This window comes from Lissotriton helveticus, chromosome 10 (genome assembly GCF_964261635.1).
Source record: "Lissotriton helveticus chromosome 10, aLisHel1.1, whole genome shotgun sequence".
Classification (NCBI taxonomy): Eukaryota; Metazoa; Chordata; class Amphibia; order Caudata; family Salamandridae; genus Lissotriton; species Lissotriton helveticus.
The window spans coordinates 124288540-124432718 of NC_136071.1; positions in this window are offsets into that span (position 1 = coordinate 124288540).

The following is a 144179-nucleotide window of genomic DNA, read 5'->3' on the forward strand; positions in this document are numbered from 1 at the left end:
AAGTAAATTTGTTTGAAGGCGTCAACAAGCAAGCTGTGTTTGCACAACCTATTGAAGTTCCCAGACACCTCAATAATGAGTATATTGAGTCCCCTCAGAACTGGTGAAGGGCAAATGCTACACAGACACCTGAGTAAACTGTCTATGTGGATCACCCAGAGGCAGTGAAGGGATAGTCCAAAGATACTCACAAAAGGCACCAGTAGATGGGTCTATAGTGTCCACCTGGAAGTGGTGAAGGTGCAACCCATAGAGGTTCAGATAGACCTCAGCTAAGGGAGATCACAAGAGCTGTAGATCATTTACAGTAATATGGTCTGTCTACATAATATTACTATAGATGTTATGTTCTATTCCATTGATTTTTCATGCAAATGTACTGTATAGGTTTAACTGAGTTCATGGTGCAGAATATACAGGATATCTTGATTGCATGCACCATTTTACCAATCTCCATCTGGAAAACCAATGCTACCCCGACACTATTCCTTGTCAGACCTGATCTGCCTACATACCTGACACTGCCATCTGATGGTTAAGTTTCTAGTGTACATTTTTTTAATTCTCAACACTGGTGACATCATCAGCATGAATCTGAGAAATGAAAATCTGAAGCAACTCGAGCATGTCATCTGCTCATTATCTACAGAAACTCCTGTCCTCTGTGTATCAATGACCCTCAACATGGGGGGCGGACAGATGTGAGGAAGCAATAGGGAAATATACTAAATGTTTCATGTACAGGCAAAGTATTTAATCAATGTCCACATCCAAGAAAGAATGTAGATGCGTCTTGTGGTGGCTCAACCATGTCACGTGGTGGTTGTGGAATGATCACGTGGATAATGTACAGACCGCTGGCTGATGTAGAATCACATTATTATGAGAGCGGAAATAATTGCCATTTGCTACTAGAAGTGGAAATTGCTTACCATTTTGTGTACCCCAACTCAACACAAAATGTGCACCCCTCCTATAAGTTGTCCACATTTGTATTCAAGTTTGTGTCTATGTCTATGTCTGTAGGGCAGTTGTTCACTTTATTTTGCCTATAGAATGTGTGTTTTCTAGGAATGAAGTCTGCCCCAACAATTGTTCACGAATATGTGTAATGCGGATGCACTGTGCTGTAGGTTTACACGTGTGTGGGTACCCTGTGGAATCGGTAATTTTGGGTGCTGTATGATCTTTTCCGTCTCAAACAGGATTCGTAATGAGCCCCTTGATGGCAACCATCGTTTTATCTCAAAAGGATGGAAAGGCAGAATCAGCCTTGCCAGGGTTTGCATGTCTGATTTTCCCTTACGCCCACTCAAAACAGTTAAGTTAGTTACAAATTGTTTTCTTTTATGCATCAATAACAAAGCCATGTAACTTTGCCCCTTATGTTTTTAAATCTGCCTGACAAATGGCATGAAAATGGATCAGGTTGAACACCTGCCTTGTGCATGTCTTAGGAGTGAGCGTTTTGCACAATCTAGTCCTGCAATAGGGAAAGTGATTTTTTTCAAAGGGTAACCTTAAAATCCAATTTAAATGACATAGTGTTTTTCATATTATATTGGTCATAAAACCTCCTGTTCTAAATGATAAATCTCGCCAAATAAACTAATCTTGAAAACTCAATTGGCTGCAGGTAAAACTGAACGTCTATTAAATCCGATTGTGAATGCACAGTTAACAAAATATGATTTTTTTACATTGATGAAAACAGATGGACTGCCACATTTCTGAGGCATACTCCTTTATTCTACTCATTCTGATTGGCTCTGCGGGACCAGATTATTTTGCACCACAGTGACCACATTCATATATTCTGCACTGTGTCATCAGAATAGAATGGGTTTTCGATAACATATAGGACATTGAAGTTAACTGAATGGATGTATTTTTTTTTAAAGTAAAGCACACAATGCGACACAGTAAAATATTGATTCACCTCAGGCCAGCAAAATGGCCTGAGGTAACTCCTTGACTTCAAATGCGTGCGCACACACGCAAACACATGCACACAAACATACATGTTCAAACACAAGTTCACCAACATGCATGAGTCGTGCACAAAGTGTACACACATATTCATGTACAAACACATGTGCACTGACATATGCATGTTTCAGCCCCACATATACACATGTGCACACATATGCACACTAGTGTTCATATATGTATAGCATGGGGTTCCAACCTTTTCTTAACTAAGAGTTACATATGTTCAATGAAACTCACGGAGCTACTAATATTACTGGTTTGTAACAGTGACCACATCAGACAAGATTCCATTAGTAGCTACTATATGCGACATTACTAGCAGTGATCCCTTCAGTGCATCAGGTATCATTGCCAGCAGTAATGTTAAAAAGGCTTTGTCAATATGCAATGCCTCTGTCACCAAGGTAATACCACTTGTAAAAGTATATCCAGTGCAACACGAGGTAGCACTCAAATATCAGCTTTAAATGTTAAGGCTTGGAAATACAGCCAGTTTTCTCCAAATATCGGCTTCTGAGTTCTGAAAATGAACACATCTGTGTCTCAAATAGGCACTCTCAATTTTACTATACGTATATTAATTCACCCAATCAAAAGCTTCTAATTTAGTATGCTGGGTTGCACACAGGAGAGCTACTTACAGGCATCTGGAGAGCTACCAATTGCTCCTATGGTACTCGTTGGAGAAGCCTGATTGTTACAAATACCCACACTCAAATGCGCACAAGCGCGCATATGCATACATTTTCTGTCTAGCTCTGTCTCTATCACTCAGGTTCTCTCTCTTTTACTCTCTCTCTGTTTTTTAAAGGTTTCCCTTTCTAGATTTCCCAGTGGGTAAATTGGAGGCAACTTAAGGCCCTATTTAAAGTTTAAAAATGGCTGCATTTCTGTCCGCCTTAGTAAGAGTGCATTGAGAGCACACTTTAAGCATATCCGATCTAGTGTGACTTCAGCCTCTCTTTTGCACAGTTCACACTCTGTTGAATTTTATCTAGGGCTCTTAGCCTGGGATAACCTTCCCTGCGGGTTTTAGCCCACGAGCCACAGGGCAAGTCAATCTTGATCAGAACGTACCCTTCCTACAGTGGTTTTATTCTCCATCCCGGTAAAATCACATGCTTTCTGCCAGGGCAGTGAAAATAAATGTGGCCCAATAACTCATGTTATTTAAAGCAACTGTACTAATAAAAGTTCAAAGTCCAGTTTATTACTACAGTAGTGGGAAATTCACATTAGAAAAACATTGTTCAGTGCCTCACTTATTTCATGTTACAATTACTTTACACATTAAAAAAAACTCCCCCACTAGTCATGAGACGTCATGGTGTTATTTTCCCTTTTTGGACAAATTGAACCCCTTGCAGCCTTATTTTGGTTAAATACTTTTTTTTAACAAATTCACACCAAAAATGCCACCGCATAGATCATGTATGCAGATGCGCAGAATGAATTCTATTGTTAAGGTTGGGGAGGGGTATCAAGGCCAACTGTAGGCTGCACCTCTTGTGCAACATGGCTGCTTCTACATTTCAAATGGTGATAAAATGTCATATTACACTCTGTACATATGAATATATACTATTTATGGTTATTATCCTATTTATGGCTGAAAGAAGCAATTGCACACACCAACATGGTCAACTCCATCTTGTTATATGACTAACTAGTGAGGATAGGTAACTTTCTCATTACTTTCTGCTTTATTGATTCAATTACAAATAGGATATGTCATGGTTTGTTATATTTATTTGTAAGCACATATATGCATACATCACATTGCAGTGTCCAGCTTCATAACGTAAAGCCAGCGAAGTGTTCACAGTTATTCACTAAATTAAAAGTAATGTTTTCAACAAATTGCAGCTTAATGGTGTTTCAGCACTGAGATGAGTTAATGTGCATCAGTCTACACAAAAGCATGAGCAGCTTCTTCAGGCTAGTGCCCCCTGCACTGGGAACCCTCCTCTCTTCTTCTGCTGATGGCCAACCTTACACCTCAGAAAACAGAAGGGATTTTGGGGGCGCACAACCTCTGCTCAATGGGTATTTCTGAAAGTTGCCAACAATTGTTAGTTATGTATGTGCCCAGAGAGTCGCTGAAGTGAGCGGATTGAAAAATTTCCTAGATTTTGGATCTTTCTGTGGTTAAAGAGCAACCTTAACATAAACCAGTATAATTTCTGGTTTTAAGCAGTGTATATGATAATTGTGATTATTAGCCAATTTACCAACTTTAGGAAGATGGAAGGCTCAGCACAGCTACATATGCAAGTTAAGGCCCTGATTATGAGTGGGCTAGTAAATTCTGACCCCAGCGTTAGCCCCTGTTTGTGCACAGATCAGGTTTACGAGTATGGCTGTAATTAACACATCCGATAATTATCTGGTGCTTTAAATTCCTCAGCTGTTGTTAGTTTTCTTCATGTTAAACCAGGCAAAATTTAACAGGATAAATTGTATGGTATGTACCGAACAATGCGGATTTTGGTGTGTAATGCACCAAAATCGACATGGCACGTATTCTCCACAAACGCATGAGAAGTGTTATTTGTCGCACACGGTAAATAACGTATCCGCCTGGTATCGTTATTTATCATGTGCGATAAATAACACCTAAATAACACCTAAACTTGTAATCAGGGCCTTAGTCTGCACTCTGTCCCCTGACATATTTTTTATCATTTATTTAAGTAATAAGTGCATTCACTGAGTAACATTTGGATCAGAAATGTTGTACACAAGGCAAAGTTTACTTTGCAGTATAAAGGGCAATGACTGGGTTGAGGGGAGCCACAGGAGTAACTGAGGTTATAGCTGACAAGTGTACATCAGCTGTTATCTAAGAACAGAGATCTTACTACTGTACAGCAAAAACTATCTACAAAGTATCAGTGTGTGGGTAAGCAGCCTATTTGCATGAAGAGCATATGTCAATATATTCTACGTTTTTAGACCCCTACCGGCTCTTCAAGTTTTGAGAGATAAAATTTTTGCTTCATATTAAAGTTCTACACCTTAGGTAGGTCATGGTGTTCAGTGAGAAACATTTCAGTGAGTATATGGAAACACACAAAAAGTGGAAGGACCTGCATGTGAATTTCTTTTTTTAACACACTTATATATAATTTACTGGATTGCATACACGTGTTCATCTCTTCACTTCCTCTCTGAGTTATGGGCTGACACCTTCATTCTTCTGTCCTCCCACGGTTAGCTGTATATGCCTTGATTATACATGTATCTTGCTTTCGACTGACGTTCATAGGTACTGATGGTGGTTTTATTGCATATATTCACCATCAACCTCACAGTTGCACTGATTTTGTTCTACACACATCAACCCTGTACCTTTGGCATACAGCACTTTGTCCATCCCCCCCTTGGAGTTCGGCATCATTATATCATAACTGTTAGGTAACAACATGACTAAATAACCCTGATAGAGTTTGAACTCATAATTTGCAGATGACAAGATGCAGTGACAAACACTTTACTCACGGAGACAACTAAAAGGCTTATTATATTTGGGCAGTAGAAGAAGGACTTTGGAGGTATATCATTCCCTGTAGTTCTTTATGTTTTTTATTAACCTTGGAAAGGTTTTTGTCAGAGCACCAGCCTGTGGCCCATGCAAGTAAGAGCGGTGGGGCAGGGTTGGGGGGATTCGACAGACTACGACGAGGGAAAATTAAATAAATAATTAATTTTCCCTCGTCGTCGTCTGTTGAAATCCCTGGCCCAACCGCTCCACCAATAATCCATGCACTTGCCGCGGCAGCAAAGCAATGCAATCTAAAAAAAAAATTATTGGTATACATACTGAGGTAAATGTGATAAAGGGGTGAGTACAACGGCAATGCAGGACCACATTTTTTTTTTTAAGTTTTCAGTTTTAATACAGTCTGAGGTACAGCATTATAAATCGCATAGCAGTACGTACATATATTGATCGATACAATGTTGAGCGTCCAATTTAAGTATCTAAAAGCAAATCTGTAAGGAATACCATTACACAATAGAACTGTATGCATATTATTTTGTGGAAGTAGAAATTATGAGCAAAACTCGACGTAATCAATAATAAGTATGCTATATATCTGTACATTCAAGTTCATGCTCTCAATGCTGATCGTGTTATCGATTGTCTCATAATAAAGTCTGAAATCTGTGACATAAAGAAAGAAACAACAATAAAGAAACGTGCTACTATGAACTATGTGTCCACTCTGCCTTCGGGGAGGAGTAGGGCATGGCAGGGAGCCCCCCCCCCGAGTAAGGGAAGGGGGAGGGAGGAGAGGGCAGAGGGGGGAGGCGGGGAGGGGGAGGGACAGGAGCATATTAATCATCAGCGACATCCATGTAGTGTGTCTTAAAAAGTTCTAACAGTTGTGCCCAATCCAAGGATATTGGCCTTTTTCGCAACCCCCTATTTTCTTCATGATGCAGTGCCTCCCTCTCGGCAGTAGCCAATTTTATAACTTCTTCCCGTCATTTCCCTCTATGTGGGGTCTTGGCTGATTTCCATCATTGTGTGAGAAGCCTTTTGGCTAGCATGAGAATGAGATTTATAAAACGGCGTAACACCTTTGCCTTCTTAGGAAGCGGCTTGCAGTATTTTGCCCTGTTTTCTTCTTCCCTTTCCATCATATTCACTAATAAGTTCAGAACCAACTATTTGTAACTAGACCAATTGCTATATTACCTTTTGATGTATCCCTTGTATCATTTTTACTATATGTATCTATTGCTATACCTTCTAAAACTAATAAACTTATTGAACAAAAAAAACAAAAAAAGGAAGCGGAAGGAGCCCAAAGAGACATGCCTCAGGGGTGTGCCAAGTGGAACGTTCAGAAAGCTGTGTGAGGCCTTGTAAAACCTCCACCCAGAGGTCCACAAGGTTGGGGCAGGTCCAGAACATGTGAATTATTATTAACCGTGGTGTGAGATAGGCCCTATGCAGGACAAACAGTTGAATCATTCTTAGTCTCGCATTGCGGGAGACATGCCTGGGATAATCAAGGATCTGTGACCATTCTTTATCTGTGATGTCCCGTGATACCTCTGTATGCCAGACCACATATGTACATATGTACTTAGGATGTATGCAAGGCTGGTTATTGTTTGGACACACTGTGACATAGTCTATGAGCAGCACCTAACACTGTTTCTCCAACAATGCACTGCATGCTAAATGCAGACCAATGCACCACACAGGAATGCGTGCCAACCAAACTGCAGTCCTGGAACAATATATTATGGGGTGCATTGCTTGTGCTTGTGCCAGAATCACTTATTTTGCAATAAACCCCTACAAGTATACATTTAATTAGACCTTTACATAATTTCTTTATGCAAGCATAATTGCCACATTGAATATTGGGATACCACTGACTAAATTATGAAAAGTGCTAGGGGGGCGGAGGTGTATCAGGTGTAATCACCTATTTTCTGTGGCTTCAAGGCACTTTGGAATTTGTTGTGGAGGGGGAAAAACAAAAGAATACAGATTTACTACTTAATTTAGCTTTCCATGCTTAATTCCTGGGATTTTTGTGCATCGTCAAGATGGTGGCAACCTACTGCCAGAGTAGGTCTAAGGTGAGTAGATGTCTGATATTTTGAAGTGGGCACAAGAATCAGGCCCTCTGCCCCTGCTAGTGACTCCTCGAAGCTCTGATAACTCCAGGTATTACACATGAGAGCATCTCAGAGCAGTGCTTCTGTATTTGTTGCACAGAGCTATCTCGTGTCTCCCTGCATCACTGCCCACAGGGCTGATCCAAGACTGCCGGTGCTCTCTTCCTGGTAAACAGTAACATAATCATGCCATGACACGAGATCATGAAGGAAGACCTGCAATGTCCCCTTCCTTATTATTTGCATGCTGTGCACTTCATACCAAATGCTGTGAAAAATATTGCGTGCTGCTTGTATTGCACAGGTCGGTAGAGGCTGTTTGCAAGAGGAAGGAGGAAGCGTGACAAACCCAGGAAACAGAAAAAATTAAAGAAAGGGAAACAGGAGGAAGGAAAGATGGAAATTAAACAATAAAGGACATAAAACTAAGAGTGAGAGGTGGAAGAAGTGAATGCAAGTGATAGATATATTAAAGAAACAATGTTATAATAAAAATAATAATGTGTGTGTACATAGCTCTTCTCAAGCACTTCTGCAGTTTCTAAGCTCTGTAAATAACAGATATTACCAAATTTCATGTAGAAGTGTAGTAATGTAGAATGCAAAAGAAAAAAAGAGGGACACGATATAAATTAATATAAACAAAAAACAAGCAGCAAATAAGAAAGGGAAGCGAAAGGATAAGAATGAAAAAATATAGAAAGGATGTAAAATAATCTAAGAAGGCGAAGGACGGAAGAACTGAAGGTAAGAAGAAAAGAAGATAAGAAGGAAGACAGGAGGGAATGTAAGATCAATATAAAGAAGGGTAAATTAAAATAAATGAAGTTAAAGTTACAAGAATACAACAATAAAATGTAAATGGGAAAAACGGGAAGATCATAAGGAAGAAATATTCAAAGTGGTCGGGAAGGCACGAGAGGATCTAGGCGCGGATACAACGGGAAGTAGAGAGTGTGATGGAAAAGGGTGATGTGATTTGAGATTGATTAGGAACACTGGCTCTGGATAGGAACAGGACTCATGACAGTAAATCGGGGCCAGCTTTACTGGAAGATGCTGTCCCAGGGCACCCAATGGATTATTGAAATTGCAAAGGAACATAAAAACATAAAATTATTTGATGATAAAAAAAAACAGGACAATTCGGAAGCGAAGATGGCAGCACCTTCTCTGAGCCATGGACAGTGGCCCCATTTTGTCGGTCCTCATGGATGACCGGTATGTAGAGGCCGTGAAAATGGAAGCCCAAGCACAGCTTGATATTGCTGGTGATGGACCTCTAAGAGCGGTATGATGGGTGAGCTTCAGATCCTCATTCCACTCCTACTGAGGGGTGCTGCTGATGCAACTCTGAACTGAGATCTTTGAGCCGGACTCTGGGGTTGGCGAGCAAAATAAGAGCCCGGTCGGGCTACAGGGCACTGCCTCGGATCACTGGAGTGGAGGAGAGTGAGGGTCTCAAGGTCTGCTCTGTACCGCATGTGACTGGGGTCGCGTGGTTTTTTGGTTAGCACTTGTATGTCGCAGTGGTTGGTGGATCTAGCCGGAGAAGTATAGTTCTTTGTAACGGGGGACGAAGGGAGGCAGAGGGTGGGGTCGCTATCTTGTCCTGAATGCTAGCAGTCCTTCACAACATATTTGTGACATTTTACTCCTTGAATGATCAGTGTTTCTTACAATTAGTGTGCTAGACCTGTCCTGCTGTGAATACTGAGTCTGTGAAGATTTGGCATATAAAAGTTGGAAGAAAGAGAGCTTCTTTGAGCCTCGTTGCAAATCAAAGAGCAAGGATATGGGAGTGGTAATGTACATTGAAGGAGATGGAACACAATCTAAGAAGCAACCTCTGCTGTGGAGAGCCTGGAGGCTTTCAGAACTACATTGATATCATCACAATGTTGGCTTTGAGGGTGTAGTGTCTGAACAACTCATGATGAGTGTGTGGGGGCTTTATGCGTGGATTCTGGCTGAACCTTTGCAGGATGAACTGTGTACAGTTCTGGGGACCGGCCATGTTTGAAGACGAAGATGATTCAACAGGTGGTTGTTGTTGCCATCAGACTGTCGCAGGGAGCCGGGGACAACAACAGTGGAGCAGGAGGTAATGTGTCACTTTGCTGGACGGAGGGTCAAAGTCCTATGGGGTGTAGTTAAAATGGGAAAAGGTGGTCCCACCTGTCCTCATCACCAAGCCTAAACTGAGAGACACTATTTCGGAAACAATCCCTCATGGAAATAAAATGTCAGTCGGACATGTGGAGTATTTCAGCTTTAGTTGAGTTTTCTGGGAGGTAGAGAGTCGACTTTGGAGGTAAACTGTTTGTAGTCTCGTAAGTGGACTCAGCCAACATTTTTGTTGATAGCTTATTTAAAAAAGCCTGGGAATAATGAGATACTTACTTGCACTGCATTAGGAATTAGGGAGCTGCTTTACAGAATGATTGGGACCTTTCACTGTTGGACCTGCATCCCGTCCCTAAGAGGATTACATCAGGTGACATCTGATATTTTTTTTGATGTATCTTAGGCCCATACGTTTTAAATTGAATAGAGCATTGGACTTTACTGTGAATAATGCACTTCCCAGTCGGGCACTCTCCAGTCTGCTACTCTCTTCTACAGAGAGAGCGTGAATCCACTAGCAGCCTTGTCTTCTCCTGCTGGACTACTACACGCACCATTTTAGTTGTTTGGCACTCTAGTTATTCGCTATTTGCTCATTCCATGACCTACCTAAAGGAAGCCATAATGTGAAAATGCAGCTGCTGTGTCAATGGCCTGTCAAAGGCAAGCCACTCTGTACCTGTCCCATGGCCCGAACCAGCCATTATGGTCATTTTTCCCAAGGTCTAGCTGATAGACTCAAGTATTCAAGAGGTGAGTTATCTCAGTTGAACTCCCCTAATGAGGCATGGATGAGACATTCATTGAGGATTATAGGGAACTGGTCACCTTTGATAAGTGTAACTCTGTGGTGCAGTTTGAACCTATGTCTCCTTTAGATCACTGCTGACACACTATAAAATATACCAAGTGATTGTTAGATAGTTGTGTATTCTTGCCATACAATGCTTCTGATTCGAGCATCCTTTTTTTAGAGCTTGCTTGGTCAATGTGCACTCCCTGCCCAAACATGCGTTGCATATTTTGCAACTGCTGATGGATTCTAACTTGGAGGCCCATATTTGTGATGGAAACCTGGCTGAATACCAGTACCCAATGGCCTCTTTTTAGGGTGTTCTGATCTTTCGCCTCCTGATGAGACTTCAGAATTCTTATCCTCCTAAGATGAGGTGATTTACCCATTTGTATTAATTTATTGCAACCTAAGTGTGTTAGGTGATTACAATGTGCATTTGGACGTGCCAACTGAGAAAACAGGGCTGGCTTTGGTTGAAAGTTGTCAGGCATTTGACAGGCAGCGTTTTATTATGCTTGTCGCACACCAAGCATGCGGTTCCTTAACCTTATTTTCTCAAACTCCCCAATCTCTATTGATGTGCCTATCCCGCTCCTTTATCGTGCCCCAGGGCGGTCGCATGGGGAGTGAACCAGCTGTAAAGATATGGTGGTGGCAAGAACATGAAAAAAAGCAAATCCCTCCGAATTTACAAAATTATTAGAGGCTTCTGAGTCTACTCTTGTAGGCAACATTGACAGCGATATTGAGTTGGTAAATACATCGGTACATGGGCCCATGTCGATTTTGGCCCCCACAAAACAGATCACTGCCAAACATAGAGGTTCATCCAGAACATCTGACACTAAAGAAACATGGCCAACAAGTTGAGCATAAATAGTGGTCGAATTATAGCCAAGCCGACAAAGAACGGTAGAAAGCAGCTCTGAGGTTCATAATAAAGCAATCAAAACAGCCCAAAGTACTTTATTTACAGCGCATCGCAAAGGGAGAGAATGCCTACAGGAGAGTATCAAAATCACCAAACTTTATTTAAATCCGAAAGCCTGCAATCCGACAATTCCATTATCTGTGGAACAAAGAGAGATTTTTTTTAGTAGAAGATTCTTAAGATTCCTGCAGGTCTGATCTCTCCATCGATCACCTTAGTTCCCTTCACTGTGGATGTCCGTTGCCATGCTTCAGCTTCTTCTTTGATATACTCATTGAATTTGTTTGGCCCTATTACTAACGCTTAAACATAGCAGGCCCCTTTACAGTGTAAATCTGGGTCACCAAGAGACCCTTGTCCTCCTTCCTTTCTTGCCTCCTCCGCAGCGACCATAGTCCCCATTCTCAATCAAATTTATAATATCTCACTAAAGTCAGCAGTAGTTCCTTCTTGTTTGAAAATCGCTAAAGTTATTCACCCTCTCAAAAACAATGTCTGCCAACTCATCTATTCTAAATTTCATCCCATTTCTTTCTCTTCTGTCATAGCTAAAATGATGCAAAACCTGGTTAACACTCAGCTATCAACTTATTAGGAGGAGAATAATCTTCTTCATCACACTCAGTCAGGCTTTCATCCTTAGGAAAACTGAAGTGATCGGGTTTGCTCTTGATGAAGGTAAAGGTGCAGTTCTGATCCTGGCCGTCAGTGGCATTTGACTTTGCTATAGCGCATAAGACATTAGGTATCAGAGGCACTGTTGGGCATTGGCTAAAATCCTTCTTGGAAGGGAGAGAGCAAATAATCTGGATAGAAGGGAGAGAGCAAATAATCTGGATAGAAGGGAGAGAGCAAATAATCTGGATAGCTTCTCATGCCTCATCCAGCAACAGATTAACTGTAGGTGTGCCACAGGGCTCCGCCAATAGCTCTACATAATTTGATATCTATATGCCCCCCTTAGCTAAACTCATTGAATCCTATAGGTTGGTGACCATTTTATATATCGAAGATTCGCAGCTACTCCACACTTTTGACACTTCCTCCACAGGCATGGCTACAAACTTGAATTCCTGTCTGATAGATGTTTTACGTTGGTTACATGAGAGCCATACAATGCAAAAAGAAATGTCAAGGACTGATTAAATACCTGTTGACCGAAGGTTACCTGCATCTGCCTCATTCTCCATGAACCTTGGAGTCAGGTTTGACGGCAAGATCTCTGTCAAACCTTAGATTTTGTCCATGACTGGGACATGCTTTGCCTTGCTCCACACAATCAGAAAGTTCCTTGATTTTCTTCCTCAAGCAGCTTGAAGGATGGTTGTCCAGGCCTTGATAACTTCTATATTGGACTATGTTTAACATCTTATACCTAGGCATACTGGAGAGATGAATCAGAAAACTCCAAGTGGTATGGACTACTGTTGCTAACCTTATTTTAGGCATTCCCAAGAGGGAATACATTTCTCATCATTTGCATGTTCTTCACTGGCTCTCCACCAAGAAAAGGATTCTTTTTAAGGCTCTCACCCTCACACATCAGGCCTTTTACAAGTGTGGTCCAGGGTACTCGATCAATAGGATTGTGAATTGTCATCCTTGGAGAACGCTCCGATCTACCTTGGCTTTGCTTGTTAGGGTGCTTAGATTTCTCCGGGTTAGGTATTGTGGGCGCTCTTTTTTGGTTCTTACTAGTAAAGGGTGGAATCAGCTTCCACCTTTCGCTTCAGGCTATTTGTCAGTAATTGATATTTGGAGATGCACTTAATATCCACATTTTCTTATCATGTTAGTGTGGTGGCAAGTGGGCGTGCCTTTACAGGTCTAGCGCTGATACACTCCGTGGAGTAGTTGCACAATTTAGAAATCTTACATTCAATCTTTTAGACCTAACAATAATCTAACAAAATTAGGTTGACCCATGACAACTACAATGCAATAAGCTTAACAATTTAACTTTCTCACATTACTGCAGCAGTCCCAAATTGAAAACTTTTAACATCATTTAGAAAGCCTTTTAAACATCTAAACCAGACTTTCATGCCTCCCAGCTCTGTATCTAGGAAGGAAACAGAACAGTATCCAGTCTTGACTCCACCTACCTTGAACTCCAAAAAAGTCCGCAATGAAAGTACACGCAAATAGTATATATATATATATATTTTTTTTTGCAAAAGCCCTGCACCCTTGGGTGGATTACCATACTCGGGATGCTTTGAAAGGATTTTTCCTTTCCAACAATACCACTGCTTGCTCCAAGTATGCTTACCTGCTATTCCAACCTTGCCACACAATTCGGAATTCCTGAAACTGTGTGATTTCTCGTGGATAAATATGTACAATGTGTTACTTCTCTCCTTTTGCGTTCACTTTTAATAGACCCAGCACTTCGTCTCTAAATTACCTGTCTTAAAATTTGGTTTATGTCTTTAGTTGTTCTTGTTAGTAAGATTAACTTGCAATAAAGACAAGACCTCTTGACTTAACCTTTAATATCTGTTTTTGAAAACGTAAAAGATATTATTGCGGTTATTCATTTAGGTAAGACAGCTCATCAAACAATGTCTTGCTGCTACAATTTGTGTGAAACCAGTTTCTCACGAGTTGACTCCCAAAAGTGCCTGAGCACTGCCACTGTTGCCAAATTAATACATTAAATGGGGTAGTAATCACACCGGTTGCATACATCGATACTCAGTGGCACTTGCCTACAAGTCTGTGGTGCAAAGTGCTAATTGAAAAGCATGTTATGATTGTCCCTGACACAGGATGCCCCTGCACATTGCAACAGGCATCAAGTCAATCATACCATACGGTTTCATTTCAGGTGATTATCCCATGAGAACTCATTTCAATACCTTTTGTGGGTTATTGTTTCGTCTTTTTATCTTTCTTAAAAATGCTGTGATTTGTTAAAATGTTCAATAAAAACGATTACACCTAGAAAAGCGAGTGAGCTTGCTCCCTCCTCCAAGTCTGAGCAGAAAGATGTTGTGTACAGAATACCCAAATGAGACATCCATATATCAGTGGTCTTTCATTGTTGCATGGAGACTATGAGACCCCGTCGGCAACCATGGAAGAAATAATCACTAACACACCAACAGCAGTGAAACTTATGAAAAAGGCTACCTCATGCACAAACATCCACTTACTCCTTCCTCAAATGCTGACAGTCTTGCATGTCGAACACCTACCTTAAAATGAACAATTCGTTCTGGGCTATTCCCATTATAGCAGGATCAAGACTTATTTGCATAGTGCTGCGTATAAACGGAGGTGGCATGCGGGTGAAAAAAACAATGGACTGGGATGCGGCCAGAGTGATTGCTAGTGGCTGAAATTAATCTGATCTTTCCATCCGTCACCTTGTTGTTAAAGTCCACACCCTAAGTGCTCAGAGTCAGGGCCAGACTGGCCATAGTGGGCACCGGGCAATCCCCCAGTGCGCCGCATGGGTAGGGGGCCGTTTTTGTTACAGGGCCGTTTAGCTGCAAAATCGGCCCTGTAACAAAATCGGCCGAAAACCGGCCCTGGCAAAGAGCTCGGCGGCACCTGGCAAAGTGCTCGGCCGCCTCCCCCCCCCCCCCCGGGTGGGGGGTGGCTGAGCACTTTGCCAGGGCCTGTTTTGGTTCCCAGTCCAGCCCTGCTCAGAGTGCCACATGAACCAAGCTATACCCGACCAATAAGCCCTAATAAGGGAGAAATCGGTCTTGAGAGGACTGCTTTGTGGTTCGGTGAGGACCTAGCCTGACAGCTCGGTCTGAACTGGTCCTATTGAAGCAGGGTCAAGCCTGATTTGCATATTGCTGGGTCCAAACTGAGGTGGCCTGGTGGGCAAAAAACAATGGATTGGGGTGCAGTCTGAGTGATTGTCAGTGGCTGAGATTAATTCAAGCATTCCATTAATCACCTTTTGTTGCAGTTAAAATTAACCCCACCTAGCAATGCTTATTTCATCCCCACTGCCTCCTGCTTCACACAAGCAAAAATCCAACCCTGGCTCGCTCAGAGAAACTGGGGGATTAACTTCACAACTCAACTGCGCTGCAAAAATACCCAGACTTCATCAGAGACAACCTGTACTACCAGACCTTGCTCAGCTTAATGAAGTCCAAAGATATATTTTGCAAGAGAACCTTCATAATTACATCAAATATATCAGGACTGTAAATGAACCTCACAGTTTGTAATTAGCATTAAAATATTTGTGCTTCTTATTCTATCATCAGCAGGATTTGGCTTCAGAAAACAAGCCCCAGGCACTTCTGCGTTGCTGCTTTCTTGAAGTGTTACAAATTAAAAATGGTCACATGCCTTGAACAGGAATCAAATGATCTGAATTTTACTGCTATTATAGCTTTCAAATTAACTATCAGTTTCATCTTGGAAACAACTCCGATTATAACTGCATTATATATTCAGGTGCAACATGAAACTCAATTAGATTATAATTGCATCATATATTCAATTGCATCATGAAATTACATTTGATTGTAATTTCAATTTAAAGACATTTGCAGTTAAAATGATATTGGCATGACTAGTATCCCGAAAAACCACTGGTTTGTAGCAAGCCCATGACACACTCTGTTAGTGGCTTCCCCAAATTGCACCATTATTGTGATTAAGAAACAATATTTGATGATAAAAATTATAAACCTATGTTCACCAAAATAATAGAGTGATAAACGCTCCTATAGTATATTTTTTCTCAGAATATCTGGATCACACTTTACATCTGCTAACATACAGGATCATGTTAAGATTTAGACGAAACCATGGAGTTATGACTGTTTTATTTTTCCCATTAAAGTGCCAAAAGAATGGGAAACAATCCGAGTAAAACTTCATGCAGAATGATTGAACTTTTGGTGCAACATAGCAAAGTATGCCAAGAGAAGTATGTATTTGACATTAACAATCTGAATGATGGCATTGTGGCTATGAATCAAAAAGAAACATCGACAACAACATGTACATATATGAATTGGAGACTAGAGAAATGTCAATCCATGCTAAGACAAGCAACATTCAAATGTGATAAAAAAAAAATTGTATAAAAAGACAAGTGTACTAATTTTAGGACAATATAACAATGTAGGAAACAATACTTACTGCCAGCCGCGGCCCGTCCAGGTAAGAGCGGTGGGGCCGGGTGAGGGGGGATTTCGACGGATGATGACAAGGGAAAATTAAATAAATAATTCATTTTCCCTCTTCATCGTCCATCGAAATCCCCCCCTCAACCCGGCCCCACCGCTCTTACCTGCACGTGCCGCGGCTGCCTAATGCTCCTCAGATAAACCGTGGAAGATAGTGCAAATAGACATAATAATCCCCGCTAGGAAAAGGGATTTGAGGATCTAATAGATGTCAAATCTCCTATATTACTGAGGCATCCTTAAAGGAGGTACAAAGTCATTAATAATTTATATTTTGAAACAGAGCGAACAGAGAATGATAGAGAGAAAATATGTGTTTCCGTTACCAGAATCAGTATTTTCAGGAAGAGAATTGATTTATTTTGATTTGAGTTAAACAGAATAAAGACACTGAAATTAAAGAAATGCCTCTCGATTAATCTCAACCAAGAAGAGATAGGCAATTGACCAAGCAATGCAGAGATAGAAAACTAATGGCCAGATTCATCAATGTCCCGTTTTGCGAGTCCTTAATAGTGATTATTAAGGAATCGCTATTAAAGACTCGCAAAACGGGATTCATGTAGAAATCGCAAAGAAAATTGCGATTCCTACAGCTTCCTTATTTGCGATTAGCAAATTGCTAATCGCAAATAAGGAATAACTCTCCATTCATTCCTATGGGCCTAAAGGCCCATAGGAATGAATGGGGAGGTATTCCTTATTTGTGATTAGCAATTTGCTAATCGCAAATAAGGATGCGATTCCAAGGGTGCCAGGGGTGTCCAAAGGACACCCTGTAGCACCCCTGAAATGTCAATGTAGACTGATGATGCGCACACACATCTCCAAAGGACATGTGTGTGTGTATCATACAACTTAGAAAAATGCACTAAAGTGCATTTTTCTAAGTTTTAGCTATTTACCACGAAGTCAGACTTCGCTGTAAATAGCGGCAAAAAATAGCGAATTCGCAATTTTTAAAAGGTTCATGAATAGCATTTAAGGAATCTCTAATTGAGATTCCTTGAATGCGATCGCAATTTGAGAAATCACAATTATTTGCGACTTTTCAAATTGCGAGGTCATGAACCATTGATGAATTTCAAATGCCATTTTGCGGGCGCAAACGGCCGATTTTTGCGATTCGCACCGTTTGCGCTCGCAAAAATGCTTGATGAATCTACCTGTAAGCTAATTATTCAGGACCTTAAAACGTTATTGAATTTTCATTCTTTGCACAATAACATTACACTTATTAATTTAGCATGCACATTGATGCCATCAATTATGTCATTTCCGCTGTCATCAGTGATACTATCAATAATGTCATAGAACATGTCATGAGTGTTGTAATATGTGAGGTTATAAACAGTAAATGAAGAGGACGTAATTTATAGTTACTTGAGTTAACTATAGCTGGTGAATATTAGAGGTTTTTAGTAAAAAAAATTATATTTTAACTGACATTTTCATTAAAAAATAACATCACCTTAACTTTTTTTTTTCAGAGAATGGCTAGTTTTTTTAATGTAAGGTAAGATATTATTCATACCTAACTATAACGTCAATGTAATCTTTGGTCTTTTCAGTGAATTTCAGTTTTTTTAGCATAAAGTAACATTTGATTGCCAAACCAAACTCTGCCAACCACACGCTCTCACCTCCCCGCAGGTGGACAACTCCCAGCGGCCGGCCATAGGGCCTGGTCAGTGGCCAGGCCCTGCACTTACCCCACCACAGTAGGCTAACCCCATCCAACCGCCCCTACTTTTAAAAAAATCGTTTTCTCCTTGAGACTCCCGTGATAGTCCAGGGGCCTACGCTGGCTTCAGCTGGAGACCAGCTGGGTCACGGTGACCGCCTAAAACCTTGAGCGAAGTACAATGTTGAGGCTAGCTGATCGGAGCGCGTGCTCCATAGGGACTCATTGCAGATTCTCGCTCCCACAGGAGTGAGGCTGCCAACAGGAAAAAAGCTCACTAGGCAATGAAGTTGTGTGCAGGCCTGCGTACCCAACTGCCCAGATATTTATACATTTTGAACCTTAAATTCTCAAACACTACTGAAAAGTTTTTCACAAAATACCAAAAAATAATACTGTCTGGCTATAAATCTAGATTTCTGCCAAATTCAGTGTAATTCTTTTTAGCCATTTCTGAGTTAAAAATTCACTATGGAAATTGCATGGTGAAATTGTTTTGGGGCCACACTTTTTTCTCACACCTTGCTTGATGGATTACCTAAAAACTTTCAAGTAAGGAAATGAGGTGTGTGAGCTTTTTTTTTTTGAAAGTTTCAACAAATGGGGCTAAATTATTAGAAAACAAATAATCAATTTCCTGTAGTAACCATGTCCTAACTGTAAGGTAATGGCTCTTTTTGTATGGTCACCCCAAAAGTTTTGGACTGATGCTGCTTGCTTTTCGGCTCAGGGAACGCACTGAGGCCTGATACCAGACCTTAGTGCCTGTGCCCTGACCTGAAAGTGTCTATGTTGAATTGGCTTATACCCAATTGCCATAAGGTAACTTACTTAAAAAGTACCCCATATGGTACCAAGGAAACACAGGGCTTGTAAATTCGAGGGTCACACCAGGAATTGCAGCACTGGTTGTACCACCCTGGGTGTGACAAAGTTAAAACATGGCTCTCAGTCTGACACTGCAGAATGAAAGAACAGTTTTAAACGAATGGCAAAGCCCGGACTTCTCGCTGTCATATGTGCAAGTCACATCAATGACATAGCTAGCAAGCCCTAAGAAAGGGTGAGACATATTTCCAAAGCAGAACATGTATTTTACCTGTTCCTACTGTAAAAACACAAAACTGTCATTTTTACTGTTGAAGGGCTTGGTAGCCCCATTTGCGACTACAGGATTACCCTGATACCTACGTGTAGCCTTCTCCTGAATGATTGAAGCAAAGTTGCTACTCCAAGGTATCAAACAACTTGTTACATTAAACACCACATGATACTCAAGTCAAAATTAATGTAACTTTTTGCAGTGTGTAACTTTTGCAAAGTTGACACCTTGCTGCCCGAAGTCTCCTATGCTCCTTCCCTGTTGCACATGGGTCTGTCCCTGAAACAGCTTTCAGCCCTCCTGTTGCCCCATGTGCAAACATCTCCCAGAACAGAACATAATAGAAGCCTGCAAAGGGTAGAGGTGTTACCTCTCCCTGGCAGGAAGCCATACGGGTGTCGGCTCAAAAGGCAAGCTTCAAAAGTGAAGCCACTTTTGAAGGGCAAATGGGAATCATTTAAGAAAGGGGTTTCTCTGTTGTTTAGGCAGACAGGCCAGCCCCGGGGACAGAGAAGGGAAACAAGTTGTCACACCGTTTTTCAGGGGTGTATAACCCCCTTGGGAGCCACACTTTTGGGTTGAGCTAGGGAGCTCTGCAAATTGAGAGGTGTTCTGATACATTGAAAGTGAGCAGAGTAAAGATTTCTGGGGCAGCCAGATGCCACACTTCACATGAAGTGGTCATCAGGAGGGAGAGAACCTAGTAGTACATTGGCTGCTGGTAGAGCCTACCCTGAGAGCACCTTCTAGGCATTAAAAGGGCACCCCTGGTACTAGAACTCAGGTATCATTGGACTGGAGAAGCGGACTGAAGAAAGATTGCAGAGACGAAGACTGAACCTGATGAACCCATTAGCTAGCAAAGGAGAGGGGACTGTGCCTCTTGTGTGCTGCATCTGGAGAAGTCAACTCCTGAGCCGAAGCAAGAGACTCTAAGGGTCAGTTGGCTGACCTCCTGTTCTCAGCACAAGAAGCCTGCTGGGGCAAGTTGGTAGCTCAGACATTTGAAATGCCTCTCCTCACCGCTGTGCAGCACCATGGACCAGGACTCGATGCTCAAAAGTTGCCCTTGAGTCTGCTGGAACTGGAAGAGTCATGGGAGTGGAGCTTCTTCACCCAGAAGGCAAGTTACCGCTCAAGGAAGGATTCCACTGTGACCACGATACCAGGTGACTGGTAGCCCAGTGGTTATTTGACTTCCTTCAGGCTCAAGCGGACTTTGAGGGACGTGGACCCTTGTGGCTGGGACCACCTGCCCAAGTCCATGGTTCAAGGAGTAGCTGCAGAAACACCCCCGTCAACCACATCATGACCACATCATCCCTGATCTTCTTCAACATCATGTATCCCTTGAATCAGGACCACTTCCATAGGAGCCCTCTAACTGGCTCCCTGCTGAAGTTGGTCACCCAAACTGACTCCAGGTAGCCACACTGATACTTACCCAAGTTTTCGTGAAAACGGTTCTGTCAACTTTGTCGAATTTGCCAATGCTTGTTCATGGGAAAGTGAAAGTGTACAATTACTGTACATTCTAGAACCTCTATCACCAGAATCCTCCAGTGGATCTTTTTTGTTTTGGTGTTAACAAGTACTTACAAAATACAATCTATTTTCATAAGTTGGTATTGGGTTTCTTGAATGTCTCGTGTATTTCTTCTGCAATTGTTTTGGTGCTGTTTAAATGCTTTTCACTTGTTCCTTTGTGTAAGCTTGACTGCTCAGAGCTATAGACAGATACCTAGGGTTGACCTAAATGTTTAAGAAACAAAACCTACTGGTCCTAGAGGGGTTGATAAGTGTAATTCACAGTGAGGTTGCGCGACCACACTATTTAATATAACACATACTACAAATTTGAAGTACACAGTGAGTATGCGCTGGAGTATGTTGGCGTACTGCAGGACGCCAAACTAGCAGATCAAAGCGCTTTTTCACAGAGGCGCACCTTTGGAACCACGTACCTGTTTGGCACGAGTGGAGCAGCAAGCAGGCCGTGCCCATCCCATCAACCTGACGGGCAATATAATTGTGGAGGAAAAATACGAGTGGCTCCTACTAACGGAATACAATACTGCCCAGGACTACATTATCCAGGATGCAGAGCAGAGACACGCCCACTATGGCTATTACTTAACAGCTGATCGAACTTTGCACGCTGCTTCCTTTTCCCCAGAAAGGCTGAGCCAGTGATCAAGAAAGGATTTCTGAAATGCGTATGGCGGACGGCGAGAGACTCTTGTATGTGATGGCCCGTCCCAGCAGCCGGCTGCCTATCAAACAATATAGGTGAAAAGAAAACACAGTGTGGGGTGTGGTGTCCTCATTGTGCGAGCACTTACAGTGGGAATATATATATATATATATATATATATATATATATATATATATATATATATATATATATATATATACATATACAGGCACGTTATAGTTAGGCTGACATTTAACTTGTACAAAACCTGTGAAATTCAGCTGAGCTAATTATAACTCGTACCCCCGCAATGCACTGCAGATGACGTCAAATATTGTATCACTCATGACATGGCCAGTGACATCACTCAAGATATCACTGATGACATCTCAAATTACTCCAGTAAGCCCCACACAGCTGTATTGCTGAGAGGTGGTCAGGGGCAATGCTCCCTTTCTCCACCACCCTGCAAACAAGCCTCCTGTTGCATTACTGCCTGGGGGAAGAAATCCACTTTAGTCCTGAGGCCCTCAGGAAGCAAGGGGACGTCATGCCCCCATCAGCAGTGCACTGAGACTGACCACCTCTCAGCAATCCCACTGTGTGGGGCTTACTGGAGTTACCAGGAGGGCTAGTTGGCCCCTAATGAACCTCAGCTGCAAAGGGGACTTCATCCCCCAACCAGGAGGCGCATTTGCAGAATAGTGGAAAAAGGGTGGTAGGACTCTGGCGAGTTGCCTGCTTTTTTTTTAGGAAGCCACGTGTCCACCCTTTCCTTTACCCGTTTGGGCCCCGGTACCCTATTCCCCGGGGCCTGCCCCATTTTTGAATGTTTATTTAAAAAAAAGGGAGGGGGGGGCACGTGACCCCCCTCACAAGGCTGATTTCAGCCCAGGGGACCCCATTCCCCAGGCTGGCCATTTCTTTTTTTTTTTAAAGGGAGGGCCGAGCAGCCCCCGTCCTGGCGTGCTCCTGCCTCCTGTGGGGACCGGCATTGCTTTTTACACCCAGGGAGTTGCTGACATGCAGCTCCGTGGGTGTAAAAAGCAAAGTGTGCTCCTCTTTGAGCAAGCAAGAGCAAAATGCTCTTGCTTGCTCAAACTGGAGCACTTGTTTGCTATGGCATGGGGGGAGCAGCGCTCCTGTAAATGTAATAGCAAACAGCAATTGTCCCATGGGTAGGCACCCCGGGAAATTGCAGGAGCTGGCCCTGGGGGGTGGAGGTTCCCAAGGCCATCTAGGTCTCCTGGAGAGGGGCAACATGGCCCCACTCATGCTATCACATTTACCCCGGGGAGGTGGTGGTCTACAGGGCTGGGGGGGATCTGCAAGGCTCCCCCATATTGTTTGAATGAGCCCCGGGGAGGTGGTGGTCCACGGGGAAGGTGGGGTTTGCAAAGCCCCCCTTTTACAATTCAAAATATCCCCGGGGAGGTGGCTGTCCTAGGGGCTGTGGGCTGGTCCAATGGACCCGCCTAAATTTATAATCAGAAATGCCCCAGGGAGGTGGGGATCCCTAGGGCTTTCATAAGCCCTAGGAGGGGGCCCGTGCACCCCCTCCTATAATTAGTACATGCCCCCGGGACATGGCCCACCCGGGGGATATTTTAAAGCAAGCGCGGAGCCCAAAGTTGGTTTTTAAAAACATGTTGCCCCAAATTTGCAATTTTGCAAATTTGCTGCAATTGTTTTTTGTGTTTTTTTAATGGTTTTATGCTATGGCGGGGTACCAGAGGAACCTCAAGACCATGGCTTGGGGGTCAAGGTATTACTACCCCACCCCTTTTTCTTTATTTTCACTTTTTGTTTGGGACTTGGCTTCAAGCCGAGTCGAAAGAAGGCTGCCAACACTTCCTGGTTGAAGAGCAGTGCAGTGCATTTCCCTGCATGCGCTGTCTTTGTTCGCGAAGACTCCACAGCTAGAGAAATCACTATAATTTAAATTTACATTTATCAAAAACTAGTGAACAGATTTACACCAAATAGACAAAAGGTACTTACTTGAACCAACATCTACCTCCCTAGCAAATTTGGTGTAATTCCATTCAGCAGTTCGCGCTGTAGCAGTGGCCAAATGTTTCTATGGGTATTAACATGACAAACGCAACCTTTTTTTGTGCCCCAAATTCTCGTTCCCTACTGCACGGATCATCCCCAAACTTTCGCAATCAATAGTACCCACCGTGACACTTTTTTGGCAAAAATTTCATGCAGATAGGTCAACCGAAGGCAAAGTTATACAAACAAGAGTCCAGAGCACACGAAAAGAGTTCCTTGAAAGTAAATCACTATGTGCGAGAAATAAGATCGGACATCAATAAGTTTCACTTTATGTTATTATATGTGAACATGATCCTCTTTCAAGAGAAGATCTAAGGAACATGAAACCAGCCGACACGTGTTTCGTCACCGGGGTTACCCGTGACTCTTCAGGGTTGAATGTCTGTATAATTGAGCTGTTTCGGGGGACCGGTGATAATTCCAACCCGGTCCTAGTTGGGTTTGAACGATCTAGGGCTGCCTGTGCCCCGGAGGGGCAAATCGATCCAAAAAAAATCGACTGAATGAATTATCAGTCACTGCGAACAAGCGGATAAGCTTGTTGTCACGTCGTACATATATACACACACAAATATACATATATGTATACACATGCACATATATGTGTGTATATATCAAAATATGTGTATGGAATATATATGTGTATATATAGAAAGAATAAATAACATTTTCCTAACTATAACAAAGGTTTAACCTGCAGTTTTTTCATTCAACTTCAACTCTTTTTATTTTTGATAAAATATTTTTGAAATTGTAGAGTTTACTCTTGTTGAGAGGAGTGTTATTAATTGTAGTGTAGTACACTACAGTGGAGGAGAGTGTCCTAAAGTGTATTATCATGGAGTATAATGGAGTAGAGTGGAGTGGATTGGAGTAGAGTGGAATGTGGTACAGTGAAGTGGCATACAGTGGATTAGGGTACGGTGGAGTGGTATAGAGTGGTGTGGCATAGAGCGGAGTGTTTTTCAGTGCAGTACAGTGGAGTGGTATACAGTGGAGTGGTGTAGAGTGGAATAGCTTATGGTGGAGTATTGCAGAGTGGAGTAGCATGGAGTGGAGTGGCGTACAGTAGAATAGCGTCCAGTGGAGTGGTGAGAAGTGGAGTGGTGTAGTGTAGTCTGGTAAAGTGTAAAAGTGTATAGTGGAGTAGGGTGCAGTGCAGAGGCAAAGAGTGGAGCAGCTACGGTGGAGTGAGGTACAGTGGAGTGGCATCCAGTATAATAGCACAGAGTGGAGTATTGTAGAGAGGAGTGGTGTAGAGTGTAATAGCATAAAGTGGAATGTCATACAGTGGAGTGTAGTACAGTGGAGTGGCATAAATTAAAATATCCTATAGTGGAGTGGCATACAGTGGACTTGTGTAGAGTGGAGTGGCATACAATGGAATAGCGTGAAGTGTAGAGGCAAGAGTAGAGTTGTGTACAGTACAATAGAGTAGAGTGGAGTATCCTAGTGGGGACTAGGGTAGAGTTCAGTGGTATAGACTGGAGTGGCATAGATTGAAGTAGAGTAGAGTGGAGTGGAGTAGATTTAATTGGGGTGGAATAGAGTGGCGTAGCGTGCAGTGGCGTACCATGGAGTGACATAGAGTGGAGTAACATACAGTGGAGTGCCATAAAGTTGGACTGCTTACATTGAAATAATGTATAGTGGACTGTCCTACAGTGTAGTGGAGTACAGTGGAGTGTGTTTGATCAGATTTACGTACAGTGGAATAGCATAGAGGAGAGTAGCGTACACTGGAGGACATAGAGTGGAGTGCCATGCAGTAGAGTGTTCTAGATTTGATTGGCGTAGAGTGGAGTGAGGTACAGTGTAGTGGCATACAGTGGAATAGCATAGAGTGGCTTGGTGTAGAGTGGAGTGATGAACACTGGACTGGCACACAGTAAATAATGTACACTGGAGTGGGGAAGAGTGGAAAGACACAGAGGGAAATAGCTTACAGTTGAGCGGTGTACAGTAGAGTAATGTACATTAGAATGGCACAGAGTAGACTGAGGTATAGTGTAATAGCATAAAGTGGAATAGTGGCATACACTGGAGTGGCGTAGAGTTGAGTGACGTACAGTGAAGTGGCGTAAAGTGGAGTGTTGTAGACTGGAATACTGTGCAGTGGAGTGTTGTAGAGTGGAGTGGGGTAGAGTGTTGTGGGGTAAACTGTAGTGGCATAAAGTATAATAGAATGCAGTGGAGTTTTGTATAATGGCATGGCGTACATTGGAACATATAGTGTAATGAAGTAGAGTGGAGTGGCGTAGACTGTAGTTGCATACAGTGGAGTAGTATATAGTGAAGTAGTATAGATTGAACTAACAATGAGTATTACTGGTGCACAGGGTAGGGATGTAAAGTGGAGTAGTATATAGTGGAATAGTGTATAGTGTGAGTCACATAGGGTGGAGTGTCACACAGTGGAGTAAGGTAAAGTAGGCTAAAGGGTAGTGTGGATTGATTTTAGCCGCATCAGACTGAAGGCAGAGTTACTGGAAGTAAAAGGGTGAGTCCCCTAGCAAGAAATAAGCAAATGACTGATTTAATAACAGTAAATATACGAATAACAGATATATTCCCTTATAGCTGCTGATTTCTTAAATCAAAAAACGACCACAGTGTCTTCAGACTTTATAAGCAGACCACACCAAGAAGCACTCTCGTAAAGGAAAAGAAAGGTGCGAGGTGAAATGTAACTGCGTTTAAGTTAAATTTAAACACCACACAAGGAGGTGATGCTAGAATGATTCTTTCTATTTTCAGACTGGGATTGAACATAACCAGCATTGAAAAGTAATAACAGATGTACCTGAATTAATAAAAGGATACTGAACACACTAAAGGAAGGTATGCAGCCCTAATAAAGATCTAGATAAAAGGGGTGATGGTATGAAGGTGTGTATGAGAAATAGGGAACTCCCCTTAATTAACTGATCTGATAACTAAACAACAGGGTGTGTAAGTGGCAGAATTTAAGTCCGGTAGATCGATAGTGGGACCACAAATAGCATAAATACTGAATGTCAAGTTGTAAGGTGAAAAGAGATGTTATGTAAATAAGAAACTGTACCGTTGAATGTATTTTTACTTTGGTCTTTTATGTTTAAGGATGAATGTTTTTAAAAAAATTGTCCTGAAGAAGGTGGGGCTCACTGCCAAATCCACCGAAACGCGTTGACAACCTTGTTGGGATGAATATAATCTTTTAATTAAATTGTTTTAATATAATGTTTTGTGATAAAATTTGTGTAATGAATTGTTGATGAGCATTAGGCACTGTATTAAGAAGAACTTACCTATGCTAATGAACTGATGTGTTTTGAATCGGAAATCCTTTTTTTAAATATCTTTTTAATAAACATTGTGGATAACTATTCTTCAACTTGAGATTGTATTTGTGGTTCTACTAACGTATATAAGGGCGATACAGGGGAAGTAAGATTCACTGTGGTATAGAAATAAACCAGAACCGAATGATGTGATTGGTTGTAAGAATTTGAATGGAAAAGGCACTACCCAGGGAACACTGTTTCTTTGATTGTATTTTACCCAGTTCCTGTGGGTCCAAAGGGTACTCTCTCTCTTCTTAAATCCAGTGTGGATTGGTGTACAGCGGAGTGGTGCAGAGTGAAGTTGCATAGAAGGGAGTGAGGTAAAGTCTAATAGTGTACAGTTGATAGTGGTAGAGTGGATTAGCGTATAGTAGAGTGATGCACAGTGCATTAGTAGACTGGAGTGGCATAGAGTGGTACAGAGTGAAGTAGTACAGAGTGAAGTGGCATAAAGTGGACTGGTACAGAGTGAAGTGGGGTAGAGTAAAGTGGCTTACAGTGGAGTGGCATACAGTGGAGTGGCATAGAGTGGAATAGGATACAGTGGAGTATCACACAGTGGAGTTGAGAATGGTGGAATAGTGTAGAGTGTATTGGCACCTAGTGTTGTAGCGTTCAGTAGACTGCAGGTGACTGGAGTGTCATACAGTTGAGCAACATACAGTGGAATAGTTTAAATAAGAGTCATGCACAGTGCAGTGGCATACACTGGAGCGTGTTTGAGTGGAGTAAACTACAGTGAAATAGTGTAGAGTAGAGTGGCATACAGTGAGGTGGCATAGATTGGAGTGGATTGGCATAGAGTGGAGTGAGGTGAAGTGTAATGGTGTAGAGTGGAATAGCATAGAGTGGAGTGGTGTAGAGTGGAATACTGTAGAGTGGTGAATTGTAGAGTGGAGCAGGGTACAGGGTAGTCTGTAGTGGCATACAGTGGAGTAGCATACAGTAGAGTGGTGTAGAGTGGAATAAAGTTGACTATTACTGGCATACGGTGTAGTGACGTAGAGGGGAGTGGAGTGGCATATAGTGGAATAGCGGACAGTATGGTGGCGTAGAATGGAGTGGTGTACGATAGGTTAGGGTAGAGTGCAGTAGCATATACTGGATTGGAATGGAGTGGCGTAGAATGGAATGAAGTACAGTGTACAAGCATACAGTGCATTGCCTTGTGGACTAGTGTGTAGTGGACTGCTGTACAGTGCAGTGGCGTAGACTGGAGTTTCACAGAGCAGAGAGGCACAGAATGGAGTGGCATAGAGAGGCATAGAGTGAAGTGTCGTAGACTGAAGTGGGGCAGAGTAGACTGTTATACAGTGGAGAGGTGTACAGTGAAGTGGAATACATTGCAATAGAGTATATTACAGTGGGCAAAGTGGAGCAGCTTAGAGTGGAATAGCATGGAGGGGAGTTACGTAGAGTGGAATAGTGTAGAGTGTATTGGCATATAGTGTGGTAGCGTACAGAGGAGTGGCATACACTGGAGTGTCGTACGGTTAAGCGGCATACAGTGGAATAGCACATGGAGGAGTGTTGTACAATGCTTTGGGGTATAATGGAGTGTGTTAAAGTGGAGTGGTGTACAGTTTAATAGCGAAGGGTAGAGTGGCGTACAGTGGAGGCCACACAGTGGAGTGGCATACAGTAGAGAGCTGTAGAGTGGACTGGCGTAGAGTGAAGTAAGGTACAGTGTAGTGGTATACATTGGAATAGTGTAGGGTGGAGCGGTGCATAGTGGAGTGGCATATACTGGTGTGGCATACAGTGGAATAACGTACACTGGAGAAGGGTAGAGTGGCATAGAGTGGAGTGTCATAAAATGCAGTAGCATAGAGTACAGTTGCGTAGAGTGGAGTGAGGTACAGTGTAGTGGCATACAGCAGAATAGGGTAGACTGTAGTGGTGCAGAGTGGAGTGGCGCACAATGTAGTGACATGGAGTTGAGTGGCATTAGTGGTATAGTGTTCAGTTGAGTGACGCTGAATGGAGTGTTGTACAGTGGAATAGGGTAGGGTGTAGTAGAGTATACAGGACTGGAATAGAGTGGCGTACAGTGGAGTGGTATAAAATCGAGTGATGTACAGTGTAATAACATACAGTGCATTACCGTAGAGTGGAGTAACATATAGTGGAGTGGTGTATACTACAATGCAGTGGCGTAGACTGGAGTGACACAGAATGGAGCGGCATAGAGTGAAGTGGCGCAGAATAGAGTGGGGTACAGAAGAGTGTTGGATAGTGGAGTGGCATACAGTGCAATAGAGTATATTAGAGTGGTGTAAAGTGGAGTGGCATAGAGTGGAAGAGCATGAAGTGGAATTACGTACAGTGGAATAGTGTAGAGTGGATTGACGTATAATGTAATAGTGGGAGTTCCTCTGTTTCCCTGCCGGGTACCAGGTCTTTCGGACTGCTGTTTTCTCCACGGATTCTCTCTGCAGCTTCTGACCCCACTCCTCGGGGCCCCCGCTCCGCGGGAGCCGCTCGAGAAAGGACTCGAGGGTTTCGCTGACACCGAGGCAACCGGCGGGACTGCGAGGACCAGCCTGCAGTGCGGCTGGTCATCTGCCACAGCTGGTCCTCTTCCCGCCCCGCCTCCTGCCTGATTAAGGCCTCTCCGGGACAGCGCCATTTGGAGTTCCTCTGTTTTCCTGCCGGGTATCAGGTCTTTCGGACTGCTGTTTTCTCCACGGATTCTCTCTGCAGCTTCTGACCCCACTCCTCGCGGCCCCCGCTCCGCGGGAGCCGCTCGAGAAAGGACTCGAGGGTTTCGCTGACACCAAGGCAACCGGCGGGACTGCGAGGACCAGCCTGCAGTGCGGCTGGTCATCTCCCGCAGCTGGTCCTCTTCCCGCCCCGCCTCCTGCCTGATTAAAGACTCTCAGGGACAGTGCCATTTGGAGTTCCTCTGTTTCCCTGCCGGGTACCAGGTCTTTCGGACTGCTGTTTTCACCACGGATTCTCTCTGCAGCTTCTGACCCCACTCCTTGCGGCCCCCGTCCGCGGGAGCCGCTCGAGAAAGGACTCGAGGGTTTCGCAGACACCGAGGCAACCGGCGGGACTGCGAGGACCAGCCTGCAGTGCGGCTGGTCATCTGCCGCAGCTGGTCCTCTTCCCGCCCCGCCTCCTGCTATATAATCATCCTTGATCACGCGCACGCGGGACACGCGCGGGACTCAGCCCGGGGCTAAGCTCGGGCAAAGGGCGGGCCCTCTTAGGCCCTCAGAGGCCGGAAGAGCCCGGACCGGGCCACCCCCCTTAGATGTGTAATTCATGGTAGAGTTTGAGTGTCTCCTAGATCGTGTCCCCTGTTTTTCAGCAGCCTGATTCATCTTAGTTGTCACATGATACATTTAATTATTGGGTGTTGTGGAACGTGTGACTATAGTTAGGTTTGTGATTATACGATTGTTATTGTGTTTTATTGCCAAGGCTTCTAAAGAACTAGGTTGACATAATGTCCTCACCCGTCCCAATAGCAGCACCTTCAGTGGGTCGAGGAGAAAAACAAGGGACATTAGACAACTATCTCATCAGGGATGTCTCACAAACAGACAGGGACGTTACACTCGCAGAAGGACGAGCTGAGAGACGTCGCTCAGTTGAGCTAATTAAGAATACAGCTAGCCTTGTCCCCGCTTCCTAGTATACATTGCGAAAGCGAGGGTGCTCATGATTTACTCGGAGATAGTATCCCCCTGCTTCTTCAAGATATTACCCCACCTCCTGATCTAAATAATGACTTGCTAATAAATTTCTCCGTCTCTTCAGGTAATATGACGCAAGAGGCTGGAGTCTCGGTAGCCTTATTGTCCCCAGTGGTAGAGTCTACAAAAAAATGCAATAACCCTAAGGAGGAAAAAGGGGGGTAGTAGATCACAGACAAATAAACACAGACATACTGATTGTGCCAAACCTATGAGTCTCACTCCTGACGCACCTTTACTACCCGCACCCTCTGATTTCTCCTTTCCAACATTAGATCCATCTGGTATTGTTTTATTGGGTAGTATTGAAAAACTAGTTAGGTCTCTCACATTGCCCCTGGTTGACAACAGAATAAAGTTTGTTTTCAGTGCCCCCTAATCCAATTTTAACACACTTTTTCTTGTTCACACACACCTTTTTGCACTGCGACATCAGTCCCTGTTACTTGTACATCCTCACAAATGAGTAGTAAGACCTCGGGAGATCTGTCTGAACGATTGAAGGCTTCTTTAACATCTAGGCCCTCCTCGTGAAAGACAAGTGGCACCCTTTCTGGTGGTCTTAAAAGAAACCCAAATGATGAAGGGCGGTTTCGTGTGGTGACTGATGGGCATCCTTTCCTGACCACTATGAGGGTTTTGGTGAAGGGTGACCGCGGGTAGACCATACACGAGTGATGGTGATCTAGTTTCTTGTTAGTAATGCAATCATACCTCGTGCCTTGACCTATTTTTACCCTAGAAATGTGTTGAACTCCACCAATCCTAGGCCACTAGTCTATTTTCAGGATGATGACTTTGGACCCTTATTCCACCGTGAGGACAATTACTCTAGGCCTCAACTCGATCCACGAGTAGATCATCTTAGACCTTTATTCCAACACCAGGAAGCCTTGTTTAGGTCCAACCTTTACATCAGGGCGATCGGTATAGAACTACATTTCACTATCAGAATGATTATACCAAGCCTCCAGACAATTATTATCCTTCACCATGGATTACTCCCTTTACCCAGGAAGGCAATTTCAATCATCAACAGACAACAAGACCATTTCTGATTCCCATACAGAATCGATTTAACATTTTGTCAGGTTTAGATGATAATGAATGACTATTACCCACCCCAACACCTGAGGATAATTCCAACATGCATCCCCTAGATAAGTCAACCAAACTCCAAAAGGTATTTTCTTCTGAGGATTACTGTGACAGTTTTTCTCCCACCAGTGACCGTCGAGATAAGGCCCAGGACAATAGTTTTTTTATTGAAGGGCCTTGGAACCTAATACAAGATCTTCCCTAGTCGTCTCAGGGGTTAATTGCGGAAACTGAAACCCATTCTAATCAACCGCATCTTTCCCCCAAGACTCCATTATTTGGTAGTTTGATCCTTTCTATTCTATTTTGGAACATTGCAGGTTTGCGCTCTAAAGTCGACCAACCTAACTGGTTAGAAATCATTAGAAAACACAATATAGTATGTTGCCAGGAAACTTGGTCGGTTACTGCTATCCATCTTCAGGGGTACAGATTGTATCATTGAAGTGCACGTCCTTCCCTTTTTGGTAGACCTAAGGGAGGCTTATCAGTATATGTTTCCAATACCCTTACACTTAAGAAAATTGTAGAAATCGCAACTAAAGAGAACTACCAGATAATTAGACTCTCAGTGAACCAAGGGCATACCTATTTTTTGGTAAATTTCTATAACAATCTGTTACCACCTGACTTTGTGAAAGTCTTAAATAGGATAACTCTGGTTCTAGATAAACACCGGAAAGGTTGTTCCTCCCTACCTTTTAAATTGATTTGGGGTGGCGATTTCAATATTACTTTATGTAAAGATTACATTAATTCAAATTGTGGTGTCGTGGATGAGGGTGGGAGCCCCCTAACGCACTTCGCACACTCCAGTGCTGGGAACTTTTTAAACGAAAAACTTTTCTCCTTAGGACTGGGGTTTGCGAACAAATTAGTTGAACCCCCAATTGACTTCTCCCCTACCTTTCACGGCAGGGGTTGTAACACCATAATCGATTTTATCCTGCTTTCTAATCAAATGAAGGATGAGCTGCTTACATTTATTACTGGAAATGACATTAGTAGCGATCATTTCCCTAACAGTGTCACTATCTTAGTGCCATCTGGACGTGCTACAACTGGTAACCCTGGGCTGTTAAACCAAAGAGCCTTGTGTTTAGATACAACTAATGGCTATTCGGTGAAATGGGCCAAAGTCGACCCTGATGTTATTACATCCAACGTCATCATCAGAGCCCTCCCCATGCTAGAAACATGTCTAGATTCACACTCCTCTGTAGACGAAATTTTGATTAGTTTTAATAATATTACCAAAGTAATCAGTAAGGAGCTACTCCGCAAACAAAAACAGAATGATTCGCAGGTAAAAGGGTGGTTCAATTCGGTATGCCGTAGAGCCCTGTCGACCCTAAAAATAGCCCTACACAAACCTGAGAGGGATCTGCTTGAAATTAGGAAGCTGAGAAAGCTTTATAATCTGACAAAAAAAGAATGTAGGAAGGAAAGGAAAAAAGATCTGTGGGCGAAGCTCCACGAGAGCTGCAACAGAAAGGATAGTTTACTGTTTTGGAAAGTGGTCAACTCACCCTTCTTGAATGATGTGAACACTGGTCCCAGTTTTGAGGTAGCAATCAGTGCAGAGGGTTGGGTTTCCCACTTCTCTAAAATATTTTTAGCTGAGGGTACCAACCCCATTGAAAGCACATATATATCACCTTACCCTATTGAACTATCCTTTAGTCACGAGGAGGTAATTGATGCCTTGTTATCCTCGAAGCCTGGCAAAGCTCCCGGGCCGGACGGCGTACCGTTGGATATTTACATACATAATCAGGAGCTCTGGTCACCAGTATTGACCAGAGTAATTGAAGCAGCGCTAAAAGGGGGTCTTGTAAAATCTTGGTCAACTTCTATTCTGTTGCCCATTTTTAAGAAGGGAGACCGTAATAACCCGGCATGCTACAGGCCCATTTCCATCCTGGATTCTCCTGGTAAAGTTGCAGGCCGCTTGATCCTAGATAGACTACGGGCCTGGTCTGAGGATAATAACATCATGACAGACCTGCAATATGGTTTCCGGGAGGGGCTGGGCACGGTGGAGCAGGCTTTGAATCTCTCCCTTCTAATTGGGAAGTACGCTCAGGCCAAGAAAGGCAATCTCCACCTGGTCTATGTGGATCGGACCGCAGCCTTTGACTGTGTCTCACATTCAAAGCTGTGGTCAGTCCTATTAGAACTGGGTGTAGACCCCCCGATAATATCCTTCTTGCGCGAGCTGTACTTGGGAGCATCGGCCAGGGTGAGATTTGGGGTGAACGGGGAGCTTACCCTCCCCTTTGCAGTCACAAAGGGGGTCAGACAGGGGTGTGTCCTGGCTCCCTTCTTATTTAACCTTTATACAAATGGTCTCGAGAAGGCCATGTTAGAGGGGAGTCAGGACTTACCAGCAATCGCCCGTCGCCCCATTCCTGCGTTACTTTACGCGGACGACACAGTGATCGTGGCGCGAACTCCATTACAACTCCAGACCCAGCTAAATTTCTACTGTAAATTCATGGCTTCATTGGATTTAATGGTTAATATTAAAAAAACCTATGCTATGCATTTTGGTAAAAAGACATCCAAGAAAAAACCAATACTAATTGAAGAAACTAAGTTGGACTGCACCAAGACATACCCTTACCTTGGTATCCTATTTGATAATATTTCTTCTTGGAAACCGGCCATCGCTAGTAGGCATCTCCTATTTTTAAGAGCTACATCTGCCCTAATTGCCTTTGCACGTAAAATAGGAAAGCCTCCCCCAAAAGAACTTATCCAAATCTATTATGCTAAGTGTCACAGCGTAGCTGTCTACAGTGCTGGGGTGTGGGGCTATGTACCCGTGGATATTTTGCAGAGGGTAGAGAATATTTTTATCTGTTACTTGCTGGCCGTTCCGCAGTGCTCTCCAACATTTGCTTGTCATGTCGAATTGGGAATGGACTACAATGCTGATTACATAAAAATTCAGCCAATATTACTGTGGCACCGCATTTGGACAACGGAACAATGTAGCCTAACTCGAGCACTAATATCAGACTGTTTGGGTCTAGACAATTGGTCAGATATCCCGTGGCTGTCATTTGTACATAATTTTCTCAAGGATTTGGATCTATTAATTTATTTTAAAGAACCTGCGATTTTATCGAGTATCACATGAAAGACCTTGAGATTGTCTTGTTTGTCACATTTAAGGGAATTACGTATAGCCCAAGAAATCAATAAAGTTTCAAACCGACATAGTTTAACTATTCAATGCACTCAGGGCATCCAACCGTATCTCACCTTTTGTCTGACCAATTATGAAAAATATCTGTTGACACGATTTAGGCTTAATTTGTTTTTTCGTTTGGTAACATTTCCAAGGAGACAAGATTGGTCTTCTTCAATTATCCGGTGCCCCTGTGATGGTATTTCTGAACAGTCCAATATTCATGTACTTTTGTTCTGTAAATTCTATGATCTACCACGCAAACGCTGGATTATTCCAATACTGTTATCTCAGGGCTTGAGGAGATGCCGCCCTGTCGTTTTGGCATTACAACATTTAGAAACAGTATCAAATGCCAAGAGTATAGCTATGTTTCTCAAAAGCTGCTTGAAAATTCGGTGTACCCATGATTAATTATAGTTCTAGTGTTTTATTTAAATTTTTTGGCTGGAATCCAAAGTTTCTTATAGCACATACGTTTGATACCATATAACCAGTTGGCGGTACCCAAACCTTTTTTATCCAAAGAACTGTAGTTAAAAAAGGCTTTATTTTGTTCATGTACTTAAACTGTTTAATACTATTTTTAATCTATTTCTATGACTGTGTATGAATTTGTACATTGTGTATGTCGCTTTTATGATTTTATCCTGTTTTAAAATTGAATGAAGCTTTCTACTACTAATGTAATAGTGTAAAGTGGAGTGGGGTACACTGGAGTGTCATACAGTTAAGCAGCATACAGTGGAATAACGTATAGTGGAGTGGTGTACAAAAGCAGTGTTGTATAATGGAGTGTGTTAAAGTGGAGTACCGTACAGTTGAATAGAGAAGAGTAGAATGGTGTACAGTGGAGGCCATAGAGTAGAGTGGCATACAGTGGAGTGCTGTATAGTGGACTGGTGAAGTGTGGAGTAAGGTACAGTGTATTGGAATATGTTGGAAAAGTTTAGAGTAGAGTGGTGTATAGTGGAGTGGCATACAGTGGAATAGTGTACACTGGAGTGGGGTAGAGTAGAGTGGCGTTTAGTGAAGTGGCATAAAGTCAAGTAGCATAGAGAGGAGTAGTGGAGAATGGAGTGAGGTACAGTGTAGTGGCGTACAGTGGAATAGGGTAGACTAGTGGCACAGATTTGAGTGGTTACAATGTAATGATGATATAGACTGAGGTATTGTAGAGTGGAATACCATAGAGTGGAGTGTTGTAGAATGGAAATGGAAGCAGTGTAGTGCAGTAGGATGTGGTGGCATGCAGTATAATAGTGGAATGTGGAGTGGCATAGAGTAAAATGTAGAGTGAAGTGGTGTTCATTGGAGTGTGTTAGAGTGGAGTGACATACAGTGCAATAGTGTAGAGTAAAGTGGCGTACAGTGGAGTGGCATAGATTGGAGTGGTGTACAGTTGAGTGTTGTAGACTTGACTGGAGTAGAGTGGAGTGAGGTACAGCGTAATGCTGTACAGTGGAATAGTGTAGGGTGGAGTGGTGTAGAGTGGAGTGTCGTACAGTGGAACAGCATAGAGTTGAGTGTTGTATAGTGGAATAGTGTAGAGTTTGACTGGCATGCACTGGAGTAGAGTGATGTGAGGTGCAGTGTAGTGGCGTACGGTAAAATAGCATAGACGGAAGTGTTGTAGACTGGAGTGGGGTACAGTGTAGAGGCGTAGAGTGGAATGTTGTAGAGTGGAGTGCTGTAGAGTGGAGTGGCAAGCGGTGTAGTGGGACCGACTGGAGTGGCATATAGTGGAGTAGTGTACAGTGGAGGGGTGTAGAGTGGAATAATGTTGACTGTTTCTGGAGTACAGTGTAGTGGCATAGAGCGGAGTGGCATATAATGGAATAACATACAGTAGAGTGGTGTAGAATGAGTGTTGTGCAGTCGATTAGGATAGAGTGTAGTAGAGTATAGTGGATTGGAATAGAATGGAGTGGTGTACAGTGGAGTGTCTTAGAATGGAGTGGCGTAGACTAGAGTGGGGTAGAGTAGAGTAACGTACAGTGATGTAGAGTGGAATAGAGTACATTACTGTGCCATAGAGTAAAGTGGAATAGAGTGGAATAGCATAGAGTGGAGGGTCATACAATGGAGTTGTGTACAGTGGAATAGTGAAGAGTGTATTGTCGTATAGTGTAGTAGGGTACAGTGGAGGGGCGTAGACTGGAGTGCTGTACAGTTGAGAAGCATATAGTGGAATAGTGTACAGTTGAGAGTTGTACAGTGCAGTGGCATACAATGGAGTGTGTGAAAGTGAAGTGGTGTACAGTGGAATAGCGTAGAGTTGAGGGGCATATAGTGGAGGGGCATAGAGTGAAGTGGCATACAATGAAATGTTGTAGAGTGGACTAGCATAAAGTGGAGTGAGGTACAGCGTAGTGACGTATTGGAATAGTGTAGAGTGGAGCGGCGTAGCGTGGTGCGGCATATACTGGAGGGGCATACAGTGGAATAGCCTAAGCTAGAGTGAGGTAGAGAGGAATGCCATATGGATCACTGAAATTATATCGACTACCAAAATATCGAGTACCTAAAATATCGAGGAAAAAATATCGAGGGACATAATATCGAGTTCCTATCTTTACAAAGGTAAGTACAAAAATATTGAGTTTAAAATATCGAGTATTAAAAATATAGACTGTCAAAATATCGTTTTTTTTATATGTCTTTAAAATAATTTGAAAAGTAATATAATAATAAATATATTTAATATAAACATTATTAAAATTATTAAAACAATGTAACATTATTAAATATTTAATGTAACTTTAAAAAATATATATATATAATACATATATATATATATAAATACTTATTTATATGCCTTTAAATTAAATTACAACTAATATATTAATAAATATATTTAATATAAACATTATTAACATTATTAAATACATGTAACATTATTAAATAATTAATGTAACTTTAAAAAATATATATACAAAAATTAATACATATATATATAAATACATATTAATTAATATAACATATATAATAAATTTACTGTAGCATAGCAAAAGGTTTAAATTTAATGTAACCACTCCAGTGGGTGCTAAATTAGGGAGATCGTTGGATAGCGTAGGGGTAAAAATTACTATTCCCACTCCAGTGGGTGCAACAGTAGGGAAAGCGCTGGATAGCGTAGGGGTAAAAATTACTATTCCCACTCCAGTGGGTGCAACAGTAGGGAAAGCGCTGGATAGCGTAGGGGTAAAAATTACTATTCCCACTCCAGTGGGTGCAACAGTAGGGAAAGCGCTGGATAGCGTAGGGGTAAAAATTACTATTCCCACTCCAGTGGGTGCAACAGTAGGGAAAGCGCTGGATAGCGTAGGGGTTAAAATTACTATTCCCACTCCAGTGGGTGCAACAGTAGGGAAAGCGCTGGATAACGTAGGGGTAAAAATTACTATTCCCACTCCAGTGGGTGCAACAGTAGGGAAAGCGCTGGATAGCGTAGGGGTTAAAATTACTATTCCCACCCCAAAGAGTGCAACAGTAGGGAAAGCACTGGATAGCGTAGGGGTAAAAATTACTATTCCCACTCCAGTGGGTGCAACAGTAGGGAAAGTAAATACTTCATATATATATATAATTAATAGAAATATAAATAGCAATTAAAATTATTTACCAATACCAATTAATTTGTATTACCAATTATATTTTATTTAATTAACAATTAATAATTAATTAACAGTTATAATTAATTTACATATTTAATTAATTATATTTAAATTACTTCCCACCCTATTCCCCTAAAAACCCACAACCCACTACAGAAAATTATTTACTAAAAATTAATTTTTTATCAATTATTCAATTATAATTAATTACCAATTATATTTTATTTAATTAGCAATTATTAATTATTTAACAACTATAATTAATTTACATAATTAATTAATTATAATTAAATTACTTCCCACCCTATTCCCCTATAAACCCACAACCCGCTATAGAAAATAATGCACTAAAAATTATTTATTTATCAATTATTCTATTATAATTAATTACCAATTAGATTTTAATTAATTAACAATTATTAATTAATTAACAATTACAATTACATTACATGATTAATTAATTATAATTAAATTACTTCCCACCCTATTCCCCTATAAACCCACAACCCGCTACAGATTTATATTATACAATTATTAAAAAATATTAAAAACTTACCTTATTTTCAATCTAGTCGATATTATGTCTAGTCTATATTTTTGATTCGATATTTTGGCTATTATTATCGATATTACTCGATATTTTTGTAGTCTATATTATGTCTGGTCGATATTTTGGCTAGTCTATATTTTTTACTCGATATTTTGTCCAAACGATATTTTGGAATCGATATTATGTCTGTTTACCATGCCATATAGTAGTGTGGTGTACATCGGAGTACCATGTAGAAGAGTGGTGCAGGATGTACTGAGGTAAAGCGTAGTGGCATAGAGGGGAATAGCGTAGACTGGAGTGGTGTAGAGTGGAGTGGCATACAGTGTAGTGGCATAGAGTGGGGTGTTGTAGATTGGAATACCATAGAGTGGAGTGTTTTAGAGTGGAGCAGGTGCAGTGGGGTAGAGTGTAGTGGCATGCAGTGTAATAGCATTCTCTGGCATAGAGTAAAGTGTTGTAGAGTGGAGTGGCGTACAGTGGCATAGCATAAAGTGGAGTGGCATACAATGCAGTACATACAATGGAGTAGTGTACAGTGGAGTCCTGTAAAGTGGAATAACGTTGAGGCTTTTTGGTGTACAGTGTAGTGACCTAAAGTGAAGTGGTGTATAGTGGAATAGTGTAGTGTAGAGTGTGGTAGAGTGGAGTGTCATACAGTGGAATAGCGCAGAATGTAGTACAGTAGAGTGGATTGGTGCAGGGTGTAGCGTAGTGCCATAGAATGCAGTGATGTACAGTGTACAGTGAATTCTCATAGAGTGGAGTGGCATATATTGGAGTGACGTACAGAGGAACAGCATAGAGTGCAGTGTTCTAAACTGAAGTGGCGTACAATGGCATAGAATAGAATAGCATGGAGTGTAGTGTCATAGAGTGGAGTCGTGTACAGTGAAATAGTGTACAGTGGAGTGGCATAGAATAGAAGGGCGTACAGTGTATTAGCATACACTGGAGTGTCATAAAATGGAGTGGCGTAAAGTGTAATAGCATACAGTGTAGTGGAGTAGAGAGTAGTGGCGTAGAGTGAAGTGGGGTAGAGTGGAGTTTTGCAGAGACATTTTAAGGCATGGGTAAAGTGGTCTATGGCCCAGGCCCCCAGCCTTTCGGGGGTGGGCCTGATGGAGTCAGCTCTGTTCTGCAGAGTCTTACACTGATTACCTTGAATAATTCTTAAGGCAGGTTGCTTTAAATACCGTTTTTATGTCTTTTTTTAATGTGGTTGATGTGTGAGAGTCTATTAAAGACATTTTTAGAGAAGTGTTATGTTTATGTTTCATGCAACATCCATAAAAAAGTGTATTTTAGATCAAACATGACCTCACGTATGAGAAATAGGAGGGTATCACAGAGATTATTTGCGGTAATATTAGTGCTGTGCAGCAATATTGTAAACACATGTCATTATCTCTGAATATTTGAAGTAAATGCATTTAAAATTTGGACAAGTGCACATGTACACTGTCAGTGACCTGGCTTAAGAGGGCATGAAAGAGCTGGAATTGGATCATAAATTCAAAACTGTTCTGTAGGGGCCCCCAAAATACGTTTTACCAAAGGCACCCAAAATCCTTAAGATGTCCCTGGAGTGTTGTACAGTGGATTGATGTAGAGTGGAGTGGCATATAATGGAATGACATAGAGAGGAGTGGCATCGAGTGTAGTGTTGTACTGTGGAGTGTGGTAATTGAAACTGATGTAGCATGAAAGTGTGTTAATGGATGTAGATGTAACGTGGCAGGAACATATACTATTTAGTATCAACGGTAATTTTTGTCAGTATGTGTGAATAGTATAAGCAGTTTTAAAGTTATAATTTTTAATATACTTAAGCTAAGTGCACAGTATACCGTGGTACGTGCACATGATAAGGCAGTATATGATTGGGGACACTCTAAGGACCTTGTTGGCAGCTCGTGTGGGCTTTCCTAGCCGCTTTACTTTCACAACTTGCGGTACCCGCTCCGCGGGTCCCGCTGCGCTGCTCTCTGCCTCGTGGGGACTCTGAACTGGGCTAACACCGTGCTGCAGGGCTGTGAGCAACTGGGACCGGACTTCGACTCCCAGAAGTCCCGGCCAACCACGCCTCTAGTCACCTGGCCGCTCTCCCTGACAGCCACGCCCAGCTCTCACCTGGTAAAGCTTCGCCATTGCTGGATTTCGTGGGACACTCTAAGGACCTTGTTGGCAGCTCGTGTGGGCTCTCCTAGCCGCTTTACTTTCACAACTTGCGGTACCCGCTCCGCGGGTCCCGCTGTGCTGCTCTCTGCCTCGTGGGGACTCTGAACTGGGCTAACACCGTGCTGCAGGGCTGCGAGCAACTGGGACCGGACTTCGACTCCCAGAAGTCCCGGCCAACCAAGCCTCTAGTCACCTGGCCGCTCTCCCTGCCAGCCACGCCCAGCTCCCACCTGGTAAAGCTTCGCCATTGCTGGATTTCGTGGGACACTCTAAGGACCTTGTTGGCAGCTCGTGTGGGCTCTCCTAGCCGCTTTACTTTCACAACTTGCGGTACCCGCTCCGCGGGTCCCGCTGCGCTGCTCTCTGCCTCGTGGGGACTCTAAACTGGGCTAACACCGTGCTGCAGGGCTGCGAGCAACTGGGACCGGACTTCGACTCCCAGAAGTCCCGGCCAACCACGCCTCTAGTCACCTGGCCGCTCTCCCTGCCAGCCACGCCCAGCTCTCACCTGGTAAAGCTTCGCCATTGCTGGATTTCGTGGGACACTCTAAGGACCTTGTTGGCAGCTCGTGTGGGCTCTCCTAGCCGCTTTACTTTCACAACTTGCGGTACCCGCTCCGCGGGTCCCGCTGCGCTGCTCTCTGCCTCGTGGGGACTCTGAACTGGGCTAACACCGTGCTGCAGGGCTGCGAGCAACTGGGACCGGACTTCGACTCCCAGAAGTCCCGGCCAACCACGCCTCTAGTCACCTGGCCGCTCTCCCTGCCAGCCACGCCCAGCTCTCACCTGGTAAATCTTCGCCATTGCTGGATTTCGTGGGACACTCTAAGGACCTTGTTGGCAGCTCGTGTGGGCTCTCCTAGCCGCTTTACTTTCACAACTTGCGGTACCCGCTCCGCGGGTCCCGCTGCGCTGCTCTCTGCCTCGTGGGGACTCTGAACTGGGCTAACACCGTGCTGCAGGGCTGCGAGCAACTGGGACCGGACTTCGACTCCCAGAAGTCCCGGCCAACCATGCCTCTAGTCACCTGGCCGCTCTCCCTGCCAGCCACGCCCAGCTCTCACCTGGTAAAGCTTCGCCATTGCTGGATTTCGTGGGACACTCTAAGGACCTTGTTGGCAGCTCGTGTGGGCTCTCCTAGCCGCTTTACTTTCACAACTTGCGGTACCCGCTCCGCAGGTCCCGCTGCGCTGCTCTCTGCCTCGTGGGGACTCTGAACTGGGCTAACACCGTGCTGCAGGGCTGCGAGCAACTGGGACCGGACTTCGACTCCCAGAAGTCCCGGCCAACCATGCCTCTAGTCACCTGGCCGCTCTCCCTGCCAGCCACGCCCAGCTCTCACCTGGTAAAGCTTCGCCATTGCTGGATTTCGTGGGACACTCTAAGGACCTTGTTGGCAGCTCGTGTGGGCTCTCCTAGCCGCTTTACTTTCACAACTTGCGGTACCCGCTCCGCGGGTCCCGCTGCGCTGCTCTCTGCCTCGTGGGGACTCTGAACTGGGCTAACACCGTGCTGCAGGGCTGCGAGCAACTGGGACCGGACTTCGACTCCCAGAAGTCCCGGCCAACCACGCCTCTAGTCACCTGGCCGCTCTCCCTGCCAGCCACGCCCAGCTCTCACCTGGTAAAGCTTCGCCATTGCTGGATTTCGTGGGACACTTTAAGGACCTTGTTGGCAGCTCGTGTGGGCTCTCCTAGCCGCTTTACTTTCACAACTTGCGGTACCCGCTCCGCGGGACCCGCTGCGCTGCTCTCTGCCTCGTGGGGACTCTGAACTGGGCTAACACCGTGCTGCAGGGCTGCGAGCAACTGGGACCGGACTTCGACTCCCAGAAGTCCCGGCCAACCACGCCTCTAGTCACCTGGCCGCTCTCCCTGCCAGCCACGCCCAGCTCTCACCTGGGAAAGCTTCGCCATTGCTGGATTTCGTGGGACACTCTAAGGACCTTGTTGGCAGCTCGTGTGGGCTCTCCTAGCCGCTTTACTTTCACAACTTGCGGTACCCGCTCCGCGGGTCCCGCTGCGCTGCTCTCTGCCTCGTGGGGACTCTGAACTGGGCTAACACCGTGCTGCAGGGCTGCGAGCAACTGGGACCGGACTTCGACTCCCAGAAGTCCCGGCCAACCACGCCTCTAGTCACCTGGCCGCTCTCCCTGCCAGCCACGCCCAGCTCTCACCTGGTAAATCTTCGCCATTGCTGGATTTCGTGGGACACTCTAAGGACCTTGTTGGCAGCTCGTGTGGGCTCTCCTAGCCGCTTTACTTTCACAACTTGCGGTACCCGCTCCGCGGGTCCCGCTGCGCTGCTCTCTGCCTCGTGGGGACTCTGAACTGGGCTAACACCGTGCTGCAGGGCTGCGAGCAACTGGGACCGGACTTCGACTCCCAGAAGTCCCGGCCAACCACGCCTCTAGTCACCTGGCCGCTCTCCCTGCCAGCCACGCCCAGCTCTCACCTGGTAAAGCTTCGCCATTGCTGGATTTCGTGGGACACTCTAAGGACCTTGTTGGCAGTTCGGGTGGGCTCTCCTAGCCGCTTTACTTTCACAACTTGCGGTACCCGCTCCGCGGGTCCCGCTGTGCTGCTCTCTGCCTCGTGGGGACTCTGAACTGGGCTAACACCGTGCTGCAGGGCTGCGAGCAACTGGGACCGGACTTCGACTCCCAGAAGTCCCGGCCAACCACGCCTCTAGTCACCTGGCCGCTCTCCCTGCCAGCCACGCCCAGCTCTCACCTGGTAAAGCTTCGCCATTGCTGGATTTCGTGGGACACTCTAAGGACCTTGTTGGCAGCTCGTGTGGGCTCTCCTAGCCGCTTTACTTTCACAACTTGCGGTACCCGCTCCGCGGGTCCCGCTGCGCTGCTCTCTGCCTCATGGGGACTCTGAACTGGGCTAACACCGTGCTGCAGGGCTGCGAGCAACTGGGACCGGACTTCGACTCCCAGAAGTCCCGGCCAACCACGCCTCTAGTCACCTGGCCGCTCTCCCTGCCAGCCATGCCCAGCTCTCACCTGGTAAAGCTTCGCCATTGCTGGATTTCGTGGGACACTCTAAGGACCTTGTTGGCAGCTCGTGTGGGCTCTCCTAGCCGCTTTACTTTCACAACTTGCGGTACCCGCTCCGCGGGTCCCGCTGCGCTGCTCTCTGCCTCGTGGGGACTCTGAACTGGGCTAACACCGTGCTGCAGGGCTGCGAGCAACTGGGACCGGACTTCGACTCCCAGAAGTCCCGGCCAACCATGCCTCTAGTCACCTGGCCGCTCTCCCTGCCAGCCACGCCCAGCTCTCACCTGGTAAATCTTCGCCATTGCTGGATTTCGTGGGACACTCTAAGGACCTTGTTGGCAGCTCGTGTGGGCTCTCCTAGCCGCTTTACTTTCACAACTTGCGGTACCCGCTCCGCGGGTCCCGCTGCGCTGCTCTCTGCCTCGTGGGGACTCTGAACTGGGCTAACACCGTGCTGCAGGGCTGCGAGCAACTGGGACCGGACTTCGACTCCCAGAAGTCCCGGCCAACCACGCCTCTAGTCACCTGGCCGCTCTCCCTGCCAGCCACGCCCAGCTCTCACCTGGTAAAGCTTCGCCATTGCTGGATTTTGTGGGACACTCTAAGGACCTTGTTGGCAGCTCGTGTGGGCTCTCCTAGCCGCTTTACTTTCACAACTTGCGGTACCCGCTCCGCGGGTCCCGCTGCGCTGCTCTCTGCCTCGTGGGGACTCTGAACTGGGCTAACACCGTGCTGCAGGGCTGCGAGCAACTGGGACCGGACTTCGACTCCCAGAAGTCCCGGCCAACCATGCCTCTAGTCACCTGGCCGCTCTCCCTGCCAGCCACGCCCAGCTCTCACCTGGTAAAGCTTCGCCATTGCTGGATTTCGTGGGACACTCTAAGGACCTTGTTGGCAGCTCGTGTGGGCTCTCCTAGACGCTTTACTTTCACAACTTGCGGTACCCGCTCCGCAGGTCCCGCTGCGCTGCTCTCTGCCTCGTGGGGACTCTGAACTGGGCTAACACCGTGCTGCAGGGCTGCGAGCAACTGGGACCGGACTTCGACTCCCAGAAGTCCCGGCCAACCACGCCTCTAGTCACCTGGCCGCTCTCCCTGCCAGCCACGCCCAGCTCTCACCTGGTAAAGCTTCGCCATTGCTGGATTTCGTGGGACACTCTAAGGACCTTGTTGGCAGCTCGTGTGGGCTCTCCTAGCCGCTTTACTTTCACAACTTGCGGTACCCGCTCCGCAGGTCCCGCTGCGCTGCTCTCTGCCTCGTGGGGACTCTGAACTGGGCTAACACCGTGCTGCAGGGCTGCGAGCAACTGGGACCGGACTTCGACTCCCAGAAGTCCCGGCCAACCAAGCCTCTAGTCACCTGGCCGCTCTCCCTGCCAGCCACGCTCAGCTCTCACCTGGTAAAGCTTCGCCATTGCTGGATTTCGTGGGACACTCTAAGGACCTTGTTGGCAGCTCGTGTGGGCTCTCCTAGCCGCTTTACTTTCACAACTTGCGGTACCCGCTCCGCGGGTCCCGCTGCGCTGCTCTCTGCCTCGTGGGGACTCTGAACTGGGCTAACACCGTGCTGCAGGGCTGCGAGCAACTGGGACCGGACTTCGACCCCCAGAAGTCCCGGCCAACCACGCCTCTAGTCACCTGGCCGCTCTCCCTGCCAGCCACGCCCAGCTCTCACCTGGTAAAGCTTCGCCATTGCTGGATTTCGTGGGACACTCTAAGGACCTTGTTGGCAGCTCGTGTGGGCCCTCCTAGCCGCTTTACTTTCACAACTTGCGGTACCCGCTCCGCGGGTCCCGCTGCGCTGCTCTCTGCCTCGTGGGGACTCTGAACTGGGCTAACACCGTGCTGCAGGGCTGCGAGCAACTGGGACCGGACTTCGACTCCCAGTAGTCCCGGCCAACCACGCCTCTAGTCACCTGGCCGCTGTCCCTGCCAGCCACGCCCAGCTCTCACCTGGGAAAGCTTCGCCATTGCTGGATTTCGTGGGACACTCTAAGGACCTTGTTGGCAGCTCGTGTGGGCTCTCCTAGCCGCTTTACTTTCACAACTTGCGGTACCCGCTCCGCGGGTCCCGCTGCGCTGCTCTCTGCCTCATGGGGACTCTGAACTGGGCTAACACCGTGCTGCAGGGCTGCGAGCAACTGGGACCGGACTTCGACTCCCAGAAGTCCCGGCCAACCACGCCTCTAGTCACCTGGCCGCTCTCCCTGCCAGCCACGCCCAGCTCTCACCTGGTAAATCTTCGCCATTGCTGGATTTCGTGGGACACTCTAAGGACCTTGTTGGCAGCTCGTGTGGGCTCTCCTAGCCGCTTTACTTTCACAACTTGCCGTACCCGCTACGCGGGTCCCGCTGCGCTGCTCTCTGCCTCGTGGGGACTCTGAACTGGGCTAACACCGTGCTGCAGGGCTGCGAGCAACTGGGACCGGACTTCGACTGCCAGAAGTCCCGGCCAACCACGCCTCTAGTCACCTGGCCGCTCTCCCTGCCAGCCACGCCCAGCTCTCACCTGGTAAAGCTTCGCCATTGCTGGATTTCGTGGGACACTCTAAGGACCTTGTTGGCAGCTCGTGTGGGCTCTCCTAGCCGCTTTACTTTCACAACTTGCGGTACCCGCTCCGCGGGTCCCGCTGCGCTGCTCTCTGCCTCGTGGGGACTCTGAACTGGGCTAACACCGTGCTGCAGGGCTGCGAGCAACTGGGACCGGACTTCGACTCCCAGAAGTCCCGGCCAACCACGCCTCTAGTCACCTGGCCGCTCTCCCTGCCAGCCACGCCCAGCTCTCACCTGGTAAAGCTTCGCCATTGCTGGATTTCGTGGGACACTCTAAGGACCTTGTTGGCAGCTCGTGTGGGCTCTCCTAGCCGCTTTACTTTCACAACTTGCGGTACCCGCTCCGCGGGTCCCGCTGCGCTGCTCTCTGCCTCGTGGGGACTCTGAACTGGGCTAACACCGTGCTGCAGGGCTACGAGCAACTGGGACCGGACTTCGACTCCCAGAAGTCCCGGCCAACCACGCCTCTAGTCACCTGGCCGCTCTCCCTGCCAGCCACGCCCAGCTCTCACCTGGTAAAGCTTCGCCATTGCTGGATTTCGTGGGACACTCTAAGGACCTTGTTGGCAGCTCGTGTGGGCTCTCCTAGGCGCTTTACTTTCACAACTTGCGGTACCCACTCCGCGGGTCCCGCTGCGCTGCTCTCTGCCTCGTGGGGACTCTGAACTGGGCTAACACCGTGCTGCAGGGCTGCGAGCAACTGGGACCGGACTTCGACTCCCAGAAGTCCCGGCCAACCATGCCTCTAGTCACCTGGCCGCTCTCCCTGCCAGCCACGCCCAGCTCTCACCTGGTAAAGCTTCGCCATTGCTGGATTTCGTGGGACACTCTAAGGACCTTGTTGGCAGCTCGTGTGGGCTCTCCTAGCCGCTTTACTTTCACAACTTGCGGTACCCGCTCCGCGGGTCCCGCTGTGCTGCTCTCTGCCTCGTGGGGACTCTGAACTGGGCTAACACCGTGCTGCAGGGCTGCGAGCAACTGGGACCGGACTTCGACTCCCAGAAGTCCCGGCCAACCACGCCTCTAGTCACCTGGCCGCTCTCCCTGCCAGCCACGCCCAGCTCTCACCTGGTAAATCTTCGCCATTGCTGGATTTCGTGGGACACTCTAAGGACCTTGTTGGCAGCTCGTGTGGGCTCTCCTAGCCGCTTTACTTTCACAACTTGCGGTACCCGCTCCGCGGGTCCCGCTGCGCTGCTCTCTGCCTCGTGGGGACTCTGAACTGGGCTAACACCGTGCTGCAGGGCTGCGAGCAACTGGGACCGGACTTCGACTCCCAGAAGTCCCGGCCAACCACGCCTCTAGTCACCTGGCCGCTCTCCCTGCCAGCCACGCCCAGCTCTCACCTGGTAAAGCTTCGCCATTGCTGGATTTCGTGGGACACTCTAAGGACCTTGTTGGCAGCTCGTGTGGGCTCTCCTAGCCGCTTTACTTTCACAACTTGCGGTACCCGCTCCGCGGGTCCCGCTGCGCTGCTCTCTGCCTCGTGGGGACTCTGAACTGGGCTAACACCGTGCTGCAGGGCTGCGAGCAACTGGGACCGGACTTCGACTCCCAGAAGTCCCGGCCAACCACGCCTCTAGTCACCTGGCCGCTCTCCCTGCCAGCCACGCCCAGCTCTCACCTGGTAAAGCTTCGCCATTGCTGGATTTCGTGGGACACTCTAAGGACCTTGTTGGCAGCTCGTGTGGGCTCTCCTAGCCGCTTTACTTTCACAACTTGCGGTACCCGCTCCGCGGGTCCCGCTGCGCTGCTCTCTGCCTCGTGGGGACTCTGAACTGGGCTAACACCGTGCTGCAGGGCTACGAGCAACTGGGACCGGACTTCGACTCCCAGAAGTCCCGGCCAACCACGCCTCTAGTCACCTGGCCGCTCTCCCTGCCAGCCACGCCCAGCTCTCACCTGGTAAAGCTTCGCCATTGCTGGATTTCGTGGGACACTCTAAGGACCTTGTTGGCAGCTCGTGTGGGCTCTCCTAGCCGCTTTACTTTCACAACTTGCGGTACCCACTCCGCGGGTCCCGCTGCGCTGCTCTCTGCCTCGTGGGGACTCTGAACTGGGCTAACACCGTGCTGCAGGGCTGCGAGCAACTGGGACCGGACTTCGACTCCCAGAAGTCCCGGCCAACCATGCCTCTAGTCACCTGGCCGCTCTCCCTGCCAGCCACGCCCACCTCCCACCTGGTAAAGCTTCGCCATTGCTGGATTTCGTGGGACACTCTAAGGACCTTGTTGGCAGCTCGTGTGGGCTCTCCTAGCCGCTTTACTTTCACAACTTGCGGTACCCGCTCCGCGGGTCCCGCTGCGCTGCTCTCTGCCTCGTGGGGACTCTGAACTGGGCTAACACCGTGCTGCAGGGCTGCGAGCAACTGGGACCGGACTTCGACTCCCAGAAGTCCCGGCCAACCACGCCTCTAGTCACCTGGCCGCTCTCCCTGCCAGCCACGCCCAGCTTTCACCTAGATAGGTGACGTATATAAGTACAGTGACAATCCCGCTGCGCGGGAGCGCGCGGGAGCGTCCCGGGAGAAGCCCGGGAGAAGCCCGGGACAAGGGCGGGACCGTCTAAGGCCGTCACAGGCCGGAGTAGGCTGGGCTGGGCCTACCCTCTTCAGTTTGCCCTTGGTACACTGGAGTATTGTACTGTTAAATTACTTTAAGTTCTGCACCAATCACGGTTAGCAATGCCTTCCCCGGCTAGGGAGGGCACTCCTACGAGGCTGGGAGGGGTAAAAAATAGGACTCTGGATAATTATTTTCCACGGGCTGTGGGAGAGGGGGACAAGGAAAGTAATTTGACTAAGCTTAGGGCGGAGCGTAGACGCTCAATAGAAAATCTGAAAAATAGGCCCCTTGCAGACAATTCCATATCACTGAGTGAGGAAACACCCGCTCTGGATGATGTCCCACTCCTTTTGAGGGACTGCACTATCACCCCGACTGAGTCAACCACTAACTTAGCCCCCTCTCTTAGTCCAAGTAGTGTGACTATAGATTTAATTTCCCAGCCTTCACTGGCTACTAAAGCTAGGAAAGTTAACGCTAAAACCAAACAAACTTCTGTGAAAGGGGCATATGGGCCCCCACCGAATAAACGCAGGAGGAAGTCGAGGGGTGGCCAGGGAAAAACAAAAACAAAAATCCCCCACTCTGAGTTTGGTAGGATAACAAACCCCCCCCCCCTACTGAGAGGTCAGTGGAAGATGCATATTCAGCACCTCCAGAAAAGGTAACTACTGCTACTGACACAGTTGATGCTATAGTAAATAATGCTACCAATGCCCCTTTCTCTGTTGTCCCATTAGGAAATCTTTGCTTAGGTCCCTATTATTGCCCATTAGTGAGAGTATAAAAAAGGTTGAGATCAGACTCACTATATTGGAGACTACACTAAATAGCATGAAATCGGTGGCTGGTACCCAGGGTAGACCTCTTGAGACTATTTCTCCTCCCATGGTCCCTACGATATCCTCTAATAGGCCAGTTATCTCAGTACCCCCCCCTATTGCCACCGTTGCTCACCCTTCAAAACCCCTTATGGCTAACATAGTCCCAGCCCACCAATTAAACCCTAATTAGCCACCTTCACCTGTAGGCCTAGCTCCCGTTATACCAATCATTGGTAGTTCTGTTTTCACACCCCCAGTTAAGCCTTCTACTAGGCCCCGCAGACCCAATCTCCCTCCAGAGGCAAACGACCTTATGGTCGTTATGGCCGGTGTTCCCCTACTTGAAGTGGGCGAAGTTGAGAACTTCTGCACACTGAAAAGCAGGGTCATTAAGTGGCTGAATGTGAACAGGCCTCTCCCGGTACACCTTAACAACGAAATTATTATGGTGAGAAGGGTCCCTTGGGTGGGAAAAACAAACAAATCTATAATAGGAGATTGCATCCTGGTGAGCTTTCGTGACGCTGGGACTGTTACTCATATATGTCGAGGGAAGAATAGATCATTTGAATCAACAATTCAGACCCTACATGTGTCATTTTTCTTCCCCCCTACCCCTATGCATCTCAATCAACCCCATGATATCTGGACGAGGGTTGCCCGGAGGGGTAGACACCGTGATTTTAATGCTCGACCAGTTTTTAATGGCCCGGTGTTACCATTCTATGGTTCCAATCGTTTTAGTTGCCTCAACGGACTTGAGGGGGTTGATTGACACACGGGTTGTTATACTAACATAACGGGAAATGAATCTACAGTAGTCGCAAACACAGGGGACTCAATACTGGAACCTGAGCAGCAAAGCCCCCCGGTACAACAAACATTACTTAGTAGGGCTCAGGGGATCGAGGCAGACGTGCCCATGGCCAACGATATCGAGCAAATACCCTCTACACTGGCAAGCGATTGCCTGGTACCGCAAACCCTCAATATAATCAATGACCATAAAAATATACCTGACAGGGAACCAATTAAAATTCTTAGTTGGAACCTTGCAGGTATCCATAGGAAATTGGCTCTACCCGAATGGAACAACTTGGTCGAGTCACACAAAATCTGCCTCTTCCAGGAGACTTGGAGCATAGAACCGCTACATCTGGTTGGTTTTGTAACCTATTTTGCTCCTGCTGTGAAAGCAACGCAAGGGAAGGGACGTCCCTCAGGGGGACTTCTTATCTGGATAAGCATTTCCCTTAACTGCTGCATAACATCTAGGCAGGTTAATAGCCCAGATATATTGGGGATTTTATTAACTAATCCTAGTATGGGCTTATCCCTTGTCTTATATAACATCTATGCCAGAGGTACCAAAAATGGGTGTACTTCTATGGTGATCTTCGACTTGGAAACACAACTTAGAGACCACGAGGAAGCTGACCATATTTTGGTAGCAGGTGATTTTAATTGCACCTATGAGCCACTTCCTATGGAGGAAAATTTTGATCTTGGTGAGGAGGACAGCAAATGGGGTATCCCTGCACTCACTATCCCCCCGATAAAAAGATGGTCCCGTAGCGCAATACAGCTTAATGCGCTGACATTAGAATTCGGTCTAAGAGCTACTAATGGTCGCACAGCCTCAGACCGCCTGGGTGCCCATACGTTCAACAGAATAGACCATTCCTCAAGGATTGATTATATCCTGTTGGACCTAAAACTTTGGGGATTGGTCCATGATACGGTAGTGATAGCTACTGTTGAGAGTGATCATAACTCACTTTCTTTATCTCTAACGAACCCCTGGCTTAGTAATGAACCTGCAGCCTTATCTAAATGCCCTCATACAACTACTGTTTCCTCCTGTGGAAGACGTCTAAAATGGAACAAAATTGCTATGGACGCTACTAAGATCTCCACCATAGACGAATTACTTATGGCCTCACAAATAGAACTGGATAACATCAATCCAGTTTTGTTAACTGAAAAGGCAACACCTATCTTTGAAGCAGTTGTTAAGTCCATAGGGGAAGCCTTTTGGGTTAGGGGCTCTGAAGGGAGGAACTTGTCCCATCCTAAATCCAGGGGAAAGCATGATTGGTATACCCCAGCATGCAGACGGGCAAAGTCGCTTTTAATAGAAGCCGTTAAAAGTAAATCCCAACCTTTGATACAGACTGCTAGGAAAAAGCATAAGACTATACAGGCACACGCTAAAAAAGAATGGGAAGAAGAGTACTGGTCTACTCTTAAAGAAGCCAGTCTCAAAAAAGACCCAAAATGTTTCTGGGATACAATCAGAGCCAGAAACAGGCCGGATATTGATCTTATCTCATGTAACATTTCAAGTCAAGCGTGGGTTAACCACTTCTCAAAGCTATACTCCCGACATGATGATCTGCCACCTATTGAGGCTCCCAATGATGCTGAAGGGAGGTTTTTGGTTCCAGCAACGAATTTATTAGATTGGAGTATTGTCCCCGACGAATTTGGCTTTACAACTAAAGAGGTGGAATATGCCATAAGTACCATCAAGCCCCAAAAAGCCGCTGGTCCGGATGGTATTCCTGGCGATCTTTTGAGGTTAGATATCCCAAAGTGGGGTAAATTCATTTGCTCCTTACTTGTTGCCATCTGTAAGGGTGCTCCGATCCCTTCGTCATGGAAAGGGGCGGAGGTGGTCCCCATTTACAAAAAAGGTGCCAGAGATGAGCCGTCCAACTACAGACCGATTAGTCTGCTGGATATTACTCAAAAAGTAGTTGGCAAGGTTCTACTGGTCAGAATATTGGACTGGATAGAAGAAAATAAAATCCTTTCCGACTACCAGGCAGGATTTAGAGTGGGTACTGGGACAGTCGAACAAGTTTTTAGGCTCATGATGGTGTATTGGAGGGTTGTGGTTATAGGCAAGGGCAGTCTCTATCTCGCGTTCATCGATTTAAAGACTGCCTTTGACCTAGTACCGAGGGAGACATTGTGGAGAGTCCTGGCCGACATGGGGTTGCCACACTATTTACTTACATTACTGGTTAGGCTGCATGAAAATAGCTTTGCCCAGATTAGGTGGGGTACAGGAGGGGAGAAAACTAGCAGCATCCAGGTAGAGAGAGGGGTCCGCCAGGGATGTGTCCTTGCTCCCACCCTGTTCTCTCTTTATATTAACGGGGTGGTTGAGCATCTCTTAGAACATCCTTCAGATGAACCATCCCTGGCTAGAGAACGTATACCCACCCTCCTCTTTGCGGATGATACGCTTTTAATATCGAAATCCCCGATAGGCCTTCAAAGGCTATTGAACAATTTTTAATCTTTTTGTACCAAACGGGGCCTCGTAATTAACACGGGTAAGACTAAATATCTTGTGTTGGATCCCCCCAAAAAATTAGCACGCCCTCCAATCCTGAATGCTGAACCCTTGGAGAGAGTAGAAGTGTTTGACTACCTTGGCATCCGTTTATCTCACAAAATGCAATGGACCCCACATTTGGATAAAATGTTATTATCCCACAAAAGGATAACAGGAGCTATTTTGAAAGAGCAACGCTCCTGTGTAACTAGACCAATAGCTGTTGTTCTTGATATTTATGTAGCTAGAGGGGTTAGTTCTGCTCTGTATGGGGCGGAGCTTTGGGGCTCATCCATTACCAATGAATTGCCAAAGTCCGAAAGGAAGTTCTGTAGGGCGATTATGTCACTTCCCCAGGGTTCCCCTACGGTCCCACTAATGTTTGACTTAGGCTGTAGCCCTATCGAAGATCTAGCAAGATTACGTCCACTCTTACTATGGGCACGACTGTGGCGAGTGCCTGAACTTAGTAAATATGCGCAAGGCCTCGCAGAAATTATGTCCTTGTCAGGGTGGCACAAAATCAAATGGCTGAGTGACATCAAAATCTTGCTATTCAATTTGGGCCTAAAAGATTCATGGGCTAATAGATCTTCTCCTTCAAAGGCAACCCTCAAGAAACTTTATTGGAACTGGATTATGTCACAACGAAACACTAATACTTCCATGGGCAGACTTACTGAAGAGTTCTTAAAATTTAAGGACTCTCCAAAACGCGAACTTTATCTGGACGCTATTGGCAAACCTTTTGATAGGGCTCTTTATTTTAAATTTAGAGCAGGAACTTTGCCATTGTATACCTTTTCCTCAAGATGGAAACTGCCTGCACAAACTGTAGAGCTTTGCCCAGTATGTCTAGCTAGACCAGAGACATTGGCACATTTTATGTTTGAATGTGGAGAGTACAATTTACCTAGGAAAATATGGCTTAAACATCTATGTCGCCAATTGGGCACTAGGTGCCACTCAGACGCAATTCGTATACTAATGTCTGATAGCCGTACTACCTATGCTTGTGCTCTCGCTAAATTTCTATCTTGGGCCTGGTTAATCCGAGCCAAAAGGCTTAAATCAATTGTTTAATTTTTCTTTTTAATTAACTCATGATGTGAAAATAATTGTATATGTGTAGATTCTTTTTTCAATCTGTTTTATTCCTGGCTTCTTTTATTGTATCTATGAATTTCATGTGAAGCTTTTATGATAATCTTTTTATCGAAATAAAGCCTTTTTGACTTGACTTGACTTGATTGGGTATTGGCATGGAAAACATGTTCAGAGATTTAGCAGATAGAATGGATAAGATTGATAGTTGTGTTCAGAAGCACATTAAGGAAAAAAGTGCTATTGAGATGGTTGAGAATAAAGGTTATTGGTCTGTTGATGGAGTGGAACAAGGTACTAGTGGTTCTAAAGATGTGGGAAGAAAGAGGACATGTAAGGCAAAGCATCCGGAGATGCATAAAGGATGTAAAAGAACTGGGCATAAGGCTCCACGGTTGGGTGGGGCTATAACGGTCAAGAAGGGTGCTATAAATGCACAAGGCAAGAGTCACAATGTGGTGGCATGTGATGGATCTTCCACTAGTGGGGATGTGGAATTGACCTGTTCTTGGAGTTTGATGAATCTGATGAAGAATGTGAAAGGGTTCACAACATTAAAAGGGATAATAGGAGGATTAGGTTGGAACTGAGTGATTTGTAGTCCCAAGACAGGAGGGATGTCCAAGAATTTTAAGGCTTACAAAACTTCAGGAGGACTTGCTAACTCAAGAAGTAAAGTCACTTTTGGAAAAGGGTGCAATAGAGAGGGAAGTGGAAAGCCCTGGATGTTTTGTGAGCAACATTTCCTTGTTGAGGAAAAGGACAAGGGGATGACACCTGCAATTAATATGAAAGAGTTGAACGATTGGGAGTGTTATAATCATTTCAAAATGTAGGGGATACACATTAAGAGATTTGTTGAGAAAGGGAGACTGGTTGAAAAGATTGGACCTGAAGGTTGGTTATTTGATGGTCCCAATGTGTCTGGAGCACAGGGATTATCTTCAATTCAGGTAGAATGGGGACCGCTGGAGGTTCAAAAGCCTACCATTCGGGCTGATGTCAGGGCCTTGGTGTTTTACAAAGATCATGAGACCAGTGTTGACATGGTTGAGGTCATGGGGGATACGGTTGATTGTGTATCTGGACGATGTGCTGATTATGAAAGAGGAGAGGAGGTTGGCTTTGGAACAGACAGAATTGGCAGTACACATGTTGGAATATGTAGGTTTAGAAGTGAACAGAAAGAAGTCATGTTTAGTACCGGCACTTGAGATTACATTTTTAGGTTTTCAGAATTAAGACCTTGGCGGGTATGTTGAGGTTGCCAATGGAGAAGGTGAAGAGAATTTGCAGCGTTGAAAAAGAGAAAGGGGTTCAGAATGGACTTCATGGCACCAGTTGGCAAGGCTTTTGGGTCTGCTGTTGGAGTCCATAAAGCAATTTTTCTGGCACCCCTGTATTACAGACCTCTGCAGGAATTAAAGGGTTATCACTTGCAATTAGGGCCAAAGTATTCCCAGAGAGTGAGAATGAATCAAGACAAGTTGTAGGAGATGGACTGGTGGCTGATGAACATGGAGGCATGGAATGGAATGGCATAACTCTATAGGATCAGATGCAAGCATATATGATTGGGGAGCATGGTGTGGGTCTGTGATGACAGAAGGTTAATGGTCAAGTACAGAGAGGAAGAAGCATATCAATTGTTTAAAACTCATAGCTGATTCTTTTGCAGTGAGGAGTTTTGTGAAAGGACAAGTGAAATGTTTGCTGTTGAATATGGACTATGTGTCAGTGGTGTGGTATGTCAATAAGTTGGGGGGACCTCGTGTGAAAGGGTTTGCAGAAATGGCGAAAGAATTTTGGAGATTTGTTTTAGACAAATAAATCATAGTGCTGGCCCAATACATTCCAGGGAAGAGCAATTTGGGGCAGACTGGAATTCAAGGAATCTACAAGATTTGAGCAATTGGAGGTTGGACTAAGAAGTGTTCAGGAACTTGGAGAAAAGGTGGGGACTTTTCGAGGTAGATCTGTCTGTGGACAGGTTGAATGCTCAGTTGATGATGTTTTACAGTTGGAGACCAAATTTGGAAGCATTGGGAGTAGATGCTTTTCTCCAGGGAAAGGGAGGATGTATGCTTTTCCTCCATTTTCAATGTTACAGAGAGTAATCATGAAGGTCAGAAGAGAGGGAGAGGAGTTAGTGTTGATCCCTCCGCTTTGGCAGTCTCAAGTATGGTTTCTGGATTTAATAAGTATGTTATGGGATGACCTAGTGCTGTCAATATGTTATCCTCGGGTACTGATGGATGCCCTGGGGAATTGTCCGGAGCTGATTGTAGCAGGCCAGTTGAAATTGATGGGCTGGTTGATTTCAGGAGAGTGTGACAAGTGTCAGGATTATCAAAAGAGGATATAGAGCTTTGTAGAGAATCCTGGGCCCCAGGTATGACTAAGGCGTAGAGGTCAGTATGGAGGAGATGGTGTAGTTGGTGTACAGCAAGGGCTTTGGGTCCTGTTTCAGCACATGTAGTAGAGGTGGTGAATCATTTGATAGAATCGTTCAAGAAGGGTCTAGTATGTAACCTTAAGTAGATCTACAATTTCAGCAGGACATGGATTGGTGGATGGAGTTCTAGTGGGACAGCATGTTTTGGTGAAACGGATAGTTAAGAGTGTGCATATGAAGTTTCCCTCTAGCTCAGTATGCTAGTTTATGGGATGTTACTTAAGTGTTGATGCAAGTGGAACGTTGGGGAGAAAATGGATGTTTGACGTTAAGGAAACTGTCTTGGAAGTTGGCGATTTTACTTTGTTTGGTTTCTATTAGGAGAATTTCAGATATTAGGACATTGGAGGTAACTTCTTGGAGTTTCCAACCTGAAGGTATGTGTTTTGAGGTACGGAAAAGGACTAAGACTATGTCTAGAACTATTTTGTATCCAAGAATGGAAGGGCATGACAGTGTGTGTGTGTGGTCAGATGTTTGAAGGAATATGAGAATAAGACAGAAAAGTTAAGACATCAGGATATTTGCAGTTGTTGATTTCTTTTAGACAACCTTTTAAAGCTGTGTCGGCACCTACTCTTGCTAGGTGGGTTAAGGAGGTGATGAAAATGGCAGGTATTGATGTAAGTGTTTTTGGGGCACATTCAGGCAAGGGAGCGATGACTAGTAAGGCTTTTTTTATCAGGTTCCAGTTTAAGTAGAATCATGAAGGCTTTGGATTGTTCTTCTGATTCAATGTTTTAAAGTTTCTATTTTAAACCTGAGGAAAGTGCTATATAAAGGGTGTTGGATGAGCTTTGAACATGCATGATATTGGTCTCTGGGCCTTACCATAAAATGCTGATTTTCCAGAGTTGTCATAGGAAGAAAATCAAGATTTTATTGAAGGCAAGGAGGATAATATTATCCCACCATATACTGTGCTCAGCCCTTCTAATGCGTTTGATTTTGTTTTTCAGGACAAAGCTGAAAGAACAATTTTGGAGGAGGATTAGGAGGTTGTTCACGGACATTACCAAGTTTTCTTTGGATGGATTTACAGATGTTTTTAGAATGAACGTACAAATTATTCATGGCAAAGAAAGATGACTGCGTGTTCAATGGTTTTATTGATGTTCAAAGTTCTGGAACCTTAATGGTTTTTCTAATTAATTCTAAGTTATTGTTGCTGATGTGTATGAAAGCAATAAAGAGTGTATGCATAACATTAGTCTCCGTGCCTTTAATAAAATCATGATTTTCTTCCCATTAAAACTGTGGAAAATCTGCATTTTCCCATAGATGTTATGGAAGGTACCCTAGAATCTAAAATGAGAGCATATTTTCTGTAAATGTATACTATCTTTCTCAGCCATATGAAAATTAAGTCTGTCATCCCCAGTAAATCAAGTACTTCCATCAGGAGCAGACTACCATTTGATTCCCTTGTTTTTATACTGCAGCCTCCAAGAGTGTACTAAAGAACAACTAGAGCACTAACAGTGTTACTTATGGCACACCTGAAGCCATCTTGGTTGCATCAAATTGGTAAAACTTAAAACATGTAATTTAGAAAGGAACAAAATGAGAGGGTTGGTTGTAGTAGAAAGGATGATTAGTGCCATAGAAAGAAAAATTAGGACACATTTTAAGTGAGTTCTCAAATATTTACCTCTTCTATTTCATTAAAACATTCTGAAATGCAGACTGAAACAAGCACTTTCAACAACAGCAGCAGTTTGACAGTTGTTAACTCTCTGGTGATCTGCAGCTTTACTTCAGTGTTCTAATGAGCACCTAGCACCTAATGAGCCCAAATATAGCACAAATATCACCCAAATGTAGCCCAAGTATAGCCAAATGACAGAAGTGTGCACACAAATGATTTTTTTTTGTTCTAGTTTATATAGCGCAGACTTGACCCGAAGGTATTGGAGTGCTTTACATGAGCATCAGTTAAATTACACAAGGATACATTAATCTTGATTTTTGGCATGGAGAGATTAAGTGATTTGCCCAGAATCACAGGATGTCGAGCTGACACTGAAAGTTAGACTCGAACCTCATTCCCAAGTTGCAAAATCTGCAGCTCTGGCCATAATGCCACATCCTCTCACTTAAATGTAACATATAATCAAGTGATCAACTGGATAAAAATAACGTAAAGATAGCAAATGATTTAAAAGTGCTTTACGCTATTGGAGAAGTCAGAAAATATGTCCTTATTTTATTTGTTTGGAGCACTAACCATAATTTCTATGGGAGTAAGACCCTTTCATGGAGGAGGGTGCAGAGGCAACAAGCTGACAACACTGGGCAGGTGGGGTGGGGGAGTGGCAGCACAACCGACCATGGAAGGCAGGGTAAAGGGGCAACAAACTAACCATGCAGTACAGGCAAGAGAGACTGTGGCAACAAAAGACAATTGAGGGCAGAAGCAAAAGGCAGTAGCAGTACAACCATACATGCCAACCGACTTGATTAAAGCAGGATACTCCTGATGTGTTAAGTCCAAAAGGGCTTTATTTTATCTGTCTAAAATCTTCTCATTTTTAATGTAAGTCAATGGGGAAAATCAATTTTTTTTTCATAATCTCTCTCTTACCAAGATCAAAATGTTGGCAAGGAAGGTACATTGGATCATGGAGGGCAAGAGGAATAGGGTAGGGTTATGGACTCAGATAACAGAGGGCATGAGGGAGATGGGCAGGGGCACCAAGCTGACCTTACAGGGCAGACGTGGCACAGTACAATACACCACACAGGGCAAGCGGGATGGCAGTGCAGCACAATGGACCATGGAAAGCAATAAAAAAGGGACAGGTCCATGCACATGGACAACGGAGAGAAGAGCAGAAAGAGGCAAGGGCAGCAAGCTTACCATACCTGACAGACAGGAGGGAAAGTTGCAGCATAACTGACAATGAAGGGCAGTAGGCAAGGAGGGAGGAGGGGCATGACAACAGACCAGGCAAGGCCAGAGGGAGGGGATACGGGTCTGCACATGGAACACAGAGGGCAGGGGGCAAGGAGGCACGGCAGGAGCAGCAAGATGACCATGGTGGGCAGAAGGGATGATTTGTGGTAGCACAGCAGAATATTCATTGCAAGCGGGAGGTGAGTGGCAGCACAACTGCCATGGTGGGCAGGAGGGAGAGAGCAGAGGAATGCACAAAGGACCCTGGAGGACAAGAGGGAGGGGATAGGGGCATGGAACTTGGACAGGCAGGGTGGGGGTGGCAGGGACAGGCATCAGCCATTTGACCATTCTAAGCTAGTGGTAAATGCAGTGACAGCTCAACAGAACGTTGAGAGTAGATAAGAGGGTGGCAGATCCATGGAATATGGTGGGGAAGAAGGAGGGAGTAGGTGCATATACACAGACATCGGAAGGCAGGGGAACGAGAATGGGGGCCGCAAGCTGCGCACAGAGACTAAGCAGGAGGGCAATGATGGGGAATAGAATTGGGCAACAGAGTGCACGAGGAATGGGCAGGAACAGCAAGCTAAATGGAGGGAAGTGGCAGCACATGGGACCATGCAGGGCATGAGGGAGGGGGCTGGTGCATGGACTCGGACAACAGAGGATCGACGTTTCACCCTAAAACTTTCTACACAGCAGCTGAACCGACTGTCATACTAATTTTGAAAATTTCATGAACATTCGGCAAACGGCACCAAGGTTATTGGCGAAACAAAAAACCCTTTTCCTATGGAAACTAGGTCCTACCCATAACAATCTACTTGCGACTGCCAATAGGTAATATGTAGATCTATATATAAAAAAGTAAAACAGGGAATTTTCCGTGGTCTGAAGGCATGTATCTTATAGCACTAGACATTGAATCGTTATATACGAGTATCGATCATAGTGCAGGTCTTAATGCAGTCAAATTCTTCTTAGACCAAAGATCATGTGAGTATTACCAACATAACAAGGCCTTAATCAGTTTAATGGACTGGTGCTTGAACAATAATTTCTTCCTATTCGGGGGGTATTTATTCAGGCAGCTCAGAGGCGTGGTGATGGGAGTCTGCTTCTCCCCCAGCTACGCGTGTTTACACGTGGGCTGGCGGGAGGAGCAGGTTCTTCAGAGACAGTATAAACAAATCTTTGATAACAACATCAAATGCTTCCTAAAATATATTGACAACATCTTTATAGTGTGGTAGCGAAGTAAAGAAGAAGCATTAGATTTCATTAAAAACATCAATGTAAACAATCTTAATCTCCACTTCACATCTCACATAGATGATTCTAGTATAGAATTTTTGGATGTCAGACTGTATATCAAGAACAATAAAGTGGAAAGTACTTTATTTAGGAAGCCAACTGCAGGGAATGTCACACTCCACGCCTCCAGCTCGCACCCAAAGCACTTAATTGCGAGTATTCCTTATGGAGAGCTCCTACGCCTGAAAAGAATTTGCAGTGTGGACAGTGACTTTGACGCCGGTGCGGCAGATTTGTTGCAGAGGCTGAGGGTCCGGGGCTACTCTGACAAATTGCTTAAATCAGCCATGGCTAAGACTGCTCTAAGATCCAGAGAAAGTCTGTTGCCGCAAGAAATGGAAGAAAATATTGACTCTACTGAGACTACCCCTACTACAGTCAAGGTTCCAGATAACCAATGTCCGAGGTTAATAACGGCTTTCAGTGAAAATGAAAGAAAAATCAGGTCCATAGTCAATAAAAACTGGGCAATTGTATTAACAGATCCAGTTATGAGGATGAGTTTACCGCCAAGCCCGAATATAACATTTAGTAGAGCAAGAAATATGGGTTCTATTCTGGACCAAGCTAGTCCGGAAATGAGAACAAATTCCATCTGGCTAAAACCCATGGCTGGCTTTTATAAATGTTCTTCTTGTCGTGCATGCAGATTCGGGGTAAACAAGAAAAAATATCATACTCCGTTTTGCCTTGCACCCAATAAAATAGTCGGTAATTTTAACTGCAAAACAGAATTTGCGGTGTATGTCCTCACGTGCACCTGTGGCTTAAATTATATTGGGAGTACTAAGCTACAGGTGCACGTGAGAATACTACAGCACCTGCGTACAATTCTACACAGTGACCCCACTTATCCAGTGGCGCGTCACTTCAAACAAGTGCATGACAACAACCCAAATTGTTTGCAGTATTATGTGGTTGCTTCAGTACCCAAACAACGGAGAGGAGGCAATAGGGAACTGTTGCTGAGACGTCTTGAAACTAAATTCCTCCTCGAATTTGATAGTAAATGTCCTAACGGATTGAATAATACTGAGGACATGTACACTTTCCTCTAATGTACATATATCTTTTTTCATCAATTAGAAAGATTGTATTTATTGGATGAATTGGTAGTACTTTAACTTCAATTTTGTTTAGTTGATCTAACTTCCGCTCATGAAAATCACTTCACTTGGAGCATAATGACATTTTTATCTATGTAACCTTACAATATTGGATGCATCTGGCATAAACTGCTAATACAATTTCGTCACCTAAATGTAGTAGAATTTGCTTTTTATGATCTTTTTATATATATATATATATATATATATATTCAACAAAAAATATCACACTTTTTTTGCACAATGGCCAAGTATGATCAAAACTGTTTTTGTAAGCATTAGATATTTGTATTATATAATGTATTTTATAATATTTATTGACTTATTTATACGCTGACTCATACTTTGGTACAATCATTTTCTCAAGAGAGATCTTATGAACACTATTTTGCACATATCCTTACTGCTGCTATGCATAGTTTTGCACATCCTGGAATTCATTGTATCCCAAACAAAACAAGATTCCTGCATTCAAGACGAAAACATTTTTTTTTTTTAACAGTGAACGGATTTATCCGGAAATACAAAGCTAACTGTGATTTTCATGCAAGCTATGTCACAATAAGTAGAGGTCTCTCGTGACTTCGCTGAAATAATATGCAGGATTAATCGCTGCAGACAGGACTTGCATGTCTATTATTATTATAATTTTTCTCTGTTTAAACATTCGTATTGTTTAAAGTGCATTTTAATAACATACCGCACCGCGGTTGTAATAATGCATAGACGTTTGTCTAACAGGAAAAGGTAAACATTCATTGAATAGTCTGTTTTTTAGCTTGATTAATGACAACCAGACCATGTGATTTGGGCGGGATGTTGCGCAGCATTTAAAATGGCTATACCCAATCCAGTCTTTATGTGATCAAGGGCTCTTGAGCCCGAAACGCGTCATCTGTTGTATGCTGATTTGGATGTGAACGGTTAAATAAAAAACATCTTGCCTAAGTGAAGAGGTCCGTTTCTCCTTCTTCAACGCCAAGCCATGGTGGAAGTAGCTGGAGTTATATATATATATACATATATATATATATATATATATTCCATGAAAATACAATTAATAAAGCGCTCTCAGAAGACAGGATAGTCACACAGTGTCGGTTTATTGCTGTTACGCATTTCGGAAGTCCTTGCTCCCTTGCTCACACAACAATACCACAGCATTCCACCAGTTACATACACTTAGTGTAATAGCCATCGAAACAGGACTGCACAGTTCAATTTTGGCAGACATCTTAGAAGGGGTTATTTTCACACACTTTCCTTATTCTTGATGCCATATTTTAGAGCAACTCTTAATTCCATATAAAGTACATTCTAGTCATTTTTTAGTTTATACTTTCGCCACAGTGGCATAGTATGCTGTCCTGTCATGTTACCCTTACTTTCTTTCGCCAAGTGGCTGTATAAGGGTCAATTGTCTCTGGAGGTTTCGCTGTTAAAAACATAAGGTGAAAAAAACGTGAACTAAAGTGAATAAATTGTAACGTTACGAAGTGACGTGATCTCTTATTCTATCTTGTTACTGAATTCTTCCAGGTGACAGGTTTCAATTGCTCGTGAAGTGCACGTGATATCTACTCTGAGCCCCCTGATGTCACCTGTTAGAGTGAAACAAACATACAATTATATTAGAATTCTTCTTAAATGTTTTAAAAACATCTTTTTTGGCATGGACACTCAAGCACATATACCACATGTGTTGAGCTACATGTCAAAAATTGTCCAATACTTTTCTTTTTGTTTGTTCCAAGAGGGATCTTGAACTCCTTTCTCATCGAGCTATATCTGCAGGCTTTACAATGCCCCCATGGGAAGAATCCCTCTAAGTTATGCTGATTCCTATCTCTATGTTCTGTGATATCTCCCCTTGTGATCAGGTCCCTCAAACTTCGACTTCTTCTGTATGTTATAGCAGGTCTTACACTCAGTCTCGGTCCAACAATGGGGTCACATTTCAAAATATTCCAATTTTTAGAAATTATTTTCCTCACAGCTTGCGACCCTTTATTGTACGTGAGGATTACTCTAGTGGTTTCAGTGTCCTCCTCTTCCACTTTCTTTGGTGTTAGTGTTTTTTCTCTTGTGACACTTTCCATTCTAGATAAGGCCCTATCCAGAACCCATTTGGGATAACCTCTTTCTCTGAATCTCTGCACCATGTTTTTGCTTTCTTGCTTGTACTCATCAGTATTGGAGCAATTCCTCCTTGCTCTTAGCAGTTCCCCGTAAGGGATGCTCCATTTCAGGGTGTCTGGGTGACTACTAAGAGCATGGAGGACACTATTGCCCGCAGTTTCCTTCCGGAACAGTTTAGTTGTCAGTCGATCTCCTTCTGCTCTTACCTCAACGTCTAGATACTCGACCTTATGTCTATCTTTACAGTGAGACAATGTTATATTGTACCTGTTGATATTGAGCTGTTCTACAAATTCTTCAGCTTCTACATCATTGCCACTCCACACCACAAACAGGTCATCTATATATCTTAGCCACATTCTGACTTTTTCAAACGCCTGCCTATATCTTGGATCTATTCTGATTTCTTCTTCCCATTTACCAAGGAACAGATTCGCAAAGCTCTGCGCGAAATTAGTACCCATACAAGTCCCTGTGGTCTGTTTGTACAGCCACTTGGCGAAAGAAAGTAAGGGTAACTTGACAGGACAGCATACTATGCCACTGTGGCGAAAGTATAAACTAAAAAATGACTAGAATGTACTTTATATGGAATTAAGAGTTGCTCTAAAATATGGCATCAAGAATTTATTTATTATTTATTTATTTGTGTATTTTGTAAAGCGCAACAGCTGCCCCAATGGGCAACCAGCTCTCTCAACCAGCCGAGCAGCAGCATTCTGGACAGTTTGTAACTTGTGGCATAGGCCTGCTGTGATGCCAAGATATAGTGCGTTGGCGTAGTCCAGGTGAGATATTATCAGGGCTTGTACCACAGTCTTACGGCAGTCCATTGGCAGGTAGTTGATGAGCCGTCTAATTGTCTTGATCTTAGCAAAACAGGATGCTGCTACTGTTTGAACCTGGGCGTTGAAACTGAGATGATTATCCCAGCGCACTCCCAGGTTTCTCACCGAGTCTTTAGGCGTGGGGGCATGGCTGAGATCATCCGGCCACCATAAATTAGAATCAAGAGGGGATGATGAGTTAAAAAACAAAATCTCTGTCTTTCCAGCGTTGAGTCGGAGGGAATTGGAGTCCATCCAGCTAGAGATGTCTCTTAGACAGTTTTTCAATGGGTCGAAGGCAGAGGCAGTGGGGGTATCAAAGGTGAAGAGTAACTGAATGTCGTCAGCGTAGGAGGTGGATTTAATCCCAGTTTGCGCAATCAGTTTAGCCAAGGGGGAGAAGTAAACATTGAACAAAAGCGGGCTCAGGGAGGAGCCCTGTGGAACTCCCCATTTAAGTGGTCTAGCAGTGGAGGTGTAGGGAGGGGTGTATACCTGCTGAGTACGGTCACCCAGGTAGGAAGAGAGCCATCTCAACACTGTACCGCCAATACCCAGGTCTCCCAGCCTTCTCAGCAGGATCTTATGAGAGACGGTGTCAAATGCTGCTGAGAGATCCAGAATAAAAGAATAAGGAAAGTGTGTGAAAATAACCCCTTCTAAGATGTCTGCCAAAATTGAACTGTGCAGTCCTGTTTCGATGGCTATACACTAAGTGTATGTAACTGGTGGAATGCTGTTGTATTGTTGTGTGAGCAAGGGAGCAAGGACTTCCGAAACGCGTAACAGCAATAAACCGACACTGTGTGACTATCCTGTCTTCTGAGAGCGCTTTATTAATTGTATTTTCATGGAATGAAACTTCACTGGCAGGGCTCTGCCAGTTTTGACGCGCCACCAGACCACGGGCGGTTCCCCTCGAAAACGAGCCGTAAGGAAATGGAGCATATATATATATATATATACATATATATATATATATATATATATATGTGTGTGTGTGTGTGTGTGTGTGTGTGTGTGTGTTTGTGCATACATGCATGTGTGTGTAGGTGTGTGTGCGCGCAAAGTGAATTAGAGAGCAGATAGAAGTAGAGAAGAGTGGTAGGATTCCAGGTATTTTCAGAGTTACAGTTGTATCAGGGAGGGCTGTGCTTTATATAATATTTATTACAGGTGAAAGGAGGTACTTGAAAGGATTCAGAAGGCAACATTTTATTAAGATAATTTGGAATGGGTCCATTTCCACAAGTATTTCAAGGGATTTGGTGGAGCAGAAGTCATGTTCCTAAAGACTGGACACTAGCAGTAAGAGCTTCTGTTAACTCCCTAGTGGACTACTGTAACTCCTTAGTAGTAGGTTTCCCTAGTTACAGTTTTGTCATCTTCATATAGCTCAAAATGTTAGGGAAAATGCCCTGTAAATACAATAATATCAACCTGCTTCCGTCATCATTGAGTAAAATCTATCCTTTCCTTCCATGGCGCCACCAGAAATCAATCTTTCAAGCTACTGTGCGATCTGGATTGTACTAATGTGATACTGTTTTACTGGGAAGTTCCAAACAACTAAATTCAACACAGTGTAGCACAAATCATTTTTGAACTCTAAAGACGTGATCACATCAACCATCTTTGGCCAAGTTACATTGACTAATGGTGGACAAAATAATCTTAAGCCTTTGTTTGCCACAATAGATGTTCTATCAGTGTGGACCATTTCATTTACATAAGAGGCCAAAAAGACTGCTGCGATCTGCAGCTGAGGACAGACTGGTGATTCCTTGATATGATAGTATTGTATTGTAATTTCATTTATATAGCGCTTACTACGAGGCGTTGAATTGCTTTTTTGGTGAGTAGTACACTACTATGGAACCCATAAAGGATTAATGGTGAATTAGTATAGTGAAAAACAAAAGTGATTTGAGTGGTGGATATGTTAGTCATAAGAAGGGATGCTGCGCAGTCGTGTTACCTCGTTCCAGGATTTTAAGCAGTGGAATGCGTTTAAATCTACTCCTAGACTGACATTCGTCCACATGTCCTTCAGATGCCCACTCTGTTTGCTATAAGCGGTACAAAAGGGGGTGGTGATGGACGGAGCTAGGCAGCACCAAAATACCTAGTTTGATGGTGAGAGCCATTTAAATGTTGTCAGTCAGTCAGTAAGTTAGCCAGACAGGCCCTTTATTCCAAATGCAATTCCCCGGTGCTTTGAAGTAGTGAGAGAAAATAAAATAAAATGAAAATAGCTTAATGTTGTTATCATTTTATTTAGTTCTGCTGCTGCATCTTTGCGTGATGCGCTGGGGTTACTCTGCTCACAGAGCAGGGCAGGGTAGGAGTGATAGCACCCTCCTAAGTGTGCAATGACTGTTTGGCCGGCAATGACTATTTGGCCGGCCAAACAGTCATGTGCACTTTGCATGTTCACCATATGGGATGCATTGCATCCTGCTTGAAGAACCTGCCCAGGCCTCAGATCAATCACAGCTCTGCATTGCAGCGTTGTGATTGGTCAGGGGTGCCTGGGTGCCTGCTTCCTGTTCCATGTGAGGAGAGATGGCAGAGAGATGCAGCGGTAAGGTACTTTTTTCTTTTTTTTTATAATCCTCATACCCCCCCTTGCCTCTTGCCCCGCCACCCCCAATCCATGTAAGCCGCTACTGCCCCAGTGGTCTGGCGCCCGTGGAGGCGGTTCAGAAAGCCCAGGGGTGCTTCACTTTCCTCAGCTCCACGCAGAAAACTGCAGCAAGCGTGGGGGGGCTTCAAGAGAGAGGAGTGAAGTAGGGGGAAGGAGAGAGAAAGAGATCAGTGGGAGAATAGAGAGAGAATAGAAGGAGAGAGAGAAAATGGATGGATTGACAGAAAGAGATTGGGTGAGGAGACAAAGGAAGCCGGGCAGGTTTGGGCATTTTTGCCAGGGCTGCTGTTGGTTCCTCAGCCCGGCCTTGAGTACATACCTACACACGCCTGCTCTCTGCAAAATTCCTAACAAGAAATCTATTCACATAAATCCATGACATTCATAGGAAGCCACGTGAACGCTCCTCCTCAATAACTCCAGAAATATGTGCCGCCCCTCCGGGGGCTTACCTATTGTTTTATTTGTAGTGATCATCTCTTTTGAATGTACACCATTATTACCACCTTAACTCGTTCAGAATGCTGTGCATTTACAAAAGGCTCTGCAGGGCCCGCAGCGCGCATCTTGGCGCCAAAAAAGCAAACACGTAAACATACAACAAACGCATTGCACAAAAGAGACACAGTGTATCCGTCACCTGCCAAGAGAGCAAGTTTGAAAGGCTGGCATCGGAAGACCCCAATTACATTTCCATTTTAAAAACCACTGCCGCATTCCATGCACCTTGGCAGCATGCGGAGCGCTGGCACGAGGCGCTTCCCTCTGCCCTTGAACAAGTCCCAGATACGGGGCCTGACAATGCGAAGCGACCTATTTTTAGCTGGGAGAGCGGCCTTGACTTCAGGCCGCTAGACATCTTCCAAGATGGAAAGGACGCAGCTAACCTGAAAAGTCAACAGGGCCCGTCTGATTTACAGACTCAACACTCCGGCTTCACAGGTGCTCGGATTACTGGGTAAACACCCGGGAGGTCGTTAAGGGTGGGAATAACGGGGGAGGAGGGAGCTCGAGTGGGAACTCTTCCCGGGAATGGCTGCCCGTCAGGCGCGAAGGCGGAAGGGGGACACGAGGAAAGGAGGATTTTGAGAATAAAAGGATGCGGTCCAAGGGAATTGTATTTTCGTCTTTGTTTGACCACACAGGGAGGCCTCTGAGGGGCACAGCACAGCCTTTGTTTGCAAGGAAAGGAAATAGAATTATGAGAAAGCTGTTGTGACGTTTTGGCACACTGTCCTTTGCCACGCGCACGTGCCCAACAGATGTGTCAGTTACTTAGACAGCTGTCGGTTTCCATTAGGCTGGAAGCCATTGAGTGGATCACCATTTTGTTTACCAGGATAACAGGCCCGGTGGGCCTGTAAAATACCTTATCCAGCCCCTTCCATTACTCAATGATGAAACAGTGAAGACAAGGTCTGCCTGGGCAGGGCAGAGGCTGCCCTCACAGCCTCCTTCATATGTAGAAAATGTACAGTGCCGTTGGAAGCTGGGAAAGCATTGTTACATGCAAAACAGGAAAAGGACACATGCCTTGGACTGATGTCACACCTGCTACACCTGTACTGCATAGGGGAAACACCTGTATTCCCTCTGTTGAGCTGTACCTTGAGGGAACCCTGCTTTTGTGAAGTATGGTTTGGATGAGAAAGGTGGAGAATGGATGGCATTTGTCCTGTTTTGAAGGTAGGATGTGATCCAGTCGAGAGCAGTCCCCTCTATGCCTGCTTCGTAGAGTCTTTCTATTAGACTGTCATGGTCAACCGTGTCAAAGGTAGCCGAGAGGTCCAAGAGAAGTAGTGCAGCAACCCCGTTCGGGTCTACTCTATTTTTAAGGTCATCCCAGATGCCGATGTCTAGACTCTTCTCCCAACTATCCTTCCATTAGCCTTTCCCATCCAACTACCAGACTCACATGTTCACCGCTCAAATTAATTCATATTTCTCTATACTAATTCACCACTAATCCATTTTGGGTTTTGGAGTACCGTGCTACTCGCCAAAAAGCGCTTTGATGCCTCTTCAGGGTTAGTAAGTGCTACATAAATAGAATTACAATTACAGTTACAATAGGTGGAGGAAGCTGTGAAGATGGCCCCTCCGTCACCTGGACAAACACTCTATGGGCCTTATTATGAATAGTTTGGTACTCCGAGATAGCCCTTCAAAAGAGTTACTGGCCACCTCAGGATTATGAGTCTCAAGGGAACTCGGCTTCGCACAGCTAAGACTGAAGCTAGAGTATGACAGATGAGCGTTGTCTGCCATAAACAGATGGGTGCCCTGTGAGCTTTATTAGAGTGTAGAGGGCAGTGGCGTAACACAGGCTGCTGCAGTGCGGAGGGCCAGAGCTGCAGGGGGGCTTCTCAATACAGTACTCTGGTCTGAGAGCTTCCGATTAAATCTGGAGGGGGGCCCGTCTGTGTACCTTGCAGGAGGGCCCCTGTACGTTTTGTTATGCCACTGGTAGAAGGCATCTATGCACTGCAAATATGGCAGACAGACACCCACCTTTGGTGGATATCAGTAACCCCCCCAAGCCAGCAGGCCTCACACACATTCCTTATTCACAATATTGTGGTATTAAGTGAAATGCTGGGGTGTGACGAGGAGCTTTCTTATCGGAAAGAAATTGGCATCACTCCTAGGGTATGGAAACAGTACAATAGACTGGCATCACCATCAGCTTTGAAAAAGTCTGGAATTGACAGAATAAAAAAAGGAATACCTTTTATTGCGAGATATGCTGTAATGTCCCCATCATTTGCAATTTCCCTTAGTGTTTTTAGAGTCTGACGTGAGTACTTATCAGTTTGCATTCCGCCGAATGCGACATTGTATGGATTTTACTCACCGGAGTGAAGGGAGGCTTCACGGCCACTTTTCCCTTCCCCTGACCTCGGCCAGATTCCCGTCAACTGCCTTATGCCTGCCTCCCTTTAAAAAGTACCACCCTTTGCCGTTCATAAGATAATCGTTTTTTCTTTACCTCAATGTACTCCATTTTGACAGCAAAGCATAATCAGTAAAGAGAAAGGAGACATAGGGCCCGATGTAGGTAGCCAAATACCGGTCGGTAACGGCCCAAATTCGGTAATTCCGGCATTACCGACCGGTATATGAGAATCGAGATGTATGTGACTAAAAACCTACTGAATCGGTAAATACCAGTCGGTAAAACACTGAATCGGTATTAAACGATTCGGAATTTACCGAATTCATATTTACCGAATCGGAAATTAAGAAATGGTAAATTTCCGATTCGGAAAATACCAAATTCATATTTACAGAGTCGGTAAATAAGAAATGGTAAAAATGGCGTGTTGAGATGTAGCAAATCCCAAAAATACCGAATTTCATGAAATTCGGTATTTAAGAATTGGTATTTACCATTGATTGGAAGCAGGTGGAAACCAGGAACAGGATATATATAAGAAGGCCCCAAAATGCAACAGTGCAACCACAGTGGCGGTTTTCTACGTTATTGCAAGGCAGCTACGGATACAGGCAGCAGGAGAGAGGGTCTGGCTAAGGGAGGAGCAGGTGTAAAGGCGGAGGATCACCCTCTTCCAACTGACTGAAGCTGAGATCCTGCAAAGGTACCGACTCCACCCCAGAACCATCCTGGACTTGATCAGGGACCTCCACCCATATCTGGAACACCCAACCCCAAGAGCACACCCCATGTTCAGATGCTGTGCTGCCTACACCTTCTTACCTCTGGTAGCTACCAGCACGTGATAGCCACAGTAGGTGGGGTGTCCCAGAGCTGCCTGTCATGGTTTTTCAGAAAATGTCTTGACGCCATGATGCAGAGGATGGAACACTACATTGAGTTCCCTGACACACCTGCAGAACTAGCAAGGACGAAAACCGATTTCTATCAACTTGCACAGTTCCCGCACATCATAGGCTGTATCGATGGGACGCACATCCCACTATGCCCACCTGCAGCAACTGAACACATATACAGAAACCGGAAGTCCACACATTCTATCAATGTGCAGGTGATCTGTAACGCTGGCAACATAATTACGGACATTGTAGCCAAATATCCAGGGAGTACCCACGACTCCTACATATTCCAGAACAGTGGGATATACAGACGCCTTGTGGCTGGTGATTTTGGTGATGGATACCTGCTGGGTAAGTATGTGTGAGACACCCTGATAGTCCATGCAGAAGGAAAAATCATGAGTATGTGACTAATCAAAATTTCATTTTCCACCCAGGTGACAGTGCATATGCCCTGCGGTCATTTGTGCTCACCCCTTACCTGAACCCATCCACCAGGAGCGAAAGGCGTTATAACTTGGCACACAGAAAAACACGTTGCGTGGTGGAACGCACTTTTGGAATGCTGAAAAGTAGATTTAGGTGCCTCCATAAGAGTGGAGGTGCACGGCAATACACGCCAATTATCTGTTGCAAGATTATTGCGACCTGCGCCATGCTGCACAATCTTGCCACCAAAAAGGGTACAGAGATTGAACTAACATTTCATGAGGACATAGATGATGGGACAGTACAAGCCGATCACACTGCAGCAGGAGCAGCACCAGCAACAGATGGTAGACTGCGACGCGCAGAAATCACCAACAGATACTTTTAATAGAGTGATGACACACAGGCATGTTCATGTCTTGAAACACTCACTTTAATATGCACTACTGCACTGTTCAAGACCACATAAATCAAATTAAATTCGCTTTGCACACTGGGTGGCCAAAGTTCACTTCACTGTGACCTGTCCTGTGTTCATTATGATTTCTTAATGTTTGCGCTTACGCATGATATTTTGGGAGCCACGGAGCTGGGGGTCAACCTGCGCAGTGGGGCCGGTGTCATCTGCATGGAGTCTGCTGCTCCGACGAATGTCCTGTACAGGCGTGCTGGCTCCACTCCTGCTTGTGGACTCCTCTGTGTCCCCAACACACATGTTATCAGCAGTGGCTGTCTGCTGTGTCAGCAGTACCTCCATAGCAGAGGTCACCCTCCCCATCCCCCTGGACAAGTCACTGCAGCAGTGCACAATGTCAGTCTGCATGTTCACTGACCGGCGGCATAGCAGTGTGGTAGAAGTAGCCAGATGGTTAATTGACTGATTCAGCTGCTTGATCTCGCGCCTATACCTGCGCCTTTCTTGGTGGTCACTCTCCAGCCTGTCACAGAGGGAACCCATGTGCACACCCATGTCCCTCACCCCCTCTGCCATGGACTCCATTCCTTTGCCCATGGACTCCATTCCTTTGACCATGGCCTCCATTCCCTTTGCCATGGCACATATCCCCCGATCTATGTCTGACATCCTGCTGTTCAGGATGCGCACCTGTCTGTCCACTGCCATGATCCCTTTGGCCTGCATGCGCTGGACCTTAACCATAGTGGCTTCCAGACCAGCAAAGACCCCCTGGACATTCGTTCCCTCGTCTTGCTCACGTGCCCTACGGCCATGGTAAATTGCATGGCCAGATCCCATTGACCCCTGTTGCCCTGCGTCGCCAGCCACTGGTGGAGTGCTAGGTCTGGGAGCCACCACCTCTTCCTCATCAGAGATTTCCAGGATCCTTAATGGTGGTACGTCTTGCCTCCTTTGCCTCACATGCACAGAGGACCCTGAGCTTGGTGTTGTGGCATCTGCAGGTGCTGCCGGAGTCTGTGTCTCGAACAGCAGGGGCGACAGTGGCTGTGCAGTGGTGTCTTGCTCCATTGCTGTGGGTGCGTGCGTTGTGGTAGTGTCTTCAGGGACAGTGCTAGGTCCTGCTGTGTCTGTGGGCTTCTCCCTCGCAGCCGTTGTTGGTGCACTTGACTCCCCTCCCTGCACTGCTCTGCGTGATGACTCTCCTGTGGGCAGACATGGACAATGATCAGCTGTGTGTTTTCATCACACTCATTCCTAACGCACATTTTGCATATGCCTCAACTGGTTGTGTATGGGGAGTGTGGCATGGCATGCAGTGTTCGGTGTTGGCTGCTTTGATGTATGTATGTACCTATGACTACGACTACCGTGATGCATTGCTGGTGACTACTGTCATGTGTGCTGGATTGTGAGTGAGTCACCCACATTGGGGAAGGGGCCAGGGAATGGGTGGGGTACATGTCCCTGCATCTTACCTTTCTTTCTTGCAGCTCTGGCTGAGCTATCAGCATCCCCAATCCCGTGTATGCTCTCAGGCTCCATGGTGAATTCCACAAGCTGCTCCAGTTCAGTGAGGCTTGGTGCACGGTTCTTCCCCCCACCTGTGGCTGCAGATTCCTTCCTCTGGGTGGCAAGCTTCTTTTTGGTGGTGATCCTCAGATCATACCACCTTTTCTTGATGTCATCTATTTCGCGATGTGTCACTCCTAGGGCATTGCCTTTGCTCTGGATTGCCAGCCAGGTGTTCCTCTTTACAGACTCTGCTACTTGCAGGGACTGTCTCCCAAAAAGCTGACTGTAATGCTGCACAACCTCCTCCACCAGCACCTGGAGCTCAGTTGTGCTGAATTTCAGCTTCCTCTTTCTGTCACCTCCATCCTTTTGGGCCTCCTGGGACTCCATGGTGTTGCTATGCAGAGCCTGCTCCTCTGTCTCCCCTCCAGCTCTCTCTACAGTTCTGTTGCTCTGCACCTGCATGGGTGTGGCCACCTCCAGGTACTGGGGTGTGGTACTTGCATCTGATTGGTTGATTTCTCAGATGCTTTGTTGTGGAGTGTGGTGGGTGTCCCTGATTGGTTCACTGGCTCACATGTCATGTATTCGAATTTTCGAGATCGGATTTTACCGATTCGGTAATTACCGATTCGGTAAATACCGATTCGGTAATCTCCGAGTCTGTGTCTCCCATTCATTCCTATGGTACTGGAGGCCCTTAGGCTTGAATGGGTGTTACCGATTCAGAGATTACCGATTCGGTATTTACCGATTCGGTACTTACCGAGTGGGGATACCGAATGATTCCGATTCGGTATTTTTTACCGATTATTTTCCTACATCTGGTTTTCCGGTTCATAAATACCGATTCGGTATGATTCGGTATTTACGAAGCGGTAAATTTTTTTTACCTACATCGGCCCCTAAAACCCTCATTACAAGGAAAATGGTCATCCGGATGGAGCTCCTGCACCGGAGGATTACTGATACGGTATCAGTAACTCCTAGGTACAGGACTTCCTCCTGATTACATTTTCTAATGCCTTAAATGTTGAAACACTGCATAAATTAAGGCACTTTTGCTCACTGACATTTCTGCAGGTTTTCGCACACCTCCTGACCGCAATTTGTTACTATCCAGCATTTACTTTAATAGGGTCTAGAGCAGGCTTCTCCAATGAGTAGCTCATGAGTACTGGTAGCTCTCCATCTGTCTGTAAGCAGCTCTCCTCTATTCATCTCCGCTTACTAAATTAGAAGCTTTTGCTTCATTGCATTAATATATGCATACAAAAATAGAAAAAGGTGTTTTTCGAGATGGATATTGGGTATTTTAACAACACATAAGTTGATGTATGGAGAAAAATTGCTGAATTTCCATAATATATTGAAAGCTGATATTTGACATAAATCATGTGTCGTTAGGGCGTTCTATTATCAATATTATTCCCTTCGTAATAGGGATATTGCTGTTATGGCTGCTATGAATTACCCATGCAGAGGCAATCCAAGTTGATAAATTCCTTTTTACAGTACTGTGAATGATGGTCACTAATTACAACACTAATTTAATTAGTAGCTCAGGATAATTTTCATTGAACATAAGTAGCTCCTATTAGAGATCAGGTTGTATGCCCCAGGTCTAGAGGATGCAGCAGGAAGATAGATGGGGAGGTCAGATAGCGCTTACAGGAAAATGTTAATTTAAATATTTAGCTGTGTGTCTGTACATAATATAATCAAAGTGCAATACTAAAGGCAGAGCTGATGACACAGATGGCGTTGAGGGTGCACGGAAAATGAAGAGAACAGATGGGCATCGTGGTCTCATATAAACACAATGTCTCTTGCTCTCTGTCTCTCTCACACAAACCCACGTTTACGCATGCACACACATACACTCACGCAAATATCTGTATACAGTAATTAATTGGACCACAGGGCAAAAGAAAGTTGGAGCCTGAGTACAGTCTAGGTGGTTGCAGTAGGGAGGAAAATGGACAAACCAGTTGGGGGTGGTGGGTTCTGTAGTTATTTCTCTAGATGTAGCTGTCCACTGTAGCTTTAATATCAATGTACAAGCTAAAAGACAAACTTGGAGACTAGGGCCCTCATTTCCAATATGGCTGAAATATCAGATATCAGAAACATAGCGTCTGTGTCCATATTGTATTCCAAGTTGTGCAAAATTACTACACTCCCAAGTAGCTGTGCATACATATTTCTCTGGATATAACCTGGAGTGGGGGTAAAAGAACTATGAACAGTGGAAATGTGAGGAAATCAGGGGAAGTATCTCCAGTTTGGGATGTTATTCCCAGGGTCGGACTGGCCTATAGGGCAATCATCAGTGCCCGAAAGGATGTTCAGTGTATGGACTGTTTTATGGATGTTTCTGGAGAGGTTTTATGGTCTGGTGGGTCGGCTTTTACAGTTGATTTCAGTGATATTACCAGGGCTTTAAGTGGGCTGGGTCCTGCCGGTGCTCAGCACCGGCAGTTCTAAAAAGCAGGTGCTGAGACGGGTCCCTATCGGGTTCTCCATGTTTGCCCTAACCCTCAGGTTGAAAACAAAATCTTAACTCTGCAACGGTGCCACCCTTCACTGCCTTTGAGGTAACTTGAAAGAGACTCAGTATAGTTCTTTCACAGCCCCATCATTTCAAAACTGAAGCATTTTCAATATTGTATACAAGAAAGCCATAGTTGTTGCTTATTTGTCATACCCAACTGACAACCATTGACAAAGCCAATAGTCCTGGCTTGTTGTTAGTATAATGTTACTTGTATTATATATCTGGATGCAATGACAGAAGCAGCACAATACCAGATGGATGGCACACTATGCTAAGCACAAGTCTTTATCTTAAATGTTATTAATCCGTGCCCTAATTACATCGGCCACGCCCCTTTGAGAGACCACCCAGTTTTTTCATTCCACTTAATGCTCTGGATATTACCTCAAACATTGCTTTTAGCAAGCACAAATGTATACAGTCTCCCATACCCATGGCTTGCAAAATACTGATTCACTTTGTCTATACAAGTTTAAAACTGCCCTGGTTTGCTAATGTGGGCTATTTTTTTAGTTATCGGATTCACAAATGGGGACCACTTTTAATTTGGTGCCTGGGTCTATTTTCTGTTCCAGTTCGGCCCTGTTTATCCATCATTCCATTGTTGAACACTTGGAATGGGACAGTAATATCATATCAGGAACAAATTCAATGTGTAGTAATGCATTATCCATCTGGCGATATTACATTACTGCAATGTCACCAAATCAGAATGAGGGCTTATAGTGGCCATAATTATTTATCTCTTACTCAGTAATCCGATTTTGTGTGAAAATGCCAAAACAAGATAAGAAATAATGCAGTTTTACCGCACTTGGGCTGTGTTTATTAACCAGGAAACTCTTCCACATCATATCTAGTAGAACTTTTCCTATGTAAAATGTCCTGAATTATGGTATCACATATAGAAATTAGTGTGGAAACATCCATTTCTGCAAGCTCTTCCACAGTTCCCCTGGTAATACCAAGGCTTAGTTTTACCAATTTCTTCAGTACCGGCAAAACCCAGTGTGGGATCACTGCCTCATAATACCTAGTAATGAGGGCTTGTAAGATGGCAGGAGGCAGGGAAATTGATACATCATGGGAGCTTGTTGGAGGGGCGTAGCAAACAATTTGCAGCATTTGTAGTGTTTCCAGGGCTGAGACGCCTAAGGGGCTCTCCTAACCCTAATTATTGATATATTTGGCTACCCAAGCAGCAGTCAAGTGGTCTATTTTCTTACTTGCACCAGGACCCACAGCACCTTTGCAATGTACTGGTTTGTCATGCTCCCGCTCCATCACTAGCTCTATAAGTAACTATGAAATGCCTCATTGTGGGAACTGACGAAACAGAATGCTATTGAAAGTGCAACGGTCATGGCCCACTTCAATCCCAAGCTTCACACAGAAGTCACGGTGGCTGCGAACCCGGTAGGGCAAGTAGCCATTCTTGCACAACATAGTGGCTATCCTAGACATGTTGTGGCATACACTAGCAGGAGTCTGTCTAATTATGAGGGTGCATACTCCCAGCCAGAAAAGGAAAGTTTGGCAATGGTATGAGCCTATGAACACTTACATATCTTCCTATATGGTAAATGATTCACAATCATCACTGACCATCAGGCCAAGATGCCTCCTAGAATGTAATGCTGGGGGCTACGGCTTCAAGAGTATGATTATGACATTATCCATAAGCTTGGGAAGGCGTAGAACTCAGCTGACTACTTTTCTCGAGTTCCCTTCCAAGCAACAGTGAGAAGTCTTTGCTAGTAGAGGAATACCTCAATTTCATACTGAGGTCGAGCACTTCCCAGGCGCTATCAATGGTGCAGAACATTGCTGCCACCAAGGAGGACAAAGACATGGCCATTGTCAGGAGAATGATCCATACTCAAACATGGAGACTTACTACTAGACATAGAGTGGAGTTGGAATCCCTCCAAAAGTTCCATAATGTTCAGGAAGAACTAGCAATAACTCAAGAAGGGATCCTACTCAGAGGATCATGGATTGTTCTTCCGAAAAGCCTACAATAAAGGGCCATAGAACAGGTTCGTGAAGGACATCAGGGCATAGCAGCCACAAAAAGAGCTCTAAGGGAGAGGGTATGGGTTTCAAAGCTGGATGAGAGAGTGGAGAAGGAACTGAAAGCATGCCACATCTGCAACTGCATGTTAGCAAAAGTGATACAGCATTCCCTAACAATGTCAGATCCCCCTACTCAAGGGTGGGAGAGGGTTACAATTGACTTCATTGATTTTTTTGGCTGATAACCAACATCTAATGTTCCTCATAGATAAATATTCTCACTTTCTATTAGCTCTCTCTCTCCAAGAGAGACTGTCTGGCTGAGAGCCTGGCAGAGAGAGAGAGAGACTGGCTGACTGAGAGAGAGACTGACTGACTGAGGTAGAGAGCTACTGACTGACTGAGAGAGAGAGACTGACTGACTGACTGAGAGAGAGATAGAGACTGACAGAGAGAGGCAGAGGCTGACTGACTGAGAGAGAGACTGACTGTGAGAGAGACTGACTGAGAGAGACTGATAAAGAGAGAATGATAAAGAGAGAGCGAGAGAGAGAGAATGACTGACTGAGAGAGACTGACTGACTGACAGAGACTGACTGACAGAGAGAGAGAGAGATTGACTGACTGAGGTAGAGAGAGAATGACTGATTGAGAAAGACTGGCTGACTGAGAGAGAGAGAGAGAGAGAGACTGAGAGACTGATTGACTGAGGGAGAGACTGACAGAGAGAGAGAGAGACTGACAGAGAGAGAGAGACTGACTGAGCGAGAGACTGACTGACAGAGACTGGGAGACTGACAGAGAAAGAGAGACTGACCGACAGAGAGAGAGAGACTGGCTGAGAGAGAGAGAGAGAGAGAGAGAGAGACTGACAGAGAGAAAGACTGACAGAGAGAGACTGACTGACAGAGAGAGAGACTGACAGAGAGAGTCACTGACTGAGAGAGAGAGAGACTCACTGAGAGAGGCTTGCTGACTGCGAGAGAGAGAGAGAGAGACTGCCTGAGAGAGACTGACAGAGGGAGAGAGAGAGACTGTTGGGAAGACTGGCTGAGAGAGAAAGACTGACTGACTGAGAGAGAGATTGAGAGAGAGCGACTGGGAGAGAGACTGACAGAGAGAGGGACTGACAGAGAGAGAGACTGACTGACTGAGGGACTGAGAGAGAGATTGACAGAGAGAGGGACTGACAGAGAGAGAGATTTACTGACTGAGAGAGAGAGACTGACTGACTGACAGAGACTGACTGACTGACAGAAAGAGAGAGAGATCGAGAGACTGACAGAGAGAGAGAGACTGACTGACTAAGAGAGACTGAATGACAGAGAGAGATAGACAGACTGACTGACTGACAGAGAGAGAGAGAGAGAGGGAGAGAGAGGGAGAGAGATTGACTGACTGAAAGAGAGAGACTGACTGACAGAGAGAGAGAGAGACTGGGATGGAATTTGGGTCACAGTGTGTATGAAGCTATGCAATGCCTCTTAAGATTGATATTGTCTACTAATAAAAATGTATTATCAAAATGTGCTCTTTGTAGTTACATCTGCTTTTGAAATACTGCATTATCGCATTGTCTATTGTTTTATAACGGAAACGAGAAGGAGCAGTGGATGCTCTTTTGTCAAACCTGAACAATGAGTGGGCCCCATTTTGTATATCACGACAGGAGTCTGCATCAGGAAACCCACCTAAAATTGGGCAAACTTCCCCGGCCTACTGATGGCAGGGACCCTGTAATGAATGGACCACCACCTATGACAGCCTGCTGTCAGACTAAACCCAACCTTTAACTTCACCATCCAGTGTTACTTATAACGGTGGTATTGGTGACAGTGGCGTAACAATAGCCCGCATCCCCTGCAGTATGGCGGGTCGCTGGCCTGAGAGCTCTAGACTGACACGGAAAATGGTCGGGGGGCCCCCTCCATGTAGTTTGCAGGGGGCCCCCTCAAGTTTCGTTACGCCACTGTCTGGAAGACCAGTATGTCCACCTCGCAGATTAATTGAAGAAATGTAGTCTGAACATTTGGAGTTTGGGCATTTGGCTACTAGTCCTCTGTCTCACTAGGGTGGAGTTGTAGTGTTGAGCACGAGACCCTACAGGGTACTCCAGTGTACCTCTGGAAGGAAACGGGTCATAGCTGGGTTGTGGCCAGAGGGGCAAATGGGGAAGTGACACAGGGCAAGGGGATTGTGAGAAGAGACAAGAAGCAATAAAGAAGTTGGTTCCCCTGCGGAGTCGTGGTGTGATTTCTTGCCATCCTCGTTGTTCCCTACGCGGCATATATTTACAGAGTAAAAGGAGATGGAACAGTTAAAGGGTATATGTACATAAAGGAAATCCTGCTACACCCATACCCAAAATTAAATTAAATATTCAGTGTTTACAAAAGAGACAATCACATGCTCTTGCTTGCACACCCTTCACATTACCTGCTCCTCTCCGCTTGATCTGTTTTTTCTTCTTTCACTCACATGACTATCTGATTTCTTAATCAATTGGCACTTGTGCTTTTGTAAGCTCTCTTTCTCTCTCTAGCTGTGCTCTTCGTCTCCTCTGGTATTTATATTTGCCGTTGTCTTCCCTCACATGCTCTAACCAAGACTTGGAGTCGCCTTTTCACAAGGGCCTCTGTGCACCTTCAACAATGAAAGAATCAATAATATTACAAGGTTAGAGCCCTTTGCTTACACAGGTCGCATATCCTACACACCAATGACAGGAGGCAGTATTCAGGCATTTGTCCTGTTACACCTTGAGAGTACTTCCCCCTACGGGGAGGGAAGTTTGAGGGTCACCGTGCTACTGTGGTGGCAAAGAAGGCACCCTGGACTGGCCAGTTAATCCAATGGGCATTTGCCCGGAGGGTGCATTCAGTGGAATGTTGACTTATAAGGGGACATGGATGCTGTTAAGCATTCACCAACAATCCCTAGGTGTTCAGGGTAAACAGCAGCAGGCACAGCGGGGTGAGATAAGGAGAATGAAGGGGAGTGAGGGGGGAGGGAGGGAGGGAGGAAGGAAGGAAGGAAGGAAAGAAGGAAGGGAGGAAGGGAGAGAGGGAGGTAGGTAGGTAGGTAGGTAGGGGGCATGCTCCCATTTTTACTTCCCTTTATCTTTGTTTAGAAGGATTGTTATGATATCAACTTTGTGGAGCTATAACTTGAGCTGATTGATTTGGAAAGCCCGGTTGTGTCTCATACAGCTCCTGTGTCAATCAAATATTTGATGTCACTGATCTTCTCAGAAGAGAGTTTTTTCCTATGCCTATTCCAGTTTGTTCCCATAGAGATAAGCACAACTTGGCAGTCTGGTGCCCTTTGAGAATTAACTTTTAGTCACAAATCTACTTTAAGAAGTCTTGGCGCCATACACCAGAGATTTTGAATCATATATTTGTTGTGTGAAGCCGTTGGGCATCCATCACACAATGGTGCCGCTCCACACTTCACAAATGGCACTGTAGCGACTGTTAGAAGTATTGGTGGTGCTCAGATCTGACCTCCTCACCTTTCAGAATATTTAAACGTTTGTAAAGTCCAGGTAGACCTCTTACATTTTATGCCCCAACCTAGGCCAATAAAATGGACAAATAGCTTTTCTTTCATCTTCTCAAACCTAAGATGTTCTTTTTGTTGACATGCTAGATTTGAAAAATAAATGATGCTGATCCACTGTTAAAGGGATGCTTCACTAAAGTAGGACAATTAACCTTCAAATCAACTAATCCTCTTCTCTTTTACCTTGTCTGCTTTTTAGCCGCACAATGCACCAATCTCAGAATTCATATGTAGCTTGCCAAGTGTCTTTAGAAACCTCCTAAGTAGAAGTCTTGCCATCTCCCCTCACTGTAAACAACTAACATTATTTTTCTATTGCCTCACATTCAACTCAGTTATTGCTTCGGTGGAGGCAAACTGCACAGTTAACCCGCGCCTTCACTTCCCCAGTGTGATTACACATCTCAAATGCCAATTCAAATGATGCCCATCATCCATCTCTAAGAAGAAGCTTACTACTAATGCTTTGGGTTTGTGGTTGTGAGAAGGAAGAGTGACGGGGGTATCTAAATCCAGCATTTTCACTGCCAGTTCACTGGTTATATCATTGTTATGCATTACTCTCACAGAGAGCCATCAGCATGAATTGTTGTGAATCTATCTAGGACCCTAATTAGATATACCTGATTCATGCCCTTATGTGGTTATAATAAAACATATCCTTATAAAGGCATAAGAATCATGCCCATATTTAGTCATAGCCCATGCAGTCCAAATACGGCAAGGCTACTCCCATAGACTCCTAGAAAGTACAACGCGTTCTTTAAACAAACCAAGCCTCCAGCAGCCTGGGAATTCCCCCTGCTTTTGTTTTGATTTGCACAAGAACTCCTGGAGTCCAGAAAGAACATATGCACTACTGCAGCTTTTTCGAACTTGGTCGAACTTTCACCTACTGTTGTAGACCAATTTTTCGCAAGCCTGTCTGATATGATGTTCTCTCCTAACAACGAGAATGACTTTTAAAAACAATGAGCGCACAGCGTTCCCTGAACTCTGAATTCGGCCTTCAGTTTTTGATAAACAACACTACTGAAAACAATTGGAACAATTTTTTCCCCTGAAAAGCGAAATTATTTTTCCACTTCCAAAACATTTACCTTTTTTCAGCACATGTTACTCTGCTTAAAGTAGAACTATTCTTAGAGAACAGAGCTTCTATTTTTAGAGATACTAGAGACAATATTTTACCTCAGCCTCTAGCACATGTACAGTATTGTATAAATATGTGATGAAATGGTCTCGACCTTCTTTTCTGTATTCAGAGCCATTTCATAATTTAATTTTCGCAATTCATTCAGCCGATATGCATTTCCTGAATGATAACACTGCTTGAAAAACGTACGGTATAAATACTCATTTTCGTGTATTTACCATATACCATTTCAAATGCAATTTATGTATTTCGGGGTGGGTTGGAAAACACACATGCATCGTTATATGTTTAGTATTGCTTAGTATTTAGTAATGATGGACATTAATACGTGGAGTGGGTGTTGTGAATCTATCTAGGACCCTAATTAGATATCCCTGATTCATGCCCTTATGTGGTTATAATAAAACATATCCTTATAAAGGCATAAGAATCATGCCCATATTTAGTCATAGCCCATGCAGTCCAAATACGGCAAGGCTACTCCCATAGACTCCTAGAAAGTACAACGCGTTCTTTAAACAAACCAAGCTTCCAGCAGCCCGGGAATTCCCCCTGCTTTTGTTTTGATTTGCACAAGAACTCCTGGAGTCCAGAAAGAACTGTTAGTTCTTAGTGACGTCTTATGTCCAACCTTACGTCAAACTCGGCACCTTTCAGGTATAAATATACCGACGTTGCCTTAAGCAAACACACGGTGGTTTGGAGCAGAGCGGCTATCTACTTGCCCGAAGCCCAGCTGAAGCGAGAGCCGAAGGAAGCCAACCCTCCCATTTGACGCACTGAGAGAGACGCTGTCTTTTCTCCTGCCGAGAAATTCCAGCTCCGGTGTTTCCAGTCACCCTTGCGGGTTGCTGGGAGATTGAGTCCTGAGAGAGAGATACAAGACCTTCTTCATTCTAGAACCAAGGTACGGAGCTGATTAAAACCTTAAGAGAATTCTTGATTCAGATTCTTGGCAAAAAACCAACTTAACTTAAACTGCAACTTACTTACTCCTTCCCACGTATTAGGCTTAGGTCAGGTACACCGGGGTAGGCGTATCTTAGAAGCACCAGTTGAGTATGTTAATCAATGTTTTTATGTATGTATATATTTTATCCGTTTTAAAGTATCATATGGCTAAGAAACCATATCAATGCTTTTACAGTATTATTTCATAATACTCCTTTTACTGTACGCACTTTACTTCATGATAAGTATTGCAATTGTGGCAACTCATTTCTCTTGCATGAGAAAGAAGACTGCTCAATAAATAACAACTTTTATTGAAAACGCCCGTCTCTCTATTTCTCTGCACTCTGGTGAAATTAAGCACGCACGATTGACTGAGTGAAATAGCTGTCTATTGTTTTCACACGACTCTAGAGATATACTCTTTATTCTGAGGGAGCAAAGTTGTCATGTTTATGCGGTTGTCAGAAACTAATCCCTTCTTGTCTAAATCAAGAGATTTAACTCTTTCCTGAACATTCGAGAACGTTTCTAGTGACCTCTGAGCTAGCTGGCAAACCTAATTAAGTCTAACATAGTCAGTAGAGACCTAGATAACCTCAGTCCTACGTCTAAACTGCTGTTTATGTCATTCCAATGCGCAGAGCCTATTGGGAATATAGGAACTACACTACATGGCGCCCAACGTTTGGTAAGGCGATAATCTAACGCAAGATACTAGAGTAACTCAGTCGTGCTTTTCACACAGACCCCTTTTTCCGTAAAAAAACCAAAAGACGTCTGGAGTGGGTAAAAGGTTAATATCCGCCGGAACTTAGTAGGAAGAGATTCCTATGTAGAGTTTTTATGTTTAGTCAATGTTGAAGGATACAGTGTTCCAAAATATTGTTCACCTAATCTTTGTTTCCTTGAAACTTGCTCTGCAAAGCAACAAAACTTTCATTCAGTAAAATGACGGAAAGTGATGATGAAAGGGAGGGAGCTAGAATAGCAGCTCAACTCCTAGCGGATGACACAAGTCTCCGAGATGAAGACCCGAATGCTATAATCATCCCGGTAAATGTAAGAAGAACTATAACTCTTAAACTTATAGAAAATGGACTATCAACAAGAGGTGGTACAGTCATATTCGTGGTAGAGGCCCATGAATATCGGCAGACAGAGGTATCCTATTCACGGATACATTTTCCAGCAGCAAACGCTGTAACACAGGACTTCCACTATTACAAAATAGAGGAACCTCCGGATGAATACGCTCCTTTCGAGGACGTTGAAATCGCACTAACTTACCAAGAGCACCTGCTCTGGTTTAATGGCGCCCTAAAACATCAAAATCAAATCACCAGGCTCGGTCCACTAGGTAGACCAGGAGCCACGTGGCCGGTTCTAGCCAGCCACAAGACCACATTCCGATATAGATAAAATGTCAAGCGAATAACTTTTAGCTAAACTAAGAGAATTAACAAAGGCATATAGAGAATTAGTTCAATTGGCAATGGACGATATAACACACCTGCAGAAATTGAAAGAAACAGATATAGCAGAACAACTATTTGACCTTGCCAGAATCATAGAAAAATCCTATGAAGAACTAGGTAGAGATAGTTTGGGTGGGAAACCAGTAAAACCCCAACTAACTGAAAATACTGAAAAAACCTTTAATAAAAATAATCTAAACACTCCAAAAAAGAGTTGGGATGGTAATAAACAATCCACTCCCAGAGAAAAACGATTCCAGTCCAGAGGAAGGTCTCCTCAACCAAGAGATAGATCTCAAGAACGAAGAGGCAAGTCTCCCCAGAGGGAGCCCTCTGAGAAAAGATACAACCTTAGAAATAGGGATAATTTGAGAAAACCTGATAGATATCAAGATATTGATACACGCCCCTCTCGATCTTTTCAGACTTCCTCACAGAAATCGGAAAGAAGAGGAAGGTCAGAACACAAAGAAGAGCACGTCAAGTCCAAAGACAAGGAACCTGCTCATCAACGTAAAAAATTACAATATCCAAAAAAGAAGGTAGCCAGTATTAAAATAAAACATGCCGAGGATACTGAGGACACAACTGAAAAACGGAGAATGGGCCCAGACAATGCTAGACAGAGCAGCAGAAGTAACCATAGCTCGCAAGATCCTGATGAATCTTCTGGAGACAGTGGACACGAATGAATAAATTCAAGTGGAAACTGCAGACACCAGAGTTAGCAAACCCCATAAATTATACGAAATAACATTGCGTATAGAGGGGGACAAAACTAGGAAAGTAAGGGGTCTCTTTTGGGACAACTTATCTAAAGGCTATGACATCCTGTTAGCTGAGAAAGACTGGCCACCAGAGTTTGTCAGGGAGTGCCCACATAGCGAAGAAATGATTATGCCTGCCATCTCAAATCATATTCCAATTCATAAAAAATACACATTTGCAAGAAAATGGGCAGTGGCCCAAGCCCCTGCATTATATAAAAATCATGTAGGGTGGGATGAGGATTCTCCTCACCATAAAATTCAGTTAAAAAATCAACCCACTGCACAAAGGCAGTATCCAGTTAAGCAAGAAGCTAAAAAGCAAGTCAGGGAGATCTTAGATCAACTTGAATATCAGGGGGTGATTGAAACATGCACCTCACAAATGAACACTCCTTTGTTTCCTGTCTCCAAGCCAGACAATTCAAATCGTCTAGTTTTGGACTACAGACACCTAAACTCTTGCTGCAAAACATTTGCAGTACAAAACTCACACAGTGCAGCACTAATGAATAACATTGTGCGCAAAAAATATAAAACAACATTAGATATCTCTAATGGATTCTTTTGTCAAAATATTGCACCTGAAAGCAGGTATTTGACCGCTTTCTCAACAATGGGGTCTCAAAAACAATTCTGTCGACTCCCACAGGGATTCAAGAATAGCCCAGGATTATTCTCAGCAAGGGTAACAGAGTTACTACAAATATATGATGATGAGGCATTATCTTATGTCGATGACATCTATCTAACAGATGACGACCTGGAGACTCACTTAAAAAGAGTGAACACCATAATACTTGGGTTCGCAGCTGAAGGGTATAAATCCAACTTTAAAAAGTCACGAATTGCCCATCTAACTGTTCTGTTCTTAGGATATGAATTATCAAGTGAAGGCAAAAGCCTAGCCGACAACTTCTTAGAGAAGTGTGCTGTACTCCAAGCACCAAAAACGCTGAAGAACTTACAATCAATACTAGGTTTCCTGAATTTCGGAAGAACATACATTCTAAATTATGCAGAGAGGGTTAAACCTCTCTATGAATTAATAAAACCTGATTTCAAACCAATCAATTGGACTCAGAAACACACAGAAATTTTAAGATCATTACAAACAGACATGTTAGCTAAAACAAATTGCAAACACGCGAAAACATACGCAACCTTGTAATCCGAGTCATCCGAGGAAGATGCGGATTCACGTACCTGACCTCTAATGAGGGAGAAACGGTACCAATAGTTTACAAATCACACTTGTACACACAAGCTGAAATGAAATTCAGTTCAAAAAATTTTAACTGCGGTTCAAACTGCTGTAGCAAAAGAAAGAGCCCTAGTCCAAGGGAGAAACATATCTGTTTTAACAGCAGAATCAGCCCTTGAGGCAGTAACAAGACCACGCATTCCAAATGCAGTGGCATTAGATCCAAAATGGATACAATGGGAAAATTCTCTTGCTGCAGAAGACGTGAAACACGCTTTTGACCCGAAAATGAAAAAACTAGAAAATCTAGAATAAGAACATGAATATCCTCTGTCAATCGAAATTCTGCCTCTCGAACAATACACCTGTGTAATCTACATAGACAGATTTGCACAACACTACGATGTTGATAAAAAATCTTACAATGCAGCGTGCGCGATTGTGAAAGGTCGCTGGAGCTTTGGTAAATTCAGACCGATAATAACAAAAACTGAATCACTCAGAAACTGTACAGCTCAAAGAGCTGAAATAAGATCTTTAAAGATGGTGCTTGAAAATGCCGATCGCGAATTCCCGACACTAATAGTGTGCAATTCGCATTACTGCGTCAGGTCTTACAATAAGAGCATGCAGACCTGGATTCAAAACGGTTACAAAGATGACACAGGTGCCACAATAAAGAATAAAAAGCTATGGGAACAAGTAGTTCTTTTGCAGAGAGAACTACGAAAGACTCACGTGATACATACACTGAGTCATCGACGTGATGGCGTTCACGTTGCAGGGAATTCATTGGCTGACAGAGCCACAGCGGCAGAGGTTCAACTGGCTTCCGTAGCTACAAAAAAGCGTACTAAAAAACAAATAGACGGTGAAACGCTACTAGCAGTAAAAGCCTCAATGAAAGGCAACTATGCGGCGTTACCTCTAAATTATCCACTCGGAAATAAATACATAATTGGTGCAAACTCTGTTCCTTTTGCTCAAATCCCTGGAGTGGGGGATAGAGTAATTCCAAACACGAACCAGAGGGCTTACTTGATTCAAGAATCACACATGGGACAGGGTCTGAGGCACCAAGAGATCTTGAAATCATTACAATCAGAATACTGGTAGACGGGGATGTTCGTGCAAATTTACAACTTTGCAATGGATTGTCAGAACTGCAATAGAGATTGCAGTGGTGAACCAGACGAGACACCAGCCCGGATACCTTTATTAGAAAGCATCAGACTATCTATACGCAAAAATCCAGAAGGAAAAAGGCGGTCCCATAATTATTAAGACTAGATTCACTTAAGATGTAGACACCAGAGCTGGGCGGTATACAACCTTTACAACAAAATTTTTACCACGCACTACCATTACAACGCGGTCATTACAACGCATACCATTACAACGCATTGCGCTGGGGGGCGCTCTAGGATAGGGAATAGGTTAATTTACTATCCAATAACCTTCCCTAGTGTCCACGGGGACTGGAGTTGGAATAGTAAATTAAACTATTCACTATCCAGCACCCCAAAGCGCTATGCGTTGTAATGGTATGCGTGGTAAAAACCGCGTTGTAATGGTATGCGTGGTAAAAGTATGCGTTGTAACGTCATACATCCGAGCTGGGCTGATGCCAGAACTGTTATACAAGATTTGCGAGTCTTTATCGGCACATACGCAATTGGCATGCTACATTCTGACGAGGGTCCTGCGTTTAGCTCTCGAGCTTACAAAGAGGCCATGACCAGCATGGGCATTGCATTGCGGTACTCTTCTCCCTTCCATCCAGAGGGAAATGCGGTAGTGGAAAGAAAAAACCGTGACATAAAGCAATCTATAACGGCGAGGGTATTAGGTTCGGGTGATGGGTGGGTCAAACATCTAACAAGTGTCCACAAGTGTCCAACGTAGTCTTAACAATCTGCCAAGACATTCTCTAAAAGGTATCACTCCTTACGAACTATTGTTCGGCACTAGAATGCAAATCTAGGACTTAGATTGTCACACTTCAGTGGTGAAAGAAAAAGCCTTTGATATCAAAGACCGTTTAGCTGTTTTACAGGACTTAAATGAAACAAGAAGAAGTCTAAGTAACATAAAGTTAAAGCCAACGACCACTGAAGAAAAAAAACACCTGTCCCAGTAAGACCTGTCTGGATTCCAAAGATTGGGGATCTAGTCAGAGAAAAGATCGCGGTGAAGAAGGAATTTAGGCCTTCTTACAGAAAAGCAGTACCTGTCTTAGCTGTCAGTGGAACAAGATCAGTAGTACTACCGCCCCTTGCTGGTAAAAAGGAGAACAGAGTTGTATCCATCGACCTGGTAAAACCACAATCATGTGGCCAATAATAAGTAGTAGGCCCAGTGGACTCCCAAGAAATAGCAGAAGACCAAATCTTGCTACGATCCAAGAGGTTCAAACTGAAAGACTAATCACTTTTGATAAACCTGCAGTGAATAAAAAAGGACTATGCAACAAAGCCATGGAACTTGTGCCTCTTGAAACCCAAATTGCAACAGTTCGTCAAGAAACACCAGTCTACAACGATGTAGCCTCAGACTATGCTAATGAAACAAAGAAAAATGCAAAGACTAATGAGAATCCGGAAACAATTCCAACAATTGACAGAACTGCATCTGGCTACTTCATCAATTTCGATGACTTTTCTGAAGATACAAGCAGCATGAATAAACGCCAGCAACAAAAACTTTCAAAGAAAAAATGACTGAACTTTTTCACCAACTAAAAGAAACATATCTGATTTCACCATGGATTGATTTTAGGATTGTGTTAGGTGTACTTTTCCTCCTGCTTTGGCTCATCATGGTTTTATGTTTGGGTAGATTTATCGATGGAAAATATAGTACAATGGACACAGCAAGTCAGAACATCAACTTGGTCCTAAAGCCTCACAGATCCTCTCACATCGAGAAAAGGGAACTGTCATCAGTGAACATTACAGCCAATCCAATACCCGGTGGGGTAGCATGGGACAAAACTGATTATGAAATCTATGGCCCAAATGAGCTCTTGAAATATCCACACCAGTTTAAGGTTTCCAGAAGTGACTTTGTGACACCAAGTACTTTCTCTGATGATTGGGACTTTGAAAATATTAATCATATGATGTCAGATTTAGTAATGTCAGCTAAATTCACAGAACATGATTATTTACAGGGTTCATCAAATTATGAAGAGTTGTATTGCTATAATCATTTTGGTCATCACTATTTGCATAAATCTGCTCAACCTAGAAATGTTTTTAATTATAATCAATGGGAACATTGTCCTACACCGCCAAAAGGCAGCTCGAAAACATTTTATGAGAAATTCCCATACTTCTCAGGGTTTAACAACAGTGATCCAGAAACGTTTTATTTTAAAATGTTAAATAAGACAGGAATGAAAACAATGTTGACAAATACTAAATTGATTTATTCTGAAAAATTTTATGACAAAATGTCTACATTTGGTTTTGAATTTTGGAAAAACAACATTGAAACAAAAGCCATCTGGGGTTCAAAAGACTGGCAGGTACAAGGTCTAGAATCATTATTTAGAGTCTGCATGATCCCAGAACAGATAATATTCTTGAATGACACCATTCAGCAAACAACCTGTCTTGGTTTAGCCAAGATTAAAGACTTAAATAACCCGTCTATTCCGAAGCCCATACCTGATAGTAATAGCACTACAGATGTGGAGATAGACGTATCCCATATTTTACACCAAAACAGAACAAATCCTGATTGGAAAAAATGGTTGATCTGTCCAACAGACACAAATAACTGTCAAGATAGATTCCTGAACAAAACACAGGGGTTCAAACAGACCAGGCCAGACCCAAGATATTCCCAGAGACAACATCCAGGGATAGTTACAACATACAGTGTAGGGAAACTATGCCTTGAGTGTCTACAGAAATCCACACTGGTTGAAATTAAGCAACACTTGACTTTACATAAAGAAGGTGCTGACTTGCGAGATTACATACTGGGACCTCGCAAACAGCGTAAAAAATGTTTCATATACGCCGGTATATACGCTGCTTACAACGAAGCTTGGAAAGTAACAAAAATTGAAACTGCAGAAAAAATACGAGAAATTGATCGCATTAATTTTGAAAAATTTGGACCACAGCTGTTGTGGCATGGTGCCAGGAAAAGCCTATCTCGTAACCGTTACTTCCATGGTCATTTGCTGTATGCAAGTATTGTATCCAAACAGCAATCCAGACATGGAGGCGGCAATATGGCCTTCTTTGAATATCTCTTCTATTCGAATTGATACTTTAAGCAGAATTAAATCTATTCTTTTACAGACTTCTGTGCCTTTAACCTCGTCCAAAGAGACGTATGATCTGCAAGTTGCAAGGACAGCAGCAGAGATACATACCCTATTATCAACAAATTGCCCCGTCCATTTCGTAGAAATGTTAGGTCAAATGTTAAACATGTCTGATACCAGTGGCATCGCACATGTATTTAAGACAATTCTTTCGGGACTGTTAGCACCCTTTGAAACAGCCCTGGGCATTTTCCCGAATTTTGTGCATTCGTTATTCGGCGGCCTGCCTCTTCTTTTGGGACTCGTAGCAGGAATTTTATTTTTGATCCTTCTGCTCCGATATGGCAAGCCAAGCCACAGACAAAACTCCAGCTACAATGGAAGAAACGATCCTAGCAATACGCTAATGAGACCGAATCACTAGAGTCCTCGGATTAGCCGGCTAAGAGATCTGAATACAACTTGGTTTCTTTCATTCAGACCAATATGGCAAGATTGCATCTTACCTGTGCTTCGATGTCTGCTATGCGGAGAAGAATGCGTGTTGGATGTCTGTCTTACACTACCATCAGCAGTACCAATGGTTATCGATACTTTGCTCGGTCCGGTAACGATTCATGCAACGTGTTGTCCCCAGCGGCTACCTATTCTGATGACGGCATTCGTTGAGACTTAACCATTACGATTAGGTGGCGGTGAAGTACGAGATGAAAGCAGCACCACACAGGTACAACCTTCTGTGAGCATTGCTGATCCCGACATCAATGATGGCAATGATTCTCACATATGCACTACTGCAGCTTTTTCGAACTTGGTCGAACTTTCACCTACTGTTGTAGACCAATTTTTCGCAAGCCTGTCTGATATGATGTTCTCTCCTAACAACGAGAATGACTTTTAAAAACAATGAGCGCACAGCGATCCCTGAACTCTGAATTCGGCCTTCAGTTTTTGATAAACAACACTACTGAAAACAATTGGAACTATTTTTTCCCCTGAAAGCGAAATTATTTTTCCACTTCCAAAACATTTACCTTTTTTCAGCACATGTTACTCTGCTTAAAGTAGAACTATTCTTAGAGAACAGAGCTTCTATTTTTAGAGATACTAGAGACAATATTTTACCTCAGCCTCTAGCACATGTACAGTATTGTATAAATATGTGATGAAATGGTCTCGACCTTCTTTTCTGTATTCAGAGCCATTTCATAAATTTTATTTTCGCAAATCATTCAGCCGATATGCATTTCCTGAATGATAACACTGCTTGAAAAACGTACGGTATAAATACTCATTTTCGTGTATTTACCATATACCATTTCAAATGCAATTTATGTATTTCGGGGTGGGTTGGAAAACACACATGCATCGTTATATGTTTAGTATTGCTTAGTATTTAGTAATGATGGACATTAATACGTGGAGTGGGTGTTGTGAATCTATCTAGGACCCTAATTAGATATCCCTGATTCATGCCCTTATGTGGTTATAATAAAACATATCCTTATAAAGGCATAAGAATCATGCCCATATTTAGTCATAGCCCATGCAGTCCAAATTCGGCAAGGCTACTCCCATAGACTCCTAGAAAGTACAACGCGTTCTTTAAACAAACCAAGCTTCCAGCAGCCCGGGAATTCCCCCTGCTTTTGTTTTGATTTGCACAAGAACTCCTGGAGTCCAGAAAGAACTGTTAGTTCTTAGTGACGTCTTATGTCCAACCTTACGTCAAACTCGGCACCTTTCAGGTATAAATATACCGACGTTGCCTTAAGCAAACACACGGTGGTTTGGAGCAGAGCGGCTATCTACTTGCCCGAAGCCCAGCTGATGCGAGAGCCGAAGGAAGCCGACCCTCCCATTTGGCGCACTGAGAGAGACGCTGTCTTTAATCCTGCCGAGAAATTTCAGCTCCAGTGTTTCCAGTCACCCTTGCCGTTTGTTGGGAGATCGAGTCCTGAGAGAGAGATACAAGACCTCCTTCATTCTAGAACCAAGGTACGGAGCTGATTAAAACCTTAAGAGAATTCTTGATTCAGATTCTTGGCAAAAAAACAACTTAACTTAAACTGCAACTTACTTACTCCTTCCCACGTATTAGGCTTAGGTCAGGTACACCGGGGTAGGCGTATCTTAGAAGCACCAGTTGGGTACGTTAGTCAATGTTTTTATGTATGTATATATTTTATCCGTTTTAAAGTATCATATGGCTAAGAAACCATATCAATGCTTTTACAGTATTATTTCATAATACTCCTTTTACTGTACGCACTTTACTTCATGATAAGTATTGCAATTGTGGCAACTCGTTTCTCTTGCATGAGAAAGAAGACTGCTCAATAAATAACAACTTTTATTGAAAACGCCCGTCTCTCTATTTATCTGCACTCTGGTGAAATTAGTGGTACAAAAGGGGGTGGTGATGGCGGAGCATCTGAACCAATCAAACACTCACACCCAGTCAACAGATCTGGGTTTAATCCATCACCGTTAAAGAATGGTGATGGATTAAACCCAGATCAGTTGACTGGGGGTGAGTGTTTGATTTGCTCAAACGCTCCGTCCATCATCCCCTTTTGTATCGCTTTGTTCGCCCCTAGTGTGGCTGGGTATGCTCAGACGTGAGTCTCTTGCTCACTTGGCCACTGGATTCAAGATAGCCTGGCTGATGAGGATTATGAATCCGAAACCGGTCCCATGATGCTTGTTTCCGGTCCATGGAAGACATGGCTTGGCAGTTCGGGCTGGACTGTTCCCATGAGGCACAGGGTCAGACTGATTTGCATATGGCCATGTCTGAAATGGGGTGGCTGAGTGGGCTAAAGAATGGTGATGGATTAAACCCAGATCAGTTGACTGGGGGTGAGTGTTTGATTTGCTCAAATGCTCCGTCCATCATCCCCTTTTGTATCGCTTTGTTCGCCCTAAGTGTGGCAGGGTATGCTCAGACGTGAGTCCCTTGCTCACTTGGCCACTGGATTCAAGATAGCCTGGCTGATGAGGATTATGAATCCGAAACCGGTCCCAGGATGCTTGTTTCCGGTCCATGGAAGACATGGCTTGGCAGTTCGGGCTGGACTGTTCCCATGAGGCACAGGGTCAGACTGATTTGCATATGGCCATGTCTGAAATGGGGTGGCTGAGTGGGCTAAAGAATGGTGATGGATTAAACCCAGATCAGTTGACTGGGGGTGAGTGTTTGATTTGCTCAAATGCTCCGTCCATCATCCCCTTTTGTATCGCTTTGTTCGCCCTAAGTGTGGCAGGGTATGCTCAGACGTGAGTCCCTTGCTCACTTGGCCACTGGATTCAAGATAGCCTGGCTGATGAGGATTATGAATCCGAAACCGGTCCCAGGATGCTTGTTTCCGGTCCATGGAAGACATGGCTTGGCAGTTCGGGCTGGACTGTTCCCATGAGGCACAGGGTCAGACTGATTTGCATATGGCCATGTCTGAAATGGGGTGGCTGAGTGGGCTAAAGAATGGTGATGGATTAAACCCAGATCAGTTGACTGGGGGTGAGTGTTTGATTTGCTCAAACGCTCCGTCCATCATCCCCTTTTGTATCGCTTTGTTCGCCGCAAGTGTGGCAGGGTATGCTCAGACGTGAGTCCCTTGCTCACTTGGCCACTGGATTCAAGATAGCCTGGCTGATGAGGATTATGAATCCGAAACCGGTCCCAGGATGCTTGTTTCCGGTCCATGGAAGACATGGCTTGGCAGTTCGGGCTGGACTGTTCCCATGAGGCACAGGGTCAGACTGATTTGCATATGGCCATGTCTGAAATGGGGTGGCTGAGTGGGCTAAAGAATGGTGATGGATTAAACCCAGATCAGTTGACTGGGGGTGAGTGTTTGATTTGCTCAAACGCTCCGTCCATCATCCCCTTTTGTATCGCTCTGGTGAAATTAAGCACGCACGATTGACTGAGTGAAATAGCTGTCTATTGTTTTCACACGACTCTAGAGATATACTCTTTATTCTGAGGGAGCAAAGTTGTCATGTTTATGCGGTTGTCAGAAACTAATCCCTTCTTGTCTAAATCAGGAGAGTTAACTCTTTCCTGAACATTCGAGAAAGTTTCTAGTGACCTCTGAGCTAGCTGGCAAACCTAATTAAGTCTAACATAGTCAGTAGAGACCTAGATGACCTCAGTCCTACGTCTAAACTGCTGTTTATGTTATTCCAATGCGCAGAGCCTATTGGGAATATAGGCACTACACTACAGAATGACTGGATTCTAAATCCAGTCATTCCCTGCTATGACATAGCAACAGTGGATAACAGAACTTGTTAACCCCTGTGGCGGCATCATAAAGTTGCTCTGGCAGGGATCTCTGAGAGTCTGTCAGGGCCGTGCTGGAAAGCAGGGAGCTAGGAGGGAAGGGAAGGCACAGAGAGTGATGAAGAGATGGGGGAATGTCAGGGAGCCATTATTTCTTTTTTTATTTGGCAAATGAAGGAGGGGCAGTGTTATGAATGGTTTCCCCCTTTCTCCTCTTCTCCTACATAACTGTTGAAAGCAGGGGCAGATGATTTTGGGGGCCATTCATGATATGATATTATAGATGGAGAATAGGTTAATTACGGGGGATGGTTTTCATCTAGGGGTTCTGAGTGACCTCATAGACAATTTGAGTTTCACTCTCATTGTCTATTTGACGTCACTCAGAATCCCGCAGTGAAAAACATCCCCGCAATTCACTGGTACCCGTCTATAATTCTATATATTTTTGTCAAACAGCTGAATATTTAGTATGTCGCAATCAAATCCAGTTTTTAATTATGACACCTCTATGAGTTGATTTTTCTATCTAACCTAATCTGTTTCAAATGGAGGGCAGCTGTATCTGCAGAGATGAAGATTGCAGACCCAGGAAATGAAGCTGCAGCTGGGACATTTTTGTTACACAGTGCAGGTTTCTTCAATAGACATGGGGCTCTTACCTGGCCCGCATGGGCCATTTAGAAGACCAATTCATTGGGTGAAGGTTCCACTATTTCCAACTATTGTCAGTCTTCTGGTCTTACTTTGCCCTTTGAGTGCATGCATCTGCATTGCCCTCAATCAGATTCCCCAACCTAATTCCATGTAATTATTCTAAATGTCAAACATAAGTATATTGGATATGGGGCTGTGTTTTCTGAGTACTACACGCAGATCCCACTGTAAAGTACCAAAGATGTAGAGACCGCTCAGAAGTGCCTCAGGTGAGCCAGCATATGTTCCCTTCTGAACAGGATGTTCTGTCTTTGGTCTCAGATGGCATGATGTCTCCTCTGTAGTGCGACTGACCATTCAGCCATAACTCATGGAAAGTGGAAAGAAGGTTGAGTCATGTCCGCAACTACGGGGCGTCCCGGAGGTGCCAGGCCCATTCATATTTTCTCTGGCCCCCAGATGATTCTACCAGTCTAGGACTAAACAGACAGACAAACAGTCCTCACTGTACCCAAACCACACAGTGTTTGTGTGCTGGAATACATGAACTGCAACAAATATAAACTGGTGCTGCTGCAGCTGCATACTTGTTGGCGTCTTCCTTCTTTTCTCTTTTCCGTGTACCTTTTCTCTCCTGCTTTACTTTGTGCTGGATCCCATTTTTCTTAGCGCTCTCTCTCCCCTTCCACCTCACTTTGTTAGTTGTATGACAGGACAATGCATGCGATTACTTCGCATGCCTAAACAATGCGGTCATAACCACACCCGTGTTTTTACGACCCATGCCTTTACCATGCATGCCTTTACAATGAATTTCATTGTAAAGGGATAAACCCTAAAACTGGCCTCCAGCTCTAAAAATATCCTGACCCCCCACCCTGAGCACTAAAACTCAGCACCCAGCCCTAAAACCTACCCTGATCCCAGCCCTAAAAACGACCCAGCCCCCTGCCTTGAGCCCTAAAACCCAGCCCCCAGGTCTGTAGAAGATCCAACCCCAACACAAACTAAAAATCTTAAAAACTACTCACCAGGTCGCCGTACCTTCCTTGTCATCCGCAAGGAAGTCTCTAACACCTCCCATCCTCCAACCACTCGCTTCAATGCTGGACCGCTGACTGCCATTACCACACATATGCCTTTACAGCCTTTACAACGGAGATTGTTGTAAAGGAATATGCTTGGTAAAGACATATGCGTGATAAAACCAAGTGTGAAACGACATGTGTAGCTTACACTGCATCGTTAACGCAGTTACCCCTCTTTGTCCTGCTTTCTTCCCAACCTCAATCTGCTTCCTTTCTTCCCTCACCTTTCTTCTCTCTCAGTCAGCAGCGACCAGCACAGGTGAGCATGGTGACGCAGTGGGGCAGGGCGGGATGGGGGGGAGTCGACAGACGACGGAATAGGTCAAATAAAATAAATAAATAAAAACCTATTCCGTCTGTCGACTTCCCCCTGCCCCGCTACACCGCGCTTACCTGCACTGGCCGCGACTGCTCTCAGTACCTGTTTCGTGCATACGGGCAGCCTCGGATTGGTAACGTGGGCATTCGGGCAATGCCCGAGGGGCTGGTGTCCGAGTTCTGCTGTGAGCTGCTTTTTTTCGCAGTCTGGGGGCTATTTGGTCGCTTTCTCTGTTGTTCTGAAACAGTCAGCGGCCCAGTGGGTGTCTGAGTGGCCTTTCTAGAGGCGGATGGGCGCTCATTACCTCCGTTTATCAGAGGTATCACTCCCTTTGTCTCGCGGGCCGGCCCATTAAAGTGTGCACATTCTGAGTGGTGGCAGGGGGCCTGAGTAGAAGTGGCCTCAATTGATTCACCAGTGTAAACTAACACATGCATTTTTTTAAACCCCCCCCCCTCCCCCCCTTAAGTTGTTTTTATAAGATTACACCAGAGCAGTGATATGAGGAGTGTTTATGCAAATGTGGGCCGTTTTTTTTTTTTGCGTGCCCGGGCCGATTTTCATTCCCAATCCAACCCTGCATACGGGCTCTCCCATTTAGAAGACCAGCCCATAGTTTAAGGTGTCCCAGGTATTTTCACATACTATGGTGCCTTTTTTTTTAGCCAAGGGGAGCAGAATTGCCTCATGAAATCCCGCTCTGCCTGATTCCCTGTTTTTCCACAGCCATGTTTACTGGGTTTGGGAGAACCATACCCAATTATTCAATTGCATGAGGCTTCCTGTGCTGCAGCGACCAAGTCTCATTATGTGTTTTTTCGAGCATGGAAAGAATAAAATGAATGCTTCTACCACTAGAAAAAAAAATCACCTTCTCTCTCCTGCTCCCCAAACCCCCTCCCCCATTTCCCCCCTCAGAGGACTACGCATACATTTACCAACAGCTTGTAGCAGGTGATAAATGAAAGGGGTAAAATCACATGGAATAGGGGATACTGAGTGGTTTTAAGACCTGATAAATCGGTCCCAGGCAGTAATTCCCCATTTCATTGGGTCTTGCTCATAATTGCATGGTACTGGTGTTAAATTACTGCACAGCAACAGAAAAACTGCTTGGGATTTTATTGTTACCACAGTGCCATGCAACTTGTAACCAAAGCTAACATCTTTGATTACATGCTGGCTGTCTTTTGTAATGCATAACAAGCATAAATATAATTAATAGGTGTTTCTGTTATTTGTTAGTTATATTTCATAAAGCACCTCGTATTGTACTGCACTCTTTCTGGGCACTTTAAACAACAGTATTATTAGTAGCATATATAATGTTACATATTTGTACTAGCTTCAGATGAGTAGAAGGCTGAGTTGGATGTGACAGGATCGAACCCATGACCTGCAAATTACAACATGTGTCAGCTCCCAGCATTGACCTCACTCTGCCACCCTGAGCCATCAGCCAGTTAACAACTCTCCACTGATATCTTCTTTGATGTGCTGTCACAAGTTAACAATGGCAGAAGACCACCTCAACCTTCAATCATTCCAATGTCAACAAATTGATTGCCATTAACCTGGCTAATGCTTGAGCTAAGCATGTAGATGCACTTTAGTATCTGAAGATAACCATGTTGCCATTTCGGACACACAGTATAATGCTGCACATATATACAGGGAGCTGGTGCATCATGTGACTATTCTGTAATACAAGTGATTACAGAGACAGTGTTTCTTTAAATCTAATTAAAAATTAATGGGCTTGCTAATATGCGCTATAGAATTCCAATAGATGCCCAGGTTAGACGTCCTGCACATCTAACCTGGGCTTCTATTGGAATTCTATAACGCATATTAGCAAGCCCATTATCGCCGTTTTAGCGGCAGGAAACTGCCACTAAAACTACGATAATTTTAACGAGGTTCTTGCTAATATGCACCAAAGTGTCCACATTAGTGAATCAGTCGCTGGTAAGAGGACAATTGAGAGATGAATATTTGTTTGCATGTTTTTCTAATATTTTTTGTTGGGTAGAGAACAGGTAGGATGCATGGAAATCAACTCAACAAAGTGCCTGGGGTAGCGGAAGTGACGTCACACACGTTCTGACAACTGATGACATTACAGAGTAGAACCTTGACCTCCCCTTCCACCATAACAGTCTCCTATTTGCTAACAAAAGACCAGAGAAGGGCCCAGGAGTTGAAACTACAAAAAGTAAACATAGGATTTTAGAACCCGCAACCATCCTTCTTGTTGCTGCCTTCTAGTTCCCACAGGCTAGGGTGGCACAGAAGATGCCAGTGCTTGCAAAGCCCGAGTAGGCTTACCATCGGAATACCCCTGGATACCTTTAACTGAGTTCCACGGTAGCTTATCAACGCCTCACCTTAATTAATGTTCACTGTCAAGCAGTGGGCTCACAGGTCTGCAAAATGTACTTAAATCCAAAGAATTAAGAGCAGCACGTGCAAAAACCACAAGAGGTGATCCAAGCGTCAAACCTGCCGGATGGAATGCTGATGAACGTTTTTGGCAGCAGGAAGGGTTCAAAAGAGCCTAGGGCTGTGCAGCTGTTTTCCTCTTAATTTTCTTAGAAGCTACAGACGCAGAGAAGAAAATGCAGAAATTTATCAGCTTGACCGATCCAACTTTATTCCCAAAAATCTGTTGTGTTTTTTAAGAAAATATGTATATATATAAGTTTTGTGAAGATTCGTCAAATGGCACCAAAGTTATTAGAAAAACAAAAGACCCTCTTCCTGGGGTAAGTGTCATTCGACGGCTACTGTGCCCCCGCCGTGATATTTCCTGTGCTTTTGTGGCTGTGCGGTCTGGGGACCCAAGGGGGCACAACAATTCAGACAGCACATAGCAAACTGGATCTGATGACAACGTGGTGCCCTGAACTCCGCATATTTTTTCCACCCCCCGCATCACTTACCTGGACTAAATGATGAACTCTGGGAGTTGCAGTTTGCTCATATTATGCAATCTACAACAGGTGAGCAAGGACTGAGTCTTAGGGGCGGGGCGGAACACAGCGTAACAGCAAGGGGCAGGATATTTAAACCACGCTGGCGTCAACCTTCACTAATAATTGTGGGCGCTGAGGAAGGCTCAATGAAGCTGAAATGCATTCGCCATGTTAACCTGTCAGAATAAAGATGCCTCCGTGGTGTTTCCCCTAACGTGGCCTCTGCTCTTTCTTGAAGGAGGTTTTTGGGACATTTTAGCGTGCCAGCCAGAGGCACGCAACAGAGGCCCCCGCATTCCAAGTGGCCTGGCTATCACTGGCTGTTGCTGAAACGGACTGTTTCTGCGTTGTTTTTCCAAGGTATTGGATGAGCCATGGTCCGCCACAGAACACAGAAGGAGAAAGGGCGGTGTTGGGGTCATTGACCAGGGGCGTAACAAACGCCCCCGCAGCCCCCGCAGTGCGGGGGGCCTCACTCTCTACAGTTACTGAAGGGGGCCCCAGGGGGCCCCGGTCCCTTCAGCTCTTCTGGGAGCTGTGAGAGAGGCCTGCGCTGAAGCAAGCCTCTCTCCCTCTGAGTCTGAAGCAGGTGCAGGCTGAGCCCCTCGCCCCCTCCCTCTGACTGACTGACAAGAGAAACAAAGTATCAATATACATTGTTTCTCTTAAGTAAGAGCCAGGCAGGCCCGGAAAGAGGGTGGGAGTGGGGGCCCAGAGACAGCAGTCTCCACGCTCCTGTGAGGCAGCACAGAGCCCGGCCCCCACTCTCTCCTCTCATAAGCAAAGCCCCCCACAAGAGAAGAGGAGGGACAGGGCCAAGGATGGGTGTGGGGGCCCCACCCCACAGGAGAAGAGGAGGGACAGGGCCAAGAATGGGGTGGGGGCCCCACCCCACAAGAGAAGAGGAGAGACAGGGCCAAGAATGGGGTGGGGGCCCCACCCCACAAGAGAAGAGAAGAGACAGGGCCAAGAATGGGGTGGGGGCCCCACCCCACAAGAGAAGAGGAGAGACAGGGCCAAGGATGGGGTGGGGGCCCCACCCCACAAGAGAAGAGGAGAGACAGGGCCAAGGATGGGGTGGGGGCCCCACCCCACAAGAGAAGAGGAGAGACAGGGCCAAGGATGGGGTGGGGGCCCCACCCCACAAGAGAAGAGAAGAGACAGGGCCAAGAATGGGGTGGGGGCCCCACCCCACAAGAGAAGAGGAGAGACAGGGCCAAGAATGGGGTGGGGGCCCCACCCCACAAGAGAAGAGGAGAGACAGGGCCAAGGATGGGGTGGGGGCCCCACCCCACAAGAGAAGAGAGGAGACAGGGACAAGGTTGGGGTGGGGCCCCAGAGAGCAGAAGGCAGCACATAGCAGTGTTCGGACCCGGACAAGGGTGGGAATGGGGGCCCCCAGAGAGAGCAATCTCCAGGGCAAAGCTCACATGAGAAGGGACGAGGCAGCAAAATGGTGCCCTCAGGTAAGAACTCTTGTTTGAAGCACCATGTGGGCGTCTGCAGGGAGAGGGGAAGGGGGGCCAAGGAGGGTGCAAGGCAGGGGGGAATAAGGGTGCAAGGTAGAGAGAGAAGGGTGCAAGGCAGAGGGGAGAAGGGTGCAAGGTAGAGAGGAGATGGGTGCAAGGCAGAGGGGGAGAAGGGTGCAAGGCAGAGGGGGGAAAGGGTGGAAGGCAGAGGGGAGAAGGGTGCAAGGCAGAGGGGGAGAAGGATGCAAGGCAGAGGGGGAGAAGGATGCAAGGCAGAGGGGGAGAAGGGTGCAAGGCAGATGGGGAGAAGCGTGCAAGGCAGAGGGAAGTGGCAAGGCAGAGGGGAGAAGGGTGCAAGGCAGAGGGGAGAAGGGTGCAAGGCAGAGAGGAGAAGGGTGCAAGGTGGTGGGGAGAAGGGTGCAAGGTGGAGGGGGAGAAGGGTGCAAGGCAGAGGGGGAGAAGGGTGCAAGGCAGAGGGGAGAAGGGTGCAAGGCAGAGGGGAGAAGGGTGCAAGGTAGAGAGGAGATGGGTGCAAGGCAGAGGGGGAGAAGGGTGCAAGGCAGAGGGGGAGAAGGGTGCAAGGCGGAGGGAGAAGGGTGCAAGGCGGAGGGGAGAAGGGTGCAAGGCAGAGGGGGAGAAGGGTGCAAGGCAGAGGGGGAGAAGGGTGCAAGGCAGAGGGGAGAATGGTGCAAGGTGGAGGGGAGACGTGTGCAAGGCAGAGGGGGAGAAGGATGCAAGGCAGAGGGAAGAAGGGTGCAAGGCGGAGGGGAGAAGTGTGAAAGGCGGAGGGGAGAAGTGTGCAAGGCAGAGGGGAGAAGTGTGCAAGGCAGAGGGGGGGAAGGGTGCAAGGCAGAGGGGGAGAAGGGTGCAAGGCAGAGGGGAGAAGGGTGCAAGGCAAAGAGGAGAAGGGTGCAAGAGAGGAGAAGGGTGAAAGGTAGAGAAGGGTGCAAGGTGGAGGGGAGAAGGGTGCAAGGTGGAGGGGAGAAGGGTGCAAGGCAGAGGAGGAGAAGGGTGCAAGGCAGAGAGGAGAAGGGTGCAAGGCAGAGAGGAGAAGGGTGCAAGGTAGAGAGGAGAAGGGTGCAAGGTAGAGGGGAGAACGGTGCAAGGCAAAGAGGAGAAGGGTGCAAGAGAGGAGAAGGGTGAAAGGTAGAGAAGGGTGCAAGGCGTAGGGGGAGAAGGGTGCAAGGCGTAGGGGGAGAAGGGTGCAAGGCAGAGGGGAGAAGTGTGCAAGGCAGAGAAGAGAAGGGTGCAAGACAGAGAAGAGAAGGGTGCAAGGCGGAGGGGAGAAGGGTGCAAGGTGGTGGGGAGAAGGGTGCAAGGCGGAGGGGAGAAGGGTGCAAGGCAGAGGGGAGAAGGGTGCAAGGTAGAGGGGAGAAGGGTGCAAGGCAGAGAGGAGAAGGGTGCAAGGCAGAGAGGAGAAGGGTGCAAGGCAGAGAGGAGAAGGGTGCAAGGTGGTGGGGAGAAGGGTGCAAGGTGGAGGGGGAGAAGGGTGCAAGGCAGAGGGGAGAAGGGTACAAGGCAGAGGGGAGAAGGGTGCCAGGCAGAGGGGAGAAGGGTGCAAGGCAGAGAGTAGAAGGGTGCAAGGAAGAGAGTAGAAGGGTGCAAGGAAGAGAGGAGAAGGGTGCAAGGCAGAGGGGAGATGGGTGCAAGGCGGAGGGGAGAATGGTGCAAGGTGGTGGGGAGAAGGGTGCAAGGTGGAGGGGAGAAGGGTGCAAGGCAGAGGGGAGAAAGGTGCAAGGCAGAGGGGAGAAGGGTGCAAGGCAGAGGGGAGAATGGTGCAAGGTAGAAAAGGGTGCAAGGCGGAGGTGGACTAGGGTACAAGGGGAAGGAGAGAAGGGTGCAAGGGGGAGGGGGAGAAAGGTGCAAGAGGGAGGGCAAGAAGGGTGCAAGGCAGAGGGGAGAAGGGTGCAAGGGGGATGGGGATGAAGTTAAAAATGTGCCCCCCCTGGAAACATTTCTGCGGATGCCCATGTGAGGGAGAGTGGGAGAGAGTGGAGAGAGAGAGAGAGTAGAGAGAGAGAGTGGAGAGAGAGAGTGGAGAGAAACAGTGGAGAGAAACATTGGAGAGAGAGAGAGTGGAGAGAGGCAGTGGAGAGAGAGTAGACAGTGGAGAGAAGGTGGAGATAGACAGTGGAGAGAGAGACAGTGGAGAGAGAGTGGAGAGAGAGAGTGGAGAGAAACAGTGGAGAGAGAGAGAGTGGAGAGAGACAGTGGAGAGAGAGTAGACAGTGGAGAGAGAGTGGAGAGAGACAGTGGAGAGAGAGTGGAGAGAGCATGGCGAGACACTGGAGAGAGAGAGAGTGTGGAGAGAGAGACAGTGGAGAGAGAGCGGAGAGAGAGACCGTTGAGAGAGCGTGGAGAGAGAGAGAGAGTGGAGAGATTGGAGAGAGAGAGTGGCGGGAGAGAGAGAATAGAGAGAGGGTGGAGGGAGACAGTGGAGAGAGAGTGGAGAGAGTGAGTGAAGAGAGAGAGAGTGGAGAGAGAGTAAAGAGAGGGTGAAGAGAGAGTAGAGAGAGTGGAGAGTGGAGAGAGAGTGGAGAGAGAGAGAGTAGAGAGGGAGTGGAGAGATAGTAGAGAGAGAGAAGGGAGAGAGGGTGGAGAGAGAGATAGTGAGAGAGTGGAGAGAGAAAGGAGATAGAGAAAGTGGAGAGAGAGACAGAGGAGAGACAGTGGATAGAGAGACAGTAGAGATAGAGTGAGCAGAGTTGAGAGAGAGAATGGAGAGAGTGAATGGAGAGAGTGTAGAGAGAGTAGAGACTGACTGACTGACTCAGAGACTAAATACTGACTGACCGAGAGACTGACTGACTGAGAAACTGACTAAGAGAGCGAGAGACTGGCTGACTGAGAGAGTGACTGACTGACTGACAGAGAGAGAGAGACTGATTGAGAGTGAGACTGACTGACAGAGAGAGAGAGACTGACTGACTGAGGTAGAGAGAAACTGACTGAGAGAGAGAGGCAGAGACTGACTGACCAAGAGATAGACTGATTGACTGTGAGAGAGACTGACAGAGAGAGACTGACTGAAAGAGAGACTGACTGAAAGAAAGACTGACGGAGAGAGAGAGACTGACTGAGTGAGAGAGTCTGACTGACAGAGACTGACTGACAGAGAGAGAGAGACTGACTGACTGAGGTAGAGAGAGAATGACTGACTGAGAGAGACTGACTGACTGACTGGGAGAGAGAGAGAATGACTGGGAGAGAGAGAGTCTGACTGACAGAGAGAGAGACTGACTGAGAGAGAGACTGACTGACAGAGAGAGAGACTGACTGACAGAGACTGAGAGAGAGAAAGAGACTGACAGACTGACAGAGAAAGAGAGACTGACCAACAGAGAGAGAGAGAGAGAGAGAGAGAGACTGACTGACAGAGAGAGACTCACAGAGAGAGACTGACAGAGAGAGAGACTGACTGACAGAGAGGGTCACTGACTGACAGAGAGAAGAGAGACTGACTGAGAGAGAATGACTGACTGAGAGAGACTGACAGAGGGAGAGAAAGACTGTCTGGAAGACTGACTGACAGAGAGAGAGACTGAGAGAGAGAGACTGAGAGAGAGAGCCTGACAGAGAGACTGACAGTAAGAGGGACTGACAGGGAGAGGGACTGACTGACTAAGAGAGAGACTAACTGACTAAGAGAGAGACTGACTGACTGACAGACTGAGAGAGAGAGAGAGAGACTGACTGACTGACTGACTGAATGACCGAGAGAGATAGACTGACTGACTGAAAGAGAGATACTGACTGACAGAGAGAGAGAGACTGTGATGGAATTGGAGTCAAAGTATGAAGCTATGCAATGCCTCTTGCTATTGTCTAATAAAAATGTATTATCAAAATGTGCTCTTTTTGGTTACATCTGCTTTTGAAATACTGCATTGAAGCATTGTCCAATGTTTTAAAATGGAAATGAGAAGGAGCAGTGGATGCACTTTTGTCAAAACTGAACGATGAGTGGGCCCGATGTTGTATATCATGACAGGAGTCTGCATCAGGAAACCCACCTAAAATTGGACAAACTTCCCTGGCCTACTGATGGCAGGGACCCTGTAATGAATGGACCACCACCTATGATAGCCTGCTGGCAGACTAAGCCCAACCTTTGACTCCACCATCCAGTGTTACTTATAATAGCTGGATTGGTACCAGTGGCATAACAATCGCCCCGCATCCCCTGCAGTATGGCGGGTCGCTGGCCTGAGAGCTCTAGACTGGCACGGAGAATGGGAGGGGGGCCCCCTCCATGTAGTTTGCAGGGGGGCCCCCTCATGTTTCGTTACGCCACTGTCATTGACTCTACGCTGGGCGATCGTGATTGCATGCTTGCCCCCGCCGTGATATTTCCTGTGCTTTTGTGGCTGTGCGGTCTGGGGACCCAAGGGGGCACAACAATTCAGACAGCACATAGCAAACTGGATCTGATGACAACGTGGTGCCCTGAACTCCGCATATTTTTTCCACCCCCCGCATCACTTACCTGGACTAAATGATGAACTCTGGGAGTTGCAGTTTGCTCATATTATGCAATCTACAACAGGTGAGCAAGGACTGAGTCTTAGGGGCGGGGCGGAACACAGCGTAACAGCAAGGGGCAGGATATTTAAACCACGCTGGCGTCAACCTTCGCTAATAATTGTGGGCGCTGAGGAAGGCTCAATGAAGCTGAAATGCATTCGCCATGTTAACCTGTCAGAATAAAGATGCCTCCGTGGTGTTTCCCCTAACGTGGCCTCTGCTCTTTCTTGAAGGAGGTTTTTGGGATATATATATATATATATATATATAGAGACAGAGAGAGAGAGAGAGAGAGAGAGCGAGAGAGAGAAAGAGAGAGATATACACACATAAATATCTATATATATATATATGTGTGTGTGTGTGAGTATGTGTGAATATATCTATATGTATATGTGTGTGAGATGTGAGTGTGTGTAAGCGCACATATATATTTTCTCTAAAAAAACGAAGGGGAATGTGAAATTATGACTAGCGCTTAAAAAACACCTGTGAAATGCACCTAAACACTATTCAAGAGCTGTTATGATTAAAACCGAAAAATGACTGTAATCCCTTGCCCAAAATTCTGCTTTTGGCAACCCCGGTGGGCATTGCCCATAGCCCTTGACCTTTGGCCGGTATATTTGCCCACCTCTCTGTGGGTGGCCTGTCTTAGTCCCTGGCTTCCAGCCAATTCCTTCACTCAACATTCCATGGGTGGCCCCCCGCAGTTGTGACCAGCAGTGAGCTGTGCGCAGCGTGGTTGGTCGCAGAGCCTGCACCAGGCAGCAGTGAAAAGAAATAGGGCACAATTTTACAAGTAATGTATTGGAACTGCACTAATAAACAATCACACATAAACGTGGCCCGATAATTGAAGTAATGTATTGGAACTGCACTAATAAACAATCACACATAAACGTGGCCCGATAATTGAAGTAATGTATTGTAACTTCACTAATAAACAATCAAACATTTATTATTACAGTGCAACAGTCAAAATTGTAGTTTATCACCACAGTAGAGCAAACATGACATGAGCTAAAGATGGTTTACTGCCTCACAGACTTCAAATTACAACTACTTAACAAGTAGAAACAATTGTTCACATGGTCTGGGACTGGTCAATATGAGTTTACCAACTGCACCATTTTACCACCTTGTATCATGGTTTTGGTTATTTATTTTTTAAACAAGTGAAGATGGAAAAATCTTATGGCATGAAACTTATATACAGAAGTGAAGAATGTAACTTGCTGAGGAAAGAGATTGGTATCACAATCCACTTCAGGCTCTATTTTGTTTTGTGTAACCACTATAAATATGTTAGTTAGGAGAAAATCCGTTCTCTCTTTTTAGATTTTGATTTTTTTACATTTGATATAGGGGAGCCAGAGAAGACCCTGATCATCCATATGGGAAAATATCCTGGCTGAGGCCTATCAAGCATTCTCTTGAGGCTGATTCCTCTTCCTCTTCCTCCTTGTGTTGCTGTAACAGGTCAATCAAAGGTTTGCATCAGAACCTAAAGAGGTTTTCTGAGCGGTTGTCCTGTTTTTGACATTAGGTCGGGGCAAACTTTAAATTACACTAGCAAAATTAATAAAATGGCTGAATTTCACCTGACAAAATCAACAAACATTTTTATAAATTTCTCATTTTTCAAATGCCACTGAACTATTTTTTATGCAAGTGTGCAACTTGAGCAAAAAAAAGTCGTGCACAATGCACCCGAGACAAAGTTTCTCCTCAAAAAGATCTCCTTCAGGTATCCAATGAGGCTTTCTCCTGTAAGGTGTATGCTTCTCTAAAAAGTATCATGTAAGATCCCAGAAAACAACTATTGGTTATGAATGCCTAATTTTGCCTACTTTCATGACATTTTCATGGAATTTAGAAAGAAGTTTATAAGAAAACTTTTTGTGATTTTCCACACCCTTAATTTATGTGCAGTTCTTGCTAATATTGGTGTACTTTTAAGCTGATGTTGCCTTGGTTTACCTGACGATCAACAGTGGCCAAGGAGAAAAACTTTCCAGGATTGTCACAGCCTTGAGCAGAGTACAAAGAGGAGGAATGGTTGGGGTAGTAATGGAACCCTTAATAATAAGGCTGAAATTAAGGTCCTGTTCTTTGGACCACCGTTCCTTACCATTGCTTATCCCATTGCATCTCAGATTGATTGGGCATTAGCCAATCTCTTCCATGTCAGAGATAAACCTAGCATTCTACATAGACCATGGCCTAAGGATGAGCCCCGGAAGAAAAATGCCCCACATCTACTCTTACGTACAAGCAGTTACAGCTGGCATCATAATAAAACCATGATTATGTGTGTACACTCCTTCTATGCATAAATACCCTGCGTCCAAAAGGTACAAAACATGGCAGGTTGATCATCAACACATCATCAAAGACGAGGTAATAGATTGAGGTGTATCTCTGCTAGTTATTTATAAATATGATTATTTGTACATCTATATGATCCAGATGTGCGCAGTGAATCATCGTTTCATATTTTGAGATTGTGCATGCAGGAAAGAGAGGGAGATACAGAAAAAATTTAAGTCAAAAAGAGTTTACCCCCCCAAAAAAATCATAATTTCACAGGTTCTGTCGACTAACTATGTGTAGTTTAGACAATGAGAAGTTAAGGCGTGCATGATTATTTATATATGGGGCAAGCTGGGTGAATGGCAAACCTTTTACAAGTTCAGTATGGCCTAACCTTAGCACTAAACACTAGACACTAAAAATGTCACATTCAACAAGTGCTTTCGCTACCAATATGAATCAGTTTCAATAGTAGTATGCCTTGCTAAGTGAAGCCTTTGTTTTACATCATCAAACAAGTGTTGTTTAGAGGAGCAGATAAGAGGACAACAACTGAACTTCCGCCCAATGGGACTGTGCTATTATCAGACAACACATCTCCATATTTTCCAAGCCTATATAACATTTAACTAATACAAAATATGGTCAATATGTATTCAAATAAATGGAAAAAGGGTAGGTGGCAATGAAGGTCGTAAGAGGATATTGGGGTGACTAGCTTAGGATTTATGAAAGTATGAAGGCTGGGTGGGAGAAGAACCTCACAAAATCTCATTCAAATTCCATTCAGACGAATTTCTTCAACAGTATTAAAAAAAAGTATGTTTCCCTCCAGATAGGATTTTTCTTAACACTTCACTCAATCCTAACATATATTATGTTATGTTACATTACATTACATTATATATTATATTATATATTATATTATATTATATTATATTATATTATATTATATTATATTATATTATATTATATTATATTATATTATATTATATTATATTATGTTATGTTATGTTGTTATGCTGTTATATTATATTATATTATATTTGTGTTAGTGCTTTTATTGAACAAAATACAGTGCCATTAAAACGTATATAACAAAGTGAAATATGGAAAATACTTCACTGTTGTTTCTGAATTATTTCATCATCATAACAATAGCCGACAACCCACTGTGCAGAGCTTTAACGTTGTCAGGGCTTCTAGAATTATGCGAGTCAGAGGACCAAATTATGTGGCTAAGGGCCATATGTAGGTAGCCCAATACCAGTCGGTAATGGCCGAAATTACTGAATTTCGGCCGTTACTGACCGGTATTTAGGAATTAGAGATGTAGGTGGCTGGATTTCAGGATTCGGTAATTTACCGAATCGGTATTTAAGGAATTGGTAAATTACCGAATTCTTAAAATACGAATTGGTAAATTACCGATTCCTTAATGTAGGGAGCACTCAAGTGAGTGCATTTCTCATTCAAGGATTCGTTATTTACCACCAACTACAAGTTGGTGGTAAATATCGAAAACCTTTAAAGAAGCAATTTTGTGCTTTTTTAAAAGTGCCATGTGGCAGACATACATGCCCTTAGGGCATGTATGTGTGCCACATGTGCACACATGCACGATTCAGGGGGGCAACAGGGTGTCAATGTGACACCCTGCCACCCTTGAATGTGTTCCCCCTATTACCGATTCGGTATTTGCAGAATCATTAACGGTGAATGGCTTCCCATTCATTCCTATGGGCCTCCAGGCCCATAGGAATGAATGAGAATTACCGATTCGGTAAATACCGAATCGATAATACCGAATTTTACCGATTCTGTAAAATTTACCGAATAATTACCTACATACTATTTACCTATTCTTAAATACCGAATCGGTAAAATTCGGTATTTAAGAATAGGTAAATAGAGATTACCTACATATGGCCCTAGGTCATTTAAAATAATGTGCAAAAAGGCAAATTATGCAGTAAATTTGCTGCCAGTATTAGTTTCAGCTAATTTTGCAGCAATTTAGGCAGCAACTGCTGTAAAACCAAAATTAAGCTGTAAGTCCTTCAGCGGCATAATCGCCTAAATCCACTGACCTCACAATTGTCCATTGCTTCAGTAACAATAAATTCAAGCAAGGTACACAAATTCGACAAGTTTTACTTTCAATTTGTGCCCGATGTTAGCAACACTTTGAAGAAAAAAGCTTTTTCAAATTAACTACCTGAAAAAACATGTAGGCGCCATGTATAATGTGGCCCTATATTGCTATCTCAAGGGTTATGGTGACATTTACAAAGCATGCATCCCTTAGATCTCTACAATCTTAGGAGCATTGTAGATGACAGCTGTGTTGGATCCTGATACTGTTAGATCTGTGAGTGACAGATGACATCAATGGTTATCAGATTTTATTTACAATGATTGCTGAATTTATCTGTAAATAGTAAAGAGTTCAAATTAATCAAGGTATTTTTCAGTCGATCCAATCAGGATACTTCACATTGCCTCCTAACATTGTCCCCTGAGATGTACCCCAAGACTCCTTTCCATCTCCTCTGCAGTTCAACTGATGTTCATCTATGTCTACCACTCTTGTTTATCTGCTGCATGCTTAGTCATTTCCTATTAATTGGTTGGAGTTCACATGCAGATTCTGATGGCCATTAGAGGTGGTGGGAGCTACTCCATGGATTTGTTTTCAGAGGCAAAGGAGGCATTTTGGTTATCAATTAACACTGTTTGCATGAATCTAAACCAGCCAAAGTCGTAGATGCACAACAGATTGCAATAAAGGTCTTGAACCATCTGTAACATATTCAAAACCCTGCTGCTAGGGTGTTATTAGAATGTGATTAGAATAGAATTGAAGAATGATTCTTGCAACTTGATTGGGTCCCAGTGAGGAAATGGGAGACCTTGTGCATGATCCACTCAATGTACAACTTGACGTGTACCTCATTATAGCAAACAAATTCATCAGGTATACTCCAAGGGCTAATTTACAACCAGAGACACACTTCTTATACGGCCTCACGTCAAACAATGTAAATGGTGAAAGGGATCTCTTTCCATTCAATGAACATGATTCTGGAATTCTCTTCCTCTTTAATCAACTACCCTTACCATTTTTATTTGTTCCTATACGGTTCTAAAAACTTTACCATTTCAGGTGTGAGGTTTGCTAGTCCTAGATCTCTTCTGCAAGAGCTCTTTTGTATTGTGCTAAGAGACCATCCAATTAGGGGGTATGCTCCCTTTAAAAACTCCCAATTATAACAAAATAGAGCAACAGTTAGCTCTTTTATTTATTTGGTTATTTATTTGGAGTTTTATATTAGCTGAATACTCAAATCAAAAATGATTGTCAATGGAGTGTAAACTAAATGATTTTAGAAACTGGAGCCACAAAAGAGTTTAATTAGTAGGAGGGATAACGTTGAAGGATCTGAGACATTTTACTTAATTACGCTTTGTGATAGCTGCACAGTTAAGTGTAGGGCCAAATTGGAAGATCTAGTTAAATAATAGGATATATTCGATGAAAGTGTTGAAACCATTTTGATATTAAGTATGGAAGTTTCCACTTTGCATTAACTAATTCCAAGTTTCCATTCCGCATCCAGCCTCTAAACAAGGCTCTAAGACTTTATTAAACCTCAACATAGAACTGTTTAAGGAGGGTTATAATCCCACTTTTGATTGTGACCTTCCCTGCAGTGTAACATTTCTCACTCCCACTTGAAAACATTGATTACATCTGTGATTAATAGGGCCTGTGTGGCAGCAGTTGCCTGCATGGGGGCCACCTGAAAATATTTAACTATCTTTATTCCTCCCTTTTGTTTTTGAATGGTTGCTATTAATTCGTTTTCTATTTGATTTCAAGAGTGGTTTCAATGGTGTAGGTTATGAGAGTCCCCTATGTAGGGAGTGATTTGCTGATGTGAATAATGAGTAGCAGATCACACTTTCTTTTGTCTTCCTTCCTACTAAAGTAGATTATTTGAGAGCCACATCTAACACAATGCATATCATGTCCATAAAAAGTTCTTCCATCTTTAATATGCCTTGTGCCTCTGTGCTAAAGTAGTCACACTAGTGCGCCAGAAACTCCATTCTCAAACCACACGTTTAAGTCAGGGTTGAACAAGACTACTGATCCCAAACCTCTCTTTATTGGAGTCACTGCTCCCCTGGCACATCCCTAGTAGCTTCTGTGTGCCCAGAGGCGTGAGGTGGTGTGCAAAATTTGGGATCAGTTACTAGGCCACTTGTAAGTGGGCTTTAGAGTAGAGAGCAAATTCTTCCCCTTCACAGATTGAGGGGCATATTTACAAGCACCTATCGCCACTGGAGCATCACTTTTTTTAACGCTCCTGTGGCGTAGCGCAATTTTCAATATTTACAAGGTGGCGCTAAGCCACTTAGCGTGGCTGCAGAATGCAGCACATATAGAAGTAACAAATAGCCATAATGGATTTTTTATGTGCAGGAAGAGACACCTTCCTGCACATAAACAATAATTCTCTGCAACGCAGGCACCCTTGCACTATAGTGCAAAAGTGCCTACGTTGGTGCTGGGCAGCTAATTTTAGCACCAGCGCTAAGGAAAATGCAGGAGTGCGTTTTGAAAATATTGATGCCCGGTGCTGGCAAATTTTCTAGTACATATGCTCCATTGAGTGCACAGTGTGAGTAAATAATCTCCATGTATTCTTCCCCATTTTTGCACCTGACCTTTACATGGGATGGGGGTGTCCAATGATATGTGGTGCATTCACCAGTCTGCAGAAGTGAAAACTTGAAGGCTCACATAAGGGTAACTCTGATTTCTTACCAAGGGAAAATGTTTAATATTTTGTATAAAGGTGGAGAAATCCGTCCCTGTGCTAGACGGTGGAAGGCACTTATAGCTTGACAGGCTTGGGATGTAACAGAAAATCCTATAGTGGCTGGAGAAAGTGCTAAATATTGGACTGAATTCAACAGTGGAATTTCTCCACCGTGTTAGAATGCACCAGTGATTTTATCTAGTACATTCACCTCCAGATTTAGCACTTCGATATAACATTTTGGGTTTTTTCCACTACCACTTAACCCTAAATCTGTCCTAAAATCTACTTTACCAAGGGCAGGGGGTGTTCTGATGGATTTCGTGCTCTCATGAAGCCTGCCATTCACAAAAGCACATGCTTTGTTACTGCAAAATGGAATATAAAAAAGACAAATTGCGTTTTGCAAATGTGGCTTCTGTTAGATGCCAGCAGAAAAATGCTCTCTCTTTTCCTATAACGTGTATCCGTTGTGGGCCTTGGTGCAGTGGACGTTTCCCATAAGTTTCAGCCTAAAACTTACTATCAGGACAATAATTCGCCTCTATGTCATGAGTGGCAAAGCACGTGCTCAAGTCGAAGAATTTTTCAGATGTTTGAATATACAATGTAATTTCAGGATGCAGCTGTATTGCTGATATGGAGTGAAGGAGCGGCTATCTGACTCCACTAGCTTATTTGTGTTTCTGTTCTAAAATATAGGAAGCTGAAGGGCCATTTTAAATTAATCCTTTGGATGAAAGTATATGTCAAAGGTTTTATTAGGATTTATTTTACCGTGGGGTTTACTTGATTTTATGACGAAGAACTTTGCTTTTTAAATGAAAAAAACAAGAAAAGGAAACTTGAAACGTAATGAGAGGCATGCTTTCCCTCTCAGCAGCAAAATACAAAGAAGCAGAGAGAGGGCTGCAGAAATATGGCTAAGCCTGCAGTTTCCAAGATAAGAACCGCCAGGGGAGAAAGAAAACAAGCCATATTTATGCATGAAAAGTTTAATTCGACTGGTTAGGTTTTTGGTCACACTTTGCAGCAGAGTAAACAGGCTTGGAGGTGCTATTACGTTTATTATGTTCGGTAGCCCCTAGAGATCTGCTTGCACACTTAACTATTTCCTGGTACAAACAGGCTGCCAGTTGTTAAGTTTCACATGCACAGCGCTCGCACTCTGCTTGTGAAATCTCTTGTAAACAAAAAAAGCTTTACATGGGCTTAGAGCTCGCCCATTAATTACTATTACTTACCATTTGTTGGTTTCAACATCACTGTTGCTTCCTTACTTCTTATTGGTAAGTACTTCTGCTCGCCTCCTCCTTCCTCCTGTGACTTTGAGTGTTTGCCCTGCCGTGGAGCAAGGACCAAGTACTGCTTCCTGTGTGTGTCCAGTCATCTTCCACTGGCCACAGGCTTCTGCAAGTCCTTTTTTTCATTTAATTCATGCGTAAGAGTGCATGTGTCGGCAGTCCGACCCCCCTCTCACCGATGTCAGTGTTTTTGCTTGCTTTCTCCCATTTCCCTCTCCAACCCCTCCCTCATGTTGCTCTCCCACCCCTTATCCCATTTTCCTTGCTTTGCTTTTTTTTTTGGGCAGTTTTATATAGTGTCAACTCGACCCGAAGGTATAGGAGCACTTTTACAGGGGCACCAGTTATATTACACAAGGAAAGATTCATACATTTTTAATAGCATGAGGGAAAAGAGTGATTTGCCCAAAATCACAGGATGTTGAGCCAACACTGAAACTCAAAGCTGGTTCCCCAGTTGCCAGCAGCTCTGGCCATAATGCTGACCTCCCTCCCTCATGTCACTTGTCCCAACCCCCACCGCCCATAATGTTGCAACCCCTCACGCCTGGCACAAAAGCTGACTAATTCTGGCTGCTTTAGCAATGTTAGTACTGTCCAACTCAACAGTACTCATGTTTTTAACATAGAAGGATGAAATGCAAAGCATTTTAACTTTTGACCTACTAATTGTGCAAGAACATCTGCATCAGCTGCATTAACTCACCAAGTAATAAAAGAAACAATTTGTGACAGACTTAAGCTAATAGTGCTCTGATCATTGTCATCCACTGACATGTAGTGCTTGTGCACAGTGTTCGTTCTTCGTGGTTCTCTGAGGTCAGACACACTCTGCAGTCTTTAGTTGGGACTTTCGTCTCACTGTAGAGGGCATCATCTCACCTCCCAGAAGTCAAATGTTTGTCCTACACCAGTAACAAGCATTGACAAAGTCAATAGGTTTCACCTATGTTGGCTCTACTGGCTTTGCCTGTGTTTATTTGAACACTATGGATTAAAGTAAAGAAACAAAAAGTGCTGTGACACGGCCAGCGTTGCCCACGTCATTGCACTTTTTTTCCTTTACTTTAAGCCATATTGCACAGTGTCCCGCGCTGCTGTGCAATATGACTTAAAAAACATTAACAAAGCAACATTCTATTTGGCCTTGTCAATGCTTTTTAGACATATTATACAGCTGCGGCAGCGGCTGTGCAATAGGCTTATAGAAAACAAAAACAGTGCTTTGATGCGGTCGCATCATAGTGCTTTTTTTTGTTTACTTAACTTTAAGACATATGGCACAGCAACGTATCTAAATAAGCATTGACAAAGCTGATAGATCTGTTATAGGCTAAAACTAATGTTTTGCCAATGCTTGATTAGGGGACTGCAAAACTCCACACCACTGGGGTGGCAGCAGCAGTTTCCGAAGCCCATTTCCTGACTCCACCCTACTTTTGGGTAAGGTGTCAAAAGAATCTATTTGGTAAATGGAATTGAAAATATTTTTGTCTATCACACTTTTGTGTCAACATAGCAAATCCCTAACCCTGCTATGCCTAACTCACCATCTCTTTGGAGTGTTATTATAATGCTCTTTCACATTAATGGGTGAATTAATAAAAGGATAATATGAGAAGAAACCACTTACCCTCTTAAAAATTTGACCTACTAGCATTTTATGCAGAAGTAACGGCATAAGCTAGACTTAGAAGTGAGTGCCACTAGAGCATAATGTATGCGATGAATTTGGACGTTGCAGACAAGTAAATTATGAATAGATGGGATAAACAATGTATACTCATTTGTTGAGCATGGAAATCATTTCATCTGCATATTTAAAATTTCCCATTACTTGGTATCCTGTTCATGGCTAATATGTGGCTAATATGATCGAATCCATAGTCCATACATATCACTGCCATTTTCAAATCACTTATTGCATTTAATTCACTGCCCACTCGCTGTTGACAAAATACCAACGGAATCACAGCTACCATTTCACATTCTAACCAGTTGTGATGCTTTTAGTTATCTAGTCGTAGGGTGAGGACACTTCTCCATTTACCTGCTCCCATCACAGCCATGCTCATGTACAATCACTTGTTGCATTGTGTTTTCTCCCATGATCCAATGGAATAATCCCGGGCTTTTCACAGCATAACAAGGTATTATATCTTCACCGGTGTTGTGCTGCCAAATAAGGTGTTCTATATGCACTGTGTTGTGCCGCATTAGCATCTGCATTCCGCGACAACAGTGTGGCATGCCCCAGTCCCAGTTCCGGATGACCAAATAGGCAAAGTAGGCACCGGCCTATGGACTCCACTCCTTTTAGGGGCCCGTGACAATGGATCAAAATAATATTGATTTGATCTTGAAAAAAATTACAATCAATTAAGCTTTCTTAAATTATTTCCAATAAATTTTTCTTTAATAACAATAATTGTTAATGTTTAGTTTTGTGTAATAAAATTGATTTCTTAAAATTGTTGCTCTGTAAAATTAAAAGCTTATTTGCGAGGGGCGGGGGGCAAAATTCTGATGGCTTAGGGGCCGCCACAGGGTCTAATCCAGCACTGCCCAGAGCACAGCACAAGTGATGTGTGGTCCTGTAACAACATACTGTGCCCTACTGCCTGCATCTCCTTGGCAATTACATCATAGCAGTGGCGGCTCGCCGAGGGAGTGCTGCGGGGTGGTGTGGCAGGGTGCAGGGGTAGTGCACTCGGCAGGGCCGGTTCTAGGATTTGCGAGGCCCTGGGCTAAAAGGGAATGTGCGAGGCCCCCTCTAATTTAGATAAGTGGCCCCTTGCAAGGAGACCATTCACAGACACTGTGGGGGGCCTATTGTTCAGCATTTTTGCGCCCCCACAGTTTTAACTTTTACTCCACAAGCATTTCTCACACCTTCAGTCCGATAGGTGTGAGAATTGATTGTGGTCTAAAAGTTAAAACTGTGGGGGTGCCAAAATGCTGGACAATGGGCCCCCCAAAGTGTCTGTGAATGGGTCTCCTTGCAATTGAGGGAGCGTCTCCCTCCCCTATGCCTCTGGACAGACACCATCCCTGAGAGGCCTGGGGAGGGGGCCCCCTCCAATGGACCTTAATTGCAAGGCGACACCTTTCTTTGAAATAGATCGCCAGGGAAACAACAGGACACACCACCAGTGCGTGGCCCCATGCTGGTGGGCTGAATGCGAGGCCCTGTGCAGCCACCCAGCACTCGGACCAACGACGGACAGGAGTAAAGTAAGTAATTCAATAAATAAAACTATTAAGCTTGCGCTCGCTGCATCGCCAACTCAGCGATGCAGCCAGCACAAGATAAATAGTCCGTCATATGTCCAAGTCCACTAACCCCCCACCTTGCCCCTCCCCCGCCCCACCGCCCTGCAGCCCTCCCTCGGTGACCCGCCACTGCATCATAGCTACCACACATCACCAAACACATGACATTAATAAATGCGATAACTTATGTCAAGTTTCACATCATATAGGTGTAAGTGAAATTCCCCAGACCAGCCAATGCAAGCTTCATTGTTTAGTGGCACTTGACTGCTGCCAGCCAGATGCTCGCCACTAAGTCGACACACGGCTGCTTGGTGAATATCCTGTAGTATCACTATGAATATTCCTGTGAACTGTAAATTACATTGTTTATTTTTAGAAGGGGGGCTAATGTGGCATTAAGCGGAAGTAAATAGGACAATGTATGTTAAAGGGGTTACAGGTGAGAGGGATGATGGTGGCATCCATGTGGACACTAACTCAACACATTTAAACCTGATGATACACCCTCAAGCTGCGCCTCCGCTTGCATATTGTCACCTAGATATAATTGAGGGAGTTGTGCTTATGTAATTTCAATTCACAATCCTGGTCTAGATAATATTTTTTGCATACAATGTGCAGTTTCATTGTGACCACATGTGTGTGATGACCTCTTGACCTCCAAATTGGGCTTCATCCTTACGCATAACCTTAAGCAGCTAAGTAAAATCTCGTCAGCACCTTTTCCAAGTGAGATTTTTTTTTTTGCAGAGTTTTATATAGCGCGAACCGAATCAGGTATCAGAGCGCTTTACATAGCACCAGTTATGTTACATGAGGACACACATTCATTTTAGGCACGGGGAGATTAAGTGATTTGCCCAAATCACAGGAGATTTTTGGCGTCGTTACCGAGACTCGAACCCAGATCCTCAGGTCCGAGGTCGAGCGCCTTAGCCGTTAGGCCAAACCCTCTCCCCTAATTTGCAAGTCGAGAAATGTTTGTGGCATCTAGAAAAGTTGCACCAATGTGAGGAATAGCTTTGGGCTCTATGCCAGTTTTTTTAGCATCATATAGCATATACACCAGTGCATCAACCAACGCAAAACAAGGACAAACAACTTTCATGGGTGAATGGTCCCTTTTGCTGATGTGAAAGGAGGTAGAATGGACACAACTTATGGTCCCAGAGAAGTGCACCTAAATCAATTTTTTACTCTCATAGGTTGGGAAGCCATATCCAAGCATTACATTGTCTCTTCCGCATAGCACTGTTGAGTGTGCTGCTGGTGAGTTTCCCATTTGCCATCAGCTTCCTTCAAATTCATGTGACCAGTTGATTGTCCTTAAATGCACTGGACTCATTTCAGACCTTTATCTCTTATTGAGGAACATTTAACTGTCAGTCTTGCTAAGATGGCCTGTGTAGTCTTATTAGACTGCAATCGTTGTTATTCTGCAAAGAGAACAGTCTGAACTGTGAAAAAACGTAATTGTCTTTCAATGGCGGCTGGCACAGATCGGGGTTGGAGGGAGGGGGAAAATAAAAAAATACCTTCTCACTGCGTCCCTCCTCCATCGTCTCTCCCAGCTGGACCAGGAAGCACCCAGGCTCCCCTTAAGTCAATCACAACGCTGCATTGCAGCGTTATGATTGGTCTGAGCGCTGTGGTTCGGCACTCAGACAGGGACTGAGGGCTTGGGCATGTTCTCCACCCAGGCTGTAATGCAGCCTGGTTGGAGAATATGCAAAGTGCGCATGAAAGTTTGGCCAGCCGTCTTAGGCACATACTACTCCTCCCCCTGCTGGCTATGACGACAGTCAATCTCCACCCTGCCCCGCAAAGCAGCAGCAGCAGGAAAAAAGAAAATGATAATAACAGCAAGATATCAGTTTGTTTTTCCTTTATTTACACTGCAGCAAAGCAGTGGGGCGACACTCCTCTGTCTTAGCGGAGGAGCCGCCACTGTTCTCTTTGTGATGCACTTTTACCGATTCATTAGCCAAAGTGTCTTGTCCCAGTCATCAGTGGGCAATAAAAAGACGGGCTTCACTGCTTACGAGTCATCAAAACCTTATAGATCTATGAAATATAGTCCTAGTGCACAACATTATGTGCAAAACAGACATATCCCATGCACGTTTTAAGTTTGATATGTGAAGAGATTGTGCACGATCATGTCTATGATACTCACTGCAATCCACTCAATGTCAAAGATCGTCCAAAATAAATTGGATGAACTTCTTCTTCTTCAGTTTCCAGCTGTAATATCTCGAGAAGGCTGTGCTCCTCTGCAACCTGTTTTTTCCCATTGAGATCCCACTGGGGCCAAAAGCTTCATTTGTTTCAATGGGTCCACAGATCTGTGGTGGATCAGTGGATTAGCCTTCCTGTTAAAAAGGTACAGACCCCCACCCTTTTAAAATGTAAGCCCCTCTGTGGCATGCGCCCCCTCCCCAAGTCTTCTGGAGGTTCTGGGGATCCCGTAACCAGGACAGACTTTTAAATTTAGTAGGGAAGTGGTGAGGGGCGTGTATGCAGCCGCCCCCCAAAGCCTTCAGGAGGCCCAGCGGACCCCATCCCTGGGGCTGTTTTTATATATATAGGAGGTGGCACGTGGTCTCCTCCCTGAGCCTCAGAGCAGCCTCAAGGACCCCATGCCCCTGGGGACAGAGTTTTTTGGGGGGAGGTAAGTGTCGGGTCCAATCCCGAGACATAGACCAGCCCTGGGAACCCTATCTCCAGGGCCCTGATCAAAATAATGTCCTGGGGACCCCATCCCCTAGTACACAGCTGTTCCCCAGATGGGTGGAATTAAAGGTTAGCTTTCACTGTCCATCACCGCAATTGCAGCCCTAGTGGTAAGGGGCAGTGTAAACTGCTAAATGCTCCCCTCGCCATGAGAGATAGGTGCCATGGTGAGGGGGACATTTTCTTTATTACTTTCACTACTTTTAGATGTTATCCACATGCTCTCTGAAAATAATGTGCCCTAAGAACCATGATGTTGATAATGTTACCACTTTTCTTTTGTCCACCTTCACAGAAATTAATCATTGGCATCATAAAGCAATATAATTGGAAAAAAAGTAAAGATATATGCATTGTTTTAATCCTTTTGTTGTTGGGCTAGGCAAAATATTCAGAAGCTCTAAACAATCTGTGAAATGCAATGAATATTTAAAATAGGACGTGTCAGAGTTACTTTGGAATGGGGACTCAGTGCCATCCTCGGGCAAATGCACTGATATGAATGTATATAGAACATAACAACAAATGCCTGTCTTCGAAAAGTCTCTAAAAACAGAAAATCTGTTTTACCAACAACATTAATAAGAATTCTAAACTACATTCCCGAAGATTGATACTGACATTCCTCTCTTGCTAGCCAGTCTCAAAACCAGCAATTCCACATGGCTTGCCAGAATCTATTTTATAGTTTATCTCTATAAGACTTTGGCATGAATTCACATTCAATAAAGCTATCCCTGAAAGAAGATTGGAATTTATAGCAATAAATCAAATGTGTCCTGGCTCAGCACACAGAATACATAATAATATCAAATTAACTGATAGATTAAGTCCGTACTTAAACATAAACTGGTCGTTTGACAAAGCCTAAGAGCCTAAATACGAGTTGGTCAGTGGATCCTGACCTGTATGTAAACCCCTGTTTGCGCACGGGTCGGAATTGGAATTTGGCGGGTACCCCGGAGTATCGTTATTGATGAGGTGTGATAAATTTGCACCATCATCCCCAAAGACACTAAAAAAAAATCCTTGTTGAACTTTGGCAGGATTCTTTCTAATTCAATTGGAGCAGGATATTCCACTTGTTTTTAGCAGAAATGGATCAGAATAGCCTGGAGAAGGAATATCATTTTCTTACCCTTCATGTTTGCAGAGAAAGAAAAAGCCCATTATTTTAAGGAGGCGGAGACATAAATACAGGCTGGCTGGGCCCTGTTCACCCCCTGTGACTACGGCCCTGCCTTTATCTTTATTGTTATTACAGATATTATTCAGACTGTATGTAATAGCTGGTAGAGGACCCTTACACTAGACTTTGTTGATAAAATGAGGAATAGTATCAAGTATTTGTGATAATTGGGGGATTATGGTGGAAATGTTAATGGGAGAGAATTCAACTAAAGGATGGAGACAAAAAATCCCCAAAAGGCAAACTAGATATAAGGAATTGCACAATTGTTGTTAATGTCCCTTAGAGTCTAAATTAGAGTTAAATGGTGAGGGAAGTCCCTCCTGCATCTGGATGGAATCCCATATCTAGAGAAGAATCCACCCAACAGGTGAAACCTCCCTAAGTGTCACTCCAGATGCATTCATATTTTGTAAATTGTTATTGCATGACACTTCTGACCAATTCAATGAAATCTGTTGAACAGAAAAAAGGGTAAATTGCAGATGACAGGCAGTTACAGTTCAACCGGATGAGAGGACGATTTTCTACACAGCTTTCCTCTGTGGCTGCCTGTAGTGCAGCAACCGTGGTGTGGCATCCCAGTGGCGTAGCAAGGATGGGCGAGTTTTGGGGGCGGTGGCCTCACCCTGCGCTTGGGATCGCCAGCAACCCCCGCTCCTACCTGCAGCCGTCGCAAGGGATCACCAGCACCCCTCCCCCCGCTCTTACCTGCGGCTGTCACGGGGCAGCAAACACTAGGACCGCCAAAGGCAGCCAAAGGTCTAGCTACGCCATTGTGGTGTCCTCAGTAGAATGACGCTTAACCCTTCTTTTGTGAAGTTCCCTGATGTGCAATTAACTTGGTTCTCATGCATGGGTTACAAAGTCTGGGACCACTGACTGCCATTGGTCAACATTCTGTGCATTTGTCACTTAAGAGATCTTTGACAGGGATCACTGAAAGAATATCGATGACACAAATATAGACTTACCAAAATATCGAGTAAAAAATATGGAATGCAAAAATAGCGAATCCCTATCTCCAAACAGGTAAGTACAAAAATATCGAATCAAAAATATCGTTATAAAAAATATAGTTAGTCAAAATATCGAATTTTTTAAATGTCTTAAAAGTAACTGAAAATTAATTTAAATAATAAATATAATTAACTTAAACATACTTAAAATACTTAAATAACCTTAAAATTAATAAATATTTAATGTAACTTAAAAAAAAAACATTTTAAGTTTTTTAATACATATATATATCTAAACATAATATTAATAATAAATATACAATATTTTTACCGTAGGATAGCGGGAGGGCTAAATTTACTATTACCACTCCAATGAGTGCAACAGTATAGAAAACATTGGATAGCATAGCAGTAAAAATTACTATTCCCACTCCAGTGAGTGCAACAGTAGGGAAAGCGTTGGATAGCGGGAGAGTAAAAATTACTATTCCCACTCCAGTGAGTGCAACAGTAGGGAAAGCGTTGGATAGCGTAGGGGTAAAAATTACTATTCCCACTCCAGTGAGTGCAACAGTAAGGAAAGCGTTGGATAGCGTAGGGGTAAAAATTACTATTCCCACTCCAGAGAGTGCAACAGTAGGGAAAGCATTGGATAGCGGGAGGGTAAAAATTACTATTCCCACTCCAGAGAGTGCAACAGTAGGGAAAGCGTTGGATAGCGTAGAGGTACAAATTACTATTCCCACTCCAGTGAGTGCAACAGTAGGGAAAGCGTTGGATAGCGTAGGCATACAATTTACTATTCCCACTCCAGAGAGTGCAACAGTAGGGAAAGCATTGGATAGCGGGAGGGTAAAAATTACTATTCCCACTCCAGAGAGTGCAACAGTAGGGAAAGCGTTGGATAGCGTAGAGGTAAAAATTACTATTCCCACTCCAGTGAGTGCAACAGTTGGGAAAGCGTTGGATAGCGTAGGGGTAAAAATTACTATTCCCACTCCAGAGAGTGCAACAGTAGGGAAAGCGTTGGATAGCGTAGGCATACAATTTACTATTCCCACTCCAGTGAGTGCAACAGTAGGGAAAGCGTTGAATAGCGGGAGGGTAAAAATTACTATTCCCACTCCAGAGAGTGCATCCGTAGGGAAAGCATTGGATAACGTAGAGGTAAAAATTACTATTCCCACTCCAGTGAGTGCAACAGTAGGGAAAGCGTTGGATAGCGTAGGGGTAAAAATTAATATTCCCACTCCAAAGAGTGCAACAGTAGGGAAAGTGTTGGATAGCGTAGGCATAACATTTACTATTCCCACTCCAGTGAGTGCAACAGTAGGGAAAGCATTGGATAGCGGGAGGGTAAAAATTACTATTCCCACTCCAGAGAGTGCAACAGTAGGGAAAGCGTTGGATAGCGTAGAGGTACAAATTACTATTCCCACTCCAGTGAGTGCAACAGTAGGGAAAGCGTTGGATAGCGTAGGCATACAATTTACTATTCCCACTCCAGAGAGTGCAACAGTAGGGAAAGCATTGGATAGCGGGAGGGTAAAAATTACTATTCCCACTCCAGAGAGTGCAACAGTAGGGAAAGCGTTGGATAGCGTAGAGGTAAAAATTACTATTCCCACTCCAGTGAGTGCAACAGTTGGGAAAGCGTTGGATAGCGTAGGGGTAAAAATTACTATTCCCACTCCAGAGAGTGCAACAGTAGGGAAAGCGTTGGATAGCGTAGGCATACAATTTACTATTCCCACTCCAGTGAGTGCAACAGTAGGGAAAGCGTTGGATAGCGGGAGGGTAAAAATTACTATTCCCACTCCAGAGAGTGCATCCGTAGGGAAAGCATTGGATAACGTAGAGGTAAAAATTACTATTCCCACTCCAGTGAGTGCAACAGTAGGGAAAGCGTTGGATAGCGTAGGGGTAAAAATTAATATTCCCACTCCAAAGAGTGCAACAGTAGGGAAAGTGTTGGATAGCGTAGGCATAACATTTACTATTCCCACTCCAGTGAGTGCAACAGTAGGGAAAGCATTGGATAGCGGGAGGGTAAAAATTACTATTCCCACTCCAGAGAGTGCAACAGTAGGGAAAGCGTTGGATAGCGTAGGAGTAAAAATTACTATTCCCACTCCAGTGAGTGCAACAGTAGGGAAAGCGTTTGATAGCGTAGGAGTAAAAATTACTATTCCCACTCCAGAGAGTGCAACAGTAGGGAAAGCATTGGATAGCGGGAGGGTAAAAATTACTATTCCCACTCCAGAGAGTGCAACAGTAGGGAAAGCGTTGGATAGCGTAGAGGTACAAATTACTATTCCCACTCCAGTGAGTGCAACAGTAGGGAAAGCGTTGGATAGCGTAGGCATACAATTTACTATTCCCACTCCAGAGAGTGCAACAGTAGGGAAAGCATTGGATAGCGGGAGGGTAAAAATTACTATTCCCACTCCAGAGAGTGCAACAGTAGGGAAAGCGTTGGATAGCGTAGAGGTAAAAATTACTATTCCCACTCCAGTGAGCGCAACAGTTGGGAAAGCGTTGGATAGCTTAGGGGTAAAAATTACTATTCCCACTCCAGAGAGTGCAACAGTAGGGAAAGCGTTGGATAGCGTAGGCATACAATTTACTATTCCCACTCCAGTGAGTGCAACAGTAGGGAAAGCATTGGATAGCGGGAGGGTAAAAATTACTATTCCCACTCCAGAGAGTGCATCCGTAGGGAAAGCATTGGATAACGTAGAGGTAAAAATTACTATTCCCACTCCAGTGAGTGCAACAGTAGGGAAAGCGTTGGATAGCGTAGGGGTAAAAATTACTATTCCCACTCCAAAGAGTGCAACAGTAGGGAAAGTGTTGGATAGCGTAGGCATAACATTTACTATTCCCACTCCAGTGAGTGCAACAGTAGGGAAAGCATTGGATAGCGGGAGGGTAAAAATTACTATTCCCACTCCAGAGAGTGCAACAGTAGGGAAAGCGTTGGATAGCGTAGGAGTAAAAATTACTATTCCCACTCCAGTGAGTGCAACAGTAGGGAAAGCGTTTGATAGCGTAGGAGTAAAAATTACTATTCCCACTCCACAGAGTGCAACAGTAGGGAAAGTGTTGGATAGCGTAGGAGTAAAAATTACTATTCCCACTCCAGTGAGTGCAACAGTAGGGAAAGCATTGGATAGCATAGGAGTAAAAATTACTATTCCCACTCCAGTAAATGCAACAGTAGGGAAAGCGTTGGATAGCGTGAGGGTAACATTAATATTTCCCACTCCAGAGAGTGTAACAGTAGGGAAAATGTTGGATAGCATAGTAGTAAAAATTACTATTCCCACTCCAGAGAGTGCAACAGTAGGGAAAGTGTTGGATAGCGTAGGGCTGTGGTTCCCAAACTGTGCGCCGCGGCACCCCGGTGCGCTGCCATGAGAAGCCACGGGCGCCGCGGACACGATGTGGGAAACTGAAGCTGACATGGTCATGTAAAGTAAACACGATGAGTACGGGAAAATGCCGGCCCTGCTTTTGACCTGCTAACCTGCCTTCAGTCAGGGTCGGATTTAGAAGGTGGTTTATTCGCTGGTGCCAGACGATAGATTCCTGAGCCCAGATGTAGGATGTTGTTTTTCAGGGATGGGCGGGTCTCCCCACTTAGCACAAACTCTTGGCCGGCCATTGTGATTCTATATAGAACAACAATGATCGGCTGAGCAGGCACAGCATGCAGGGAGTCTCTTCCAATCCTAGGCTAAGGGCCCAGCAGGGAGGCCTCTGCCTCTGAACAGGAGCGTTCACAACCCCCATGACAAAAGCAAGTGCTGGGTGCAATAGAACGAGCTGCATTTTTCTTATGCCCCCCCACCACAAATACAGAAATACACGGGAAAGCAAACCTCTTGCTTTCCTGTATATTGCCGAATTGCCACTTATTTAATGGAAGTACATTGCCAACAGATGCTCTGAGCAACGTGTGAACTGTACCTTAAGGCTACTGCAGTCTAGCCTTTTAATTACCTCAGTGCAGCAAGAGGCGCCCAAGAATTTATAAAGCAGATAAAATGTTTGATCATATACTCCTTTTTGAAAAGAAAAAAACGCTTCCAGACCAAACAAATAAACTGCACGTGTTTATACCCTGCAGCTTAATAGTTAAGAAATCACTCAGATTTAAGGTCTTTCTGCTATGTTATGTTGGCAGGGTTGGACTGGCCGATAGGGCAATCTGCCGTTTGTGGGCCAGTTTATTGTTCTGATGACCTGTTCTTCTTTGTTGATTTCCCTGATATTACAAAAACATTGCTTGTAGCAAGCGCACATGTATTCGGTCTGCTGAATTATGTGATTTCTGAATAATTATGCATTTGCCACATAATCCATCATCTGCTGCATAATTTGCAGATATATAGTGGAAAAACACTTGTAGCTCAAATGGTTCAAAAATAAAAACGCAGCGGCACATTTGCAGCGTTGTGGAAGTCCCTCTGCAAAAGTTAACTGGTCACTTTTCTGTTGCATATTGCTGCATTTGGATATTAAAGTGGTACTAATGAGGTGCAACCAATACTCATGCAGTGTTAAAAAGTGTAAGATTGACTAAATAATGGAATAATACTATTACAAAATATGCCACATTACTCTGCATAATTTTCTTTTTCTTGACACATAATTTACTGAACTCTGCTACTTAATTTGGTTCTTCCCTGTCACATAATTCCAGTGGCCCTGGCCATACCTTGCAAAACACTCATGAACGTTTTTCTTTACATATGTAGTCCAGGTTTGCCAGTGGTTCTTTTTAGGGCTTTGTTAATTAAGACAATTATAGGCACATCATGATCCCGGCCCTCTCTGGGTATTCCCACTCCCCACTATTACCTCTCGTGTAGCCTTTTTTTATCCTCCCATTGTACTCCTTTCCAGAAGAGCCGTCCCTTTCTAAGTCTGTGGACGTACCTTTGAAGTCCATGCCTTTATTAAAGAGATGCATGCTATTCTAAATCACTTCTTTTATTGCTGAAATAGAATTCTTTCATTTCTGTTACTACAGTGAAAACAATAACAACCTTGCTGACATCTTTAAGATTCTAAAACACCACAACTCACTTTACTCTTACTTGACTTTCGGAAGACGACAGGAAGTACTCCAGAGGTCGGGCTCCACCCCCTCACACCCCCCCCCAACCCCCCCACCTGCCCACTGGTAAATAAATGGTGGGGAGCCACGGCCAGCTCCCAATTAGTCCAAGGGAGCCACAGGTCAAAAAAGTTTGGGAACCACTGGTGTAGGGGTAAAAATTACTATTCCTACTCCCGAGAGTGCAACAGTAGGGAATGTAAATACTTCATATATGAATACAAACAAATTAAATATTAATACCAATTACAAATTAATTAAAAGTAATTAACAATTTTATATAATATAATAATTAATCAATTAAAAATACAAATAACAATTATTTAAAAAAGTATTAACTAATAATACAAATTATTTACCAATTAACAATTAATTAATTAACAATTAAAAAATAATAAAAAATTACAACAACAAAAAACCAATAAATAAATTAAAATAGTTAAAGAATTACAATTAAATTACTTCCCACCCTATTCCCCTATAAACCCACAACCCGCTAAAGAAAATAAATAAATTAATAAAATGTACATAATTATCAATTAATCAATTAATTAAAATGAATTACCAATTATATTTTAATTCATTAACAATTAATTAACAATTAATTCAAAATAAATACCAATAAATAAATTAATTTTTTTTATTATTTATAATTAAATTACTTCCCACCCTATTCCCCTGTAAACCCACAACCCGCTACAGAAAATAAATAAATTAATAAAATCAACATAATTATCAATTAATCAATTAATTAAATTAATTACCAATTATATTTTAATTAATTAACAATTAACAATTAATTCAAAATAAATACCAATAAATAAATTATTTTTTTTAATTAATTATAATTAAATTACTTCCCACCCTATTCCCCTATAAACCCACAACCCGCTACAGAAAATAAATTAATAAAATTAACATAATTATCAATTAATCAATTCATTAACATTTATTACCAATTATATTTTAATTAATAACCAATTAACAATTAATTAACAATTAATTCAAAATAAATACCAATAAATAAATTAACATATTTAAGTAATCATAATTAAATTACTTCCCACCCTATTCCCCTATAAACCCACAACCGGCTACAGAATTGTATTACGCAAAAATTAAATACCATAAAATTAATTAATTAAAATAAATTATAAAATAAATATACACTTTTCACACATATAAAAAATCACTTAAAAAAATTGGATATTATTAAAAAATTGATATTAACGTACTTACCTCAAATTCTATTATTTTTTTTGTCTATATTCTGTCCATTCTATATTTTTGTTGTCTATATATATTCTGTCCATTCGATATTTTTGCTGTCTATATTCTGTCCATTCGATATTTTGTCCATTCTATATTTTTTATTCGATATTAATGCAAATCGATATTAAAAACTCGATATTTTGAGTGTATACCCTTTGACAGAGCACATGCGAGGTGACCAAAAATTGGTTCCAGAGACCCCAGTGATATGTACCGGGGTGATGTCAGTATAAGGTGGAAGACCAGTCTATGGGGACTGGTGCATCAGGATTACTAACTGGGGAAGGTCAAGGGGCGAGACTCTCAGGTCATGAGTTGCAGCAGGGCTTCACAAGTAGTCTTCTTCCCTTACAAAGTTCCAGGCAATTTTACTTGTTTTATAGACTCGTTTGCTATCACTCGACTTTGTTCGCCATATTTGAGTTCCTCGCCTTTGTTATTTTGCTTCTCTTTTCAGTTCTCTGACCCTGTTTGCTTGAACTCTGACTTGCCTTAGGTACACGATTTTGATTTGATTGCAGAGCGGTTGCCAAAACTCTGATTTGTCTCTGGATTATGGTTTTTTTTGCTGTATATATTCTCCTTTTTTCTCTCTTAATTCCTGTTTCATGTTCCACTGTGATGGTACTGCCTTCCTTTGACTTTGGTGTATGTTCACTAAAGCCTGCCTTTTTGAAGCTGGTAAGCATTATAACCAATACCTACTGAAACATTGTTTGTTTCTCATATCTCCAGTTTATGCTTAGCACTCCTCTTTGAAAAAGCTGTTGTAAGTCTCCTGAAGGCAGAGAAATGTGTGGTCCATGAGATCCCAACACACCAGCTGACTCTTCTCTTTCTCCCTCCCACCCCCCTTCGCCTCAGGTTTTAGTTCTGCTATTCATGCTCACTCTTGCACAGCTACATTCTGGGAAGTAGGCAGATTGCCTTCAGACTCCATTGATCCAGACTCTTTAAACCTGAAAGGATGAAATACTGGAGGCACCAAGGAGGTGTATTTGAATAAGTAAATTAGGCCTTACATGTGTGAAGGGAGTTTTGAAGCTGAATCTTGACTCCTCAAGACGTGAGTGGAGGACTTTCTGGGCGGGTATCAGATGCTCAAGTTTGTGGATATGCCGATATCCCTACAGCATGGTTTAGAAGTATTTGGATGCTGTCATTGAGTGCTAGTGGCAGATACAAGTTACTTTAGAGCAGATGCAATATCACATGATCTCAAGAGTTATGCTAAATGGGCAGTTTAATGTAGTGGGAAGATTTTCTGTAGCATGCATGTTAACACGATTAACCAACTCATGTATTGGGGGTTCAAATGTGAGATCTGCATTGAGTTTCATCAGAGATTACTTTCTTTTTGTGATAAGACAGGTGGAGGTGCAATGCTTCAGGTTTCATTATAGGGAGACATTGGATGTATGTCCACTGTTTGAAATATTTAACTCAATTCTGCAACAAAGGGGTCTCTTATCTAAAGATATAAATGATCTTAGCAACTTGTGATGTCAGTCTGACTCCCTGAGGTACATTCATTTCAAATGTGGCTTAGGTATAGTTATTATATATTTGAAAAAGCATTCATTATTACTGTAGCACATGTAGGAATGGGTGCATATACTACTGAATTGCTGGGTAAAGAGGATTAATCAAAGGTGACACTATAGAGGACTAACTTTATGTAGACACCTTGATAGGTCCAATGCATATCTGTTGACTGAGGTTGTTGAGGAAGTATCAGATCCAATGCACTGTGCTAACAGACAAAACTCCCTATCTTTTTGGGCCACAGGGATGCAGAGAATAATTTATTCAGCTTTTATTTGAGGGGATCCACTGTAGTATGTGTTAACGCAGATTTTGTTTCTCTCGAGTGCCATGACTTCACTTGTCGATAGTGAAGCAGGTGGTGTTGCTCTGAATTTTCCTACAGCTGATTGGTCACCACACCTCTAACTAATCAATTGTGCTATGGAAGATTAGAAATTGGGCAGTAATTGAATAACATATAAGGACCAGCAATAAGCATTTTCAAGAGCAGCAGGATGATGACCTGTTTCATAAACATAGAAACAGATCAATCAGTCAATCAAACAGTATTTGTAAAGCGCAACACTGTCACCCCTAGAGGTATCTGGGCGCTGTGTCTCCAATTGTGAGGAAATCGTTTACTAAATTGGCAAAACTTATGTCATGTAAGAGTGTTGCTAAAGCTCCATGAGCAGGTTTGACACACTGATGTATTAACTTTAGAAAGGTTTACACTTATCATTCAAAGCTTTTTAAGCCATGCATTGGCTGTATCCTCCTCCACCTTCTTACCTCTACTCTTTCTCACGCTTCCAAAGTATCTATTAAAAAATGATTGGTATCCTACCAGCATCCACTACCTTTCATTGGCCTTCTTTTTCCTCTTTCACCAAGTGTATTAGGTCTGCTATCTTTGAGAGAGCAGGAGGTGGCACCACACATGGCAGCTTCTGTAACAGCGTTTGAGCAATGCAGCCATCCACACAGGACAGGAAGAGTGGAGAAGGCAAAGGGTTTCCAGTGATCATGCCATCTCGGGTAGATAGATGCTGAAAGGAGGCATTCGAAGGGAGATATTGGATCAGCGTACGGTCTTCCACATCTTCCCTTAATTCTCTATGGGCCATGATTAGGCAGAAAGTGGCATGTAAAGTTACCATTACAACAGTACAAAACAAGCAGTGTTTTCCATTGTTGTGACATCACTTCAATGAACAAAAGAGACTGATTAATTCTGGACAGTGGCTCTCTGTGAAAGCTATGCATTTTTCTTTCATTTCATTAAAACTGATTAAGTCTGATAAAGTAAGTTGCACCAAAAACACCACCGACAAGATGCATTCTCTATACCCAGCCATGAAACTCATAGATATGCTGGCCCTGATCCAAAACTGAGAATTTCATGGAGTGGCGGCTGGCATGTAAGGAGGGTGCAGGGAGTAAATAAAAGTAAAAAAATAAGTTGCAAAAAGAATAATTCCACTTACCTTCCTGGCTTAACATCCTCTTCACTCCGGCCTTTTCCAGGCAGGCAGGTTCCAGTAGGACCCAGGAAACTGCAGTAACCAATCCTGGTGCTGCTCTCATCCAGCATGAAAGAATCGCCAGGATTGGAGGTATGTATCATTCTCATTCCCATGGCCAGATTAATATACCAAGCTCCACTGACCATGGGAATCTTGTATCATCTCATCACATTTAGAAAGAGACTAAAGCCCTATTCTCTCATCAATTTCTTGCCCCACCATGCAATGGTTGGTAACCAGTAAACAACTTCAGAACTTATTGTGCTCAAATCTTCCAGAATGTTTTATTACTAGAGAAAACTAAACTCAACGGAAGGAACTGAGTGAGCCAACTGAGAAAGAAAATGGACATGAAAACTGTCTAGTCAGAAAGTCTGACTTGGTTAATTATTTGATAAGATCCTGATGACCCCCAAAGCTGGATAACTAAAAATATGCATAATGTAACATAGGACCTATTCTACTCAGTATCTCTCAGGGGCACACATATTGATTGTTGAAGCACATCAACACACATAAGGGTCAACAAGTATGAAACATTAAAAAGACTATTATAATTATATTTTTGAATGTTGTAGAGGTATTGTGCTAATTTAGGTAAGAGACAATATATATCCTAGGACTAGGTAGAAAGAGATATAGGTGTGCCAGAGAAACAGCTCAAAGAAAGAGACTGATAAGTAGCCACAAAAAGTGAAGGCAATTGGAGAAAGAATTTAGTAAATGTGATGGGAATGCGATGAAAATTTAGATGGCAGAGGCTCAGCTTCCACGGTAACTAAGCCAAAATGAAAGTGATGAGGGAAAGAGGGTTAGATCTCAGTGCTAAATATCAAGAACTACAATAAGTGGTGATTATTGTAGCCCTAATAAAAAAGAGAATTGAAGTGACCTGTAATAAAAGTATAATCTCAAAATGAAGGTTTTTAATGCACCTTAACTTTCAGTGTTAGTAGTTTAAACTAACCAATAAAGCTTAACATAAACAATTTATTAAGTATCTCTCGAATATTATTTTCACATATTTCAAACCATGCATGGATGCTGAAGAGCTAAGTGAAGTTTTAGAGTGATAACCACAGTTACAAGGGTAATTCTGCTTTTAGTCCTCTAAAATGTAACAGAGCGCAAATAGCCACTCGCGTGGGGCGTGGCCAAGAAACATAGCTGCCGAAATGCAGCCTTGGACGGCTCCCACCGAGAGGAATAAAATCCTGCTGCATCCTGTCTCATCCTGTCCTATCGGACCCTGACTTGAGCTGCTCAGGTTATTGCAAACATAGGGGATCCGTTTGGTCCCCTGGACAGCCTGTTGAAAGTTCAAGACAGGACCCCTACCACACGACTGCTGGTTGAAGGCCTGAGGAGCCCTGAGCACTGGGCAGCCTATGGGGTTAAGCTGCGAGCACTGGACGATGGAGGTCTGGCCCCTGCTCTCACCTCCGTTCCTCTGGTGCTGCAGAGGGCCACCCTTGGGCTGTAGCAGCCTTGCGTGCTGAGATATCCTGCCCGACAGCGCTCTCCCCTGGAGGTGGCAGAGAGCAGAGCGACGAGCTGAGGCCCAAGTACAATGGCAGAGCCCAGCTGCTGAATCCTGTGGGTGGCGCCATGCAGGTGAGTCACGAGTCCCAGACTTGGGGCCAGTGCAGGACTGAACTGAGGGATCTCTATTTCCCCACTCCAGAATGATCCCAATGGCAGAGAAGTGTTACAGCAAGAGTCAGCATTATGTCCATCATTTGTTTGCTGTAACACTTTTCGCCCTAAGTGGGATGGGTATGCCCAGACGTGGGTCCCTTGCTCACTGTGCCACTGTATTTAAGCTTGGCTGATGAAGGGTGACATACCCCGAAACCAGTCCCAGGATGCTTGTTTCCGGTCCAGGGAGGACCTGGCCTGGCAGTTCGGTCTGGACGGTTCCCATGGGGCACAGGGTCAAGACTGATTTGCATAGGGCTGGGTCCAAACTGGGGTTGCGTAGTGGGCAAAAGAACAATAGATTTAACCCAAATCTTTTGACTGGGGGAGAATGTTTGCATTGTCAGCATTCCGTCCATCATTTGTTTGCTGTAACACCTTTCGCCCTAAGTGGGAAGGGTATGCCCAGAGATGGGTCCCTTGCTCACTGTATGACTGGAGTCAAGCTAACCTGGCTGAGGAAGGGTGATAGACCCTGAAACCAGTTCCAGGATGCTTGTTTCAGGTCCAGGGAGGACCTGGCCTGGCAGTTCAGTCTGGACTGTTCCCATGGGGCACAGGGTCAAGACTGATTTGCATATGGCTGGGTCCAAACTGGGGTGGCGCAAAATAACTAATTATTTAACCCAGATCTTTTGACTGGGGGAGAATGTTTGCATTGTCAGCATTCCATCCATCATTTGTTTGTGGTAATACTCCCCGATGGGAGAGAAGTCACGCAACCTGCCGCTGCTGCGTGTGTAGACCCTGCTGCAAGAGATGAGAATGGGGTGGAGGTGAGCACCATCCTGCTTGGACATTACCCAGTGTCCTGGGTACGGGTGCTCCCGCGTGTGCATCCTTTGCCCCTCGGATCCAATAGTGGTGCCCAGCTGCTGAACTTATTGGGCAGTGCAGCTCAGGCGCAGGGCCCCAGGTTTGGATCCCAACTGAGGCTGAATTGTAAGTGCACTCAATCCTCCCTCTCAGGGGCCCTTGATGGGGAAAAGCTCCTCTCGCCTGATTGCGCCAAGTATGTGGGTCCCGTGGACTATGAATAGAGTGGAGAGGAGGGGAGCTGCGGCACTTTTGGACTGTGAGCTGTTTTCCAGTGTACGGAGGATCCCTAGTGTGCCTTCTCTGCCCCCTTGGATCAGCTGCTGGGGGATTGCTAATAGCTGCAAGGGAGTTAGCAGGGGGGATCTGTCTTGGTGGTCCCCTGAAGAGGACAGATTGACACTGTATCTCTAATCTAGTTGCCTGGCCAGGGTGGGCCTGGTTAACTGGCTCTTGATTTGGTGCTTGGTACTAGCTTCCATTTCTTGGGGGCTAGTGCCTGGCTATGAGTGTTGAAGAGGTGATCCTGGTTGCCCCAGACAGTTTGCTTGGAGGGAGCCGGCCTCCTGCTGTGGAAGTGCTGTCGGGGGTGCTTCGTTGCCCGCCTGCCCCCTGGTGGAGGTGCCACCCTGCTCTTGGCCCATGATGGTGGGTGATAAAACCCTAAAGAGGGGTCAGGCCAATAAGGTAGAGCACTATACTGTCCTGGGCCCCCAGTTGGGAGACCCAGGGGCCCAGGTAGCTCATGAGGGCTGAACTGTACACCAGTGCAAAACACTCCCGATATCCTTGAGGCCATCCGAGACTCAAGGGTGGCGCTTGAGTCCAAGTTGGACTCCATGGCCATGGACATCAATCATCTCTCCCTGGACTTGCACAAAGTGATAGACAGGGTAAAAGTTAATGGGGGTGAGGTCAACACGCTGCGACGGCAGGTCAGCAAGCTTCAGGCAATGGTGGAGGGGCAAAAAAGAACTGCTACGTTCATGGAGGAGTGACTGGAAGGCGCTGAAGGGCACTCCAGGTGCAACAATCTGACTTTTTCTGATTCCCTGAACGTGAGAAGGGCCCGACAGCGGATCTATTCTTGGAGAAATTGATAACTACTGAACTAAAGCCCAAGGGACTCTCAAACTTCTTCTCCTTTGAGCAAGCGCAACGCGCCCTGGCACCACCCTTTGCCACGTGCATTGCCCTGGGCGCTTATTGAGTGGTTTCTTCATTACAGGGAGAGAGATTCTATACTTCAACATGTCCGGGTAGATGGCCCCCACTATGTAGGAGGAAAAGCCATCCAGACCTTTCCTGATTGCACAAGAAAGGTGCAAGACCTCCGTAAATCCTTCCTTGCGATCAAGAGGCAGCTCCGGGTTCACAACATTAAATACAGTCTGCTCTTGCCTGCGAAGCTCCGGATCTAGCATGACAACAAGGTATATTTCTATCATTCCCATTGGGCCGCTGCAAATTGACGTGAATCCTTGGGCATAGTTACGGCAGCAGCCAGTGAATTGGAGAGAACAGAGTGACAAGGAGGGTGTAGATCGGCTCGATGACACGTAGCTCTCGCTAATTTTTCTGGATCCACAGAGACTACGAGACGTGTCTGTATCCTGGTATGCCCACACAGAACCATACGCGCTGACTCTGAGCCCTTGATCACGCAGAACTCCGTCATACCACTATATTTGGTGCACAAAACTAAGGGGTTTATTAGGATGGCCCCTTCGGTAATGTGCCTACAGGGCGGGGGTCCCGATTTTGGCATTAGGATGTGCCCGTCACACAGGCAGGCGCAACCTGTATATTTACCATTGCGGCAGGGGCGGAGCTGAAATCTCCGCCCGCCGCAATGGTAAAAATGCACGTTGTGCATTTCAAGGCACAACATGACAGGCACCGCGCGGTGCCTGCCATGTTGCACTTTGAAATGAGGGGGGTACCATAGGTACCCCCCATGTGCACCCCCCAAGCCCCGGATTCCCAGGGGGCCCGCAAGGGGCCCCCGCAGGGAGTCTCCACATGCCTTTCCGTGGCAGCATTGCCGCCACGGAAAAGCATTGTAAATGCCCATAGTAATATGGCGGGCGGAGTCTAACAGACACCGCCACCATGTTACTCAAGGCAACCGGGGCGGAAAACAGGCGGGCGGTGTTTGACACCGCCGCGGTCCTCCCCGCCATCCAAATATGGCGGGGGGGAATTGGGCAGTGGATGTCGGGCGGATTTCCTCCGCCAGGCTGGCGGAGGAAATCCGCCCGACATCGTAATGGACCCCTAAGAGTGATGTGGCTGGGTGTAGCTGAGTGCTGGGCAGATGCCCCTTGGCCACTGTTTAACCCTGTGATTCAGATGAGCTGCTGTCTTTATTGACTGAGGGATTCTTGAGTGCCTTACATTCTATCATATACATGGCTGGGGGATCACCAAAGTCATTGATAATGTGACAGTGATGCCTGCTGAATTGTTTTTCTCTCTTTTTCCTGAGAGATCCTTACTAGAAGGTACACATGATGGACACTAGCTTGGGGTGCCTCTAATGGGTGGCTGAGATATCCCATACGGTTTCCCTCAATTGATCCGACTCATGGGTAGGCTTGGACAGGGCAGTAAAATGTGTTATCCGCTGTACGCCTTATACCCCAGATAGGGATATTTGGTTACTGCGCCCTCTTGCCCAAATAACTGAATGGCAGTTGGGGGCTGCATACTCTTATTGGACTTATATCCAGAGGGCGGCTTTTTCACTATGCAGGAGGCCATGGACTCATTTGGTATAGGAGGGGGAAATCTTTTGCAATACACCAAAATTGCTGCCATGGCACTCAAGTTGTGGACAATCTTCCCTGACGTGCCTGACCCCACACAAACTTTGGTGATGTTGCTGACTATGGCTGGGGATGTAGACTCATTTCGCATACATAGGGCACTACACGCAGACCGGAGGCTGCTGTGCCTGCGCGTGGAGGAGGCATTGCAGACATCCAGCAAAGACGCGATTACCCACAAAGATTGGTTGAAAGTCCATGCGGCATTCCGTAAAGTCTTGAATTGTGCTAGATTCAAAAAGATTCAATATAACATTGTACACATGAGCTACATGTCCCCTAGTATAATTTTACCCAAACTTACTATAAGCATTTAGTGCTATTTCCTTAGTGCGAAATGCACCCTTGCATCCAAAATGGAAGCAAGGATGCATTTTGCACTAAGGAACAGCGCTAAATGCAGAAGAAAATGAATAGTGAGTGCCAATTGCCACTCACATTCGCTAAATGTACTCTTGGGGTAGTATGCCCCAATTTACTACCGCCATTTAGCACTATTTTCTTAGTGCAAAATGCATCTTCACTTCCAAAATGGACATGAGGATGCATTTTGCACTAGGAAACAGCACTAAATGCAGTAGAGCATGAATTATACAGGGATATCTTAAGGATTTCGAGGGCCCTGGGCCAAACGTATTTTGTGGGCCCGTGGCAGGAACAGCTTTGAATTCACAATCCAATTGTAGCTCTTTTATGCTCTCTTTGGCAAGGTCACTGACAGTGCACTGACACAATGGTCCAAATTCTAAATGTATTTACTTCATATATTCAGGGATCGTGACGTGTGTTTTCAATATTATAATACAGCAGTAGCTCACTAATATTATTGCAAATAATCTTTGTGATGCCCTGCCATTTCTCATATGTGAGCTCATGTTTTGATCTAAAAAAAACTTTTAGGTGTTACATGGTATTGAAAAACAAACAGTTCTCTCCAAATTGTCAGAAATAGACCCCCATACAGCTCCCACATTAACAATAATTGAAAGAAAAACTGTATTTAAAACAATCTGTTTAATACTTATTCACAGTCATCGGGGCAAGTCTCTTCACAGCACAGAGATGGCTCTACCATAGAGCTCCATGAAAGGATGGGTCCCTTGGTTAGTGCCCACTTTGTGCCTTAAAATGTTTCTGCACAAGTTGTGAGAGCGAGCGGCCGCCCGCGGTTACTCAATGTGCTCTTGCGGTAAGATTTTCACCCCAAATTACTCTGAATTACACGAGGAGGAGTAATCGCCTAATTATCTGTAATTATTGGTGTCAAAAATTAATGCTGAATTACTGAAATTACTCTGATTAGTCTGGCATAATTAAAATTCTGCCCTGGCCTAGTTAGTAGCAACGATTTCATAGGCACTCATAATAAAGATTAATGCCTGATGGTCCAAAGAAAGGAAGTTTAATATTGGTCAGTAGTGCTTACACACAACTCCATCTCCTGTCACAGTCCCCTCCCATCTCACCCTGCAGCCACCAATCATCAGTCACTAAATACTCATACTCCAACATTCTAAGCCCAGAAACAAACTAAACATTGCACAGCAGAATAGGCAGGTACACCCAGGGGCAAAATGTAGGGGAACAGGTAAGGGACCAGGAGGAGTACAGAACGATAAACATCACCCTTCATGACATTAAGCCAAACAGCATTCTTCAAAGGGTTCTCATCAGACAGTAGATACCTATACTGATTGATAGAACATATGATGCAAGATCTGACACCCACACATTATCAAATGTGAGAGACAATAAGGTGGGAGTACATGTAGGAAATTAATCACCATATGGCCATGGACATCATTAAAGGGATCGCAGCTGTGGCACCTAGCTTGTCCCTTGTGACCCTGGCAATGCCTTTGTGACCCATGGCTTCATAGATAGCAAACTCAGTTCCACAAACTCAGGGGTGGCTCAGCATTCATTATTATCTTCCTATTTTTCATTTTACTAATAATGCATAATTTCTAGTATTCACCAGTAGTGTAATAAAAATCAGAGCACACTTAGGACCTTTAGTGGCAGCTGTGGTAAATACAAATGATTTTAAATAAATGCGTGTGTGCTAGTGGGTGAGAGTGTGTTTTTTAAGTGAGAAAGAGCATGCGTATGTGTGAGCAAGTGTGTCTTTATGTCTAAGCATGTGTGTTATCAGAGAAAGTGAGTGAGAAACAAGTGACAGGTAGTAAGTGAGATTTAGTGAGATTGAGATTTAGATTGCACTGCACCAAAGTTGCTGCGCTGCCTTGTGTCAAAGGGAGAGAGACAATATGTTCCATATCTAAAAGGATATGGTGCTTTTTGCCTCTCCCCGTGTGCTGGAGCACTTCTGGCAGCCATGCGCCAATGCTCACATGCTTAACTCATAGTGCAAGGGATTGTGAGTTCTTTAAAACGTAGGTTTTGAACCGGAAGGGGCCTCTTCCGGTACAAAAACTATGCTTTAGGGCTTGTCTCACTTTGTATGTGTGCTGTACAATGCAGCACACATTCATGGTTGGAAAAACCATTGCGCCTGCCTCGAAGGGGTGCAATATTTTGCAGCAAATTACCAGCTACCAATGTTTGAACATAGGGATTTGCATCAAAGCCCATGGGTGGCTGCATGGAAACGCCCATGCACCACCCATGAACTCCTCCTTGATATAAAATAACGCAAAGCAGTGCATAGTTCAACTTAACGTTACTTTGGAATACTATCTAATGTGAATCCTCAACTGTTGTGATGTTAGATTCATGTGCCATGCCTTCCTGGAAACAAATCAGGGTTGGGGCTCACAGTCACATGATGTCTCTTCTTGGAATGTCATTAAGGTCAAAGGATATGTGATATCACTTACACTACCCCTGGCATTTGGGTGAACTGACGCTCATGCATTCATCTGATTCCAACACCAGAAAAGGTAGCCCACACAACAGCACTAGCTTAAAACCTTAAAAGTAGAGTTTCCTAACAATGCAAATGTGGTGATAGAAGGGGGGGAGCATGCGGGAGAAATTGCAGAAATGTGAGTAAAACAAAGGAAGTATTTTTAACGCTTTAACGGTGGGCGCGATTTTGCGGAAGTGTGGCACTTCCGCAAAACGGGCGGGGCCGTGTCGGCCATTGGCCGACGGCAGCACTGGGGAGATAGTGCTGCCGTCGGCCAATGGCCGACGGCAGCACGGAACGGGTTAAGGAGCAAATTACTTTAATCAAAAACTACTCGGAAGGAGCATACGACCAAATGTCCAATAGCACTCAAGGGACATAAAGTAATAATATCTTAAATGCAATTTAGCAAGGTGAAGACAGGTGAGTGTATATGTAAAAGTAAAAGAGTGGATGGATGGGAGCTAGGTGATGTTGGTAAAAAGTGTTCCAATTAGGACCTATATAGTGCAGATCTAGGTTCAAAGCAAAGAAAAGTAATATAGAGTGGACAGAGCTTCAAGGTTCAAGAGATTGTGGAGGGGAGGATAGGAAGCAGGTCAAATGATAGCAGGTGAGGCTGTTGGAATTGTTCAGTGGGGGGGTGAATAATGCTGCAGAGGTTCCAGAGAGAAGTGTTCCGCAAATGCTTCTGAACCTGGGAAATTACACATCAGTCAGCTATTGCTTGACGAGAAGGGCCTTGAGCTCTTTTTTAAGCAAAGAAGACATGGACCCTAATGGATTTTGACTGGGATGGATTCCCACACTCTGTGGGTGTTGCAGGAGGTCAGCTGGCATCTGGGCATTTCTTCCCTGCACTTTCTGTATTAAGCCTGGCCCTGTTGCTGTCGTAAGACTTACAAAGCTCTCTGAATCTTGATCTTGCTGTCAAGTGCGGTCGGGGCTTTCGTTGATTGCCTCATTGATGATGGAGTGGTCTCGAAGATGTAAGCTGCAATAGGGAGACAGTGCATGTCTCTGAGAGTTGGGGTTATTCTGCTAAATTTCTTAAGAGCTTTGATGAGGTTGACCGCTGTATGGAGAGTTCTCTTCAGCATTGTCAGAGGTCTCTTTGACACATTGGCCAGTATGCTGTCCCTTCCAGAGGGAAGATACAAAACCAGTACCTGAACAGCTCTACTGAAGTCATCATCTCAGATAGATAGCTTCCCTCTGCATGTGATCTTGCTGGTGAATAACATGAGTCCTTATGTTGAGGCTGGGATTGATGTAGAAGCCCAGTGGCTCAGCTGTTGATGAGTTGCAGTACTCCATCTTGGTTGCATTTAATGTCCAATAGCGTTTGGACATCCAGGCACAAATGGTTGTGAGATAATGTCAAGCCGGGTAAGGTCAGTGCCCAGCATGTAGAGTTAGTGGATGCGTCTAGGTACTAATATCCAAAATGGCTACTACTCCATAGGTTAGGGACACCTTGAAGCTTAAAACACTCCATTATGAAACATGAACAGAAAGTTCAACTAAAAGTTTGAAATGGTTCAAGTCATTTTCCATTACTACAAATCAGTTGTTCAAAATCAGAAAAGTCACTTCTATTTATTCATGTGTTAACCGTGGAATTCCAGAAGGAATTCTTTAAAGAATTGGCAGGGAGCCCCTTATCAGATGCAGATTGCAACCTTGGATGCAAGGAAGCTGCCCAAGCATAAATGAAGCAAAATGTATTTTTCTTTTATGGTGCACTACATTCATTTCCAAATGCAAAAGAGAAACACAAATCTAACATGGCCTTACTAAACACCTGATGTCGAAAGCTACAACCCTGGGTGCTTAATTGGGTGCTTGCATGACTATCATGGCTCTGGTAAATGACGTGGTTAGCTCCATGCTATTGCACATTACTTTTCAGTATGTGAGACCTTTTCTGTTGGAATCCAAATTAAATTATTGCACACAGCTGGATCTGTTGTGGGATCCAACTAAATGAGAGGAACTCACTGTATGCTATTTTAACAAAATAGTGGTCTCACTAAATTGGAAGTGTTTTTTTGTTGTTGTCCTCATTTTGCCAATTCACTTGTTGGCTATACTCCCTTCCCCATCTCTGGAGAAACCAGGCCGGTTCGGAGTCCTTCCACTCAAGAGTACAAGCTGTTTCCACTTCCACCCTTCACCGGTGTGCCTGTAACACAGAAGGGATCAGGACTGACAGCTGACCATTGGCTTAATCATTGGACCCCAGATTTTGAATCCAGTCCACCAACTTAACCCATACTCTTCCTCAGCTACTGGGGTCACATGCTAAG